We start from the raw sequence: 120198 nt of genomic DNA, 5'->3' as shown, positions 1-120198 counted from the left end.
CTGTGCCCAAATCCGTTGCTGTCTTTCCAATACTTCAAAAGTATCTAATTGGCTGTGAAATGCTTCAGGACACCCTGAGGTTGTGAAAGGTGCTATGTAAATAAAAGCATTTGGAATTGCTGAAAAAATACACTTTGTCAAAGTTGTTTGTCTTACACTCATCAGGACATTTCTCAAGGATACCAATATGAGGGGAAAACAACCATTTCTACTGTATGAGAAGCGAGTGCTGGTTGGTTGGCAAATGGACTCTGATTGGTAGAAGCTTTGCCATGGAGAATGCACCAGTTGATGGTGACTGACAGTAACTTCCAAGCATTGTTTGAAATTTAAACCAGGCAGCTTGACCCTGAGGAATGAGTCAGTGAACGGTTGTCACTCATTATGTTTAGCTGAAACAGGTGCAATGTGTGCACATGTTCTTTCTGTCCGCAAAGAACAGGGCCCTGTGTATCAAGTCTTTCAATGCTGCTGCAGAGGAAGTGGGGTGGGTGGGGAAGGAGTTGGTAAGGGAGGGGAGGAGCTGGTGGGGGGCGGAGGGGGAGGTAGGCCACCTAGGACATAAAGGATGGGATAACACTGGTCATTTGTACAAGGAATTTGTCCTTAGACACCAAAATGTAATCAACAAGTAATGCCAACATAATCTACATGCTTTATCCTGTACAAAGCACTGTAACTCTAAAATGGCAAAAGGAAACAAGTTCTTAATGAGGAAAATTGGTTACATTCGAGATATTACACCTGAAATCATACTTAAAAACTTACTTTTGTGTGCATGAGTTTTTGTACATTTTTAAGTTACAATGTATGATGGTCTAGTGCTTATTATAAGGGCAGCACGGTAGCATTGTGGATAGCACAATTGCTTCACAGCTCCAGGGTCCCGGGTTCGATTCCGGCTTGGGTCACTGTCTGTACGGAGTCTGCACATCCTCCCCGTGTGTGCGTGGGTTTCCTCCGGGTGCTCCGGTTTCCTCCCACAGTCCAAAGATGTGCAGGTTAGGTGGATTGGCCATGATAAATTGCCCTTAGTGTCCAAAATTGCCCTTAGTGTTGGGTGGGGTTACTGGGTTATGGGGATAGGGTGGCGGTGTTGACCTTGGGTAGGGTGCTCTTTCCAAGAGCTGGTGCAGACTTGATGGGCCGAATGGCCTCCTTCTGCACTGTAAATTCTATAATAATCTATGATAATCTATGATAACTGGGTTAATAATGAATAAATTTGGAATTAACAGCTATTTAATGGTGTAATTATTCAGTGTTGGTGACCATGAAATCATCAGCGATTTGTCATTAAAAACCCATCGGTTCACTTAGTGTCCTTTAGGGAAGGAAATCCCCCGTCCTTACCCGGCCGGCCTACATGTGACTCCAGGCTCACAGCAATGTGGTTGATTCTTAACTAGCCTCTAAAGCGGCCGAGCGAGTCACTCATTTCAAGGGAAATCAGGGATAGGCAGTAAATACAGGTCTTGACAGCGATGCCCACACTGCGTGAAATCATTTTTTTTTACTCCAGTGAAGGTTGGATCAAATCTCACCATAAGTGGTTTGAGAATTTGTGTTTGCTTCAGAAATGTTTTAAAAAGTTGATATCAGCATCGCTACTGAGATGAATCCTTCTCGCCCGCCGCCCACCAGAATGGTGCTGTGTTCACAGGCTACTGGCGCACGTGCCTTCTCTCAATTCTCCCCTTAAGATCCAGGGGTTACTGAAATCACTTGTAACTCGGGCAGCCGAAACCTAACCTAGGACGCCAAGAATTTTAAACACCGGCAAACGCACAGACGCACAGATCCGCACACAGATACAGCACGGTGGCACAGTGGTTAGCCCTGCTGCCTCACAGTGCCAGGGACCCGGGTTCGATTTCGACCTTGGGTTGTGTGGAGTTTGCACGCTCTCCCCGTGTCTTTGTGGGTTTGCTCCGGTTTCCTCCCAGTCCAAAGATGCACAGGTTAGGTGGATTGGCCGTGATAAATCACCCCTTAGTGTCTAAAAGGACAGGCGGGGCTACGGGGACAGGGTGAGGGCTCTTTCGGAGGGTGTGTGAAGACTCGATGGGCCGAATGACCACCTTCTGCACTGTTGGGATTCACTGATTGTACATACACACAGATACACAGACACGCACACACACACACACACGTGTCCACACACAGATACACAGACACACACACGTGTCCACACACAGATGCACGTACATATACAGTACATTTGCGCAATACAAGTGCCAGGTGAGAGGATCACCCCTTGATATTCAATGGCATTACCATCGCTGAATCCCCCACAATCAACATCCTGGGGGTTACGATTGATCAGAAACTGAACAGGTCTATCCACATTAATACTGTGGCTACCAGGGCAGGTCAAAGGCTGGGAATCCTACTGCGAGTAGCTCACCCCCTGACCCCCCCAAAGCCTGCCCACCATCTACAATGCACAGGTCAAGAGTGTGATGGAATACTCCCCATTTGCCTGGATGAGTGCAGCTCCAACAACACTCAAGAAGCTCAACACCATCCAGGAAAAAGCAGCCCCACTTAATTGCTCCTCCCTTCCACAAACATTCAAACCCTCCACCACCGACGCACAGTGGCAGCCGTGTGTACCATCTACAAGATGCACTGCAGCAACTCACCAAGGCTCCTCAGGCAGCACCTTCCAAACCCATGATCACTACCACATAGAAGGACAAGAGCCGCAGATACCTGGGAACCCCACCACCTGGAGGTTCCCCTCCAAGTCACTCACCATCCTGACTTGGGAATATATCGCCATTCCTTCACTGCCACTGGGGCAAAATCATGGAACTCCCTCCATTGTAGTTGTAGTTGTAGGGGATTCTATTATCAGGGGGATAGATAGTATCCTTTGTGAGCAGGATAAAGAGTCCCGCATGGTATGTTGCCTGCCCGGTGCTAGGGTGCGGGACATCTCTGACCGGCTTGAAAGGATACTGGAGAGGGAGGGGGAGGATCCAGTTGTTGTGGTCCATGTCGGTACCAACAACATAGGCAAGTCTAGGAAAGAGGATCTGTTTAGAGATTATAAAGAGCTAGGATTCAAATTTAAAAACAGGTCCTCAAGGGTCATAATCTCCGGATTACTGCCCGAGCCTCGTGCAAATTGGCATAGGGAGGCAAGAATAAGGGAAGTTAACACGTGGCTGAAAGAGTGGTGTGGGAAAGAGGGGTTCCTTTTCATGGGACACTGGCATCAGTTTTGGGACAGAGGGAACCTATACCGTTGGGATGGTCTCCACCTGAATCGAGCTGAGACCAGTGTTCTGGCGAAAAGAGTAAATAGGGTGGTCAATAGGACTTTAAACTAAAGATTGGGAGGAAGGGAAAGTCAGGGAACCAAGAGGTGAAGTAATCAGTGGGAAGCGTAGCTGCTTAGGAATACAAAAAAGCACGAAAAGACAAAACTCAGGAGAGGTTACGATAGTCCCCATCCCACAAAATATGACACAGTGTATGGAAAGGCTCAGTAAACCAAGGTCCACCACACTAAGAAAACAAAAAGGGACGGTCAATAGAGAATTAAAGGTGCTATATTTAAATGCGCGCAGTGTACGGAACAAGGTAGATGAGCTTGTGGCCCAGATTGTGACTGGCAGGTATGATGTGGTAGGCAGCACAGAGACATGGTTGCAGGGGGTTCAGGACTGGCATTTAAACATCCAGGGATTCACAACCTATCGAAAAGACAGAGAGGTGGGCAGAGGGGGCGGGGTTGCCTTGTTAATTAGGAGTGAAATTAAATCAATAGCACTAAACGACATAGGGTCAGATGATGTGGAGTCTGTGTGGGTAGAGTTGAGGAACCACAAAGGCAAAAAAACCATAATGGGAGTTATGTACAGGCCTCCTAACAGTGGTCAGGAACGGGGGCACAAAATGCACCACAAAATAGAAAGTGCATGTCAGAAAGGCATGGTCACAGTGATCATGGGGGACTTCAATATGCAGGTGGACTGGGTAAATAATGCTGCCAGTGGACCCAAGGAAAGGGAATTCATTGAATGTTTACAGGAGGGCTTTTTGGAACAGCTTGTGATGGAGCCCACGAGGGAACAGGCCATTCTGGACTTAGTGTTATGTAATGAGCCAGACTTGATTAAAGATCTTAAAGTAAGGGAGCACTTAGGAGGCAGTGATCATAATATGGTCGAATTCAATCTCCAATTTGAAAGAAAGAAGATAGAATCAGATGTAAAGGTGTTACAGTTAAATAAAGGTAACTACAGGGGCATGAGGGAGGAACTGACGAAAATCGACTGGGAGCAGAGCCTAGTGGGAAAGACAGAACAGCAATGGCAGGAGTTTCTGGGAGTAATTGAGGACACAGTACAGAGGTTCATCGCAAAGAAAAGAAAGGTTATCAGAGGGGGGATTAGGCAGCCATGGCTGACAAATGAAGTTAGGGAATGCATCAAAGCAAAAGAGAAAGCCTATAATGTGGCAAAGAGTAGTGGGAAGTCAGAAGATTGGGAAGGCTACAAAAACAAACAGGATAACAAAGAGAGAAATAAGGAAAGAGAGGATCAAATATGAAGGTAGGCTAGCCAGTAACATTAGGAATGACAGTAAAAGTTTCTTTAAATACATTAAAAACAAACGGGAGGCAAAAGTTGACATTGGGCCGCTCCAAAATGACGCTGGTAATCTAGTGATGGGAGACAAGGAAATAGCTGAGGAACTAAATAAGTACTTTGCGTCAGTCTTCACAGTAGAAGACATGAGTAATATCCCAACAATTCCGGAGAGTCAGGGGGCAGAGTTGAATATGGTAGCCATCACAAAGGAGAAAGTGCTAGAGAAACTAAGAGGTCTAAAAATTGATAAATCTCCGGGCCCAGATGGGCTACATCCTAGAGTTCTAAAGGAGATAGCTGAAGAAATAGTGGAGGCGTTAGTTATGATCTTTCAAAAGTCACTGGAGTCAGGGAAAGTCCCAGAGGATTGGAAAATCGCTGTTGTAACCCCCCTGTTCAAGAAGGGAACAAGGAAAAAGATGGAAAATTATAGGCCAATTAGCCTAACCTCGGTCGTTGGCAAGATTCTAGAATCCATTGTTAAGGATGAGATTTCTAAATTCTTGGAAGTGCAGGGTCGGATTAGGTCAAGTCAGTATGGATTTAGTAAGGGGAGGTCGTGCCTGACAAACCTGTTAGAGTTCTTTGAAGAGATAACAAATAGGTTAGACCAAGGAGAGCCAATGGATGTTATCTATCTTGACTTCCAAAAGGCCTTTGATAAGGTGCCTCACGGGAGACTGCTGAGTAAAATAAGGGCCCATGGTATTCGAGGCTAGGTACTAACATGGATTGACGATTGGCTGTCAGGCAGAAGGCAGAGAGTTGGGATAAAAGGTTCTTTTTCGGAATGGCAACCGGTGACGAGTGGTGTCCCGCAGGGTTCAGTGTTGAGGCCACAGCTGTTCTCTTTATATATTAACGATCTAGATGACGGGACTGAGGGCATTCTGGCTAAGTTTGCCAATGATACAAAGATAGGTGGAGGGGCAGGTAGTATGGAGGAGGTGGGGAGGCTTCAGAAAGATTTAGACAGTTTAGGAGAGTGGTCCAATAAATGGCTGATGAAATTCAACGTGGGCAAGTGCGAGGTCTTGCACTTTGGAAAAAAGAATAGAGGCATGGACTATTTTCTAAACGGTGACAAAATTCATAATGCTGAAGTGCAAAGGGACTTGGGAGTCCTAGTCCAGGATTCTCTAAAGGTAAACTTGCAGGTTGAGTCCGTAATTAAGCAAGCAAATGCAATGTTGTCATTCATCTCAAGAGGCTTGGAATATAAAAGCAGGGATGTACTTCTGAAGCTTTATAAAGCATTAGCTAGGCCCCATTTAGAATACTGTGAGCAATTTTGGGCCCCACACCTCAGGAAGGACATACTGGCACTGGAGCGGGTCCAGCGGAGATTCACACGGATGATCCCAGGAATGGTAGGCCTAATATACGATGAACGTCTGAGGATCCTGGGATTATATTCATTGGAGTTTAGGAGGTTGAGGGGAGATTTAATAGAAACTTACAAGATAATGAATGGCTTAGATAGGGTGGATGTAGGGAAGTTGTTTCCATTAGCAGGGGAGACTAGGACCCGGGGGCACAGCCTTAGAATAAAAGGGAGTCACTTTAGAACAGAGATGAGGAGAAATTTCTTCAGCCAGAGAGTGGTGGGTCTGTGGAATTCATTGCCACAGAGGGCGGTGGAGGCCGGGACGTTGAGTGTCTTTAAGACAGAAGTTGATAAATTCTTGATTTCCCGAGGAATTAAGGGCTATGGAGAGAGAGCGGGTAAATGGAGTTGAAATCAGCCATGATTGAATGGTGGCATGGACTCGATGGGCCGAATGGCCTTACTTCCGCTCCTATGTCTTATGGTCTTATGGTCCCTAACAGCACAGCAGATGTACCTACACCTCAAGGACTGCAACGATTCAAGTCAACTAACCACCACCTTCTGAAGGGCAACTAGGGATGGGCAATAAATGCTGGGCCTAACCAGCAACGCCCACATCCCGTAAATGAATTTTTAAAAATACAGACACACATGCACTCACACACACAGATAAACACACGTATACAAAGACACACACACAGATACACGCACACAGATACGTAGACACACACACACATACACAAATGAACACATACACACACAAACAGATACACACAGGGGCTGTTTAGCACAGGGCTAAATCGCTGGCTTTGAAAGCAGGCCAAGGCAGGCCAGCAGCACGGTTCGATTCCCGTACCAGCCTCCCCGAACAGGCGCCGGAAGGTGGCGACTAGGGGCTTTTCACAGTAACATCATTTGAAGCCTCCTTGTGACAATAAGCGATTTTCATTTCATTTCATTTCACACAGCGATACACAGATACACACACAGATGCACGCAGCGATACAGATACACACACAAACAGATACATACACAGATACACACAGTGATTCACAGATACACACACAGCGATACACACACACACAGCGATACACAGATACACACACACACAGACAGATACACACAGCGATACACAGATACACACACAAATGGAACAGCAATGGTGACAATCCTTGTCTGATCTTGCACTTTTGATGAATGCTCACTAAGGTGATCTGCTAAAGTATGAACCATGGGAGAATTATATTGCCACTAGGATCAAATGCCTTCTGGTAATGATGGAGAAACAAAGGGCAGATGAAAAGCTAAAACACAAAATAGAAGTAAAAATAGATGATTAGTGTCACTTTTGGAAACAGCACTCACCAGGTTAAAGAGGACGAGGTTTGATGACACCATCTATTTGTTTGCCTGAAGCAGTTCTTGGCGTGTCTCCAGGAATTACAAAGAACAAAGAAAAGTACAGCACAGGAACAGGCCCTTCAGCCCTCCAAGCCCGTGCCGACCATGCTGCCCGACTAAACTACAATCCTCTACACTTCCTGGGTCCGTATCCCTCTATTCCCATCCTATTCATGTATTTGTCAAGATGCCCCTTAAATGTCACTATCGTCCCTGCTTCCACCACCTCCTCCGGCAGCGAGTTCCAGGCACCCACTACCCTCTGTGTAAAAAACTTGCCTCGTACATCTACTCTAAACCTTGCCCCTCGCATCTTAAACCTATGCCCCCTAATAATTGACCCCTCTACCCTGGGGAAAAGCCTCTGACTATCCACTCTGTCTCTGCCCCTCATAATTTTGTAGACCTCTATCAGGTCGCCCCTCAACCTCCGTCGTTCCAGTGAGAACAAACCGAGTTTATTCAACCGCTCCTCATAGCTAATGCCCTCCATACCAGGCAACATCCTGGTAAATCTCTTCTGCACCCTCTCTAAAGCCTCCACATCCTTCTGGTAGTGTGGCGACCAGAATTGAACACTATACTCCAAGTGTGGCCTAACTAAGGTTCTATACAGCTGCAACATGACTTGCCAATTCTTATACTCAATGCCCCTCAATTATTATTGGGTGGGGTTACTGGGTTATGGGGATAGGGTGGAGGTGTGGGCTTGGGTGGGGTGCTCTTTCCAAGAGCCGGTGCAGACTCGATGGGCCAAATGGCCTCCTTCTGCACTGTAAATTCTATGAGTCTATGATTCTATTACTTCCTGGAAGACAGGGTAAAGTAGATATGGTGTGCAAAGTCAAGGTGGCAGGAAAGTGTTGCTTTCAGCCAATATCTTTGGGTACCCCGTAAAATAAAATTCACATGAATGAGTACAGATGATAAACTTAACTCTTGTTGGAAAACAGGCAAAAAATGTTAAATCAGAGTCAATTTCAAACGTAGTGGTTTGACCCAGAACCAGACTATCAGCCTCTGAGAGGAATCCTCAGACCCTGCAGTGACCAAACAGGTCAAAGCACTGCCTGGTGTCACACTGGACCACACAAATCAGAAAAGCCTGTGTTTGTCCTAATCTTGTGCTAGCAACAGGACTGCTGGCCTACTGCCCATGGCCCTGTATCAATCCAACTCAAAACGTATCCCCACTGCTCCACTCTCTCATTTTTGCTACTTTAATCCCCACATTAGTACCATTGCCCCACTCTCTCCACAGCCTTGCATCAATCCCAAACTAATCCCTCTGCCCTGCTATTCCCACAGCCCCGTATCAATCCCAAATTAATCCCACTGCCCCACGCTCTTCCCAAAGCCCTGTATGAATCCCAAACTAATCCTACTGCCTCACGCTCTTCCCACAGCCCCGTATCAATTCCAAATTAATCCCACTGCCCCATGCTCTTCCCAAAGCCCTGTATGAATCCCAAACTAATCCTACTGCCTCACGCTCTTCCCAAAGCCCTGTATCAATCCCAAACTAATCCTACTGCCTCACGCTCTTCCCACAGCCCCGTATCAATCCCAAATTAATCCCACTGCCCCACGCTCTTCCCAAAGCCCTGTATGAATCCCAAACTAATCCTGCTGTCTCATGCTCTTCCCACAGCCCCGTATCAATTCCAAATTAATCCCACTGCCCCATGCTCTTCCCAAAGCCCTGTATGAATCCCAAACTAATCCTACTGCCTCACGCTCTTCCCAAAGCCCTGTATCAATCCCAAACTAATCCCACTGCCCCATGCTCTTCCCAAAGCCCTGTATCAATCGCAAACTAATCCCACTGCCCCATGCTCTTCCCAAAGCCCTGTATCAATCCCAACCTAATCCCATTGCCCCATGCTCTTCCCAAAGCCCTGTCCCAATCCCAAACTAATCCCACTGCCCCACCCTCTTCCTAAAGCTTTGTATAAATCCCAAATTAATCCCAATGCCTCATGTTCTTCCCAAGGCTGTGTATCAATCCCAAACTAATCCCACTGCCCCACTTTATCACAAAGTCCTGTATCTTCCCCCATTTCAAATTCACCCTGATGGGATACTGGGCTGTGGGAAGGGATGAAGTTAACAACATCACTTTCCATAAACAATCCTTCTTGTCAACACTTGCCTTTGGTTGTCAGGAAGGTGGAGATTTTGTGGTGAGATGGTGGGGAGGTTGTTGTTATAATAATAATCATTATTAGTGTCACAAGTAGGCTTACATTAACACTGCAATGAAGTTACTGTGAAAAGCCCCTAGTCGCCACATTCCGGCACCTGTTCGGGTACACAGAGGGAGAATTCAGAATGTCCAATTTGCCTATCAGCACGTCTTTCGAGACTTGAGGGGGGAAACCGGAGCACCCGGAGGAAACCCACGCAGACACGGGGAGAACGTGCAGACTCCGCACAGACAGTGACCCAAGCCGGGAATCGAACCTGGGACCCTGGGAGCTGTGAAGCAACGGTGATAACCACTGTGCTACCGTGCCGCCCATTTGCTGTTCCCACAACCTGTGGCGCTCAAGGCAGACTTTCATCTGCTCCCATAACCTGGAACGGGCAGCCTCTCCCCAGGGGCTTATAGCTCGAGGGGCGCCACTCCACACCAAGTGTGGCTGACCAGGAGTCTCTCCCGCTCTTACCGCCCGCCATTGGCGCGTTCGGAAGGATTTTACCAAACCTGTTTGGCCGCGTTATGAACGCACCTTCCGTGGCCATCATGTCCTGGACTGGGGCCCAAACCCGGGGACTCTGGCACAGGAGCAGGGCTTCCACCCGCTGAGCCAGATGACCTCCCAGGTGCGAAGGTGATAGGTGTAAAAACTGCAACTTGAATTGCCTCCAATTCACAATAGCCAACACGGGGTTAAACAGCAGGTCAGCAGTTGATGCACAGAGCAGTACTTTGAGGTGGTTTGTAGAAACTCAATCGGATGTTATTTACCGTGAAGTAAATACATTGTTTTCAGCATTTAATGTGACAGATCTGCATAGACAAAGCTAGCCAATCTGACAGGAAGGACAAAGAGAGCCTGTCCTTTCTTGCTGCAGTTTCCTCATTTCCAAGTGGTAGACGTTGTGTCACAACATCCAAGAGCGTTCACGGAACAAGCTCGACCGAATCATCATGCTGAGCGAAGAGGGTAAACAAAGAGCGATGATGAAAATTATACCCTACAGTGTGGGATCATTCACTCCAGCTATACTCTGTAGATCAGCATCAGGCCTTAATATCCAACCTCCCCTCCCACCCCTCCACTACCCCCCTCCTCCGCACGCCCCCACACATCACCCTCCCCCCATCCCGCCTTCCCACCAAATGCACATTGCACTCCTACTCGAGTTTTCAATATTATGAAGGCAAATGGCAAAACCGATCCAAGCAAATTACTCACTGGGTTCCGGGAACATAAAAGGGGGGGAAATGCAGACAGTCGAACGTTAGTATTGTTCCCTGTCACGTTTCCCAGAGAATGAAATCTCAAAGTGCTTCAGGTGGCCGTTGGCAATTGCTGCCGCCATTTTGTGCACAGGAAGATCTCATAAGGGAAAGAAGCTTCTTCACCCAGAATGCAATAGAAACATTTGGTGAGGGAGAGCAGTGTGAACAGATGATGGAGGAGGAAGATGCGTAGGTGAGATTATTTTTTTAAATAAATAGAGTACCCTGTCGTGTTAGGAACGGACTGAGGTAAGCCACCTTAAATTAGTAGTCTCCTGGTATTGTGTCGTGTTACGTACGCTGGTATAACACTGGCTGCAACTGGATGCAGCTTTAACCAAAAGATACTCCAGACCTTGAAGTTAGTTCAATCTGATTTATTGAACCAGTGGCACAGTTAGCACAGTTCTCTGTGAGTTCGACTCTCTGCTAACCTAAGTGTGGTTACTCTGTCTGACTGAACCAGACTAGCTCTTAGCCACGTGCTGGAGGTGTGATACTGTACAAACACCCTGACTCACTCTGTAGATGTTCATCAGTGGAAGGAGGCGGAGTGTGAGTGCCTCGTGCCTTTTATAGTGAGATACCACCCCTGAGTGTCCTGCCTGCTTATTGGTCATGTCCTGTTCTCTGTGTCCATTAGCTGCTTGGCTGTGCCTGTCTGTATATCATTATGTGTGTGTCTGCATATCATGACATACCCAAGTCTTTTTTTACAATTAAGGGGCAATTTAGTGTGGTTAATCTACCTACCCTGCACATCTTTGGGTTTGTGGGGGTGAGAGCCACACAGACACGGGGTGAATGTGCAAACTCCACATGGACGGTGATCTGGGACCTGGATCGGACCCAGGTCCTCGAAGCTGTGAGGCAGCGACGCTGACCACTGCGCCACCCTGCTGCCCAATGTAGGTGAGATTATTTATTGCAAAAGAGATGGCTTTGTTGGACCTAATCCCTATTCTAGTCAGAGAATCGTAGAGCCGCTATGAAGCAGAAGGAGGCCCTTCGGCCCATCGATCCTCCGCAAGAGCACCGTACTTAGGCCCACTCCCCTGTAACCTCCTACATAAAATTCTGATTTTCTTGATCTTATACCTCACAAACTCATGGGGTTAAATCTCCTGCTGCAAATTTTGGATTTTGTTTATTTTTTCTTAATAGCTTTCCTGACCTGTGACTTAAGGCAAGTTCTTTTGCGATTCACAATTCGTTCACATGAAGAACCTCATCATCAGGATTGCTTTTAACAAGGGTGTCTCACAACAAGGATCAGCTCTTAACAAGACAGTCTCACCTTTAACAAGACTGTCTCACCTTTAACAAGACAGTCTCACATCAAGGGCCCCTTTTAATGAGAGCTTCTCACCAGAACTCATTTCAATGTGGGCGAGACATCAGCAGGATCTAACAAGAAAGAATCGCCTTGGCGGGACGTCTTGCTGAGGTTGTACAAGACATTGGTAAGACCACATATGGAGTACGTGTTCAGTGCTGGTCACCCTATTATAGGAAGGATATTGTTAAATTAGAATGAGTACAGAAGAAATTTACGAAGATACTACTCGGACTTGATGGTCTGAGCTATAAGGAAAAGCTGGATAGGCTGGGACTTTTCCCCCTGGAGCGTATGAGGCTTAGGGGTGATCTTATAGAGGTCTATAAAATAATGAGAGGCATAGTTAAGGGAGATAGTCAACATGTTTTCCCAAAGGTAGAGGAGTCTAGAACTAGAGGGCAAAGATTTAAGGTGAGAGGGGAGAGATACAAAAGAGGCCAGAGGAGAAATTTCTTCACACAGAGGGTGGTGAGCATCTGGAACAAGCTGCCAGAGGCAGTGGTAGAGGCGGGTACAATTTTTTTCCTTTAAAAAAGTTACATGGGCAGGGTGGGTATAGAGGGATATGGGCCAAATGCGGGCAAATGGGGCTAGCTTAGAGATAGAAACTGGGCGGCATGGACAAGCTGGGCCGAAGGGCCTGTTTCCATGCTGTCAACATCTAGGACTCTATGAACATCCCTTTCCAAGAGGAAGTAATGGCAGCAAAACCCCCTTCAGCGAGGGCATCTCCAGACCACTCAAATTAATTATTACCAAGACCCCTTTAAAGAAAATAGGAGTGTCGTCACAAGGAGGCAAAATAAACAGGCAAAATAAATGCTAATTTATTCAACATTCTCCAGCATATTTCCATAGGCGTCTCTCTCTCTTCAGGTACCATGTCCTGAGTGGGCGTTGGCGATCATGGACCTCCATGTTAATCTTGCTCTGGAGGCCTGGACCATCTGAGATGGTGGCACATCACTCGACCCTGAAATTTGGTTGAAAAAAACAAATAATGCACGATTTTCAAGAAAGCCTGCCATCAAAGTAGCCCTCCCTTATGATCTGTGTCTCTCAGCTAAACTCCAGTCGAGAGGTTGGCAAAGGGAAATGTGCATCTTTTAAAGTGGAATGCAGATGAAAATGTAATGGACTGTAAATTAATTACGGGAAAGATGTCGTCTGAGGCAATGGATAGAGTCCCTGCTCTGGGTTTGAGTTCCACCCCAGGACTCGATGTCAAGGAAGGCGCTTTCATTATGCGGCCAAACAGGATGGGTATGGACATTCCAACATGCCAACGACAGGTGGTAAGAGCAGGAGAGACCCCAGTCAGCCACGCGACGGAGAGAAAGTTAGAGCCTCGATCATCGCTGTCCATAGCTCTGGACTCCAACTTGCATGTAAAACTGCATATAATAATAATATAATAGAATAATCTTTATTGTCACAAGTGGGCTTACATTAACACTACAACTCTTTAGAAAGCTCGTTCTTTGTCTACCTCAACCTCCTTTACCCTCGATCTTTCCCAACAGTGTTAGACGTTCTGAGTCACGATTTCTTGTCACGAGCTCACGAAATTCCAACTCTTTCTTCCCGATCTTGGTTAACAGAGTTCATTGTGGTCTCAGAATTTTACTAGCACCTCTGCATTGGTAGTGTGACTTGTCCAAGACCGGAAGATCCCACTGGTAGGAATGGCCAGAAAATTTTGACCCTGCATTGCTTCACTGTATACCAAAACAAAGTCTTGCCTTTACATTAATGTTTTTCACAACCATCAAACTTCTCAAAACACTCTCCAGCCAAAGTACTTTTTCTTTAAAAAGTGCAGTCACTTTTGTTGGAAGTGTGACATTATCATAAATGTAGAGAACTGTAAGGGTTAATGTAATAACTTAATCAACCACTAGACGGAGCTAGATGTACAACTATATAAGGCATTGATGCTAAGCCTTTTGGTTGAGGAGAAAGCTAGAGGACAGACTGAAGGAAACATAGTGTGAGTGAGAGCAGATCATAATTAATGTAATAGTGTAGAGTTTAGTTGTAGATGTACCAGCCTTCCCGTACCAGCCTCCCCGAACAGGCGCTGGAATGTGGCGACTAGGGGCTTTTTCACAGTCACTTCATTTGAAGCCTACTTGTGACAATAAGCGATTTTCATTTCATTCATTTTTTCAGATGAGTGTAGGTTATATGTTTATTATCAACTGTGTGTTATATTTCTAATAATCTTTATTGTCACAAGCAGACTTACATTGCAATGAAGTTACTGTGAAAAGCCCCTAGTCACCACATTCCGGCACCTGTTCGGGTACACAGAGGGAGAATTCAGAATGTCCAAATTACCCAACAGGATTAACAGCATGTCTTTGAGAGTTGTGGGAGGAAACCGGAGCACCTGGAGGAAACGCACGCAGACACGGGGAGAAGGTGCAGACACCGCACAGACAGTGACCCAAGCCGGGAATCGAACCTGGGACCCTGGCGCTGTGAAGCAACAGTGCTAACCACTGTACTACCGTGTTACAGGGAGAAGGCAGGAGAATGGGGATGTGGAACAGATCAGCCATGATCGAATGGCGGAGCGGACTCGATGGGCCAAATGGGAGAACATATGAACCCAGAATCCATCAATGAAAGGGCAGCTACCAATCCGCTGCAGCGTACAGTACGGCCATGAGGTTTCTGCTACATTAACAGGGATTGTTTGTGACAGACACTGAGCTTGACTATGCTTAAGAATCGAACTGGCAAAGCTAGCGAGTTGGGTGCCCATTTTCCTGTAGGCTGGGTTGTGATCAGCCACTATTGCTCTTGGTGCCGTGGCATTTTTGATGAAAATACCATCCTTGGCATGTAGTCCCACCAATCACAGTGTCCCCGACATGAATGAATCCCAATGGGATGCCTGAAAACATCAAGTAAGGCAATGATTAGGGCAATCAGCTTTTAAATTAGACAAGCTGGCATGCTCTACGTTGTATGAGAATGCCAAAGGCAGGCACTGTGCCCAGTCTGAAGAATGGTTTATTGCCGCACAATATGTTCTTCCATTAGTTTATCAAAAGCACTTGACAACTGTTCCACTCTGTATCTGCTGACTCATGCACTGTATAAAAGCCTCGTTGTTAACAGTAGGGCAATCACAATGCACTTTTCTTAATCAGTGGCAACATTTTCATATAGTTCCTTAATATTTCCTTATAGTTGTGCAAATGTTATACACCACCTCGCATTTAGGTTCGGTTGCCTTTTCTGTGGCTGTGCTGTAACCATGGCAATCAGTGAGGTTGCCCTTCTTCCTTGTGATATCTATATTCTAATGCTCAGAGTCGCCAGGTATCGAATGATACCACCACAGGGTTCAACCGGCTATCGATCAAAGAGCCAAACACCAGTTACTTAGTTCAAGGTCAAGGGTAGTTTATTTACACACAATTAGTCATGCCACATAAACACTACTGGTTAAACTACACCTATCGACTAAGACAACCTGTACTTAACTTCAGGCACCCGGCTTAGGTCAGAGGAACAGTGGCCGCTGTTCGATTCTGGATCTATCGAGTCTGGAGAAGTAACTACTGCTCAGCTGGGCTCATCCGTCTGGTAGCGGGCGGGCGTTGAACTTGGACTTGCTTCTGGTGGTGCTGCGATTGGAGATGGTCGTTGCCGGGGTGCCAGGTCCAAAAGAGGACGAACGCATGGCGGGCTCTCTTCTTATGCTTGGGGGTTTTCGCGCTCTTTTGGGCGGTCCTTCCGTTTCGACCCCACTAATTGGGTGATCCCTGATCACTATGTTCGATTTCGAACCAATAAATGGGCGGGTGCCTGGATGGCTGGGCGTGTCCCAAGCGGTCACTGACCCTGTTGTTTACGCTTCCCGAGCACAGGGAGTGGCGCCAAAATATCTGGGACTGTGCCGGTCGCTCGAGTACCAGTCCTTTGCCTTGGTGGAGATGGGCCATCAAAATGCTAATCGGTCGGGGTTTCCATACCATCTGGATTCTTCATTCGCAAATATATATTTCAGGCTCTGAGCCTGCCTGAATCTCGCATTGTCCATTTTACCCGCTATGCTTTGCGAGCTGAACAGCCACGAGATCAGCCACTTAATTGTGTTGACGGGTAGAGCTGGCTTGAAGGGCTGAATGGCCACTCCTGCTCCTATCTCTTTTTTGTGCACCCAATATTCTTGGCAGAAAGAAGCTCTCGCACAGAAGCAGGCCATTCAGCACATTATGCCTGCACTGAATGTTTGGTCGTGTTATCCAATTAATCCCACTCGAAAGAGCTCATGCTTTAAGGGGGAGACATGGAAAGAGGTTTGGTTAGCGAACAGAGAGCAGGGATAAATTAGTCCATTTTCAGGTTGACAAGCTGCTCCCAGTGGAGCGTCACAGGGATCAGCTGTTACGATCCCAGCTTATGTTATTACCGGATAAGTCACATCCCAGGGTGTAACCCGGCTTGATCAATCCAGGGCGGATTCTCCGTTAGCCGACGGCAAAATTGGGAGAGGCGATTGGGCAGAGAATCGGTTCCGATGCCGAAATCGTGGCAGGCGCCAATTTGAGAGCGGTGTCAATGCATTCCGGAAGGCACGTACGCATATCAGTAATGGGTCCAACCCAGTATTCTCCGGGGCCTCTGCGATTCTCCGTCTCCGTGCCCGTGCACCCACACTGGAACTTTCGGCCTCAAACCACTTCAAGGCCTCACCACCCCACCTCCCAGCCTATGTGGCATCCTCCAGCTCTCCAACCCTCCAGGATTGCTCCAACTCATTTAAAAAAAACATTTTGAGGACCCCACCCATTTTTTCCAATTAAAGGGCAATTTAGCGTGGCCAATCCACCTGCCCTGCACATCTTTTTGGGTTGTGAGGGTGAAACCCACGCAGACACGGGGAGAATGTGCAAACTCCACACGGACAGTGACCCGGGGCCAGGATCGAACCTGGGTCCTCAGCGCCGTGAGGCAGCAGGGCTAACCACCGTGTTGCCCTCGTTGCTCCAACTCCGATCTCGCCCGTCTTGCCCACACTTTTCTTCCCACAGTTGCTGGCCGTGCTTTCAACCAATTGGACCCTGAGCTGTGGGACTCCCTCCCTCCGCACCTCCACCTCTCCTCCTTTACGTTCACCTATAATATCGAACTCTCTCTTGATAGAGATTATTTTCAGCCCTCCGAATATCTCTTTCTTTGGCTTGGTTTCAAGTTTCATCTATGAAGGGCAGGCGCAATAGCACAGTGGTTAGCACAGTAGCTTCTCGGCTCCAGGGTCCCAGGTTCGATTCCCGACTTGGGTCACTGGCTGTGCGGAGTCTGCACGTTCGCCCCGTGTCTGCGTGGGTTTCCTCCGGGTGCTCCGGTTTCCTCCCACAGTCCAAAGATGTGCAGGTTAGGTGGATTGGCCGCGCTAAATTGCACTTGGTGTCCAAAAAAGGTTAGGTGGGGTTACGGGGATAGGGTGGAGGTGTGGGCATAGCTGGGGTGCTCTTTCCAAGGGCTGGTGCAGACACGATGGGCCGAATGGCCTCCTTCTGCACTGTAAATTCTATGATTCAATGACGCTCCTGTGAAGCGCCTTTGGGACCCCAGCCCTACATTAAAGGCGCCATATAAATGCAAACTGCCCGTTATGCTGATGATCAGAACTAAGCCCCCGTAATTACGACGCTGCCAACAATTTATTCTGTGAACCTAATCAGAACATTCTTCTACCAAATGGTGCTCTGCCTCAGCAAACGGGACCAGCTTTGTGGAGTTGAATAAACTCCAAAATAAGGATTCTAAATGAGTCCGGAGAATCATGAAGATTAACAACGCCTGCCTGTCCAACTTCCATGTGTGGGGATTGCTGTATTCTCACGGTGAGCGAACATTTCCCTGCCTTGCTGGTCTCATTTTACCAGCTTAACAATGCATCACAATCTCACCCCCTTGCCACAACCCGTGCTGTCCATTTGGACTCACTGACCACCCAGGGTGCTCTCCCTATTCCTACTTATGATGAAATAGATCGAATTTGGTCTTGTGCAAACCTTTTTATTCTGTTCATTAATTAATTATTTTGAGAACGAGGGTTTTTGATTTTGCAATAGTCTACTGTTTTATTGGGATTTTAATGTGCATATTTTAGCTGTCAGGCTCCAGTGCGTTCGTGAGTGAGCACTGGACTGACACTCCAACGCAGTACTGAGGGAGCACTGGACTGACACTCCAGCGTAGTATTGAGGGAGCACTCGGCTGACACTCCAACGCAGTACTGAGGGAGCACTGGACTGGCGCTCCAACGCAGTATGGAGGGAGCACTGGGCTGACACTCCAGCGCAGTACTGACGGAGCACTGGACTGACGCACCAGCGCAGTACTGAGGGAGCACTGGACTGACACTCCAGCGCAGTACTGAGGAAGCACTGGACTGACACGCCAATGCAGTATGGAGGGAGCACTAGGCTGACACTCCATCGCAGTACTGAGGGAGCACTGGACTGACACGCCAACGCAGTATGGAGGGAGCACTGGGCTGACACTCCAGCGCAGTACTGAGGAAGCACTGGACGGACACTCCAACGCAGTACTGAGGGAGCACTGGACTGGCGCTCCAACGCAGTATGGAGGGAGCACTGGGCTGACACTCCAGCGCAGTACTGACGGAGCACTGGACTGACGCACCAGCGCAGTACTGACGGAGCACTGGACTGACGCACCAGCGCAGTACTGAGGAAGCACTGGACTGACACGCCAATGCAGTATGGAGGGAGCACTAGGCTGACACTCCATCGCAGTACTGAGGGAGCACTGGACTGACACGCCAACGCAGTATGGAGGGAGCACTGGGCTGACACTCCAGCGCAGTACTGAAGGAGCACTGGGCTTACACTCCAGCGCAGTACTGAGGAAGCACTGGACGGACACTCCAATGCAGTACTGAGGGAGCACTGGGCTGACACTCCAACGCAGTGCTGAGGAAGCACTGGACTGATGCTCCAATGCAATACTGAGCAAGCACTGGACTGACACTCCAGCGCAGTACTGAGGGAGCACCGGACTGAACTCCAATGCAGTACTGAGGGAGCACTGGGCTGACATTCCAACGCAGTACTGAGGGAGCACTGGACTGACACTCCAATGCAGTACTGAGGGAGCACTGGGCTGTGACTCCAGCGCAGTACTGAGGGAGCACTGGACTGACACTCCAGTGCAGTGCTGAGGAAGCACTGGGCTGACACTCCAGCGCAGTACTGAGGGAGCACTGGACTGACGCACCAGCGCAGTACTGAGGGAGCACAGGACTGACACTCCAGCGCAGTATAGAGGGAGCACTGGGCTGACACTCCAGCGCAGTACTGAGGGACGCTGGACTGACACTCCAGCGCAGTACTGAGGGAGCACTGGTCTGACACTCCAATGCAATACTGAGGGAGCACTGGTCTGACACTCCAATGCAATACTGAGGGAGCACTGGACTGACGCTCCAACGCAGTACTGAGGGAGCACTGGACTGACACTCCAATGCAGTACTGAGGGAGCACTGGACTGACACTCCAGCGCAGTTCAAAGTGAGTACTGGGCTGACACTCCAGCGCAGTATTGAGGGAGCACTGGACTGACACTCCAGCGCAGTGCTCAGGAAGCACTGGACGGACACTCCAACGCAGTACTGAGGGAGCACTGGGCGGACATTCCAACGCAGTACTGAGGGAGCACTGGACTGACACTCCAATGCAGTACTGAGGGAGCACTGGGCTGACACTCCAGCGCAGTACTGAGGGATCACCAGACTGAACTCCAATGCAGTACTGAGGGAGCACTGGGCGGACATTCCAACGCAGTACTGAGGGAGCACTGGACTGACACTCCAATGCAGTACTGAGGGAGCACTGGGCTGACACTCCAGCGCAGTACTGAGGGAGCACTGGACTGACACTCCAATGCAGTACTGAGGGAGCACTGGGCTGACATTCCAACGCAGTACTGAGGGAGCACTGGACTGACACTCCAATGCAGTACTGAGGGAGCACTGGGCTGACATTCCAACGCAGTACTGAGGGAGCACTGGACTGACACTCCAATGCAGTACTGAGGGAGCACTGGACTGACACTCCAGTGCAGTGCTGAGGAAGCACTGGGCTGACACTCCAGCGCAGTACTGAGGGAGCACTGGACTGACGCACCAGCGCAGTACTGAGGGAGCACAGGACTGACACTCCAGCGCAGTACTGAGGGAGCACTAGACTGACACGCCAACGCAGTATAGAGGGAGCACTGGGCTGACACTCCAGCGCAGTACTGAGGGAGCACAGGACTGACACTCCAGGGCAGTACTGAGGGAGCACTGGACTGACACGCCAACGCAGTATAGAGGGAGCACTGGGCTGACACTCCAGCGTAGTATTGAGGGAGCACTGGACTGACACTCCAGCGCAGTACTGAGGGAGCACTGGTCTGACACTCCAATGCAATACTGAGGGAGCACTGGACTGACGCTCCAGCGCAGTACTGAGGGAGCACTGGACTGACACTCCAATGCAGTACTGAGGGAGCACTGGTCTGACACTCCAATGCAATACTGAGGGAGCACTGGACTGACACTCCAGCGCAGTACTGAGGGAGCACAGGACTGACACTCCAGCGCAGTACTGAGGGAGCACTGGACTGACACGCCAACGCAGTATAGAGGGAGCACTGGGCTGACACTCCAGCGTAGTATTGAGGGAGCACTGGACTGACACTCCAGCGCAGTACTGAGGGAGCACTGGTCTGACACTCCAATGCAATACTGAGGGAGCACTGGACTGGCGCTCCAGCGCAGTACTGAGGGAGCACTGGACTGACACTCCAATGCAGTACTGAGGGAGCACTGGACTGACACTCCAATGCAGTATTGAGGGAGCACTGGACTGACACTCCAATGCAGTACTGAGGGAGCACTGGTCTGACACTCCAATGCAATACTGAGGGAGCACTGGACTGACGCTCCAGCGCAGTACTGAGGGAGCACTGGACTGACACTCCAGCGCAGTACTGAGGGAGCACCGGGCTGACACTCCAGCGCAGTACTGAGGGAGCACTGGACTGACACGCCAACGCAGTATAGAGGGAGCACTGGGCTGACACTCCAGCGCAGTACTGAGGGAGCACTGGGCTGACACTCCAGCGCAGTTCAAAGTGAGTACTGGGCTGACACTCCAGCGCAGTATTGAGGGAGCACTGGACTGACACTCCAGCGCAGTACTGAGGGAGCACTGGACTGACACTCCAGCGCAGTACTGAGGGAGCACTGGACTGACACTCCAGCGCAGTACTGAGGGAGCACTGGGCTGACACTCCAACGCCGTACTGAGGGAGCACTGGACTGACACTCAAGCGCAGTACTGAGGGAGCACTGGACTGACACTCAAGCGCAGTACTGAGGGAGCACTGGACTGACACTCCAATGCAGTACTGAGGGAGCACTGGGCTGACACTCCAACGCCGTACTGAGGGAGCACTGGGTTGACACTCCAACGCAGTTCAAAGTGAGTACTGGGCTGACACTCCAGCGCAGTATTGAGGGAGCACTGGACTGACACTCCAGCGCAGTACTGAGGGAGCACTGGGCTGACACTCCAACGCCGTACTGAGGGAGCACTGGGTTGACACTCCAACGCAGTTCAAAGTGAGTACTGGACTGACACTCCAGCGCAGTATTGAGGGAGCACTGGACTGACACTCCAACGCCGTACTGAGGGAGCACTGGACTGACACTCAAGCGCAGTACTGAGGGAGCACTGGACTGACACTCCAGCGCAGTATTGAGGGAGCACTGGGTTGACACTCCAACGCAGTTCAAAGTGAGTACTGGGCTGACACTCCAGCGCAGTATTGAGGGAGCACTGGGTTGACACTCCAACGCAGTTCAAAGTGAGTACTGGGCTGACACTCCAGCGCAGTACTGAGGGAGCACTGGGCTGACACTCCAACGCCGTACTGAGGGAGCACTGGGTTGACACTCCAACGCAGTTCAAAGTGAGTACTGGGCTGACACTCCAGCGCAGTACTGAGGGAGCACTGGACTGACACTCCAGCGCAGTATTGAGGGAGCACTGGACTGACACTCCAGCGCAGTACTGAGGGAGCACTGGACTGACACTCCAACGCTGTACTGAGGGAGCACTGGACTGACACTCCAGCGCAGTACTGAGGGAGCACTGGACTGACACTCCAGCGCAGTATTGAGGGAGCACTGTACTGACACTCCAGCGTAGTATTGAGGGAGCACTGGGCTGACACTCCAGCGCAGTACTGAGGGAGCACTGGACTGACACTCCAATGCAGTACTGAGGGAGCACTGGGCTGACACTCCAATGCAGTACGGAGGGAGCACTGGGCTGACACTCCAGCGCAGTACAGAGGGAGCACTGGACTGACACTCCAGCGCAGTACTGAGGGACACTGGGCTGACACTCCAGCGTAGTATTGAGGGAGCACTGGACTGACACTCCAGCGCAGTACTGAGGGACACTGGGCTGACACTCCAGCGTAGTATTGAGGGAGCACTGGGCTGACACTCCAGCGTAGTATTGAGGGAGCACTGGACTGACACTCCAACGCCGTACTCAGGGAGCACTGGACTGACACTCCAACGCCGTACTCAGGGAGCACTGGACTGACACTCCAACGCCGTACTCAGGGAGCACTGGACTGACACTCCAACGCCGTACTCAGGGAGCACTGGACTGACACTCCAACGCCGTACTCAGGGAGCACTGGACTGACACTCCAACGCCGTACTGAGGGAGCACTGGGCTGACACTCCAATGCAGTACTGAGGGAGCACTGGACTGACACTCCAGCGTAGTATTGAGGGAGCACTGGGCTGACACTCCAGCGCAGTACTGAGGGAGCACTGGACTGACACTCCAATGCAGTACGGAGGGAGCACTGGGCTGACACTCCAGCGCAGTACTGAGGGAGCACTGGACTGACACTCCAATGCAATACTGAGGGAGCACTGGACTGACACTCCAGCGCAGTACTGAGGGACACTGGACTGACACTCCAGCGCAGTACTGAGGGAGCACTGGACTGACACTCCAGCGCAGTACTGAGGGAGCACTGGGCTGACACTCCAGCGCAGTACTGAGGGAGCACTGGACTGACACTCCAATGCAGTACGGAGGGAGCACTGGACTGACACTCCAGCACAGTATTGAGGGAGCACTGGTCTGACACTCCAATGCAATACTGAGGGAGCACTGGACTGACACTCCAGCGCAGTACTGAGGGAGCTCTGGACTGACACTCCAGCGCAGTACTGAGGGAGCACTGGACTGACACTCCAGCGCAGTACTGAGGAAGCACTGGGCTGACACTCCAGCGTAGTATTGAGGGAGCACTGGGCTGACACTCCAGCGTAGTATTGAGGGAGCACTGGGCTGACACTCCAGCGTAGTATTGAGGGAGCACTGGGCTGACACTCCAGCGTAGTATTGAGGGAGCACTGGGCTGACACTCCAGCGTAGTATTGAGGGAGCACTGGACTGACACTCCAGCGTAGTATTGAGGGAGCACTGGGCTGACACTCCAGCGTAGTATTGAGGGAGCACTGGGCTGACACTCCAGCGCAGTACTGAGGGAGCACTGGACTGACACTCCAATGCAGTACGGAGGGAGCACTGGACTGACACTCCAGCACATTATTGAGGGAGCACTGGTCTGACACTCCAATGCAATACTGAGGGAGCACTGGGCTGACACTCCAGCGCAGTACTGAGGGAGCACTGTACTGACACTCCAGCGTAGTATTGAGGGAGCACTGGGCTGACACTCCAGCGTAGTACTGAGGGAGCACTGGACTGACACTCCAGCGCAGTGCTCCGGAAGCACTGGACGGACACTCCAACGCAGTACTGAGGGAGCACTGGACTGACACTCCAGCGCAGTACTGAGGGACGCTGGACTGACACTCCAGCGCAGTACTGAGGGACACTGGACTGACACTCCAACGCAGTACTGAGGGAGCACTGTTCTGACACTCCAATGCAATACTGAGGGACTCTGGACTGACACTCCAATGCAATACTGAGGGAGCACTGGACTGACACTCCAGCGCAGTACTGAGGGAGCACTGTTCTGACACTCCAATGCAATACTGAGGGACTCTGGACTGACACTCCAATGCAATACTGAGGGAGCACTGGACTGACACTCCAGCGCAGTACTGAGGGAGCACTGGACTGACATTCCAGCGTAGTATTGAGGGAGCACTGGACTGACACTCCAACGCAGTACTGAGGGAGCACTGTTCTGACACTCCAGCGCAGTACTGAGGGAGCACTGGACTGACACTCCAGCACAGTATTGAGGAAGCATTGGGCTGACACTCCAATGCAGTACTGAGGGAGCACTGGGCTGACACTCCAGCGCAGTACTGAGGGAGCACCGGACTTACACTCCAGGGCAGTACTGAGGGAGCACTGGGCTGACACTCCAACGCAGTACTGAGGGAGCACTGGACTGACACGCCAACGCAGTATAGAGGGAGCACTGGGCTGACACTCCAGCGCAGTACTGAGGGACGCTGGACTGACACGCCAACGCAGTATTGAGGGAGCACTGGACTGACACTCCAACGCAGTACTGAGGGACGCTGGACTGACACGCCAACGCAGTATTGAGGGAGCACTGGACTGACACTCCAACGCAGTACTGAGGGAGCACTGGGCTGACACTCCAGCGCAGTACTGAGGGAGCACTGTTCTGACACTCCAGCGCAGTACTGAGGGAGCACTGGACTGACACTCCAGCACAGTATTGAGGAAGCATTGGGCTGACACTCCAGTGCAGTACTGAGGGAGCACTGGACTGACACTCCAACGCAGTACTGAGGGAGCACTGGACTGACACGCCAACGCAGTACTGAGGGAGCACTGGGCTGACACTCCAGCGCAGTACTGAGGGACGCTGGACTGACAATCCAGCGCAGTACTGAGGGAGCACTGGTCTGACACTCCAATGCAATACTGAGGGAGCACTGGTCTGACACTCCAATGCAGTACTGAGGGAGCACTGGACTGACACTCCAGCACAGTACTGAGGGAGCACTGGTCTGACACTCCAATGCAATACTGAGGGAGCACTGGACTGACACTCCAGCACAGTACTGAGGGAGCACTGGTCTGACACTCCAATGCAATACTGAGGGAGCACTGGACTGACACTCCAGCGCAGTGCTCAGGAAGCACTGGTCTGACACTCCAATGCAATACTGAGGGAGCACTGGACTGACAATCCAGCGCAGTACTGAGGGACACTGGACTGACACTCCAGCGCAGTACTGAGGGACACTGGACTGACGCTCCAGCGCAGTACTGAGGGAGCACTGGTCTGACACTCCAATGCAATACTGAGGGAGCACTGGACTGAAACTCCAGCGCAGTACTGAGGGAGCACTGGACTGACACTCCAATGCAGTACTGAGTGAGCACTGGGTTGACACTCCAACACAGTTCAAAGTGAGTACTGGGCTGACACTCCAATGCAATACTGAGGGAGCACTGGACTGAAACTCCAGCGCAGTACTGAGGGAGCACTGGTCTGACACTCCAATGCAGTATTGAGGGAGCACTGGACTGACACTCCAGCGCAGTACTGAGGGAGCACTGGACTGACACTCCAGCGCAGTATTGAGGGAGCACTGGACTGACACTCCAATGCAGTACTGAGGGAGCACTGGACTGACACTCCAGCGCAGTATTGAGGGAGCACTGGACTGACACTCCAATGCAGTACTGAGGGAGCACTGGACTGACACTCCAGCGCAGTATTGAGGGAGCACTGGACTGACACTCCAGCGCAGTATTGAGGGAGCACTGGACTGACACTCCAACGCCGTACTCAGGGAGCACTGGACTGACACTCCAACGCCGTACTGAGGGAGCACTGGGCTGACACTCCAGCGCAGTACTGAGGGAGCACTGGACTGACACTTCAGCGCAGTACTGAGGGAGCACTGTACTGACACTCCAGCGTAGTATTGAGGGAGCACTCGGCTGACACTCCAACGCAGTACTGTGGGAGCACTGGACGGACACTCCAATGCAGTACGGAGGGAGCACTGGGCTGACACTCCAGCGCAGTACTGAGGGAGCACTGGACTGACACTCCAGCACAGTATTGAGGGAGCATTGGGCTGACACTCCAATGCAGTACTGAGGGAGCACTGGGCTGACACTCCAGCGCAGTACTGAGGGAGCACTGGACTGACACTCCAATGCAGTACTGAGGGAGCACTGGGCTGACACTCCAACGCAGTACTGAGGGAGCACTGGACTGACACTCCAATGCAGTACTGAGGGAGCACTGGGCTGACACTCCAGCGCAGTACTGAGGGAGCACTGGACTGACGCACCAGCGCAGTACTCAGCGAGCACGGGACTGACACTCCAGCGCAGTACTGAGGGAGCACTGGACTGACACTCCAGCGCAGTACTGAGGGAGCACTGGACTGACACTCCAGCGCAGTACTGAGGGAGCACTGGACTGACACTCCAGCGCAGTACTGAGGGAGCACTGGACTGACACTCCAGCGCAGTATTGAGGGAGCACTCGGCTGACACTCCAGGGCAGTACTGAGTGAGCACTGGGTTGACACTCCAACGCAGTTCAAAGTGAGTACTGGGCTGACACTCCAGCGCAGTATTGAGGGAGCACTGGACTGACACTCCAGCGCAGTACTGAGGGAGCACTGGACTGACACTCCAGCGCAGTACTGAGGGAGCACTGGACTGACACTCCAGCGCAGTACTGAGGGAGCACTGGACTGACACTCCAGCGCAGTATTGAGGGAGCACTCGGCTGACACTCCAGGGCAGTACTGAGGGAGCACTGGACTGACACTCCAACGCCGTACTGAGGGAGCACTGGACTGACACTCCAACGCCGTACTGAGGGAGCACTGTACTGACACTCCAGCGTAGTATTGAGGGAGCACTCGGCTGACACTCCAACGCAGTACTGTGGGAGCACTGGACTGACACTCCAATGCAGTACGGAGGGAGCACTGGGCTGACACTCCAGCGCAGTACTGAGGGAGCACTGGATTGACACTCCAGCGCAGTACTGAGGGAGCACTGGACTGACACTCCAGCACAGTATTGAGGGAGCATTGGGCTGACAATCCAATGCAGTACTGAGGGAGCACTGGGCTGACACTCCAGCGCAGTACTGAGGGAGCACTGGACTGACACTCCACTGCAGTACTGAGGGAGCACTGGGCTGACACTCCAACGCAGTACTGAGGGAGCACTGGACTGACACTCCAATGCAGTACTGAGGGAGCACTGGGCTGACACTCCAGCGCAGTACTGAGGGAGCACTGGACTGACGCACCAGCGCAGTACTCAGCGAGCACGGGACTGACACTCCAGCGCAGTACTGAGGGAGCACTGGACTGACACGCCAACGCAGTATGGAGGGAGCACTGGGCTGACACTCCAGTGCAGTACTGAGGGAGCACTGGACTGACACTCCAGCGCAGTACTGAGGGAGCACTGGACTGACACTCCAATGCAGTACTGAGGGAGCACTGGGCTGACACTCCAACGCAGTACTGAGGGACACTGGACTGACACTCCAGCGCAGTACTGAGGGAGCACTGGTCTGACACTCCAGCGCCGTACTGAGGGACACTGGACTGACACTCCAACGCCGTACTGAGGGAGCACTGGGCTGACACTCCAGCGCAGTACTGAGGGAGCACTGGACTGACACTTCAGCGCAGTACTGAGGGAGCACTGTACTGACACTCCAGCGTAGTATTGAGGGAGCACTCGGCTGACACTCCAACGCAGTACTGTGGGAGCACTGGACGGACACTCCAATGCAGTACGGAGGGAGCACTGGGCTGACACTCCAGCGCAGTACTGAGGGAGCACTGGACTGACACTCCAGCACAGTATTGAGGGAGCATTGGGCTGACACTCCAATGCAGTACTGAGGGAGCACTGGGCTGACACTCCAGCGCAGTACTGAGGGAGCACTGGACTGACACTCCAATGCAGTACTGAGGGAGCACTGGGCTGACACTCCAACGCAGTACTGAGGGAGCACTGGACTGACACTCCAATGCAGTACTGAGGGAGCACTGGGCTGACACTCCAGCGCAGTACTGAGGGAGCACTGGACTGACGCACCAGCGCAGTACTCAGCGAGCACGGGACTGACACTCCAGCGCAGTACTGAGGGAGCACTGGACTGACACTCCAGCGCAGTACTGAGGGAGCACTGGACTGACACTCCAGCGCAGTACTGAGTGAGCACTGGGCTGACACTCCAGCGCAGTACTGAGGGAGCACTGGACTGACACTCCAACGCAGTTCAAAGTGAGTACTGGGCTGACACTCCAGCGCAGTATTGAGGGAGCACTGGACTGACACTCCAGCGCAGTACTGAGGGAGCACTGGACTGACACTCCAGCGCAGTACTGAGGGAGCACTGGACTGACACTCCAGCGCAGTACTGAGGGAGCACTGGACTGACACTCCAGCGCAGTATTGAGGGAGCACTCGGCTGACACTCCAACGCAGTACTGAGGGAGCACGGGACTGACACTCCAATGCAGTACTGAGGGAGCACTGGACTGACACTCCAGTCAGTATTGAGGGAGCACTGGACTGACACTCCAACGCAGTACTGAGGGAGCACTGTACTGACACTCCAGCGTAGTATTGAGGGAGCACTCGGCTGACACTCCAACGCAGTACTGTGGGAGCCCTGGACTGACACTCCAATGCAGTACGGAGGGAGCACTGGGCTGACACTCCAGCGCAGTACTGAGGGAGCACTGGATTGACACTCCAGCGCAGTACTGAGGGAGCACTGGACTGACACTCCAGCACAGTATTGAGGGAGCATTGGGCTGACAATCCAATGCAGTACTGAGGGAGCACTGGGCTGACACTCCAGCGCAGTACTGAGGGAGCACTGGACTGACACTCCACTGCAGTACTGAGGGAGCACTGGGCTGACACTCCAACGCAGTACTGAGGGAGCACTGGACTGACACTCCAATGCAGTACTGAGGGAGCACTGGGCTGACACTCCAGCGCAGTACTGAGGGAGCACTGGACTGACGCACCAGCGCAGTACTCAGCGAGCACGGGACTGACACTCCAGCGCAGTACTGAGGGAGCACTGGACTGACACGCCAACGCAGTATGGAGGGAGCACTGGGCTGACACTCCAGTGCAGTACTGAGGGAGCACTGGACTGACACTCCAGCGCAGTACTGAGGGAGCACTGGACTGACACTCCAATGCAGTACTGAGGGAGCACTGGGCTGACACTCCAACGCAGTACTGAGGGACACTGGACTGACACTCCAGCGCAGTACTGAGGGAGCACTGGTCTGACACTCCAGCGCCGTACTGAGGGACACTGGACTGACACTCCAGCGCAGTACTGAGGAAGCACTGGACGGACACTCCAATGCAATACTGAGGGAGCACTGGACTGACACTCCAGCGCAGTACTGAGGGAGCACTGGACTGACACTCCAGCGCAGTATTGAGGGAGCACTCGGCTGACACTCCAACGCAGTACTGAGGGAGCACTGGACTGACACTCCAACGCCGTACTGAGGGAGCACTGGGCTGACACTCCAGCGCAGTACTGAGGGAGCACTGGACTGACACTCCAGCGCAGTACTGAGGGAGCACTGGACTGACACTCCAGCGCAGTATTGAGGGAGCACTCGGCTGACACTCCAACGCAGTACTGAGGGAGCACTGGACTGACACTCCAGCGCAGTACTGAGGGAGCACTGGACTGACACTCCAGCGCAGTATTGAGGGAGCACTCGGCTGACACTCCAACGCAGTACTGAGGGAGCACTGGACTGACACTCCAACGCCGTACTGAGGGAGCACTGGACTGACACTCCAACGCCGTACTGAGGGAGCACTGGGCTGACACTCCAGCGCAGTACTGAGGGAGCACTGGGCTGACACTCCAGCGCAGTACTGAGTGAGCACTGGACTGACACTCCAGCGCAGTACTGAGGGAGCACTGGACTGACACTCCAGCGCAGTATTGAGGGAGCACTCGGCTGACACTCCAACGCAGTACTGAGGGAGCACTGGACTGACACTCCAACGCCGTACTGAGGGAGCACTGGACTGACACTCCAGCGCAGTACTGAGGGAGCACTGGACTGACACTCCAATGCAGTACGGATGGAGCACTGGGCTGACACTCCAAGGCTGTACTGAGGGAGCACTGGGCTGACACTCCAGCGCAGTACTGAGGGAGCACTGGACTGACACTCCAATGCAGTACTGAGGGAGCACTGGACTGACACTCCAATGCAGTACGGAGGGAGCACTGGGCTGACACTCCAATGCAGTACTGAGGGAGCACTGGACTGACACTCCAATGCAGTACTGAGGGAGCACTGGACTGACACTCCAATGCAGTACGGAGGGAGCACTGGGCTGACACTCCAATGCAGTACTGAGGGAGCACTGGACTGACACTCCAATGCAGTGCTCAGGGAGCACTGGACTGACACTCCAAGGCAGTGCTGAGGGAGCACTGGACTGACACTCCAACGCCGTACTGAGGGAGCACTGGACTGACACTCCAGCGCAGTACTGAGGGAGCACTGGACTGACACTCCAATGCAGTACGGAGGGAGCACTGGACTGACACTCCAACGCAGTATTGAGGGAGCACTGGACTGACACTCCAAGGCAGTGCTGAGGGAGCACTGGACTGACACTCCAAGGCAGTATTGAGGGAGCACTGGACTGACACTCCAATGCAGTACGGAGGGAGCACTGGACTGACACTCCAAGGCAGTGCTGAGGGAGCACTGGACTGACACTCCAACGCCGTACTGAGGGAGCACTGGACTGACACTCCAGCGCAGTACTGAGGGAGCACTGGACTGACACTCCAATGCAGTACGGATGGAGCACTGGGCTGACACTCCAAGGCTGTACTGAGGGAGCACTGGGCTGACACTCCAGCGCAGTACTGAGGGAGCACTGGACTGACACTCCAATGCAGTACTGAGGGAGCACTGGACTGACACTCCAATGCAGTACGGAGGGAGCACTGGGCTGACACTCCAAGGCAGTACTGAGGGAGCACTGGACTGACACTCCAATGCAGTACTGAGGGAGCACTGGACTGACACTCCAATGCAGTACTGAGGGAGCACTGGGCTGACACTCCAGCGCAGTACTGAGGGAGCACTGGACTGACACTCCAATGCAGTACTGAGGGAGCACTGGACTGACACTCCAATGCAGTACGGAGGGAGCACTGGACTGACACTCCAATGCAGTACTGAGGGAGCACTGGACTGACACTCCAATGCAGTACTGAGGGAGCACTGGGCTGACACTCCAGCGCAGTACTGAGGGAGCACTGGACTGACACTCCAATGCAGTACGGAGGGAGCACTGGGCTGACACTCCAAGGCAGTACTGAGGGAGCACTGGGCTGACACTCCAACGCAGTACTGAGGAAGCACTGGACTGACACTCCAGCGCAGTGCTCAGGAAGCACTGGACGGACACTCCAATGCAGTACTGAGGGACACTGGGCTGACACTCCAGCGCAGTGCTGAGGAAGCACTGGACTGACACTCCAGCGCAGTATTGAGGGAGCACTCGGCTGACACTCCAACGCAGTACTGAGGGAGCACTGGACTGACACTCCAACGCAGTACTGAGGGAGCACTGGGCTGACACTCCAGCGCAGTACTGAGGGAGCACTGGACTGACACTCCAGCGCAGTACTGAGGGAGCACTGGGCTGACACTCCAACGCTTTAGTGAGGGAGCACTGGGCTGACACTCCAACGCAGTACTGAGGGAGCACTGGGCTGACACTCCAGCGCAGTACTGAGGGAGCACTGGACTGACACTCCAGCGCAGTACTGAGGGAGCACTGGACTAACACTCCAACGCCGTACTGAGGGAGCACTGGACTGACACTCCAACGCAGTACTGAGTGAGCACTGGGCTGACACTCCAGCGCAGTACTGAGGGAGCACTGGACTAACACTCCAACGCAGTATTGAGGGAGCACTGGACTAACACTCCAACGCAGTATTGAGGGAGCACTGGACTAACACTCCCACGCCGTACTCAGGGAGCACTGGACTGACACTCCAGCGCAGTACTGAGGGAGCACTGGACTGACACTCCAACGCCGTACTGAGGGATCACTGGGTTGACACTCCAGCGCAGTACTGAGGGAGCACTGGACTGACACTCCAGCGCAGTACTCAGGGAGCACTGGGCTGACACTCCAGCGCAGTACTGAGGGAGCACTGGACTGACACTCCAGCGCAGTACTGAGGGAGCACTGGACTGACGCTCCAGCGCAGTACTGAGGGAGCACTGGACTGACACTCCAGCGCAGTACTGAGGGAGCACTGGACTGACACTCCAACGCCGTACTGAGGGAGCACTGGACTGACACTCCAATGCAATACTGAGGGAGCACTGGACTGACACTCCAATGCAATACTGAGGGAGCACTGGACTGACACTCCAGCGCAGTACTGAGGGAGCACTGGGCTGACACTCCAGCGCAGTACTGTGTGAGCACTGGGCTGACACTCCAACGCAGTACTGAGGGAGCACTGGACTGACACTTCAGCGCAGTACTGAGGGAGCACTGTACTGACACTCCAGCGTAGTATTGAGGGAGCACTCGGCTGACACTCCAACGTAGTACTGTGGGAGCTCTGGACTGACACTCCAATGCAGTACGGAGGGAGCACTGGGCTGACACTCCAGCGCAGTACTGAGGGAGCACTGGACTGACACTCCAGCGCAGTACTGAGGGAGCATTGGGCTGACACTCCAATGCAGTACTGAGGGAGCACTGGGCTGACACTCCAGCGCAGTACTGAGGGAGCACCGGACTTACACTCCAGCGCAGTACTGAGGGAGCACTGGACTGACACTCCAATGCAGTACTGAGGGAGCACTGGGCTGACACTCCAGCGCAGTACTGAGGGAGCACTGGACTGACGCACCAGCGCAGTACTCAGCGATCACGGGACTGACACTCCAGCGCAGTACTGAGGGAGCACTGGACTGACACTCCAGCGTAGTATTGAGGGAGCACTGGGCTGACACTCCAGCGCAGTACTGAGGGAGCACTGGACTGACACTCCAACGGAGTACTGAGGGAGCACTGGACTGACACTCCAACGCTTTAGTGAGGGAGCACTGGACTGACACTCCAGCGCAGTACTGAGGGAGCACTGGACTGACACTCCAACGCCGTACTGAGGGAGCACTGGACTGACACTCCAGCGCAGTACTGAGGGAGCACTGGACTGACACTCCAGCGCAGTACTGAGGGAGCACTGGGCTGACACTCCAACGCCGTACTGAGGGAGCACTGGGCTGACACTCCAGCGCAGTACTGAGGGAGCACTGGACTGACACTCCAATGCAGTACTGAGGGAGCACTGGGCTGACACTCCAACGCAGTACTGAGGGAGCACTGGACTGACACTTCAGCGCAGTACTGAGGGAGCACTGTACTGACACTCCAGCGTAGTATTGAGGGAGCACTCGGCTGACACTCCAACGCAGTACTGTGGGAGCACTGGACTGACACTCCAATGCAGTACGGAGGGAGCACTGGGCTGACACTCCAGCGCAGTACTGAGGGAGCATTGGACTGACACTCCAGCGCAGTACGGAGGGAGCACTGGGCTGACACTCCAATGCAGTACTGAGGGAGCACTGGGCTGACACTCCAGCGCAGTACTGAGGGAGCACTGGACTGACACTCCAGCGCAGTACTGAGGGAGCATTGGGCTGACACTCCAATGCAGTACTGAGGGAGCACTGGGCTGACACTCCAGCGCAGTACTGAGGGAGCACCGGACTTACACTCCAGCGCAGTACTGAGGGAGCACTGGACTGACGCACCAGCGCAGTACTCAGCGATCACGGGATTGACACTCCAGCGCAGTACTGAGGGAGCACTGGACTGACACTCCAACGCAGTACTGAGGGAGCACTGGACTGACACTCCAGCGCAGTATTGAGGGAGCACTCGGCTGACACTCCAGCGCTTTAGTGAGGGAGCACTGGGCTGACACTCCAACGCTTTAGTGAGGGAGCACTGGACTGACACTCCAACGCTTTTGTGAGGGAATACTGGACTGACACTCCAGTGCATTAGCGCGGGAATACTGGACTGACATTCCAGAGGGAGCATTCGACTGACACTCCAGCGCATTAGCGAGGGGATACTGTACTGACACGCCAGAGGGAGCATTGGACTGACACGCCAGTGCATTAGCGAGGGAGTACTGGAATGACACTCCAGAGGGAGCACTGGACTGACACTCCAGTGCAGTACTGAGGGAGTACGGGGCTGACACTCCACCGCAGTACTGAGGGAGCACTGGACTGACACTCGAGTGCAGTACTGCAGGAGACTGGACTCACACTCCAGCGCAGTACTGCGGGAGCACTGGACTCACACTCCAGCGCAGTACTGCGGGAGCATTGGACTCACACTCCAGCGCAGTACTGCGGGAGCATTGGACTGTTGGGATGAGACGGGGATGGGGTGGGGTGGAGAGATGAGTGGACATGGTGGGGGTGCTCTTTCGAAGGGTCGGTGCAGACGCGATGGGCCGAATGGCCTCCTTCTGCACTGTGGGTATTCTATGAGCCGTGACGGAGCAGATCGTCGACATGTTTTCATTGGGAGATGGTGTCAAAGTCTCCGGAAGCGGAGTCCTTCTATTAGCCCTGGCTGTGGAGATTTAATTCTGTTTTTTAAGCTCCTTTCCGACAGGGGTGAGAAACGATGCCCAGTGTGGTTGCAGCTGGTGTCCAGTCAGGGCAGCACGGTAGCATTGTGGGGGGCAGCAAGGTAGCATTGTGGGGGGCAGCACGGTAGCATTGTGGGGGGGCAGCACGGTAGCATTGTGGGGGGGCAGCACGGTAGCATTGTGGGGGGCAGCACGGTAGCATTGTGGGGGGCAGCATGTAGCACAGTGGTTAGCACAATTGCTTCACAGCTCCAGGGTCCCAGGTGTGATTCCGGCTTGGGTCACTGTCTGTGCGGAGTCTGCACATCCTCCCCGTGTCTGCGTGGGTTTCCTCCGGGTGCTCCGGTTTCCTCCCACACTCCAAAGATGTGCAGGTTAGGTGGATTGGCCATGATAAATTGCCCTTCGTGTCCAAAATTGCCCTTAGTGTTGGGTGGGGTTACTGGGTTATGGGGATAGGGTGGAGGTGTTGACCTTGGGTAGGGTGCTCTTTCCACGAGCCGGTGCAAACTCGATGGGCCGAATGGCCTCCTTCTGCACTGTAAATTCTATGAGAACGGAGAGATTAACCTGGAAATGTCCAAATTTCTCGGTCCTGAGCTGCAATGACGGCTCTGTTCAATTTTGAAATGTTCGGGCAGCACAGTGGCGCAGTGGTTAGCACAGCTGCCTCACGGCGCTGAGGTCCCTGGTTTGATCCCGGCTCTGGGTCACTGTCCGTGAGGAGTTTGCACATTCTCCCCGTGTCTGCGTGGGCTCCGCCCCCACAACTCAAAGATGTGCAGGGTAGGTGGATTGGCCGCGCTAAATTGCCCCTTAACTGGAAGAAAAATAATTGGTTACTCTAAATTTATTTTTAAAATAATGAAACGTTCACCGATTTTGCCTGCCACTTTTGAGGTGATTACATTTTTTCTTAAATGAGGGTGGCCTCTTTTAAAAAAAAAAAAATTTAGAGTACCCAATTTTTTCCAATTAAGGGGCAATCCACCTACCCTGCACATCTTTGGGTTGTGGGGGTGAGACCCACGCAGACACGGGGAGAATGTGCAAACTCCACACGGACAGTGATCTGGGGCCGGGATTTGAATCCGGGTCCTCGGTTTGACGGTGGCCTCGTGAAAATTTTCAATGCATTGCTCCGTCTGTCGTGAACAGGTACTGCACCACAATTTACTGGACTGTAATGACAAAACCATCGATGCCCTCGCATTGCTGGAACCTGTTGACAATTTGCACCTGAGACGCCAATAATGTTGCCCTTTTTAATATTCAGTGATATTGCTTCTCAGAGTCGCCAGGTATCAGATGATACCACCACAAGGTTCAGCCGGATATTGAGCGGTCATTCACCTTGGCTGTTTGGGCTTCCTGGGCGAAGGGAGTGGCCCCGATTTGTCTGGAATTGTATCTGATACCTGAGTACCAGTCCTTTGTCCTGGGGAAATGGGTCATTAGAAAGCAAATCGGCTAGGGGTTTCGATACTGTCTGGTTCTCTGTTAGCAAATATACATTTAGGCTCGGAGTTTGCCTGAATCCTGTATTGAGTCATTGCAAGTATCCATGTTTACTTTGTAAGTGGCTATCCCAGATGGCTACAAACCTCTTTGATTCCCATTGAAATGCATGTTCATAGACCGCCGTCATGTTCTGTAGACTGGCCGATATGAATGATGCACGACAGGACATCATGTTCAAATAATTTATTATGAAACAGCTGCGTGGTAAAGATAAGTGGAATAAATAAATAACAAACTACCACTGGCTAACTATTATAGAGATACTGTGAAATAAGTCTATCCTCCAACACGACTTACTCCCAACTCCCCCAGGCACAGTCACATTGTAGGTTTACACTGCCACCTGCTGGTCGGAGGTCGTGCATATTATTATGTACAAGATTGCTTTATGCATATTGGAGTATTGTGAGCAGTTTTGGGACCCGTATCTAAGGAAGGATGTGCTGGCCTTGGAAAGGGTCCAGAGGAGGTTCACAAGAATGATCCCCGGAATGAAGAGCTTGTCGTATGAGGAACGGTTGAGGACTCTGGGTCTGTACTCGTTGGAGTTTAGAAGGATGAGAGGGGATCTTATTGAAACTTACAGGATACTGCGAGGCCTGGATAGAGTGGACGTGGAGAGGATGTTTCCCTTGTAGGAAAAACAAGAAGCAGGGGACACAATCTCAGACTAAAGGGACAATTCTTGAAAACAGAGATGAGGAGGAATTTCTTCAGCCAGAGGGTGGTGAATCTGTGGAACTCTTTGCTGCAGAAGGCTGTGGAGGCCAAATCACTGAATGTCTTTAAGACAGAGATAGATCGGTTTTTGATCAGTAAGGGGATCAGGGGTTATGGGGAGAAGGCAGGAGAATGGGGATGAGAAAAATATCAGCCATGATTGAATGGCGGAGCAGACTCGATGGGCCGAGTGGCCTAATTCTGCTCCTTATGGTCTTATAGCATCACATTCGCCATTTTGGCACAGTTTCACGGAAACGTAACCCCTAGGCCCAGCCCGAACAGTGGGACCTTACCGTAGCTAGCCCTCGGCCAACAGAATATCTGGTCGTCAGCACGTTTGTGGGAGCTTGCTGGGTACAAAGTGGCTGTCACGTTTCCCATGTTGCAACAGTGACTGTGTTTCCAAAGTACTTCACACTGCCCGTCGGGGCCTCCCGAGGTTGTGAAAGTTCTGTCTTTACAGTAGAGAATTCCAGTTGACTGACTAACCGACCATTGTTTAAAACCCCAATGGACCAAAGCGAATGTTGTTTATTGCCATTGTAAAAGAATCTAATGGATTTGACCTGCTGTTTCCTTATGCTGTATGGGATCCAGTGTCTCAACGTCCTTCTTTATGATTGTATAATTGCATTGGCTCCTGGTACAACTGTAAAATTGCATTGATTACATTTTCTAAATCATTGGTTCAATAAATGTAGTTGCTGCACGGCAAAATGTCAACTAGATTTTAAATTTTTACGAACAAATCCCTTTTTCCGCCAATCCCTTCAGCATTTCCCATTTCTCTTCAGATTGAAGCAATGGGCTACGGGTCAAAGATTTGACAACTGGCGAGTTTTAATCTGTGGTTTGCAGGAAACCTTATCCAACCATAAAATATCTTAACAAATTAGTTTTGTGTTTATCGATTTCGAGTGCACTGGTCAGGAGCTCAGTTCTCCCCCTCCAGGCAGTGTTTCAGCCCAATCCATTCACAGCTGTGAGAAGTAAACCAATTTCTGGCAGATTATGAGGCACTTCATACCTGCCACTCAGGTCATGCAGTTTCTAATTACAAATTTGTACAAGGTGGTGAAGCTCATAGCTCCAGTGGTAACGGTGCTGGCCTCGGACCTCAGACGGATGCGGTCAGCTTAGCGATCTTGGACCACGAGGAAACAACGGCCATTTACAATCTCCAAGCTGGTCCTACCTGCACCTTTAGGAGTCAGCCGTGTTTCCGATGCCTACTGCAGAGACCTGAGCCCTGAATCTACGCCAATGTTGATTTGCCGCCTTGGAAAAGCCACACTGGCAGAAGTGCTGTTCTTTGAGTGGAGAATTTTTTAGAAAATTCATTCATGGGTCATTGGCATTGCTGGCTGGGCCAGCGACTTATTGCCCATCCTGAATGGCCCTAGCTGCCCTTGGACGGAGGTCAGTAAAGGGTCAAGCACATTGCTCTGGGTCTGGAGTCACATGGGTCTGCTGCCCTTGGCCTTCTAGGTGACAAAGGTTGCGGGTTTGGAAGGTGCTGCTGAAGGAGCACAGTGGCACAGTTAGCACTGTTGCTTCACAGCTCCAGGGTCCCAGGTCCGATTCCCCGCTGGGCCACTGTCTGTGCGGAGTCTGCACGTTCTCCCAGTGTCTGCGTGGGTTTTCCTCCGGGTGCTCCGGTTTCCTCCCACAAGTCCCAAAAGACGTGCTTGTTAGGTGAATTGGACATTCTGAATTCTCCCTCGTGTACCCGAACTGGCTCCGGACTCTGGCGACCAGGGGATTTTCACGGCAACTTCATTGCAGTGTTAATGTAAGCCTACTTGTGACAATAAAGATTATTATTAAGGAGCCTTGGTGAGTTGGTACAGTGCATCTTGTAAATGGTACACATTGCTGCCACTGTGCAGTGGTGGTGAAGGAGGGGTTGCAGGGTCTGAAGGTGCTGTCTTTCATATGACCAACTACATAATAAGGAAAATTAGGAAACAGGAGAAAGTGGCGAGTGCGTTTTTTTTTAAAACAACACTGACCTTCAAGAATATTTCCATTAGTTATATCTCGCAGAGAACTAACCGGATGCTTGTACTTCAATAAATTGTCTGCCACATTCCTACATAACCATTGTTACTACATTTCAAGAGGACTTCATTGCCTCCAAAGCGCTGATTGGCACTGTATAAATGCGATGAAGTCAGTCTGGATCAGTTTCCAAATCCAACAATTTATTAAGTGCTCCATTAATAAGAGAAAACTTACAAAGAGAAGAAGAATCCATGCCAACCAGGAAAATGTTTAAGAAAGAGACAAGGCAGAAAGAGAAGGCAGTGTGCTGTTCGAAGACTGTCCGAAATAGAGTAATGGCTGAAAGGTCAACTTTAAGATGGTGGCGTTGGAGGGCGTTCAGGAGATTAAAGTCAGAGGAATTTTTTTTAAATTAAGGGGCAATTTAGCAAGGCCAATCCACCTACCCTGCCCATCTTTTTGGGTTGTGGGAGTGAGACTCACGCAGACAAGGGGAGAATGTGTAAATTCCACGAGGACAATGACTCGGGGCTGGGATCGATCCCGGGACCTCAGCGCCGTCAGGCAGCAATGCTTCTCCCTCTTCTTCGGCAGGCTCGTGGAGTCGAGGATGACTCGGTAAAAATGAGTTCTCAGGTGACTGAGGAATCTAATACCGCGAGCTGGGTCTCTGTCACGGGTGGGGCAGACGGTGGTTGGAGGAGGGGGAGGGAGGTTTACCCGGGTTGCCAGTCAACGGTGGGCTTCAGCACACTCTTGCTGATGTAACTCAAGGTATTCAGCTCCTCCGCCGGAATCTTTTCCTCCACTTCGGCCAGTCCTGGGCCAGGGATTCCCAGGTGTCGGTGCGGGATGTGGCGCTTTTCCAAGGAGGCTTTGAGGGTGCCCTCGAAGCGTTTCCTCCGGAGGGAGCGGGGGGGTGCAAGAGAACACACGTCTGGAAATCTCTCAAATGAGCTGGGTCACGGTTGTGGAGGGGGTCAGAGAGCAAGGGTGGAATTCGATTCGCAGAGCACAGGAGAGTTGTGAAAAGGTGACGGTGGTTGGAGAGGAGGTGGAGGGCTGACATTGTACAAAAAAACCCTAGTTGCGGAACTGTTAATTAGCTGGAGTTTGTGAAGTGTTAAGGTGGCGCAGCTTCAGTGATGAAAGTTTCAGTGGGATATAGAGGTACATAAAAAACACAACAACTATTTAGAAGGGCCATGGGCAGTGGTTAGCACTGATGCCTCACGGCGCTGAGGACCCGGGTTCGATCCCGGCCCCGGGTCACTGCCTGTGTGGAGTTTGCACATTCTCCCCGTGTCTTCGTGGGTCTCACCCCTACGACCCAAAGATGTGCTGGTTAGGTGGATTGGCCACAATAAATTGCCCCTTAATTGTAAAAAAAAAAAATTGGGTACTCTAAATTTATAAAGAAAAAAAAACTACTTAGAAGGGCTAAAATGGTGAAAGATATTGGGCTGAATTTTTCGCCGGCGGGATGCTCCGTTTTGCCGGCAGCCTGGGGGTTTCCCGACGGTGTGGAGCTGTCCCACAATGGGACACCCCATTGACCAGCTGGCGTAACGGAGCATCCTGCCGGAGGGGTGAGGCAGAAATGTGGCGTGGTGGGGCGGAGAATCCAGCTCCTTAAATTCTAAAATGATAATAAATTTATTAAAGGCAAACCCTTTGAGTACAATGATCGGGACTGACAGACATACAAGTTCTAAAATTCCTGTTATTTTTCCCAAACCTTTCTCCCTGCATGCTTTCAGTGGACTGTTTGTTCCCGGATGAAGTCTTATACGATCAGTTCAACCCACATCATTGAATGGTTTACATAAAACAGAGGTCCAACTGGAATTCTAACTTTCACAATGAAAAGTAAAGGATCAGCTCACTCCAGTCAACAATGCCGCGTGTGATGGGGGTGTTGACTGTACAGGCCCAAGCCTCAATCTATCCTCGTTGCTTACCTCGCTACCCTCAGCCAAGGTGTGAAATTCATGGTCTGCCTCTACGCGGCCAATCGCCACCTTCGCGGAGAGGCTACTTTTGGGAACAGGGTGCGCCCTGGAGCTTGGCAGAACCTCGGGGGTTCATTTTAAGCTGACCCAGTGGGCAGATAAGCTGGCAGCACCCGGGGGAGGGATCTGATCCTGTCTCTTTCCCACTGGGCAGTTAGGTTAAAATTGTCTTTCATGTCCCAGCAACATAGCGGCCTTCACAGCGAGAGGATTTGATTATAGGAATAGAGATGTTTATTGCAATTGTTCAGGCATTGGTGAGGCCACACCTGGAGTATTGTGTTCAGTTTTGGTGTCCTTATCTGAGGAAGGATGTTCTTGCTGTGGAGGGAATGCAGCGAAGGTTTACTAGGCCGATTCCTGGGATGGCGGGACTGTCATATGAGAAGAGACTAAGTCGGAAAGGATTATGTTCATTATGGGGCGGCACGGCGGCACAGTGGTTAGCACTGCTGTCTCACGGCACTGAGGACCCGGGATCGATCCCGGCCCCGGGTCACTGTGCGTGTGGATTTGCATATTCTCCCCGTGTCTGCGTGGGTCTCACCCCCACAACCCAAAGATGTGCAGGGTAGGTGGATTGGCCACGCTAAATTGACCCTGAATTGGAAAAAAAGAATTGGGTACACTAAATTTTTTTTTTTTTTTTTATTTTTTTTTTAAAAGGATTATATTCATTGGAGTTTAGAAGAGTGAGAGGGGATCTCATAGAAAATTATGAAATTCTAACAAGATTGTAAGGGGTAAAACCTTTAAGTCTGAGGAGAAATTTCTTCACCCAGAATGTGGTGAATCTGTGGAATTCACGACCACAGAAAGTAAATGAGGCCAAAACCTTGTGTCATTCCAAGAAGGAATTAGATATAGCTCTTGGGGCTAAAGGAATCAAGGGATATGGGTGCAGAAGGCGGGATCAGGAATTTGATGATCAGCCATGATCATAATGAATGGCGGAGCAGGCTTGAAGGGCCGAATGGCCTCCTTCTGCTTTGATGCTCTATGTATGTTTCTATGTAACACCCAGGGGTTTCAGAACTGGAGGAAATTTGATGAAGAAAAAGGTGGTATCAAGAATATATGGGTGCACATAGCAGAAAACAAGAAGGATGTGGAGGGTTAACTCACACAGATCTTCAAAATTATGAAAGGTTTTAATAGAGTGGATACAGAGAGAATGTTTCCTCGCGTGAAGAAGAACATGACTAGAGGTCTTGATGTAAAATAATCAGCAAAAGAAAATCCAATTTGGAATTCAGAAGAAACTTCTTTAGTGAAAGAGTGGTAAGAATGTGGAATTCGCTACCACGGGAGTGATTGAAACGAGTAGTATAGATGTAAGAGGAAGCTAGACAAACATATTAGGGAGATGGGAATAGAGTTACAATGATAAATTTAGATGAGGTGAAATAGAAGGGGGCTCGAGTGGAGCATTAATGTCTTCATGCCCAGCAGCAAGACGCTAAATACTCAAAAGCATGTTGACCGCATGCCAGAAAGCAGGCTCCCAAAGCAGTGCTCTACTTACTGCTCAGTTGTGGCAGGAGACTCCCAGGAGAACAAAAAAGCTTCAGGGAGTTCCTCAAAGCATTCCTGAGGAGATCAAACGTTCCCGTTTGACTCATAGGGGTGCCCGACATGCGACTGACCAAAATGGAGAAGGCTCCTTCGGGAAGCACCGAACGCAGGGAAACACTCAAGAGGTGAAGTTGAAACATCGGAGGGGAGCGCACAAGCCTCCAAAACACCTCACCCACCCAACCCTCCAAAGTACGCCACCCACCCAACCCTCCAAAGTACACCACCCGCTCGACACTCCAAGCATCTCACCCACTCGAACCCCCAAAACACCTCACCCCAACACCCCCCCAAAATACCTCACCCGCTCAACGCTCCAAACATCTCACCCGCTCGACCTTCCAAACAACCTCACCCGTCCGACCCTTCAAACACCTCACCCGTCCGACCCTCCAAACAACCTCACCCGTCTGACCTTCCAAACATCTCACCCGCCCGACCCTCCAAACATCCCACCCGCCCGACCCTCCAAACACCTCACCTGTCCGACCCTCCAAACACCTCACACGTCCGACCCGCCAAACATCTCACCCGCTCGACCCTCCAAACATCTCACGCGCTCGACACTCCAAACATCTCACGCGCTCGACCCTCCAAAATACCTCACCCGCTCGAACCTCCAAACATCTCACCCGCTCAACCCTCCAAACATCTCACCCGTCCGACCCTCCAAACATCTCACCCGCTCGACCCGCCAAACACCTCACCCATCCGACCCACCAACCACCTCACCCATCCGACCCACCAAACATCTCACCCGCTCGACCCTCCAAACACCTCACCCATCCGACCCTCCAAACATCTCACTCGCTCGACCCTCCAAACATCTCACGCACTCGACCCTCCAAAATACCTCACCCGCTCGACCCTCCAAACATCTCACCCGCTCGACCCTCCAAACATCTCACCCGCTCGACCCTCCAAACATCTCACCCGCTCAACCCTCCAAACATCTCACCCGCTCAACCCTCCAAACATCTCACCCGCTCGACCCTCCAAACATCTCACCCGTCCGACCCTCCAAACACCACACCCGTCTGACCCTCCAAACACCTCACCCGTCCGACCCTCCAAACACCTCACCCGTCCGACCCTCCAAACACCTCACCCTTCTGACCCTCCAAACACCTCACCCTTCTGACCCTCCAAACACCTCATCTGTCCGACCCTCCAAACATCTCACCCGTCTGACCCTCCAAACACCTCACCCGTCCGACCCTCCAAACACCTCACCCGCCCGACCCTCCAAACACCTCACCCGGCTGACCCTCCAAACACCTCACCCGTCCGACCCTCCAAACACCTCACCCGTCCGACCCTCCAAACACCTCACCCGTCCGACCCTCCAAACACCTCACCCGCCCGACCCTCCAAACACCTCACCCGTCCGACCCTCCAAACACCTCACCCGCCCGACCCTCCAAACACCTCATCTGTCCGACCCTCCAAACACCTCACCCGCCCGACCCTCCAAACACCACACCCGTCCGACCCTCCAAACACCTCACCAGTCCGACCCTCCAAACACCTCACCCGTCTGACCCTCCAAACATCTCACCCGTCCGACCCTCCAAACACCTCACCCGTCCGACCCTCCAAACACCTCACCCGTCCGACCCTCCAAACACCTCACCCGTCCAACCCTCCAAACACCACACCCGTCCGACCCTCCAAACAATCTCAACCGCCCGACCCTCCAAAATACCTCACCCATCCGACCCTCCAAACATCTCACCCGCCCGACCCTCCAAAATACCTCACCCACCCGACCCTCCAAAATACCTCACCCGTCCGACCCTCCAAACACCTCACCCGTCCGACCCTCCAAACACCTCACCCACTCGACCCTCCAAAATACCTCACCCACCCGACCCTCCAAAATACCTCACCCGTCCGACCCTCCAAACACCTCACCCGTCCGACCCTCAACACCTCACCCGTCCGACCCTCCAAACACCTCACCCGTCCGACCCTCAACATCTCACCCGTCCGACCCTCCAAACACCTCACCCGTCAGATCCTCCAAACACCTCACCCGTCCGACCCTCCAAACACCTCACCCGTCCGACCCTCCAAACACCTCACCCACCCGACCCTCAACATCTCACCCGTCCGACCCTCCAAACACCTCACCCGTCCGACCCTCCAAACACCTCACCCACCCGACCCTCCAAACATCTCACCCGCCCGACCCTCCAAACACCTCACCCACCCGACCCTCCAAACACCTCACCCGTCTGAACCTCCAAACACCTCACCCGCCCGACCCTCCAAACACCTCACCCGTCCGACCCTCCAAACACCTCACCCGTTCAACCATCCAAAATATCTCACCCGCCCGAGCCTCCAAACATCTCACCCGCCCGAGCCTCCAAACATCTCACCCGCCCGACCCTCCAAACATCTCACCCGTCCGACCCTCCAAACATCTCACCCGCCCGACCCTCCAAACATCTCACCCGTCTGACCCTCCAAACATCTCACCCACCCGAGCCTCCAAAATACCTCACCCGCCCCACCCTCCAAAATACCTCACCAGCCCCACCCTCCAAACACCTCACCTGCCCCTTATTTGGGCAAGGTCTGCGGATCGTGCCCTGGGCTTACCAGTGATCCCCTACAGGGGCTGGTTTAGCATAGTGGGCTAAATAGCTGGCTTTTAATACAGAACAATGCCAGCAGTGTGGGTTCAATTCCCGTACCGTCCTCCCCGAACTGGCGCCGGAACGTGGCGACTAGGGGCTTTTGACAGTAACTTCATTGTGACAATAAGCGATTATTATTATTATTATTAGGATCCAGCAAACTGAACTGGAAGCAAGTCGTCCTTGACTCCCAAGAACTGCCTAAGAAGAGGAAACAAAGGAGAAACTCCAGCATGAATTAGGTGGGCTAAATGGCCTGTTTCGGTGCCATATAACCGATGTAACAAAAAAATAAAAACTCAGCTGATTTAAAAAAAATATGTATGTATGCACTGGGTCGTGAATAAAACTGTACAACTCTATAAAGTGATCTTCTAGTTAGTCACAGTGGAAAGCATGGTCAGGGCTATTAAGGATGTTTAGTTGCCAGAGAGTTAAATATCAGAACACTTACGACGGTTCCTTCGCCATCAATCATTTAAATAACTCTGAATTAGTCATGAAATTAATCCATGTTAATTAAAACCCGCACAGAGGTGAAGGTCACAGCAGTAAGGAGGGCTGAATTAGCTGAGGAATGTGCATCCAATTTCATCGGCAGCCTGTGATAGTGGCACTGGGACTTTTCTACAGCGAAACTGTGTACCACCCATAGAATCTACCCTCAAAGGCATCTTAAACTGGCAGCTCTATGTTTTACTAAAAAATACTTGCAAAGTAATCTCTAATCTCTATAAGTATGGTGTTAAACCCTCCTGCTAGAAGGGTTATTGTAAATGTCAGGCTCCACTGTTTGTTGATCTCGGTGTTTTAAAACGTTCTACCTTCTGGGAGGCCATATGGAGCTAAGAAAAGAACACACCAGAAGGCCAAGGATGATCCAATTAGATCCCGAGCTGGAAGTATTACATGCTCAAGAAAATAACAGTTTCTGAACTTTCAACAGTTACATCAACTGCGCAAACTTGCCCCGAGGATTTCAAGCGTGCAGGCGCAGAGAATTTTAATTATATCTTATTGCAACTGTGTCTGCTGCAAAGACAGTGTATGCAGGCAGTGTTTCCTTTCAGTGAGAAACCTAGGTGAAGGGCAAGGCACATGGGCTGGTTCACACGCAATGTCAGAAAGAGAGCACAGGATCAATTGGAAAGATTCAACGACACAGGCCTTTGATCTTTACGGTAGGAGCGAGGAAGGCCCTGAAGATGGAGAGGGAGCTGTGAGGTGTAGGGGTCTAGGGAGGGATATTCAGAACATGGGACTCTATAGCTGAAGTCAAGGATGGAGGGTACACAAGAGGCCAAAATGAGAGGAATGTGCAGTTCTTTGTACTGGTCTGGTAATGACGCTAACAAAAGCAATTTGAGGTGGCAAATTAAGAATATCTCGCAAGGAGTGCACTGGTCTAAGTGCTATTTGTCTTGTGGCAAATTGGCACTCCACAAGAAATAAAATGGTGACAACACTCACTGTCCTTTAGGCTCAGTCGAATGGTTAGTAAAGCTGACAGACGCAATACAAACGTGTCTCTTGGCTTTACTAAGTAGACAGACCAGCCGTTTTCATCACTCACTCGTCATTAATCTGATGATGCACCTTGGCCTCAGATCAGTTCCTCTTAGTCAGACTCTCAGTGTCACGGACCCTTTATGGGAGGTTAATGCAGTTGTTTGACCCAAATTCAGCGAAGTTACAATTTTGGCCCCCTGAAGATCTGCATACAGCCTAAAAGATGAGCATAATCACTATATCAAGCATAAATCCCCATACGTTTGACCCCCAGGGAACTAAAGAATTTGCATTTATCTAATGCCTTGTCTCTCCAGGAATTCTTTTTTTTTTATTAAATGTTTTATTGAAAACTTTTGGTCAACCAACACAGTACATTGTGCATCCTTTACACAATATTATAACAACACAAATAACAATGACCTATTTTATAAACAAAAAATGAATAAATAATAAATAACAAAAATGAAAACTAGCCCTAATTGGCAACTGCCTTGTCACAAGTAACACTCTCCAAAAATATAATTTAACTGTCCAATATATAATTATCTGTAGCAACGACCTATACATACTATACAGTATATATTAACAACCCTGAGAGTCCTTCTGGTTCCTCCTCCTCCCCCCCCCCCCCCCCCCCCCCCCCGATCCTGGGCTGCTGCTGCTGCCTTCTTTTTCCCATTCCGTCTATCTTTCTGCGAGGTATTCGACGAACGGTTGCCACCGCCTGGTGAACCCTTGAGCCGACCCCCTTAGGACGAACTTAATCCGCTCTAGCTTTATAAACCCTGCCATGTCATTTATCCAGGTCTCCACCCCCGGGGGCTTGGCTTCTTTCCACATTAGCAATATCCTGCGCCGGGCTACTAGGGACGCAAAGGCCAAAACATCGGCCTCTCTCGCCTCCTGCGCTCCCGGCTCTTGTGCAACCCCAAATATAGCCAACCCCCAGCTTGGTTCGACCCGGACTCCTACTACTTTTGAAAGCATCTATGTCACCCCCATCCAAAACCCCTGTAGTGCCGGGCATGACCAAAACATATGGGTATGATTCGCTGGGCTTCTCGAGCACCTCGCACACCTATCCTTCACCCCAAAAAATTTACTGAGCCGTGCTCCAGTCATATGTGCCCTGTGTAATACCTTAAACTGAATCAGGCTTAGCCTGGCACACGAGGACGACGAGTTTACCCTGCTTAGGGCATCTGCCCACAGCCCCTCCTCGATCTCCTCCCCCAGCTCTTCTTCCCATTTCCCTTTTAGTTCATCCACCATAGTCTCCCCTTCGTCCCTCATTTCCCTATATATATCTGACACCTTACCATCCCCCACCCATGTCTTTGAGATCACTCTGTCCTGCACCTCTTGTGTCGGGAGCTGCGGGAATTCCCTCACCTGTTGCCTTGCAAAAGCCCTCAGTTGCATATACCTGAATGCATTCCCTTGGGGCAACCCATATTTCTCGGTCAGCGCTCCCAGACTCGCGAACTTCCCATCCACAAACAGATCTTTCAGTTGCGTTATTCCTGCTCTTTGCCACATTCCATATCCCCCATCCATTCCCCCCGGGGCAAACCTATGGTTGTTTCTTATCGGGGACCCCCCCAAGGCTCCAGTCTTTCCCCTATGCCGTCTCCACTGTCCCCAAATCTTCAGTGTAGCCACCACCACCGGTCTCCAGGAATTCTTAACAACCAATGAGTTACTTTTGAAGTACAGTCGCTATTGTTGTGTATGTCTAGGCAACGATGAATCTTTCATAGAATCCTGCAGTCCAAAAGGAGGCTATTCGGCCCATTGAATTTGTACCAACCCTCCGAAAGAGCATCCCACCTAAGCCCACTCCCCCGCCCTATCCCCGCAACCCCACCTAACCTGCACATCTTTGGACTGTGGGAGGAAACCCACCCAGACACGGGGAGAATGCGCAAGCTCCACCCAGGCAGTCACCCCAAGGGCTGGAATCGAACCCGGGTCCCTTGGTTGGCCAAGTTAGTCAGCACCTGGAAAGAAAAACATTTTAGGTGCATCCCCAAGCATTTTTGGTTCAGTGCGCGTTGCGGGGATATCAGGCAAACACCAGTGCAGCTTGATCTTCAGTGATGAACCCACAACTGTAGCGAGCTTGGAAATTAATCAGAGGAGCCATGTTGGCCATTTGCATTGCTGTACAGACCAGATTGGAGAAAGGTTTTATTCTTTACAGGTGTGAACTGTGGGAGAGCAGAAACCTTCACCCATGCGCTTGGATGCATCCTCTTTTCTCCACCATCCTTGCTTATGCAAGGTAAATTCATAGAATTTACAGTGCATAGGAGGCCATTCAGCCCATCGAGTCTGCACCAGCTCTTAGAATTCATTCACCCCAATCCATTGCACGATCCACAGCACTGGCGGTGACTGACAGCCACAAAAATACAGCTGTTACGGAGCTGTCAGTTGTTTTATAAAATAAATTTAAAGTACCCAATTCTTTTTTTTCCCCAATTAAGGGGCAATTTAGCGTGGCCAATCATCTTTTAGGTTATGGGGGTGGGACCCACGCAGACACGGGGAGAATGTGCAAACTCCACACGGACAGTGACCAGTTGTGATTTCTATCTCTGACCGCAAACATGCTCCAGTACAGATCAGGGCCCAGAAGTCAGGAAACCACCACAGCACTAGCGAGCACATTGGGATTAGGGTGGTCAGCCCCAGAAAGACAGCAGTCAGCTTTATTGGGATGTTAACGGGCTGCCAAATAGATGCTTTATCCACAACTGCCCTCCATGGTCATCCGATGTTTTATTAATCGTCCCAATATGTGAGCTCTGGCTAAGTGGTTGCACTTCCACCTCGGAGTCAGAACATTGTGGTTTCAACTTCAACTCCAGAGACTCGAGCACTTAATCTAGGCTGACACTCCAGTGCTGCGCTGCCGGTGGTGCTATCTTCTGGGCGAGATGTTAAGCCTGTTTGCCCTCTCAGCTGGGCCTAAAGATCCCCAGTGCCCTGGCCAATATTTATCCGTCAACCAACATAACTAAAACAAATCATTGTCACTTTGCTGCTTATGAGAACTTGCTCTGTGCTGTATTTCCTATATTGCAACATTGACACCGTTTCAAAAGTACTTTGCAGACTTATGAAGCCCTGGGATCGTGAGAGGTGCTATATTAAATGTAGGTCTTCCCTTCTATTGTTCCTTCCACTAGCAGATCATCGATGCTCTCTTTTCCAGTGTCCTTGGAAATCACTAACACTCGCCAACGGACATCTCCAACAGTCAGTCGCCCCAGCACATAAGCTGGTAAAATCTGCTCTAGACTCCCAGTGGCAGACAACTGTCAGCCAGCGAGTCTCTGGCCCAACCTTTTTGCCAACCACAGTCCTCTGTACCAGTTGAAATGCAGTCAGTTAAGCAGACATCTTTCAAACCAGGATGCCTCCTCCCCACCTGCCTTCCTTCACCCAACCCACCCATACCTCTTAACAACCCACGCAGAGCTTGCGAGTCTCTGCACAAACTCTCGGAGCGAGCAAATCTAAATATAGGAAGTCTTCTGCGGAAGCTTGAGACTCGGTATGGGCAGGCATCAGCGATTACGTCCTGGGCTACTATTAAGAAGCTTCATTTAATGATGTTACAGCAAATTTCAGGGCAAATATAGCACCAAAGATCATTTCAGAAATGCGCAGAATGCACTGAAGGCCCAAAATAATTTCAGCCTCAAGGCCAAAGAGTCATATTACCCCCAATTTCCCAGACAACCTGTCAAATCAAGTCTCTCTCTCTCTCTACACCTAGTTAAGTAAGCAAACTACTTTTCACTTCATCAGCCTACAGCCCCTTAAACATAAGACCAACAATTTCCGATTCAGCGCAATGCAATTAACGCTCAGATAGGCCACGTGAGGAGCTCTCCAGCCTGTAAATGAAAACATGGCTAGCTTCTCCCAATAGCTCACTTGATAAGATATCGGCGCCACATACGCATGCACCAAAAATTGGGTTTCATTCCCAAACCGTGTTCGCTTAGCGCATCTCGCCTGGCAGAGGAAGCCTCTACAATTAACCTCAAGTTCGGATTCTGGGGCGACATGGTGGCACAGTGGCTATCACTGCTGTCTCACGGCGTCGAGGACCCAGGTTCGATCCCGGCCCTGGGTCACCGTCCGTGTGGAGTTTGCACATTTTCCCCCCCCACCGTGTCTGCGCGGGTCTCAACCCCACAACCCATCTTTGGGTTGTGCAGGGTAGGTGGATTGGCCATGCTAAATTGCCCCTTAATTGGGAAAAAAAAAGAATTGGGTACTCCAAATTTATTTTTTTAAAGTTTGGATTCTGGCATGCTGGAAAATCTCTCCCATCTGGAAAAGGCAAAAACATTGAGTGGATTGTCCTTCCCCAAGATGAACTGGGGTTAAAATTCAACTCTGGCAGTGGGGCACAGAACTAGTGGATGGGCCATCAGGTAGGTGCCCAGAATGGTTTTCCTGTTGCTGATGGAAAGGGAGGTCAGGCAGGATGAATAGAGGGTGATCGATCAGTTTTGGCCTTCCGCAAAGTGGAATCTTTTTTTTTTAAATTTAGAGTACCCAATTAATTTTTTCCAATTAAGGGGCAATTTAGCATGGCCAATCCACCTATGCTGCACATCTTTGGGTTGTGGGGTTGAGATCGAACCTGGGACCTCTGCGCCGTGAAGCAGCAGGGCTAACCACTGCGCCACAGTGCTGCCCTCGCCATAGTGGAATTTGACCGCCACGGTTTTCGGCTCGGTTGTGAAGAACGGCCACTTACACAACGCCAAGACACCTTACCCCAATAATAAATCAATAGCATCGGGGGAACACGCAGGAAAATCTGACAAGGCTGTTTTAAGAAAGTAAAACTGGCCGCTGTCAAATTCTAAAGGATTCGAGATTGGACAATTGAAAAACAAGGCTGGGGGCATTGGGGAAATAAATGAGGGTTTGAGACACTCTATTGCCACAATGAGGAAAATGTGTGCAGCAGTTAACCCACAGTTTAATCTAATCCAAGACGATCCTGCATTGGAAAAACAGAAGGAAGGTTTCACTAGACGGACCATCTGTCCCTTGATAAACACATACAAAACCACGCACCCAGTAAATCGAACAGTCCATTAATCAGAGATAATCCCAGTCAAGGAACACCTTATCCATTGTAGCAGAAAATGATAATAGTTAACAAAAAATGTACTGCATTGTTACAGCCAACTCATCTCTTGACACCCAACCTGTAGTGTTTTATAAGTATATAACATGCAGTTTTGAATTATAGGGAAAATACTGGCTAATTTAAAATTAAATCGACATGTAAATTGGACAATTAACATAATGTACTTCAGTTTACCTATTAGCATAAATATATCTTCTAAATTTCAGGAAGATGGGAATCTTTCATATATTTTAGGGGAAATCTGGAAGCACGTCTGTCTATCTTCATCACCTCTTCCACTGCATCGTTTTCAAAGATGCAAGAAAGAGATAATCAAAGATGCTAGCAACTGAACTCAAATCGACAAAGGAAATCCCCGATCGCACGGGTTAGGGAATAAACCGCTGCATTTTCATTCGTATGCGTTTGTTTCTTTAACTAATTAAATTTAATTAAATTTAAAATGATGAACTGACCAGGCACATCTCAACAAGCTTTCATCTGGGGTAAGGGATTATCAGTCTCCATTTTATGGAGCTCGTTTGACAAAATACTTTCAGCTCGCCGAGGAGAGCAAGACTCACGAGGGAATCCTCGCGCGCAGTGCAGCTGTACTGTTTGATCGTCAGAGATGTCATTCACTCGGCGGGCGAGTCAAAAGGTGCTCATTTGTTTGCACACTTTCACCCTCACGCAGCCCAGGCATTTGCCTTTCTTCCCAAGCATTTAATAGAAGGGGTGTAGGGAAGAAGGGGGGGGGCGATAAGAGGATGGGGTGGAAATAAAGAACTGATTTAATGCCTTGCCCACCCTCAGGACATCCCAAAAAGATTTAGCTGATATGTTGGCAGCATTGGGATGTGGGAAACACAGCAGCAAATTTGTGCACAGCAAGATCCCACAACGGACTGTTTTTTGTTGACATATAGTTTGAGGGATAAACTTTGGCCAGGTCACCGTGGCTAACGTCACCCCCTGCCCCCCCCCCCCCCCCCCCCTCCTTCTGTTAATGGTACCTCGGGGTCTTTTAGGACCTGAGGGGACAGGTGAGGCACATTGGGTTTATCATCTTATGAGAAAGGTAGCACATCCAGCTGTACAGCACCCCCTCAGTACTGCATCGAGATGTCAGCTGGGAAAGTTCTCTGCAGTGGGATTTATACCCACAAACTTTGGATTTAAGGATGGGATTGCTACCACTAACAATTCTTTTTTTTCCCTCATTTAACGGGCAATTTAGCGTGGGGCCAATCCGCCTAACCTGCACATCTTTGGGTTGTGGGGGTGAGACCCACGCAGACACGGGGAGAATGTGCAAACATCATACGGACAGTGACCCAGGGCCGGAATCGAACCCGGGTCCTCAGCGCTGTAGGGAGCAATGCTAACCAGTGTGCCGCCCGCTAACATTTTGTTGCCAATCAGCACTGGAGTCACCAATAATGTTGCTCTTTGTAATGAGTGGAATACTATCCCATCAATAATGTTGCCAAATTAACTAGATATGGCAGTTATTAATGATAATATTGCTTTTCAGAGTAGCCAGGTATCAAATGATACCACCACAAGGGTTTACCGGATATCAATCAAAGATTAAACAACCAGTTAGTCAGTTCAAGTTCAAAGATAGTTTATTTACACACAAGGATTACTTCGACGTGCAACATAAAACACTACAAGTTGAACTACACCTAACTACAATAACCTATACTTAACTTCAGGGCAACCGGCTCTATGCAGATGGACAAGGCCTTTGTTCGGATCTTGCGTGGCTGGGTAGAAGAGGTGGCTTCGTTTCTGCTGGGCTCATCCGTCTGGTCGCGATCGTTGGTCTTGAACTTGTCTTCTGGTCGTAATGCTACACTTGGTTTTAGGCGTAGGCCAGGGCCAAGAGAGACTGAATACATGGCTCTGTCTCTTTTTTTATCCCTCTGGGATTTCACGCTTTTTGGGGCGATCCATACCTTTGGACCCAATAATTCGACAGGCTTCGATCACTGCCTTTGATTTTGGCTAAAGGGGCGGGTGCCTTGATGGCTGGGCGTGTCCTGAGCGATCATTGACCTTGGCTGTTTGGGCTTTCTTAGTGAAGGGAGTGGCGCCAGTTAGTCTGCATCTGTATTGGTTATCTGAGTACAGTCCTTTTGTTCTGGGGAAATGGGCCATTAGAATGCAAACGAGTGGGGGTTTCGATCGCATCTAGCTATCTGGGTTGCAAATACACACACAAGCTCTGAGTGTGTGTGAGTCCTGGGTTGGCCATAATTCCTATGGTCCTTCGCAGGTGGCCATCTGAGATGGCTACAATCTGTCTACTGGTTGCACATTCGCTGATTTGGGGAAGTTCAAGCACCCCAACTTGAGCTCAACGTAGAGCATTCCATAGAAGAATCCCTACAGTGCAGAAGGAGGCCATTTGGCCCATCGAGTCTGTCCCGACCCTCCGAATGAGCACCCTATCTCAGCCCACTCATCCACCCTATCCCGCCTAACTAACCTGCACATCTTTGGACACCAAGGAGCAAATTAGCATGGCTAATCCACCTAACCTGCCTTGGACTGTGGGAGGAAACCCACGCAGGCACGGGGAGAATGCTACTCAAGGAAATTCCACATGCACCAGCTGCTCGCCCATATTCTGTTCAAGTGGCTATTCTGCATGTAATTTTAGACACTGGATGTCAAGAAGGCCATGAACTAAGAGTGTTGCAATTAATCCATGTCCCCATCTCAGCTAGCATCCACCTGCACACTTTTCACTCGGGGATCAATGGACAGCAGGTAGAGCTGCACTTAACTCTACAATTATTTTTGCTTCATCCCAACACCATAGTTTACTTTTGCCATGCCTGTGACACCATAACATAAACGCAGCCTTAACATAAATGCCCCCAACTATCAAGCAGCGTAGGAGGCCATCTGGCCTATCATTCCAGTGCCAATTATCCAATTAGGCCCACACACTGGCTCTTTCCCCATAGTCCTGCAATTTCTTCCACTAAGTGTTGATCAAATTTCCTTTAAAAAGTTACTGTCAACTCTGCTTCCACCACTTATCAGGCAGTGTATTCCAGATTACAAAATTCTCCTCTCCCATCTGATTTTGTTTGACAATGATCTTAAATCTACGCCCTCTGGTTATTGACCCACTTGCCAGTGGAAACATGTTTGCCCTTATTTACTTTACCTGAACCCCTCATCATTTTGAGCACCTCAAATGCCTTTGGCATAAGTTTTTGCACAGCATAAAGTGCAATGGAGAACATGCTGCGGGATTCTCCATCGGCGGGACCCTCCAGCCGGCCCCCACACCCGCACGTTTCCTGACGGCGGCAGGGGGAGACCCACAATGGGGGACCCCATGGGCCAGCTGCGCGAACGGAGAAACCCGCTGCCGGGCGGGGGGGGGGCGCGCCGAAAAACAGAGAATGCCGCCCATAATTGTGCCTAAATTGCTCCAGAAATGCCAAGACCAGTTACAATATCCCAAATATTTTGCAGCTGCGATTGTCTAATTTATTCTGGATGGACAACAAAAATAAAAATTGATGAAAAATGAAAATTACCGTGGGCAGCACGGTAGCATTGTGGATAGCACAATTGCTTCACAGCTCCAGGGTCCCAGATTCGATTCCGGCTTGGGTCACAGTCTGTGCGGAGTCTGCACATCCTCCCAGTGTGTGCGTGGGTTTCCTCCGGGTGCTCCGGTTTCCTCCCACAGTCCAAAGATGTGCAGGTTAGGTGGATTGGCCATGATAAATTGCCCTTAAGTGTCCAAAATTGCCCTTAGTGTTGGGTGGGGTTGCTGGGTTATGGGGATAGGGTGGAAGTGTTGACCTTGGGTAGGGTGCTCTTTCCAAGAGCCGGTGCAGACTCGACGGGCCGAATGGCCTCCTGCTGCACTGCAAATTCTATGATAATCTATGAACAGGATGTTGCCCGAGCATCCAGTATTTTTCTCATTATTTCAAGTTTAAAGGGACTGCATCTCATGAGCATATAATGATTTTTACCTTCACAACTTAATGAGAATATAATAACGCCAAGGGCATCACCTTTTAAACAAAGAGGTCTGAGAAACAAATCCTTATACTGTATCCAAATGAAATTTCAATTTAATTTGAATTCTGTTGAACAAAAATCAGTTGCTGGTTTTTCTGCACATTTGGTGAAAAAGTTAAGCAAGATACATTCATCTACTTCCCGATACCCCCTCTGCTCAATCCTATTCAACAAGTGGCTGAGCCATTCAGATTTGGAAGGGTTCTGGTGTGACTTCCTGTCTGTGCCAAGTGACTTGGTCTTAGTGTTGCTATCAGCCTTTGTACTCTTAGGTAATGAGCGGGGGAAGAGAAACCATCGCAGGTGCCCACTACTCCAGTGAGTCCCTGAATTCGAGTGTGCAAGTGGATGTCAGGTGAGGATATGCTCAGACTCGCTTGTAATGCGTTTGGATAGTCTGGTCAGTGTGTGCCATTCTAGGCTCACTCATCAGCAACAACTTCTTGTGCGGCATACTGAAGGGTTGCCAGTTGCTGTGGAACCCTTTCCCCAACATTTATAAGGAGGACAGAAAATAAACACTTAGAACCACTTCCATCAGCACACATGGTAATGGGGCAATTGGTGGCTAAAATGGAGCCCCACAAAGTGGCATCAAAAACATGGCAGTCACTTCAGACTTTGAAAACCAATAGTATTTATCTCAAACAGCCAAACATGCATTTTGTCCACTTCTGTTTTGGGGACTATTAGTTTTGAATTATCGGAGGTACTGAAAAATGCTTAACTCAATGCACCACCTTTGTCTGGAGTGTCAGGTAAGATGGGCCAGGCCTTTGGACCTTTAGGACTTTGAAAGGTGGGACCCAGAAGCCGTCTGGTAATTGTCAAACAGTAAGGACAAACATTCAGAATACTGGCCACATTCGCTTTCAGCAGGTGTCACCGCAAGTGGGAACATCAGTTAATTTTAACTCCCCTCTCTCCTCCGCCTGCACCCCCCCCCCCACCCCCCCAACCCAAATTCCTAATTTCAGGAGGCTATGTTCAACTGCAGCAGCCCTGTAGCCACCCCAGCCGAGACCAATTAACTTGTACACAGCAATTGCAGCCTCCAAAAAAGTAACCCGAAAAAAGTCAAATTGTGCCGGGGGGAAAATAAATGCAGCTTCAAAAACGCATTTGCGGCTTCGTTACCACTGACTGGACAACTGAACTATAATAATGAGAATTTTAGTGACACATAGAATGGGTGAATCAGTTTGTTCATTTAAGACCCCATGGCACGGTAGCACAGTTGTTAGCACTGTTGCTTCACAGCGCCAGGGTTCCAGGTTCGATTCCTGGCTTGGGTCACTGTCTGTGCGGAGTCTGCACGTTCTCCCCGTGTCTGCGTGGGTTTCCTCCGGGTGCTCCGGTTTCTTCCCACAAGTCCCGAAAGACGTGCTTGTTAGGTAATTTGGACATTCTGAATTCTCCCTCGGTGTACCTGAACAGGTGCCGGAGTTTGGCGACTAGGGGCTTTTCACAGTAACTTCATTGCAGTAAGCCAACTTGTGACAATAATAAAGATTATTAAACCTGCACTTGAGTTTATGGTACTTCACCAGACAGATGTCCTAAAGCTGGGGTTAGGGAGTTAAAATGTCAACAAAATACTTCCAATTTAACCAAAATGAAAAAGACAGAACAATTTGTTGGGAAGGACAGCTGAACAAATGCACACTCATCTCAGCCCATCAGCATTTTCCATTTATTATTTCTACAGACTCCAAAACAAAACCAATGGTTTCTGCATTTATTTATACATACAGACTCTGGGCATCATGCCTGGTGCTGCTGGTAAAGCTTGAACATTTCTGATACTTTGGATTTGTTTCCCTATATCTGACGACATACACACAAGTGACTGCACCGTTTCAACCTGTCTTTTACTGACCTTATATTAACTATAGTATGCTGGCGGCAACTAGTGGCTGGAGTGGGGTCCTGCAGCAGAACGCTTGATAAAATTCACAGCAATTCTTTTTTTCTTGCAAATCAACAATGCTCATCTCAACTATTCATACTACATTTTGTTCATTTGTTGTTTGTAGATTATTCGATTGGAAACTCAAAGTCCTGAGAATGTTAATTCAACCTTTGTCCAGCAAATATGACATTATTATTATTTACAACATGGTGCACTTTTTCCCTTTTCATCAAGTGGGAAACGTTGATGTCGAGATTTGTTTCTCTTGGCTGCACAGGTCATCTTCCGCCTCCACCAGAACCCCCGCTGCCCCCTCCGTTAGGATCCTGTGCGCCCGACATCATCAGAAAGATCACAATGGGGACGATATACATCCACTGAGGAAAAAGAAAAAGAGGTCAACTCTGAACGTTAAGACAAAAACACACGTTCCTTCAACGAGCGAGATCCTGACTGGAACACAGGGCCAGTTTGTAACCAGTGACACTCATTAGCATTTTGGCTTCAAGACACGGCAGCAGTGAGGGCGAGGGCGGAATTGTGGCCCAGCCACAGGTTAAGTGAGCTGAATTACCGCACCAAACAAGCAATTCTGAAATCAATGTACACCTGTACTGCCCACTAAACGCTCCAAGATCAATGCTCCACACATGGTGCTCGGAGGTCAATAATGAGAAAGCCACTGTTGCTCCCACTCAAGAAGAATTTTCAAACGCCCGCATCTCATCTGAACACTGAATGCAGTAGCTCTCACTATGGCAACGGTTGCACATTAGCCCCATGGGGACAGTAGCCATTCTGCAGGCCCTGACTTTAACAGACAGTTTTTCCTGTCCCTGGGTGATTTTAATCACAGAACAAAAAGGAAGAGAGTCAGGAACGAGGAATGCATGGCAGAAGGAAGTCAGCGTGGCTTCTCCTCTATTGAAATTAAATCACCGATGGAACAAAATCAGGCAAGCTTCATGGAAACCTACGGCAACTCTCAACAATTGTGCCAGCACAGAGCAGAGTTCACACCTGGTTCCTCCTGCTCTGTGATTATCCACTAAGATAGGGGTGCGATGGGAAGAAGGTGGGGGGCAGGCTGACGTGGGAAATTTATAGGCAGCCTCACCAGAGTCCCATTTTGCTTTGTCCATTTCTTTTATCGAAAGGCCGTAATGGCAACATCACCGAGGCTAACAGCTTGAACAAGTTACCGAAGTCAACGACGATAATCAGCCACCTTGCGTCAGTTGAACGACATAATTATCAAACTAAAGATCCTTCAGCATTGGGTGAACATATCATAGAATTTACAGTGCAGAAGGAGGCCATTCGGCCCATCGAGTCTGCACCGGCTCTTGGAAAGAGCACCCTACCCAAGGTTCACACCTCCACCCGATCCCCATAACCCAGTAACCCCACCCAACACGAAGGGCAATTTTGGACACTAAGGGCAATTTAGCATGGCCAATCCACCTAACCCGCACATCTTTGGACTGTGGGAGGAAACCGGAGCACCCGGAGGAAACCCACGCGCACACGGGGAGGATGTGCAGACTCCGCACAGACAGTGACCCAAGCCGGATTCGAACCTGGGACCCTGAAGCTGTGAAGCATTTGTGCTATCCACAATGCTACCGTGCTGCTGAATAATACTGAATATAATTCAGTATTACATCAGTCAGGCGGCATAGTGACACAGTGGTTAGCACTGCTGCCAAACAGCAACAGGGACCAGTGTTCGATTCCGGCCTGTCTCTGTGGAGTTTGCACGTTCTCCCCATGTCTGCGTGAGCTTCCAGTTTCCTCCCACTGTCCAGAGATGTGCAGATTAGGTGCGGCTACGGTGATAGGTTTGGGGAGTGGGTGCTCTTTCACCGGATCGGTGCAGACTTGATGAGCCGAATAACTCCCTCTGCACTGTAGGGATTGTATGGATTAACCCTACACCAGCATTTCAGCTCCCAGAGAAACAGCACTTGCCATTCGAGCGTGGGCACATGGTAACTCTTTGCAACAGTTTGATGTGTTTGTTTAATAAGATCATCCTGACGGCAAGAGGCTTTTTAAAATTCATTAACACACAAGAGTTATTAGATGGTTTATTAGATGTTCCCTTGCTGTGTGGTGTTACAATCAATCTGTCAACCGATCATTTTAACCCACAGCAGAGCCACATATTCTAGGCTGTTAACATAAATAAAACCCAAACTCTTGAACTTGTTCGTAGGAAAGGGATAGATTTAAAATTAATAAAGGCAACAATTTAAACCCAAGAATAGAAGTATTGTATCGCAATAAATCACAAAATCTTGCAGGGCTAACCATCATTTTGTTAATACAAATACAACTTAAATCAGTGTCCCAGGTCAAATCATACCCAACCGTAACTCTTGTGGATTTACTCAACATGCTGTATTTCAGAGTTACTCAAATTGCATTTGCACATAATCCCCAAGGTAAATGGCTAATGGTGGATTTATGATACTGCTGACAAGTTAGAGTCTGCCCTGAATCTCTTGAGGACTGAAACCCCTTTCCCGGCTTTCAGATCCTATCTATCTCCTGATTTTCCACACCATTCCAGGTCAAGGTGAACCAGGTGGCCTACTCTCGTTATTCTTTTTCCCTCCCCATTCCCAAAATAAACCAGTCCCAAGTAAGGTGGTGTCCAGATGAGCTGCTGCTATGCGGGCATACAAACACTGCTGCATGAATTAGTGTGCAGGCACTCCATAACCAGGTCACACCAGTGTGTGATCAACCCTCAAGTTGTCTTTGTTGGCATTGTGGAATCAGCCCACCTACACTTGGGTCTTCCTGTGCAAACCCCAAATGTTTACAACTCAGTGCATTCCAAGACTTCCGAGGGAACGTAAAGGGATAGGAAACTGGAATTAGAAAGGACACCTGGGTCTCCTCGGGCTGGCATGGACAAGATGGCCCTAATGGACTCCTTCTGTGCTGTAACTTTTCTATGATTCTATTCTAACATGGAGACGATTCGTATTCATAATTTCACTGAAGTCTCAGAATAGGATTTTATGGGTTTTTTTCTACTCCATCTCTCCGAAGGTGATTGGTTGCTGAGTTCCTGGAGACTTCCAAGAAGAGTATAAACAGCCATTCTCAGCATGCTGACGGTGTCTATGTATCTGACAATAGAGGGTATTACAGCGAGGTTCCATTCTGGTCTCACCCAACGTCTGCAAAATGGCCTCCATCTAGAGCCTCTGGTTAGCACCAATCATGGTTCTTTCTATTTTTCTCTCCCTTACTCAGGCGCAGAGGTTAGCTGAAGCACCAGAATTGCTGCTCCAACTGACTGAGCACAAGTCAGAAATCAAAGCTCCAGCGCCCCTGCCATTCTCGCCGGCTCGGTACTCCACAAGCCCAGTGGTAGTGGCAGGCCCGAGGGCGTGGAGACAGCACATGAGATTGGAGGGTGTGTCAGTGTGGCACCGATCTGAGTTAATCACCGGTTTGTTCCGGGGGGGCTGGACGGGCGCTTTAGGAGGTGGCAGCAGACAGAGTTTGAGAGATTTGGGGATCTCTTTATTGAGGAGGGCTTTCCGAGCCTGGAGGCATTGAAGGAGGAGTTTGAGTTGCCGGGTGGGAACGGGTTTCGATACCTAGAGGTACGGGACTTTGTCCGGAGGCAAGTTCCAAGCTTTCCTCGGCTCCCCCTGAGGGGACTACAAGATAAGGTAATGTCTAAAACAGGGGTTGGGGAGGGGAGAGTCTCGGAGATATACAAGGAATTGATGGAGTGGGAAGGGGTTCCAATCGGGGAGGTGTAGAGGAAGAGGGAGGAAGAGTTGGGAGGGCAGCTGGAAGGCGGACTATGAGAAAAGGCCTTGAAGAGAGTCAATTCATCCTCGTCGTGTGCCAGGCTTAGCCTGATCCAGTTCAAGATGGTTCATAGAGCCCACATGACAGCAGCCCTGATGAGCAGGTTTTTTGTGAAAGTGGAGGACAGGTGCAGACGCTGCGGGGGAAGCCCGGCGAATCATGTGCATATGCTCTGGGCATGTCCGAAGTTGAGGGGATTCTGGCGAGGATTTGCGTACGTCATGTCAGAGATCCTGGGTGACTCCGAGTCCAGAAATGGCAATATTTGGGGTAGCAGAAGATCCGGGGGCCCAGGGGGGAGGGAGGCCGAAATCAAAGCTTTACAACTTAGCAATACACTCGGCAATGCCTGGGGGAACTAATTTTCAGAATTTGAAATGAAACCCGGCTGTGGTGAAAGGGCTTTTGACTGAAATCCAGTTAGGTACACAACCTTCATGTGTTATCCCATGTTGCTTCTCCCACCCACAACTATGCAATAGAGTCAAATCCGAACATCATTCAGTGAAGCCACATTGTCAATAAAAAAAGACCGTTCACTCATGAAATTTAAAAAATAAGGGACAATGTCAGGATTTTAAAAGAGTTCAGTGCTGTTTCAGTTGGTTCGCTACCAGGTTAAACATCAGAACATTATAAGGTATAATGTACTGAAAACACTTTCAGGGAGATTTATTTTTAGATCAACTCTTCTTTAAACGTGGTGCTGTTTGAATGCTTGATTCCCACAGTTCTGGCAATGGCCCAGGTGATAAATACATGGTCAGGAAAAGAACTAAACCACAAGTAACAGTAATATGCCACTTCTAATTCCTGGTCAATGTTCGGGCAGCATGGTGGCACAGTGGTTAGCACTGCTGGCTCACGCCAGCCGAGGGCCCAGTTTCCATCCCGGCCCCGGGTCACTGTCCGTGTGGAGTTGGCACATTCTCTCAGTGTCTGCGTGGGTCTCACCCCCACAACCTAAAGATGTGCAGGGTAAGCGGTTGGCCACGCTAAATTGCCCCTTCATTGGGGAAAAATTGAATTGGGCACTTTTAAATTTCGAAAAGAAAAAAGAAAAAAAATCCTGGTCAATGAGGAGTGTGCTGTGCTCAGTCATGGTAGCAGCAGGGTCATTGGTTGGTGACAGGACAAAATTGGGCTCAGGTTTCTTTACCCTCGTCTCCCATCGCTGGGTAGACAGCCATATTCATTGTCCAGTGATGCCCAATATATGGCCAGATCAGCCTCAGATGCTGCCGGCACTTCTCTTGGCTTGAATTCAGAGTCCGACTCTGGGACACAGAGCCAGACACAGATTATAAATTTGTGGAAAAAATAGGAAATTTGTACACACCGCAGCAAAATAATGTGGGCAGAGCAATCATGAAGCAAATCATTGCTTGGAACTGTGAAAACGTTATGAACCAGTCACTAAAGTGCCAGCCTCGGCAGACAAACACTGCTCTTGCCTCCTGTGCCAGAGGTCATAGGTTCAACCCCTAGGTTTGGGCACATAATTAAACATGGCATTGTGTGATCAGCAAATGCCATCTTTTGGCATATTAACCCAAGATGCCATGGCACTGTTTCCTGGTCAGCATTTGACTATTATCCAAAACCCCCAGAAACAGGTTATCTACCCATTTATCTCATTACTATTCAAGACTTTTTGTGTGTATATACTGGCTGCTGAGCTTCCCTACAGTATATCGCTGACTGCACTTCAAGATAAATGAACTTCATTTGCTGTAAAACACTCTGGAGTGCCCTGAGGTCATGAAAGATTCTGCACAAATTAAAGTTCTTTCTTCCTAAACAAACACGAGTGCACAATACAACTCCTCTCTGTAATGAAAGGTGGTGGTGCTGGTGTAAGGAAAATACTAACTGTTATGAACTTACTTTGGCATATTTTCCCCCCGATAAAATATATTTCAAAATAATTATATTTAGAGGCTCTTGAATCAAATCTTCTCGGATCATTTCATCAGGAGAATAGTAAAGCAGATATACTTCCGGCAATGTCAGCCAAGAGCATCCTTCATCATGCCACTGCTGCATGTCATTAGCTTTCAGACAGACCACTTGTGTTTGATAGCAGACTTCTTCCTGTCTCGCCTCCTGATGGTATCAACTCCTTGCTGGAGGTATGCGATTCCACAGGGGGGGTAGCTGCCCTCCACTCACACAGCTTGGCGACCATTTGTCACATCGAAGCTCAAATATTGAGTGCTGGCAAACTTGACGTGGAAGGAGTGCCAGCTATGCTCAATCCTATCATTAGGTATTTGAATAGCAATCAGGAGCAGGGCTGTTCAAATCCCTCACCAAACCAAAGGGCACTGAAGCAAATTGCAGCATTCCCAAATGCTGCCTCGGATGAGATCTGCTAATTCAAATCAGGCTAAGGATTCAACGGGGGACTTCCTGCTGTTTGGCTCAGTGCTACGCCAGACCATCAAACTGTTTTGCTTTCATTCTGCCTCTACAGGTTTTCTATGTTGCTGTTTACATTCCCATGCTTCAGAACCGAAAAACAGCAGGAGATCAATGCGTTAATTCAACAGATATTTGGCAAAGCCCTTCGCCAACTAAGAAAGGGAAAAATTATAGATTTTCCGCAGCTCTTTGTGTCTGTCTTCAGACTGCGCTGTCAGAATCTCCCTGGGAGATTAGGATAAGGGTTCTTAATCTTCTCGAGCACCAGCAGGGTGAGCAAAACCACGAGTCGTACAGAGAGCTGCGTGAATTAAACACAAATGCAACAGAACCTCCCCAACCTTCTGATATTCAGCCTGCAGGTCGACAATACAAAGAGCACGCTAACCTTCACCTTGCGAAGGCAGATAAGCAGGAAAGAGATACTCACCGCTGACTAACAGACAAGTGCTTCAAGCTCTTAAGAGTAGTGATATTATAAATGATAAACCAAGAAGAATTCAGTTTAATAAAACAAAATTAAATGCAAAAAACTGGTACTCGAAAAAGTAATCATGAAGGTGTGGGATTGTTGTATAAAAAACCCAACTGATGCACAGATGTCCTTTAAGTAAGGAAATCTGCTCTCCTCGCTTGAGTATTGATGGGGGGAAAAAGATACATGTCAAAGCTTTTCGTTTTAGACTCATCAGGACACTTCGCAAGGATACCAATATAAAGGAAAAACAACAATTTCTACTGTCTGAGAAGTGTGTGCTGGTTGGTTAGCAAATGGACTCTGCTTGGCAGAAGCTTTGCCATGGAGAATGCACCAGCTGATGGTGACTGACAGTAACAAAAGCATTGTTTGAAATTTAAACCAGGCAGCTTCACCCTGATTAGCCATGCATTCTTCTGAGAAAGGAGTCTGTGAACAGTTGCCACTTATGATGTTTAGCTGAAACAGGCACAACGTGTCTACAGGTTCTTTCTGTCGACAAAGAACAGGGCCCTGTGTATCAATAATATTAATATCGGTACACATAAAAGTGCCACACTGCAAGCCCAACTGATGATCTTAAATTTATTGTCAGTGTAATTCTTAGCAAACTGAGGATTATTTAGCAAATGTTGTCCAATCATGGAATCACATACATGTCCCAGCCAACCAGCCCATGCTGGCAAAACTCACAACAGTGTCCAACATTAGATGCAACAGGACATTTGCTAAATAATCCTCAGTGTGCGAGACAAAACGCTTTGACATGTCTTTTTTATCAGCAATACTCAAGTTCTGTACTACCTAATGACCACCTCCTGACTTGGTCCAGCCTACACATGACTCCAATCTCACACCAAAGTGACTGGCTCTCAATTGACCTCCGAATACCCCTTCAACTCAATTCATTACGAGGGAAGGAAATTCACTGAAAAGGCCCAGTAGGGAGTTAGCATTGACCTGATGACTCTGTGCTGATCAGAATATTGCTCATGAACATTTTTCTTCAATATAGCATTAAACACTTTGATCAGAAAATGCCTCATTCATCTTTAAACAGTTCATAAAGGGAAATCTAGGAAGACAGATTTTAAGTACTGAAGAGATTCTGTATCCCAGAGTTAAACACCATTGCTCCCATCTACCCAGAATAAGGAGATGCTCACTGCATGTATATGCTGGCTTCTCTAGTCTTCGACTTAAAGTCCACTACTCAGCACCAAGTGAAAGGATGACAAATTGGTAGATAAACTCAGGAACTTCATTTACCCTGCCATTTAAATTACCATTACTGCCGTCTCTTTCTGAGAATCATCACCTGTGTTCTCGCTACAACTGGTGCTCTGCATTTGACACTTGATGAGCATCCTAGATTCCTTCAGCACATTATCTGAGCTGCAACCCATCCACCCCTCATCCCAACGACAAAGCTCTGGGAGATCATGAGTTACATAATGGAAATCACCTGCAAGCCAGTCACATTGGAATACGGTCCTATGAATCCCCACTGGTATCAGACTCATGGACATTCTTCATGCATTAGTCGGTTAACAACCACAGAAAACACACAAGATGAACCTGATCTTACTCTCACGCTATCCCCACCACTTAACAGTCAGTTCTAGCGGCTGTCATCGACTAACAAGCAGAATCGAGGAGCAGAGTCTGATTTATTCCCGCCCTAGCCCAGGGGAAAGGAGAACCACAAACTGAGACCAACTACTCAGCACACTCCAAGAATTGGGGTCTTTGGGAATAGTTCATTTGCGCCAATATTTTCGTGAACCAAAATGAGACCTAGAGGTATGACCACCTTGTGACCTAGCGATGTTAACAAGTGGGGAAAAATAAAAATAAACCAGAAAATAAGAATGCCGTTTACAATGGCTGCTTGTAATTGTAGAAACCAATGCCTCAGGTGATGGAATTTCCTCTAATCTCATCTGGCCACAAGGATCCATGGAAATTCCATTGTTGATAGAATTTCAATATTTTAATATCCAATCTGCATGATTCAGATCTTTCTCCAGAACAACTTCACAGGTCTCAGGATCCACTTGATTATTTTTACTGCAATCCAACTTGTGAAGAGTTTGCCAAGATTTGCAGTTGGCTGCAGAGTCCGTCAGTCCTACCCTCACCTCCACTCATTGGCCCTTCACCTGCTGTGTCCCCAAATTCTCTCGATTGAGTGACTCTCGGGTACACCAGGTTAACCTCTTGAGGGTTGCTGCATGTTGCCACACCTCAGTTGGATTATGGTCAGTGAAGTAATTGATGAATCAGTGCATATGAATTTAACAGCATTGGGACAGCACGGTAGCAGTGGGTGGCACTGTTGCTTCACAGCGCCAGGGTCCCAGGTTCGATTCCCGGCTTGGATCACCGTCTGTGTGAAGGCTGCACATTCTCACTGTGTCTGGGTGGGTTTCCTCCGGGTGCTACGGTTTCCTCCCACAAGTCCCGAAAGACGTGCTGTTAAGTGAATTGGACATTCTGAATTCTTCCTCTGTGTACCCGAACAGGCGCCGGAGTGAGGCGACTAGGGACTTTTCACAGTAACTACATTGCAGTGTTAATGTAAGCCTACTTGTGACAATAAAGATTCTTATTATTCATTGGATTGGTTTGGATCAAGCTGGAAGCAGTGTTTTTGATTTAAACTGAAAGAAAATAAAGGACAAATAGGAGATTGCAAGCGACAAACAAAAGATTAAAGGTCAAATGATATTTGGGAGTTGAGAAGTTCCAAAACAGTAAACAACAAAGAAACAAATTTAAAATGAATGAGGCTGGGATAGTTGGCCGTGATTTTTTGTAATTGGCTGAGCTCCTTTATGGAAAGCCATGTAGAAGACATCATTAGGCTTGTCCCACTCCAATTTTATGCCAGCCACATCTTGGATAGATAGAAACTTAATTCACATGTCCAACTTCTTGGGCCTGTATTAACACAGTGCAAACAGACCCCAGAGGCGAGAGCTACTATGATGCACTGAATGGCTTCATGTCACCAGGAATTAAATCGATCTCTTGATGGCAGGAATGTGCCTGTTCTGTTGGTAACAATCATTGGCTACAAGGTGGAATGGTTGCCCAGAGGCGGTGGCCTCGCAGTCACTGGACAATTAGGTTCTCAGAAAAGAATTAGTTTTCTGCTCTGATACGAAGAGTTGTTGAGAATCTAAAACCAAGGTCCAGACTTCAGGAGTAAGGGAAGGGAGTAATTGACCTTTGTGAAACTCAATTGCGCCTTGTTTGTCACTGCATGCATTCTCCCGAAAACACGGGAACCACCATTACTTTGCAGATGTCAGGCTTGTGCTCCTAGTTGCTGAGGCACTTTGAAGGTGTTTGTAACCGTGAGAAAGATGGCCCCGCCCAGAATTAAATGCCACTGAATTAAAAAAAGGAGAGAAATACCAGCTCATCATATTCACACGCACAACAGCACAATATACGAAGCAATCGTCATCATTAGGCTTGCCCCACTCATTTTATGCTGACCGCATTTCTGAAAGTCACTGTGTAACACTAGGTCCAGGAATTTCGGTGGAACCCAACGAGCCAGGGCCAAAAGTTCCATCCTAGGTTGGCGGCACGCAGCTTCTACCGAGTCTCTTCATCACTCTCCACCCATACAAACTAAAGAACATACACAGCCCATTCTCTTTCTTATAATTTGCAGTATTTGCATGATTACAGTTGGTGGGTGAAACCCCCCCCCCCGCCTCATGAATGTTCTCCAAAGCCATCCTTCCTCCCACTTTACAAATCTCTCTCCTGAAGGTGCTGAATGGAATGGGTGCAGTTGGTTCCATGGTGAAAATCAGATATCTCGCCGACACACGAGGCTCAGCATTGAATCTTGGCAGTCTGATTAACAGAGAAGGATGTCACAGTCTAACCCAATTAAGAGCTCACCAGATTTTTGCATGTGCATTTTGCAGCTCAAGTCACCAAACAGTGATCTGGTGGAATTTTTATATTCCCTATCCCAGGGTCTCTGAAACAAGCTGAATGGAGTTACTGTTTTTTTTTTTAATTCCCCGCTGCGGTTTGAAGAAAACTTTTCTGTAGTGTTAAATCTCTGTAAAGCATAAGTATATCGTAGAATCATAGAATTTACAGTGCAGAAGCAGGCCATTCGACCCATCGAGTCCGCACAGGCCCTTGGAAAGAGCACCCTACCTAAACACACACCTCCACCCTATCCCCGTAACCACACCTAACTAACCTTTTTGGACACCAAGGTCAATTTAGCATGACCAATCCACCTAACCTGCACATCTTTGGACTGTGGGAGGAAACCGGAGCAAACCCATGCAGACACGGGGAGAAAGTGCAAACTCCACACAGATAGTGACCCAAGCCGGGAAGCGAACCGGGGACCCTGGAGCTGTGAAGCAGCTGTGCTAACCACTGTGCTACCATGCCCCACTTATCATAGCATTTACAGCGCAGAAGGAGGCCATACGGCCCATCGCGTCTGCACCGGCTCTTGGAAAGAGTACCCTACCCAAGGTCCACACCTCCACCCGATCCCCCATCACGCAGTAACCCCACCCAACACTAAGGGCAATTTTGGACACAATGGGCAATTTAGGATGGCCAATCCATCTAACCCGCACATCTTTGGACTGTGGGAGGAAACCGGAGCACCCGGAGGAAACCCACGCACACACGTGGAGAATGTGCAGACTCCGCACAGACAGTGGCCCAAGCCGGGAATCGAACCTGGGACCCTGGATCTGTGAAGCAATTGTGCTAACCACTATGCTACCGCGCAGCCCTATAATCTTTAATTGTGACAAGTAAGAAGTACTGTGAAAAGCCCCATTCCGGCACCTGTTCGGGTAAGCTGGTACAGGAATTGAACCCGCGCTGCTGGCCTTGTTCTGCATCACAAACCAGCTGTCTAGCCCATTGAGCTAAACAAGCCCTAATTCAGGCTTATACAAGCCCTAAATTTAGGCCTAAATAAGCCCTATATTATATAATATGCACAAGCTGCACAGGTAGTGAAATAAATCCCATTATTACTTTTTAAATCACGAGATTCAATCACAGGGTGTGGCCAACCATTGCTGCATGCATGATGCCACCAAAAACACAAAGGCTGACGGATAAAGGTTAAGTGTAGCATATGCAAGGACATCATACCCCAGTAATAGAAGGATGAGCAGCACGGTAGCACAGTGTCTGCGTGGGTTTCCTCCGGGTGCCTCGGTTTCCTCCCACATGTCCTGAAAGGCGTGCTGTTAGGTAATTTGAACATTCCGAATTCTCCCTCTGTGTACCCGAACAGGCGACGGAATGTGGCGACTAGGGCCTTATTACATTAACTTCATTGCAGTGCTAATGTAAGCCAACTTGTGACAATAATAAAGATTATTTTTATTTTAATATAAATTTAGAGTATCCAATTAGTTTTTTCCAATTAAGGGGCAGTTTAGTGTGCCCAATCCACCTATCTTGCACATCTTTGGGTTGTGGGGGTGAAACCCACGCAGACATGTGGAGAATGTGCAAACTCCACACGGACAGTGACCCAGGGCTGGGATTCGAACCCGGGTCCTCAGTTACGCAGTCCCAGTGCTAACCACTGCGCCACCATGCCGACCAAGATTATTATTATCATCCACAATTCCTTCCTCTCGAGTTTAACAGAGGCACCTACCCATTTAACATTATTTTAATAGGATTAACACACTTGGTAAAAATAGGAGACACAAGAGACGCATGAGTAGTTTTAATAACTATTCTGGGATCTGTGGTAACGTGGCCTTCTGACGTGGCTTGGAGAACAACAAGAGGGAGCTGGAACTAATGATCTTGGGTTCTATGCGTTATTTCATTAAGCTCAGGGAAGGCGGTAAAAGAGGGGGAGGGGTGGCATTGTTAGTCAAGGACAGTATTACGGTGGCAGAAAGGACGTTTGATGAGGACTCGTCCACTGAGGTAGTATGGGCCGAGGTTAGAAATAGGAAAGGAGAGGTCACCCTGTTAGGGGTTTTCTATAGGCCTCCGAAAAGTTCCAGAGATGTAGAGGAAAGGATTGCAAAGATGATTCTGGATAGGAGCGAAAGTAACAGGGTAGTTGTTATGGGGGACTTTAACTTTCCAAATATTGACTGGAAACACTATAGTTCGAGTACTTTAGATGGGTCCGTTTTTGTCCAATGTGTGCAGGAGGGTTTCCTGACACAGTGTGTAGATAGGCCAACGAGAGGCAAAGCCATATTGGATTTGGTATTGGGTAATGAACCAGGACAGGTGTTAGATTTGGAGGTAGGTGAACACTTTGGTGATAGTGACCACAATTAGATTACTGCGTGTCCTTGATAAGTATGTACCTGTCAGGTGGGGAGGAAGTGGTCGAGCGAGGGAACCGTGGTTTACTAAAACAGTTGAAACACTTGTCAAGAGGAAGAAGGAGGCTTATGTAAAGATGAGACGTTAAGGTTCAGTTAGGGCGCTCGAGAGTTACAAGTTAGCTAGGAAGGACCTAAAGAGAGAGCCAAGAAGAGCCAGGAGGGGACATGAGAAGTCTTTGGCAGGTAGGATCAAGGATAACCCTAAAGCTTTTTATAGATATGTCAGGAATAAAAGAATGACTAGGGTAAGAGTAGGGCCAGTCAAGGACAGTAGTGGGAAGTTGTGCGTAGAGTCCGAGGAGATAGGAGAGGTGCTAAATGAATATTTTATCATCAGTATTCACACAGGAAAAAGACAATGTTGTTGAGGAGAATATGAGATACAGGCTACTAGACTAGAAGGGCTTGAGGTTCATAAGGGAGGAGGTGTTAGCAATTCTAGAAAGTGTGAAAATAGATAAGTCCCCTGGGCCGGATGGGATTATCCTAGGATTCTCTGGGAAGCTAGGGAGGAGATTGCTGAGCCTTTGGTTTTGATCTTTAAGTCATCTTTGTCTACAGGAATAGTGCCAGAAGACTGGAGGATAGCAAATGTTGTCCCCTTGTTGAAGAAGGGGAGTAGAGACAACCCCGGTAACTATAGACCAGTGAGCCTTACTTCTATTGTGGGCAAAGTCTTGGAAAGGTTTATAAGAGATAGGATGTATAATCATCTGGAAAGGAATAATTTAATTAGAGATAGTCAACACGGTTTTGTGAAGGGTAGGTCGTGCCTCACAAACCTTATTGAGTTCTTTGACAAGGTGACCAAGCAGGTGGATGAGGGTAAAGCAGTTGATGTGGATTATAAGGATTTCAGTAAAACGTTTGATAAGGTTTCCCACGGTAGGCTATTGCAGAAAATACGGAGGCACGGGATTCAGGGTGATTTAGCAGTTTGGATCAGAAATTGGCTAGCTGTAAGAAGACAGAGGGTGGTGGTTGATGGGAAATGTCCAGCCTGGAGTCCAGTTACCAGTGGTGTACAAGGATCTGTTTTGGGGCCACTGCTGTTTGTCATTTTTATAAATGACCTGGAGGAGGGCATAGAAGGATGGGTGAGTAAATTTGCAGATGACACTAAAGTCGGTGGAGTTGTGGACAGTGCGGAAGGATGTTACAAGTTACAGAGGGACATAGATAATCTGCAGAGCTGAGCTGAAAGGTGGCAAATGGAGTTTAATGCAGAAAAGTGTGAGGTGATTCATTTTGGAAGGAATAATTGGAAGACAGAGTACTGGGCTAATGGTAAGATTCTTGGTCGTGTGGATGAGCAGTGTCCATGTACATAGATCCCTGAAAGTTGCCACTCAGGTGGAGAGGGTTGTTAAGAAGGCGTACAGTGTGTTTGCTTTTATTGGTAGAGGGATTGAGTTTCGGAGCCATGAGGTCACGTTGCAGCTGTACAAAACTCTGGTGCGGCCGCATTTGGAGTATTGTGTGCAATTCTGGACGCCGCATTATAGGAAGGATGTGGAAGCATTGGAAAGGGTGCAGAGGAGATTTACCAGAATGTTGCCCCTGGTATGGTGGGAAGATCTTATGAGGGAAGGCTGAGGGACTTGAGGCTGTTTTCGTTAGAGAGAAGAAGGTTAAGAGGTGACTTATTTGAGGCATACAAGATGATCAGAAGATTAGATAGGGTGGACAGTGAGAGCCTTTTTCCTCAGATGGTGATGTCTAGCACGAGGGGACATAGCTTTAAATTGAGGGGAGATAGATATAGGACAGATGTCAGAGGTAGGTTCTTTACTCAGAGTAGTAAGGGCGTGGAATTCCCTGCCTGCAACAGTAGTGGACTCGCCAACACCAAGGGCATTCAAATGGTCATTGGATAGACATATGGACGATAAGGGAAGTGTAGATGGGCTTTAGAGTGGTTTCACAGGTTGGTGCAACATCGAGGGCCGATGTTCTATGTTCTATGAAGGATGGGAGGCCTGTGAAGGACATAATACCACTGGGTTGCAGCTTCCAGCTCAGGGGAAACAGCTCGTTAAAGAGTACTCTAAAAAGTACTGGGACTGGTTTAGCACACTGGGCTAAATCGCTGGCTTTGAAAGCAGACCCAGGCAGGCCAGCAGCACGGTTCAATTCCCGTACCAGCCTCCCCGAACAGGCGCCGGAATGTGGCGCCTAGGGGCTTTTCACAGTAACTTCATTGAAGCCTACTTGTGACAATAAACGATTTTCATTTCATTCATTCAAAAGACATCACACCGATCGCAGCATGTTGTGAAAGGTGGGTGACTCATCACTGTTCAACAACCTGCTCATCACTTCTAAATTGCGTAGTTCTGCTTCAACAGTATCGATGGTGATTTTTTTTAAACATTAAACCAAAGAATATTTGTACGGCTTTTTTATAAAAAAAAGTAAAACAAGGGCATAGTCTAGCAGTGCAACAAGGATCAAGGCTAAAGATGGTGGAGATGGTAGTGATGGGGGAGTGTGCTGGGGGGAGTTTCACAAGTTATTAGAATATAAAACCTTTTGCATATTACATCATAAAGAAACAATATGGGGCAGGATTCTCCTCTATCCAGCGGGGCGGGCCATACCGGTGCCGAGGAGTGGCGTGAACTACTCCGGCGTCCGGCCACCCGGAAGGTGCGGAATCCTCCGCACCTTCAGAGGCTAGGCCGGCGGGGTTGGCGCCACGCCAGCCAGCGTCAAAGGGCTTTGCTCCGTGCCAACCAGCGCCAAAGGGCCTCTGCCGGCCGGCGCGTGTTGGCACATGCGCGGGAGCGGCAGCGTGTGCTGGCGTGATCCCAGCGCATGCGCAGGGGGGTTCGTCTCCGCGCCGGCCATGGCGGAGGTTGACAGCAGCCGGCGCGGAGGGAAAGAGTGCCACCACAGCACAAGCCCATCCACGGATCGGTGGGCCCCGATCGCGGGCCAGGACACCGCGGGGGCACCTCCCCGGGCCAGATCCCCCCCCCCCCCCCCCAAGAGGACGCCGCAAGACACCTGCAGAGCCAGGTCCCGCCGGTACGGACCTGGTTTGATTTACGCTGGCAGGACCGGCCGAAAACGGGCGGCCACTCGGGCCATCGCGGGGCGGAGAATCGCCGGGTGGGCGACAGAGCTCCAATTCCTCAATGCTATCCACAAATAACTGAATATGTTAAACAGCATGCTTGGATTCAGGACCAATGCAACCTCGATCAAATACCCAATTAATATTCTAGGTTGGCAGAAAAAGGTGAGCTGACAGCAATACAGCAACGACATCCCAGAGTGAATTAAAGCCTTTCGGAGAAGTGGACGATGGAGCAAAAGAAATTCTCCCATCATATAATACTTGGATCACAGTGATCATTGAAGGCGAGAAAGCAAAGTGGAAAAACGGCACATGAAATCTCCAAATAGGATAAAATATAAAACAAAATTGTATACGTTATAAAATTAAATGATGTATGGCAATGTGATTCGAGCTCAACACTCTGAGGATCAGCATGCCTAAAATGTAATGTGTTTCACTCTTGTGGTTTAACGCATTATCCAAACCCCTCATGTTTTCCCAAGCTTGGAGCACACTCTCAGCCACTGTTTGTGCTCCACTTAATCCTGTCACCAAATGAATACATTAGTTTCTGGTGAGCGGGTCAGGTCACTCTCACTGCAACGGTCAGCAACACAACCGCGGCTTCCCCACTGACGGGTCTTATGAGGGAATTTCTGCAGTGAATTTGTTTGGTTCTGCATCAAAGGACTTCATTGGGAGACCCTATTCCTTATTAAAACATCAAGAATCTGTGTCGCCCCTTACTCAGTGAGGAACTGAGAATTATAAACTAAGAAAGTTCAGGTTTGTTGGCCCTGATTGGTAACGAGTGTTCGAGTGGATACATGCATGCATATGTCCAGTGAGGGCAGTACTGTGCATGGTTGTAGGATTATGAGAGATAGAACAGCTTGCTGTCAAAAAATGGCCAAATGGGTACGCGGCTGGTATTCATGGCATGGTCTTTGAGCAAACCCTCCATGTCACTTTGGCCACACCTCTGCTCCAAACAATGCCTTTGACTACAATTAAACCTGCAGAGCCTGGGAAAGCAAATAAGCTTCTCCTAAATGTCTGACAATGGCATTAGAAGCCGCATGATACTGCGGGCAACTTAGCCTCAGTTTCTTGACTGGCAGAGGGATCAGCGCGTGCATGTCCACCGATCACTGAAAGTGGCAACGCATGTGGATAAGGTGGTCAAGGCTGCATACGGCATGCTGGCCTTCATCGGTCGGGGCATCGAATATACAAATTGGCAAGTCATGTTGCAGCTGTACAGGGTCTTAGTTCGTTGGAATATTGATTGATTGATTTGATTTATTGTCACAGGTCCCGAAGTACAGTGAAAAGTATTGTGTACAATTCTGGTCGCCACACTACCAGAAGGATGTGGAGGCTTTGGAGGGGGTACAGAAGCGGTTTACTGGGATGTTGCCTGGTCTGGAGGGCATTAGCTATGAGGAGAGGTTAGATAAACCCGGTCTGTTCTCACTAGAACGACGGCGGTTGAGAGGCGACCTGATAGAGGTCTACAAGATTATGAGTGGCACGGACAGAATGGATAGTCAGATACAACGGTTTTAGTTTAGACGGGCAGCATGGTCGGTGCAGGCTTGGAGGGCCGAAGGGCCTGTTCCTGTGCTGTTTTGTTCTTTGTTCTCTTAACCCCTCACCTCCCAGCAGGGAAAGAACATTGTTTCTGCTCAGAATCCTCTCAATGAAGCGGAGATCAATGATCTCCCGATTAAGGAAGTACGTCCTCACTGCGTTGAATGTCATTTAAAGTTAAATGTTCACATCATGGCTCTCTAATGAATGGTACAACAGCATGCGACTTGCTTTGGTAGATAAAACAATGAAACATACTGTGTCACACAGATAGGAAGATTCAGAGTTTGATTCTTGGTCTGTGTCAAGTTAACTGATCAGAACAGCGGTCAGAATGCAGCAGTTCGGTCATAGCAACCACTTGGATTAAAAAGCTGCAAACATCTATGACTATACAACTGAAGCATGTTTACTTGGACAATGCATTAAACGATTGCCGGTATGTGCCAAACTATACTCCTGTAAGAGCAAATGCCACAGGAAAGGAGTAAAAAGGATAGAAAATTAGGAGTGTAAAGTTACAATTAAAACCTGTATTTGTGAATTTTCGCACGGTCGTAGGTTCCTTCATCAATCTCCAACTGTAAAGCCCATATGCGGAGGTGGTCCACATCAGCTTCAAGAACTCAGATTCAAGAAAAGACAAACTGTCAAGAAGCAGCTGAGAGGAGGACTCCAGATGGAGACAGACTTCCACAAAGCTCTCAGCGTCAGCTTCCTGGACTACTGCCAATATCCAGAAAGGCATTACAGGTTTGTAGCAGTAATGGCAGAAGATGGGGGCCACTGCATCTAATCATTCTACCATTCAACTAGCTCACAATCAGCATTAAACATTGAAATGCAAACTTAGCAAGAATTAATACTTGGAATATTCAGGTGGGGGGCGGGAAAATCAACTCTTTCACATTCGTGTTGAATGCATATGAAATTCTTGGACTGATGTTCCCTCGTAGTCACTCAGTTTACTTGCATGGTCAAGATGATCTCCGTCTCCATTTTCAATTATAAGCAATCTTATACATCCCTCATCTCCACACAGGACTCTATTTAAAGCATTACATTTTATTTGACTTCTTAATAGCAGTAAATGTACTTCGATATATTGCGTACAAATGACAGTAACACATTAAGAGATGTATCAGTGTCATCAGATGTGTCGTTCTATTTATAATATATGTGGATGCAGCTTGTTTGAAGGTGGAAGGAAGAGTATTTTTCTTACTTATACTTCTGTTTCTCCCCAGCCCCAGATCCCCATTCTCTCCTCTTTTTCGGAATTATAGGCACAAGTGGTCCTCGTATTCGTCGAGGTAACTGATTTAACACAACAATTCAGTACGGCAGTTTAAAGCAACGGCCAGATCCTCAGGCACCTAGCCCAAGTGTCCACTCTTATACGATTGACTGTCTGCAGTCATTTGAAAGTGGGAGGAACCTAAGCCAATCATAACTGTGTATCAATATCCAAGCAAGTGCGCCTTCCAGTCGAGCTAAACGCATGGCAACCAGGAGCAGGAACCGGTGCTCTTCATTTGCCCTTCCTCACACAAGGGGCACTGAGGACCCATTTATGCCATTAACTCAACAGCAGTCTGAACCAGGAACGTCTGTCACATCGAACCACGTCAGGCAATGCATTTATTCATCTAAGCCACCATAGGAGCAGAGAAAACTTTAGCCTCTTACTTTGAAGAACACGTGATTGTGGATCAATTGCTGCAGGACTAATGGGCCACAGGCTATGATTTGAAATAAATAGCTGCTGGTGTTATTCCACCGTCAATTACAGAGCGATTGCATGCTCCGTGCTTATGTACATAATATCATGTTTAATCCTTTTAAATATCACAGTCTCAAGATTATAGCAATTATTATTTCACCCTAAATATATGAGCCAGGAAAACATTTTCCCCCCCGAAAGGGCCAACTTACATATTTTGCGATAAATGACTTTTGTTCTTGTGGATTTTTCGCTTTCTGGGCCTGTTCATGTTCTAACCGCTCGATAAATGCGGCTGTCTCTGGCCTGGAATGGAACAATTTTTTTTAAATTTAGGGCAACGTGAGTGAGGGAGGCGACCCCCCCCCCCCCCCCACAAAAAAATAGTGTTTTTGCAGAGACTCGGTTTATGAGTCAACCCCTTTCAGTCATGACATGTTATTATACCCACATTCATAATCGGCCTCAGTTTTCCTCCCCACAAAAGTATATTTTACTTATCGATATCTAATAACTGGGCTTAAAGGATCAAGTAGGCAATACGGGTTGCGTTACAAAAGGTGAGTGGGAGCTTAAGACACACCCACTCTTTGCACTGGACATTTCAAAATGGCAATCACCCACACCGCTCTTTCATTGTTATACTCAGCATATAAGCTGTACCCTGCTTTTGAAGGGATTTTGGAAGCTTCCCAAAGATCGGCTTAAATGCCAACATCCACAATATTCTTTAAACTTTAACCTTGCTCTCCACGAAGACAACTGGGCCAGACAGACCATAATGTTCCTCGATTAGAGACCGAGCCAGGCCAAATTGGCCAATCTTAGCTGGGACATTGGAACTGGCATTAAAATTGGACTCAGCATTCCCTGAACTAAAAGGATTAAAAGAAAATTTGCCACATTTCCCCTGCTCAGAACTGCTATCAATGATTCCTGCTAGAGTATAGTTATGGATGTCAAGTTCATTTGCATGTCCTCCAGAGTCAATGTCAACCTCACTTACCTATCTCCTCGTTATTTTGCACAATCCATTATCTCGCAAAAAATACATTAAATTATCTCCAAAATCAACTTATATTGGCTGTTTCAATCGCTATCCCTGGTAATATTCCATGACTTTCACCACTCTTTGGGCGAAAAAGCTCCATATTTTTAACTTGCATCATCTGACATGTGATCTATCCAAATAGCAAATCATTTATTTGAATTTGATCACAAGAAAAATACACACAATCGAAAGAGTTCCAGCAAATACACGCATGCAGAAAAATACTCACGCTGATGCCAAGACTGGCTGCATTAGGTGCACAGTCGTGTTAAAGACCTCCAGATCCACATCTTCCACTTCTGCTCCATTGCAGGACCCAGGGACAGTTACAATGGAAACACCGATTATATTTCCAGACACATCTGTGTTAACAGTGATTACGTCAGACAGGTGAGACTCGACCAGAGAACACTATGGAAAGAAAAGAAAGACAGCAGCTGCACACTGGAATAGTAAAGACACCAAGTTAAGTTTCTGCAAAAGAACTATTAAACTCGCAACTTTAAAGTTCCGACCTTTTCTTAAATTGCCCAGGGCACCTTCGGCATTTTCAAGATTTATTTATTTAATTAATTGTTCCCACCTCTCGATTCATTCTGTCTCCATTCCTGAAGACACGGATACGTATCAGATACTGTCAGCTTTGCTATGTGCCCATTTTTCACACCAATCTAGACAGCTTCTTCTCACCGCACATTACAACAGGAACCATGCACGGTAGCACATGGTTCTATTATACCCTGGCTTGGGTCATTGTCTGCGCAGAGTTGGCATGTTCTCCGTGTCTGCGTGGGTTTCCTTCGGGTGCTCCAATTGCCGCCCACAAGTCCCAAAAGACATGCTCATTAGATGAATTGGACATTCTGAATTCTCCCTCCGTGCACCCGTACAGGCGCCGGAATGTGGCGACGAGGGGGTTTTCACAGTAACTTCATTGCAGTGTTAATGTAAGCCTACTTGTGACAGTAATAAAGATTATTATTATGGAACAGAAATCAGCTGTGGTAACTTTAGCTTATTGTTATCTTTTCCTGGCCTAAGAGTCCTAGAGATCGGGGAGATTAACTAATGCAGAATAGACTTAACGTTTTAAGTCTGGATGACTCTTCAGCGACTCTTCTTCTGAAGGGACATACGGACTGGAAACGTTAACTCTATTTTCTCTCTCCGCAGATGCCGCCAGACCTGCTGAGCTTTTCCAGCATTTTCTGTTTATTTTGGATTCCAGCACCCGCAATCTTTTGCTTTAATTACAGAATAGACTTTCTGATGTGTGGTTTTGTGCTACAGGTGCAAGTGCTTTGAACCATTATGCTATTTTAAGAGCTCAACCACACTCTCTAATCTGTACAATCTCAGACCTTCACAGCGAACATGTAATCAGACACAAGGCGGTATGCACTTATTAGCTCGGTCAATGCAGGTTTCTCCAGAGCTAACATATCACCAGGCACAACAAAGTGCACTCTTACTAGCTGGGACATTGTGGGCTATGCACCGTGTAATGGCCCAGTAAAGAAATGCTTACATTGGCATCAAGTAACAGGCGGAACTTTTGATTTATAAACCTTTTGGCTAGAGCTATTGGGCAGCCTTGTCAAAGTGCCAATGGACATTTCATAGCTTTCAAATAAAATAGATATGATGTTTTTAAAAAATAGTTTCTGCACATGCGAGCAGTCAAACAGACTCACGCATCATAAAGCAGAAGAGATAGAAGATCGCTCAAGGCACTGCCTGAGCATGTGTCGTTTTACCTTGGAGAATATTATAAAGATCACACAACCTACATTTCAATATACATCGAAGAAATGTGAAATGTTCAAGTTCATACCTACAATTGTGAGCATGAATTTACATCATGAAAAGCAACACTGTAGAATGCCGGAATTCTGAAGCAAACACGGCAACATCCGTGGAGACAATGATTTAAGTATGTTCCCTTCATCACAACACAAAGGGCGGGATCTTCCCAAAAGGGAACAAAATTCCAGAGCGAGCATGTTTAACTGCATGTTTCCCGACACTCAGTGCCGAGAAACACATGGCTATTCAAATAAAGGGCCTAAACAGGGAACACGAGGCCAAGGCCGCACATAGCCCCGTTTTTTACAACGGGGAGCTCCGCCATCCAAGGAATGAGCCTGGTAAACCTTTGCTGCACTCCCTCCATAGCAGAACATCCTTCCTCAGATAAGGACACCAAAATTGCACACAATACTCCAGGTGTGGCCTCACCAATGTCCGATACAATTGCAGTAAAATATCCCTATTCCTTTACTCAAATCTTCGCGCTATGAAGGCCAACATACCATTTGTCTTCTTTGCTGCCTGCTGTACCAGCATGCTTACTTTCAGCGACTGATGGACAAGGACACCAAGGTCTCGCTGAGTATCGACCTCTCTCAATTTACATCCATTCAAATAATTAATCTACCTTCCTATTTCTGCTACCAAAGGGGATAACCTCACATTTACCTACATTATACTGCATCTGCCATGCATATGATCAGTCATTCAGCCTGCCCAAATCCCACTGAAGCATCTCAGCATCCTCCTCAAAGCTCACATCCCACACAACTTTGTATCATCTGCAAATTTGGAAATCCTGCATCTAGTTCCCTCATATAAATCATTAATATATAATGTGAATAGTTGGGGTCCTAGTACAGATCCCTGCGGTACCCCACTAGCCACTGCCTGCCAATCGGGAAAAAGAGCCATTTATTCCAACCTTTTGCTTCCTGTCTGCTAACCAGCTTTCTATCCATCTCAAGACACCACCGCAATCCCATGCTCTTTAACTTTACATATTAATCTGCTATGTGAGACCTTGTCGAAAGCCTTCGAAAGTCTAAATAAACCACATCAACCGGGTCTCTCTGGTCAATCCTACTAGTTACATCTTCAAAGAATTCCAGTAGATTTGTCAAGTATGATTTCCCTTTCATAAATCCATGCTGACTTTGTTGGCTTATAATAATAATAATCTTTATTATTGTCACAAGTAGGCTTACATTAACACTGCAATAAAGTTACTGTGAAAATCCCCTCGTCGCCACATTCCGGCGCCTGTTCGGATATACAGAGGGAGAATTCAGAATGTCCAATTCACCTAACAAGCATTTCTTTCGGAACTTGGAGAAAAACGGAGCACCCAGAGGAAACCCACGCAGACACGGGGAAAATGTGCAGACCCCGCACAGTGACTCAAGCGGGAATCAAACTCAGATCCCCGGTGCTGTGAAGCAACAGTGCTAACCACTGTGCTACCTTGCCACCCTATACCACTATTCAGCAGAGTTAAAGAATACTGGGACCGAGATGAGGAACTTTATCCTGCATCTAATACATACATCAGATCAGCCTCAATCGGTGCAAAATAAAAGACAGCAGTTGGAATTTCTGACATTATATTTTCTGCCTTTGAGGAACACAATAAAAGGTATACATATTGTTTCACAGAGCTTTGTGACACAAGTATGGCCTACTCATGCCCCTGTGCATATGGGAACATTCAATCTCAACACCCAACAGTAAGAATTTATGGGCAGCACGGTAGCATTGTGGATAGCACAATTGCTTCACAGCTCCAGGGTCCCAGGTTCGATTCCGGGCTTGGGTCACTGTCTGTGCGGAGTCTGCACATCCTCCCCGTGTGTGTGTGGGTTTCCTCCGGGTGCTCCGGTTTCCTCCCACAGTCCAAAGATGTGCAGGTTAGGTGGATTGGCCATGATAAATTGCCCTTAGTGCCCAAAATTGCCGACAGTGTTGGGTGGGGTTACTGGGTTATGGGGATAGGGTGGCGGTGTTGACCTTGGGTAGGGTGCTCTTTCCAAGAGCCGGTGCAGACTCGATGGGCCAAATGGCCTCCTTCTGCACTGTAAATTCTATGAAAGCTTTCTGATGCTGCTGATTTACTCTTCCCCTCTCCTGAAGGCATTTATCCACTCTAAGGTTCAGGTGATTAGGTGCCAGTCGCAGTCTAGGATTTTGGTCAATTGGTCATTCTGCAAGTGAGCACCCAAATAATAGCCTCAGATCATTTATCTTTCAGAGGCATCACATCCAAGCCTATTGTTGACCTCTTAGTAGCCCCACACACAAGTACTTTCCCCAAAGTAACTTGACTGCAAGAGTAGGTACCATGGCTAATTTGCCCTCTCCTTCGGCCTCGAGTTGCTGACAATAATTGCCGTGCCTCAACTGCTACGCTGGCTGAGAACAACCAACTCAGTAAAGATCATCAATTGAACCCCTGGCTCAATTACACTTCGGCTTTGCACGTTGACCCATAATTGATGAGCTGTTCAAGCATAACCTAATTAGCCATGTCTGAATCTTTCAACAGCATACAAACAGAGCAGTCCATTCCAGTAAGTGGGCGAGCCAAGGGGCACATTCTACATGCAAGTGAAAAGACCAGCAACCTGATCACCAAGAAGGTGATCAAGATGACCATATCCAGAAAAATATGTGGTACCCAGAAAAGACTGCATGGGAGCTGCAAGTTTCTGGTTTTAATTTAGACGCCTGCCAATATTCCATGCAGCTTTTTCAGAACTAATATGGTCGTGTGGGAGTGATACAGAGTAAGAAAATACAGGATATATCCTGTTAGACATGTGGTCAGCTAAATATATCTGTCTGGTAAACAGAAATACAATTACATCACCCTACTGCGAAGAGAGAAACACGCTGACCTAGTCAATATCATCTTGGAAAAGCCTGTACCCATTTCGCACAAAATAAATCAAGCACCTGGTGTGTCGTGGTTGTTCCAGGTATTACATTTTTGCCCTCTTCTACACTCTCCCAACTCTTGCCAGAATACAGTTCGATGGGCATAAACAACTCCCTTGTAACCTATCAGAGTTAGAAAGTTGAAGCAGGAAGGCTATTAGACTGCAGGCCATGTCCCCAGCAGAGCACGATCCTACCGCCCGAGACCACAAACATGCACTTTCCAGTAGGAGCCATTAGGTAGCAGTCAGGAGTGGCACTGAGGCCAACTCTTGCATTCCAACTGCTGCCTGAAACTGGATCAGCCAACTCAATATAGACGGAGGTCAAACCTAGGACCTTTACTTGATGGGGAACAGGAGCAAGTGATTCAAGTAACTGATTTTCATCTGACCCTGCTCTGCTGATCTGTACTGTGGGGGATGAGAAGAAATTCTGCAGTTACTGGTGCTACCTGCATCATCCTATTAAATAGGAAGAGCAAAATCATACAAATGTTCTGATGAAGAGACCACAGTGAAAAATGCTGACTGCAATGTTTTGGACAGCCAGAGTATATTTATGAGTTTTTAAAAAAAGGTGTAAGCTAAATTTAAAGAGGAAATAAAATATACTGAACAGCTCCTAATTTAAGGCTAGAGTTTTATTTTTGCCAATTGTCTCCCCTTTCTCCTGAGTGTACTGAATGAGGCTGGGGTCTAGTTCAACGGGCACCACTGTTGTTACATTTACCAAATGGCCACTCTCAACATGAGTCCAGCTTCAAGTGCCGGCAGGCCATTGGTATCACAGCTGATCCAGGTCCTGTCCTCCCCAGTCACACAGCCTTTCAAGCAAGGATCACTTTTTAAGTGCATCAGAAACGCAAACCTGGATTGTTTTTTTCCCTCTCCCTCACCCAGGAGCAATTAGATCAATTGTAGCACTCAAAAGTAGGTTCCTTAATACTTGGCAGTACCTTTATCCACTAACTCACCAGGGGAGCTCAATGCACAGGTTTGAAAAAACCCTCGTCTCGGTTTATCCTTTCTTACGATAACTGGTGACTCTTCACCTAGCTTTCTTAATAAGAAATGTTGTGATTGATAGGTGTGTACTACCTTGATGTGCACCTCGCCTTGTTATATGATTGAAGTCATTAGCTGCGAAACACCATTCTTCATGTGTGAGCTTAGGCAGTAGGTTGTGATCGGTTATTCAATCATTGAGGGCTTCACAGGTGAATGCAGTCCCGATGCACCCGATATCCACACTGGACTATATTCCAGCAGGGGGTTTGCTAAATAGCAGTCAGGGTTAACTGGGCTTTTTTCCCTTCTAATTTTGGCTCTTGATTATCACTTTCTTTTAAATCACTCCAACATAGGTAGCTATCAACTCAGCTGCCAAAGCCCCAAGTTCTGGAATTCCCTTCCTAAAATTTTCTACCTCTCTCTCTCTGCTCCTTTAAGATACCCCTTAAAAACTAACGCTTTGACCAATCTTTTGGCCATCTGCTGTAATATCTCCTTATGTGGCTTGCTGGCAAATTTTCTTTTATAATGCGCCTGTGAAGGGCCTTGGGATGTTTTATTACGTTAATGGCTCTAGATAAATGCTGGTTATTGTTGTTCAGCAAATTGAGTGCAGAAGCCTTCTTTAGCAGCTGAACTAATGGTGGCACCCATTGAGATCTGCCAACTTGGCAAAGAAAAGAAGCTGAACCCAAGATGTGTGTGGCTTGGCCGCTACCCGTCAAGGACACGGGCCAGGGCAAATCAGCAATTCCAAAAAGGAGGGTAACTGAATAAGTGTTCTGATGTGCTTTTATTTTTTGCAGCACATTAGAAGAATACACCTTCCCTTTAAGAAATAAACTCCAAATTTATCATTGCCCATTAATACAACAGGCTGACATTTGGCACGGCAGACAATCATTCAAAAGGATTTTTGGGGATTAATTTGTGATACAGACGGGAGGAGAGGAATGAGCTTAGGATAGGAAAAAATATTAAAATACTCCAATCAGGTCCTGGAATGGATCCTAATTGGACTGAATGGCTTTTTCTCTCTCTTGCATACATCTATGTTTGGCAAATGTGCCAGAGAAACACGGTGACTTAATGGAATCTTGTCACTCAAATGTTGACCATGTGGCATTTAGTGAGTGGGAGCAGGTCCGATTATACTGAGGCAGATCAAGAGTTGAGACAAGTGCATGAATGTTGATCTAATCAAAGCCCCACATGAGCATTTAAAATAGAAGTATACAGGGGACAGAGGCCACAGTGAGTGAACAATAATTTGCACTTTCAAGATCACCACCAAAGAATGTTCCGAACAGAAGTTACTGTTCAAGTTACATGATTTTCTTTAAAAAGCCAACGCATGGCATAATCTCGGCCTTGTATTTTTCACCAGCATTTAAAACTGTCTGGACAAAACAGTTTTATTTGCTACACGTACCACTTCCTTTGTGACATAAAGCTCTTTCGTTGCTGGTTTGGATTACTTCATGTGGAACTATCCTAGGTCCCACTCTGCAGCTTCTCAGTAAACCCACAATGGAATGTTCAGACCCTGCTTTGAGTAGTGAGCCACACAGAACGGTCAAGTCTGAGGTTACTTAAATACCGACAAATATTAGCCTGTCGATGCTCGTTGTCGACGGTACTACTGGGCACAGGGCAGCTTGACTGGCACCTGTGAAACCATATTACGACTAACAGTTGAGAAAACATGGGAGGGAGGGTGCGAGAAAGGGAAAAGCAAAATGAATGAGAAAGCAGGGAAAAGTCTTCAGCCAAATCAACTGAAAATGGAAAAACAATAATCTACGTACAGAACTAAGCATTTCGGGTACAGCTCAGACTATTTTAAACATGCTTAAAGCCCAAGAGAGTCACATTTTCAGCTTAACTCAAATAATCATCCGGCTGCTTAAACAGATAGAGGGGAACATGTTCTCAAGGGCTTATCGATTCTTTAACTACCTTAATTAAATATCCCTACAAATCGGTCAATGCATAGAGAAATTAAAACAAGGTTAAACTCAACATTCAGTGCAGTTCCACCTCGCACCTTTATACACATTCACCATTGGGCCTTCTTTTTCTCCATGGCAGTCTCAACCTTGCTACCTGATCCAGTTTTAGAGCTCTTCATATTCTCGCCTTTTACATTTGCCAATTCCGAGCAGCTTAAACTTTCTCAACAATTTCCCTACACGATTTTTGTCCCTTGATGCCTTTTATATTTAGTCTTGCCCGCCCACTTGCCCTTCGGTTATGTGCCATCCCTGGCACCGACCCATGCTCATTGTTAGCAATGCCCAAGTATTTCTTTTTAAATATTCATGTTATATAAATAAGCAGTAGGTACCTTCAGTTTACAGAATACACTATGGTTAGCACTATGGCTTCACAGCACCAGGTTCCCAGGTTCGATTCCCGGTTTGGGCCACTGACTGTGCGGAGTCTGCACGGTTCTCCCGTGTTTGCGTGGGTTTCCTCCGGGTGCTCCGGTTTCCTCCCACAAGTCCCGAAAGACACGCTACAGGTAATTTGGACATTCTGAATTCTCCCTCTGTGTACCCGAACAGGTGCCGGAATGTGGCGACTAGGGGTTTTTCACAGTAACTTCATTACAGTGTTAATGTAAGCTTACTTGTGACAATAATTATTATTATACATTATTCCTGTCACTGCAGCTATAGTGGTACGTCTTAAGTTTTGTAAAAAAAATAATAGGATTGAGATATCTCTTGGTTCAATTGATAAATCAAACATTATATGAAACTGGAGAACATAATCACCTGGATAGAAATAAATAGAACCCAAAGCAACATTGAATCTCATTGTAACCATTTTTCTCAGTTTGGTGGCCCATTTTTGCTGTGCGAAACAGCGAACAGCTTCTTCTATTATCTAGTTACATGGTTCAACATACCGTTGAAAATGCAAGTTCCTATTGATCCGCAAGGACAGGAATTGTAAGGAGTAAATGGGTTTTTAGGCACATGTACAAGCCAGAGACTACAATGTTGCAGCCTTTCTCTAAAACAGTCATCTCTAATAAGGTTCTATGCCAGCAGAAAATCTTCGTAATATCTGCCCAATACTTGCAATGATCAAATTTGTTGTACCCATTGACACAAACACAAAAGTCAACGTGAGCACAACGCATATATTCATCGTTACTTCAATATGTCTTACTGCAAATGTTTCTTCAATGGAAACCTTGGTGTCCAATTGTAAAAGGACAACATTGAGAAGCTTAACAGTAAACAACATTTTTATGTACTTTTCTAAAGTAGGAAGTGAGGGGGAAAACATTGTTTAAGAATAATGCATCAAAGTGGCATTTCATATCATGTCTAAATTCATGGATTTTGCCTTTTTAAAAAAAATTTTTTTTTAAAGAGTACCCAATTCATTTTTTCCAATTAAGGGGCAATTTAGCGTGGCCAATCCACCTAACCTGCATATCTTTTGGTTGTGGGGGCAAAACCCACGCAAACACGGGGAGAATGTGCAAACTCAACACGGACAGTGACCCAGAGACGGGATCGAACCCAAGATCTCGGCGCCGTGAGGCAGCAGGGCTAACCACTGTTTCACCATGCTGCCCGGAATTTGCCATTTCAAAAGCCTACCACTTTGCTACTAGAAAATGGAGGGAGCGAGAGGAGCAAACAGAGAGTATCTTAGCATGCCAATATTAACTAAGCAACTATATTTAATCTGTGTGGCAATCCACCGATATCCTGCCGGCCAATGGAAAACTCTATTTGGACATGTATTTTCTTTCAGTCTTTTTCTATTGCAGTTTGTGAACAAGGGTGTGAAATTCACACAAGTGTAACAGCTTTGGTCTGTGATTTGTTACCTTTGGGAAGGTGACAGCAACACCAGGAATGCCATATACAAGTTCAGATTACCAGCAGCCAGACATGAACCAGCAATAAATTCTATAATTGAACAACCTTCCACTTCACTCAACAATCCCAGATCAAAATCCTTACTTCAAAATGAAAACTTCCAAAATATATAGAAATGATCCCTTTTTGCAGCCTTCTGACAATATTCTTCCATCCCTATTATTTGGCACATTAGAAATAGAAACACATTGAGCATGTTGGAATTTTAACAATAAATTTACTTCATTTGTAGACCACGTTTTCCCTGACTCTGACAGTGATTCTAAGAGTCCTGGAGCCTATTCCAGTATTCAGTGAGATCACGGCTCAGCTTCACATACCCTCCTTTGCGTCTATATCCCTTAAGGCCTATGGTTAACAAAAACTATCAATCTCAGATTTCAAATTAGTAACTTTCCATTATCAATTATCATTTGCGGAAGAGAATTCCATACTTCCACCACCCTTTGCGTGCAGAGCTCCACTCCTGAAAATTTTGATTTTCAGGCTATCTCCCATAGTCCAAGATGCTCCATCAAGGGGAAAAAGCGTCTTTCCATCTACCTTATCAATTTCCCTTAATTCTTTGAAAACTTCAATCAGATTCCCCTGAACCTTTCAAAGGCAAGTTTGTTTAAATAGTCAGAGTGGTCTATTCAAATCTCAGCCTAAAACATGACAAAACAAGTTATTTTTCTATCTTTATACTTATCATTTATTTTTCGATTAAGATACTGGCAGCAAACCTCTGGGGCTGGAATCAAAATCCAGTCCAGGCTCATCAGTGAAAGGTTACTTAGTTTGCTGGCCGCAGAGTATGAAGCAGAATTAATTTGGGTAGCCTCAGATCATCTCCTAGTGGGTCGCCATAGTTACCCAAGTTTAACACCAAAAGATTAACCTTACTCAAGACATGTTGTACAATTGAACGTGGTTGGGGAGACACGGTGCCAACACGCAGTGATTCTTTAAAAACTATATCCTACTTCACAGGGAGCCTCACTGAAATGGAAAACATCTCAATTTTATAAAGGTCCTTCGGGAAATGAGCTACAACAGGAGTTCACAATTCAAGCAGCCCCAGAGAATATGTATCTTAAAACAAAACCCTATAATCACATTCTTCTCACTTCTTGGTTGAATGAAGTGTGTCTACTTTTTCTGGTACTTACTACTCGAACAAAAGATGACACATAATCTGAAATCGAGCTTTCGCTACCCAGTTTTCTTGGGATCCTGATCCGGTACAGTCCATCTGTACTAGCCATATCCTATCAGAAATGGAAAAGAGACATTGATCATGGATAGATAGGATCAGCAATCTCCAAGTCTGTATAACTAACATGGGTGGACAAATCTATCATTCCCATCAAATAGGCTTCATTGATTATCAGTGTTGTAACTAGGCTTTCAATGTACTTCTATAAATAAATGTCCCCACAGTCCCAGAGGACCATAGGCTGCTTTCCTCTTTGAGAGCTGACTGGTGGTGCTTTAACCCGAGGATCTCCACACCTCAGGCGAGGGGCAGGGTTGAGAAGGTGGGGCCTTCATGGATAACCTCAGCCGGTACGGAATTGAACCCGAGCTGTTGCCATTGCTCCGCATCACAAATAAATTGTCCGGTCAACTAAGCTAACTGACTCCCTCAATGTACTTGTATAACAGGTTTGAAAGCATTCATCACCCACCAGATGTTGCAGTCTGCAGAACACACCAATAAATCATCATAACATTTGGAGAATTTAAGGACATGAGAAATGCAAGGAGTCATCCAGTCCTTCAAACATGCTTGATTTCATTACTATTATAGTTGATCATCTACCACAACTCCACTTTTCCATACTTTCCCCATATTTCTCAATTTCCTTAGAATCCAAAAACCTTGTCAATCTCAGTCTTGAATAAACACAGCAAGCGGGCATCCACAGACCTCTGTAAACACAAGCGGGCATCCACAGACCTCTGTAAACACAAGCGGGCATCCACAGACCTCTGTAAACACAGCAAGCGGGCATCCACAGACCTCTGTAAACACAAGCGGGCATCCACAGACCTCTGTAAACACAAGCGGGCATCCACAGACCTCTGTAAACACAGCAAGCGGGCATCCACAGACCTCTGGGGTAGAGAATTCCAAACATCCAGATCTTTTCCAAGTGAAGACATTTATCATCTCAGTCAGGAAACAGATATGAAAAACAAACTATAATCTCACTGGCTCAAATCCTGCAACTCCCTAACAGCACCGTGGGTGCATCTACATCACCGTGGGTGCATCTACATCACATGGACTACAGCGGTTCAAGAAGGCTGCTCATGACCACCTTCTCAAGGGTAATTAGGGATGGGCAATAAATGCTGGCCTGGCCAGTGATGCCCATATCCTGTGAAAGAATAAACAAAAAAAAAATTAAAGATCAATTTTCTTTTGGTTAAAGATACCTTGGAGGTTAACTTTGAAACAATTGCTCCACCACAAGGTTCGGAAGTGTACCTGTGATGCAGGAACATGGGAATAAAACACTACTTACTCGGAGCTTAATCCTTTCATCCTCTGTCAGTTGCGTCTGAGTTAGCGTGAGAGTGTTTTCTCGACCTGGTCTCCACAGGAACGTACCCCTCTTTTTATACTGAATGCTATCATCTACAACGATAAAACACGCCTTTATTGTTCTCTGAGGGGCACTAATGTAAGAGCATCTCAACATCTGGAAACATGATTTCAGTTTATTGTCCGGGACCAACATGGAGAGGAAACACTGATCAACAATCAGAAGCAATAATGCTGATTCAGTTTTTCCCTCGTTAAATGGAGCAGGAAAACAAATAATGTAAATGTTACCACCGTCCCAGAGGGCCTCCCCTTTAAGAGCTGACTGGTGGTAATTTAACCTGAGGGTCTCCACAGCTCAGGTGAGGGGCAAGGTTGAGAAGGTATGGGACTTGAACCCACGCTACTAGCATTGCTCCATGTTATGACTCATAGAACTTTAAGAGCCGGTGCAGACTCGATGGGCCGAATGGCCTCCTTCTGTACTGTAAATTCTATGATCTATGAGTACAGGAGGCCCTTCAGTTCAGAGAGTCTGAACCAGCTCTTTTGAAGAACAATCTGGTTATCCGGTACCATTATCTCACTCATTCCCCATACACCTGCATTTTTTGATCTCCATGTATTTATTCAATTCTCTGTTGAAGGCTATTTTTGCATGCATATCCACCTTTCTATCAGACGATGCAATCCAAACCCCCACTATTTGTTGCATATGGGCAGCAGTGTAGCACAGTGGGTAGCACTGTGGCTTCACAGTGCCAGGGACCCGAGTTCAATTCCCAGCTTGGGTCACTGTCTGTGCGGAGTCTGCACGTTCTCCCTGTGTCTGCGTGGGTTTCCTCCGGGTGCTCCGGTTTCCTCCCACAAGTCCCAAAAGCCATGCTTTTGGTGATTTGGGCATTCTGAATTCTCCCTCTGTAGGAGATTTTCACAGTAACTTTGTTGTAGTGTTAATGTCAGCCTTGTGACACTAATAAAGATTAAAAAGGCTTTTCCTTCAGTTACCTTGGGTTATTTGGGCAATTATCTTAAATCTGTAGGCTGTAGTTAGCAACCTTTCAGCCATTGGAAACAATTTGATGTAAGATGGCCTAACGCATGCCTCAATGACATCGACAGGGAAGTTTTCCACTTGGGAAACGATACTCGTTTGAAAATCAGTTCTAGTCAACCCTTTAGGCTTACCAAATTCAAATGAGTGGTCAAGGGGCACAGATAGTCCTGCAATTTCAGACTCTAAAACATCTCCGGGCTGAAAGAGAAGGAAAACAGAAATTACTGGTTGTGCACCACTGCAGTATTAGAGAATGTTACATACCTATTCTGTGCTTAGTAACAGCAGCGTCAAAGAAAGCAAATGGCTCCAATACTACACAACAACCTTGCTCAAATTTAATTCAGCTGATTTAGAAATTGAAGTGGTGGAGACATTGGAAAACCACAGTTCACAGCATTATCAAGGTTTCAGAAGGAATGGAAGAGTATACACTGAACGGATGGCATCCAACATTGAATTTAACAGCTTCAATAGTAAGGGTGAAAGCCAAGGTAGTGTGATATGGTACGAATTAAGTAATGGCATGATGGGAAAATTGGTCAATGGGAAGACTGGTCAAAAGGTTTGATACAATATAAGAAAGGCTGAAACTACTCATCCCAGCTCACCAGGCCCATGTAAAGAATGCTGCTCTAACCATTTTCAGACTAGTATGGCCGTAGGCCAACTCTGCATAACTTGAAGTCTGAAAAGATCAGCGAAGGTCGAGCCATTCCAAAACACCGGACCTCGGCAACTCCTGATAAAACTAACTCGTCATAACCCAGGGCCGTAGGAATTTAAAACAAGATAAGTTCAGGAAGAAACAAGTCTATTCCGACCTTTCAATGTTCCCTCCAAGGACTAAATAATGGTATGAGTGACATGACCAAACATGGTCTAGTCTATGCTTCCATTTGTATTTCCGATCAAACTCCTGACTATACTGTTGTCACATAATCTTGATAATGATAATGTATAAATATTGAGCTAATTCTCCACAAAAGCGCGGAACTTGTGAAAGACTCAGCAGTTTTGTTGACTGCTCTCTGACTTCAAGTTTCAGCCATTACTGCATGTAGTTGTTTTCGAAAATAAAGCTTGTTATTCTGTCTTAACGAGTGTGTTGAATCTTTCTACTACAGAAGCGGGAAAATATTGACTTTGACAGTAGGAAATTGGGTACTCTAAATGTTTTTATTTTTTTTAAACAAATGGTAAAATCCATGAATTTAAACGTGATATGAAATGCCACTTTGATGCATTATTCTTAAACAATGTTTTCCCCCTCGCTTCCTACTTTAGAAAAGTACATAAAAATGTTGTTTACTGTTAAGCTTCTCAATGTTGTCCTTTTACAATTGGACACCAAGGTTTCCATTGAAGAAACATTTGCAGTAAGACATAGCAAAGTAACGATGAATATATGCGTTGTGCTCACGTTGACTTTTGTGTTTGTGTCAATGGTTTTGTATTTGTTGCAAGTATTGGGCAGATATTATGAAGATTTTCTGCTGGCGTAGAACCTTATTAGAGATGACTGTTTTAGAGAAAGGCTGCAACATTGTAGTCTCTGGATTGTACATGTGCCTAAAATCCCATTTACGCTTTACAATTCCTGTCCTTGCGGATCAATAGGAACTTGCATTTTCAACGGTATGTTGAACCATGTAACTAGATAATAGAAGAAGCTGTTCGCTGTTTCGCACAGCAAAAATGGGCCACCAAACTGAGAAAAATGGTTACAATGAGATTCAATGTTGCTTTGGGTTCTATTTATTTCTATCCAGGTGATTATGTTCTCCAGTTTCATATAATGTTTGATTTATCAATTGAACCAAGAGAGTGTAGATGGGCTTTAGTGTGGTTTCACAGGTCGGCGCAACATTGAGGGCTGAAGGGCCTGTACTGTGCTGTAATGTTCTATATCTTAATCCTGTTATTTTTTTTACAAAACCTAAGACGTACCACTATAGCTGCAGTGACAGGAATAATATATAATAATAATTATTGTCACAAGTAGGCTTACATTAACACTGCAATGAAGTTACTGTGAAAAGTCCCTACAGAGGGAGAATTCAGAATGTCTTCAGTCAAACCTCCACCTCCAGTAGCAAAATAAAAATGCACTAAATGACCCGAGGGGAATTGCTCACACCCATTTCAAATCAATTATGGCAGTGCGCACTCAAAGGAAGAGTTGCATTTATATAGTGCTATCAAATCTTACAAGCCCATCTGAAAGGGGTCTCGATTTATCATTGACAACCTCTCGGACAATGCAGCACTCTCTCAGTACTGAGATTTTATGCTCCAGTCTCTGTAATGGGACTTGAACCTACAACCTTAAGAGGAGAAAGTGGAACCCACTGAGTTACAGCTAAACACCAATGTGAAACCAAAGCGCCTAAATACTTCTCCACTGCTCTGCTGAGTTAAGGGATTTTAAAGATGTTGTCTTATTATAGCTGTTAAAAGATGAGATGGAATGATTGACATTGCTGTTGATGTAGTGCAGGATGATAGTGATCTGTAACAGCAGGCAATGGTTTTATTTTGCAATGGATGCTTTTAAGATATTGTATTCACCCAGCAGTACAACTGCAGACTTTGCATTTACAACCAAGCCCGTGTTTAGAGAAAGTATTATGAGCTGTATAACACGATATGTGATGAATTAAAAGCATCAAACATGCATATCGGCACCAGCATTAGAAAGGAATGCCCGAGACCAACTATTTCTATAGATTTACTACCAACATGCTAAAGAAGCCTCTAGACGGCGCACTGCTACCTCATTGTAAATAATAACATTTCAAATTAAAAGTCGGCTTCTGGCAACTATTCACATTTACAAAATGGGCCTGCACTTTACAATCAAAGTGCCTTTTCCTTGGAGCCAAATACGTTTGGAAGAATTGAAAGATTTCTGCCGGGTTCCAAGCTTACCCAAACCTCGACAATACTGAACAACACGGACTGTGAGGTTATATCTGTCATTAATGCAGATGCATCAGAAATTAGATGCAGTAAACCACAGGCTGACGGCACGTGGCACATATTATACTGCAGCTGTGGCAGAAACCTGCAGCTTCTCTGGGAGCAAGTGCACCACTAATTTTATTTATGTCTCATTTTAAGCACCCTTTCATAATCGGTGACAAAAACATTTCAGATAGCTCCAATTAAGAATTCTGCTTCTCAGATCTCCAAGTCTAGGTGAGGGTAATGAGGAATAAAAGAGGGAAAGCTGACACTGTGCGGTACGGGAGATTTGCACGTTGTCGTTTTACTGCTAGAACCTAGATTTGAATCCAACCCAGGTGGCTGACTGTGAGGCCAGTATTGGCGAAGGAGATCAGGGGGGTTATCCCTGGTGTCCTGGCCGAAATTTAATACCTCCGTCAACGTCAAATAAATTAGCTGGGCTCGTCACATTGCTGATTGTGGGATCTTGCTGTGCCTAAATTAGCTGCGCAAAACCTACATTACGACAGTGGTTACGTTCAAAAATACTTCACTGGTGGCAGCACAGTGGCGCAGTGGTTAGCACTGCTGCATCACGGTGCCGAGGTCCCAGGTTCGATTGCGGCTCTGGGTCACTGTCCGTGTGGAGTTTGCACATTCTCCCCGTGTTTGCGTGGGTTTCGCCTCCACAACCCAAAGATGTGCAGGGTAGGTGGATTGGCTGCGCTAAATTGCCCCTTAATTGGAAAAAATGAATTGGGCACCCTAAAATTTAAAAAATACTTCATTGGTTGTAAAAAGCTTTGGCATATCAGGGAGTCATGAATGGCATTATAGAAACTCGCGTCTCATTCTTTCTTTGACATGCACCATCAGGACAGAGTAGGAGGAGTTCTCCTCTGTGACAGGCCGTCCCCATACCAACACTGGGGCAAAAACATGCTCCTGACATCCGAAATTCTGCACTTCTGAGATCAATGCAATGAGAATCCTCATCAGAGCGATTCAATCGGGGCCTCAGAAATTCTTTTTTTTAAATTTAGAGTACCCAATTATTTTTTCCAATTAAGGGGCAATTTAGCGTGGCCAATCCACCTATCCTGCACATTTTTGGGTTGTAGGAGTGAAACCCACGCAGACAGGGGGAGAATGTGCAAACTCTACACAGACAGTGACCCAGAGCCGGGATCGAACCTGGACCTCAGCGCCGTAGACAGCAGTGCTAACCACTGCACCATTGTGTTGCCCCTCGGAAATTATTCTAACCCACGCTGTTTGTTAGACTTGTCTCGATCGGCTTCTAACATTTTTTCCCATGGATTCAAATGTTACTGCTGGTGCTGTCAAGAGGACAGCAATAATAAAAGCTAGCCATCTGGAAACTGGATAGCTCAGTTCAATTGAACCCTGAACAGGATCCAGACTGGTGGAGCAGCCGGAGTGCTTGCAGACACTTCTTAACAGCTGTAAGCCACCACGTGAATACTTGAACTTTGATTTTCTCTTCTGGTCACCCTAGTCTAAATTTCTCCTCTGCTGGAGGTATGTTGGGGATACACGGGTGACAGCAAACTTCTGGTAACTGAGTGGCTTTTCCTCACGGACTGCACTAGGCAGTGGATGGGGGTCAGTTGTTTGGCGACATGCGATATCACAGCTGACCACAGTTCTGTCTTCACATGATGTCTACAGAAATACTTTTCCGTGAGTGTGCAACGAGGAGAAACCCATGGTGATTTTGTTACTCTTTAGCCTAAAATATGTGGGACAAATAAACTGTAATGTCTATTGCCATTCCAACAGAGGTCAGGATCCAGATTTGGGCTTGGGACATTATTAGGTGACCTGGATGCGGGTGTGGGTCAGTTCCTCAATGGACAGTGAACATATTGACAGAATTGGAAAGATTTGCTACTGGAGTAAAAATGTCATCTATTTAAAATGACTAAATGTTGTCAACATTAGGATGGAGAATAGAAATTATTCATCATCGCTTGGAAAATCCCTTAATTATAAAGTACATTTCCCCACTTTGAATATTGCTTTCAGTAACTGGAGACCTGAATGGAGCCAAAGTCAATACTTCAGCCCAAGCACGAGGTTCCCTTTGCTTTAACTCCACAATATGTCCTCACACAGAGCAAGACCATCCTGCACAGGGACAATTCCCCCCAGCAGCCATTCTAAAAGCTCGGTTACCATAAGTATGGGCGGGTCCCCAAAGGGAAAGGTGAGCATTCAATCCACTGCATCACCCAAAAGCATGATACTTACAACTGTTAATCAAATCAGCTCCAACCCAAAAACACCAACTCAAATTAGTTAGAGACAAATTTGCAGAAAAGCAGATAATTAATATATCACGCAAAATGTAGTTTCACATTTCTTGTTTCAGTTCCAGTGCAACCTCAGTGTCAAATCTCCCTTCCAGAAGACTCCCCAGACCCTTTTCCACCCCACCTCCCTTTAACTCCTGCTTGCTGTCAATTGCACAATATTCATTCTGAATGACTAAACACCTATTGAAATGTTAAAAAAAAACCACAAATGCTGCTGCACCATGCAGCTCATTAACACCTGCATGTTAGGGAGTTTGGTGGACAATTTCAGCCAGTAAATAATTCAAGATGCATTTCTGCTACCCATTTCAAGAGTACTACACAAGGCGCCGTGCGTTGCCCAAGAAAGAGCACAACTGCGTCTTCATGGGTTTCTTCTGGGATCTCTGGATTGCTCCCACAGTCCAAAGATGTGCAGGTAAGGTGGATTGGCCATGATAAAATTGCCCCTTATTGGCCAAAGGTTAGGCAGGGTAACAGGGATAGGGCAGGGGAGTGAGCCTACGTAGGGTGCTCTTTCAGTGGGTTAGTGTAGACTCGAAGGGCTGAATGGCCTCCTTCTGCACCAGAGGGATTCTATAGGTAATACAGTGCTTTGGGCAACAGCTGGGTTTGCACAGGATCCCCAACACATTGGTATTGCAGGCAATCAGCAGGAAAAGCAGCAGCTAATTGGCTGGTCGAAAGATGGTTATGGCCTTGACTGTTAATTAGCCTGCAAGCTATTCCACGATTTCACAAAGTTCTTTATGAGAAAAGTGCAAAAACAATTAGAAATGAGAATGCAGTCGGATCAATTTCTCAATTAGTTCAAGATTTCTGCTCTTCCAGCAAAAATAAAATACCCTCGGAAAGGAAACAGACATTCTTCATTTTAGAATACTATTTAGACACTAATGTCCTTGCTTTGATGAAATGTTCACAAAGACATCACATAGCACAATGAAAAATGAAATGAAAATGAAAATCGCTTATTGTCACAAGTAGGCATCAAAATGAAGTTACTGTGAAAAGCCCCTACTCGCCACATTCCGGCGCCTGTTCGGGGAGGCTGGTATGGGAATTGAACCGTGCTGCTGGCCTGCCTTGGTCTGCTTTAAAAGCCAGCGATTTAGCCCAGTGTGCTAAATCAGCCCCTCTAAGAGTTTCAGAATGACTGCACGGAAGAATGGAAATCACTGTTACATTGAATAGAACCATAGAACCCTACAGTGCAAAAAGAGGCCATACAACCCATCGCGTCTGCACCGATCCTATGAAAGAACACCCTACGTGGGCCTCGGTTTACTCCGCCACCCTATCCCCATAATCCCACCAAACCTCCAGGTCAATTTTTATCATCATGGCCAATCCACCTAACCTGCACATCTTTGGACTATGGGAGGAAACCCACACAGACACGGGGAGAATGTGCAAACTCCACACAGTCAGTGACCCGAGGCTGGATTGAACCCGGGTCCCATGCGCTGTGAGGCAACAGTCACTGTGCTTCGTGCCACCCCCTTTTTTTGTAACTCACTTACAAAAATCTACATGAAATATGCTACCTATTTTCAGCAGAGTATACTTGAGACACTGCTGTTTGGAGCCAGTGGATGTGGTATATTTGCAGCGACTTTGGACAAAGTCTTGCATACGTGATTAGTGTAAAATCAAAGCACATGGGATTAGAGGTAGTTATTTGAGATGGATAGAAAACTGGTTGGCAGACAGGAAACAAAGAGTAGGAATTAATAGGTCTTTTTCAAACTGGCAGGCAGTGATTGTGGATACTGCAGGGATTCACAGTATATATATTAATGATTTAGATAAGGGAACAAAATGTAATATTTCCAAATTTGCAGATGACACCAAGTAGGGTGGGCGGGCGAGCTGCGAGGAGGATGCAGAGATCCTTCAGTGTGATTTGGACAAGTTGAGTGAGTGGGCAAATGAATGGCAGATGCAGTATAATTTGGAGAGTTGCAAGGTTATCCACTTTGGTAGCAAAAACGAGAAGGCCGATTGTGATCTGAATGGCCATAAATTAGGACAGAGGAATGTTCAATGAGACCCGAGTGTCCTCGTACACCAATCACTGATGGTAAGCATGCGGTACAGCAGGCGGTAAAGAAGGCAAATGATATGTTGGCCTTCATAGCAAGAGGATTCCATAACAGGAGCAGGGATGTCTTGGCTGCAATTATCAGGGCCTTGGAGAGGCCACACCTGAATAGTGCGTGCAGTTTTGGTCTCCTTATCTGAAGAAGGATGTTCTTGCTCTGGAGAGAGTGCAGCAAAGGTTTACCAGACCGATTCCTGGGATGGCGGGACTGAGGAGAGATTGAATCAGTTAGGATTGTATTCGCTGGAGTTCAAATGAGGGGAGAGCTATAGAAAATAGAAACCTATAAAATTCTAACAGAACTGGACTGGGCAGATACAGGAAGGAAGTTCCCGATGGTGGGGGTGTCCAGACCAGGGATCACAATCTGAGGATACGGGATAGACCATTTAGGACAGAGATGCGGGGACATTTCTTCATCCAGAGAGTGGTCGGCCTGTGGAATTCGTTAACATAGGAAGTAGCTGATGCCAATACGTTGTATGTTTTCAAGCAGTTAGATACAACACTTAGGGCGAAAGAGATCAAAGGATATGGGGGCGGGGGGGGGGGGGGGAAGCAGGATTCATAAATATTAGTGTCACAAGTAGGCTTACATTAACACTGCAATGAAGTTACTGTGAAAATCCCCGAATCGCCACACTCCAGCGCCTGTTCGGGTACACAGAGCGAGAACTCAGAAAGTCCAATTCACCTAACAGCATGTGTGGGAGAAAACTGGAGCAGCCGGAGGAAACCCACGCAGATACGGGGAGAACATGCAGACTCCAGTCAGTAATTCAAGCCGGGAATCAAATCTGGGTTCCTGGTGCTGTGAAGCAACAGTGCTAACCACTGTTCTACCGTGCCACTCATTGGATGATCAGCCAGAGCTGGTCACCACAAAATAGGAAGGGTGTGATTGCACTGTAGGGGGTGCAGAAGCGATTCACCAGGATGTTGCCTGGGAGGAGCATTTAAGTTATATAGAGAGGATGGATAGGTTTGGGTTGTTTTTGTTCGAGAAGAGAAGATTGACAGGTGACCTGATCGAGGTATACAAGATTATGAGGGGCATGGACAGGGTGGATAGGGAGCAGCCGTTCTCCTTAGTTGAAGGGTCAGTTTGAGTGAACACAAGTTCACAGTCAGGAGCAGGAGGTTTAGAGTGGTGACGGTCTGGAATGCACTGCCTGGGAAGGTGGTACAGGCGGGTTGCCTCACATCCTTTTTAAAAAGAATGTGAAAGAGCACTTGCCCCATCATAACATTCAAGGCTATGGACCAAGTGCTGGCAAATGGGATTAGGTAGGCAGGTCAGGTGTATTTCTGCATCGGTGCAGACGCGATTGGCCAAAGGTCCTCCTCCTATTTTCTATGTTTCAATATTATAACAAGTTGCACAAATCCAAACATTTATGAAATCCATAATTATAGAAATAGTTTCATTCTTTTATAAATACATACAAGTATGGCCAAATCTAGTCAAAATTCAGATCTTCATTCCAAATATGTTGGGAGTTTTATAGCAGAAACTGAACATTAAAACAGTATGCGGTCCAAGATTAAAGGGCCATTATTAGATTACTAATATTGCTATTGCACTAAATGACATCTAATGTGGGTTTGTTTGTTTTTTTGAGTATCCAATTATAATTTTTTCCCCAATTAAGGTGCAATTTGGTGTCGTCATTCCACCTACCCTGCAATTCTTTTGGGTTGTGGGGGTGAGGCCCATGCAGACACGAGGAGAATGTGCAACCTCCACACAGTGACCAGAGGCCAGGATCGAAGCTGGATCCTTGACGCCGTAAGGCAGCAGTGCGAACCACTGCACCACTCACCTTTGAGTATCTACATGACCTGTGTTTATGATTGGGTGCAGCAATTGGCTGCATTATAGAATCATAGCAGGAGTTCACTTGTACCTCTGCCAGATCTTTGCAAGAGTGCTATCCAATTAATCACACTTTCCCCATAACCTTGCAAACCCTTCCCCTTCAAGTATTTATCCAAGTCCTTTTTGAAAATCATTAGATACGCTTCTGCTACCCTTTCAGGCACAGCACTCCATATCAATATGCCTTGTGAGAACAAATTTTGATTGCATCTCTGATTCTTTTGCCAGTTACCTCAAAAGTCGTGATATCTGATTACCAACCCCATGAACCACTGGAAACAGTTCTACCTTTTTATTCTATTAAAATCCTTCAGAACCTCAAGCGCCTTTATCAAATCCCTGCTTAACCTTCTCAGCTCTAAAAGAATTATATCTTCTCCAATCTCTCATCCTAATGGAAGACTCCCGGTCCCATTCCAGTAAATCTCCTCTACACCCTCTCGTGGCCTGAGCATTCTTTCTAATAGGCAGCATCCAGAATTTGACAGCATGCTCCAGGTGAAGCTGTAAGTATATTGATGGGAGAGTAGAAACAAATCATCTGTTCACAACATGTGAGGGATGGTGTACGTATGAATAGGTTCAGCTGCACGAGAGAAAGTATCCGCACACTGATGTACCATCAAGTATCGACAGAGGAGCCGGGAGAAAAACTGTGGCTTCAATCAGCTTAAAGACACCTGCTGGCAGCCGGTCCAAGAATGAGGGCAGGGCTGGAGGTTGGCCACCTTTATACATGAGCCCAAGGGGAAGAGCCACAGGCAGAGCCTGCAGGGACAAGCATGTAACAATACAACAGTGCATTACAATACTGGTTTACCACACACACACGCATGAGAGAGACACATGGATGCACAAAATGCAGGCAAAGCTGCAAAAGTGAAGCAGGAGGCCAGGGCAAAGAACCCAATCAGCCTCTTCTGCCCTGGACCTATTGATGACCATGTTAGCTAGAAATAGGAGCAGACCTCAGAGGAGGTCTGACATGCACAGCCCACTATGCACTGCATGGTCAAAGATCAGACTGAGAGCGCCCAAGCTCTGGTCATCCCCGTTGCCAGGCACCGAGACCCTGGCCGAGCCAGTTGCCAGGCACCCCGACCCTGACGCAGCCAGGCATCCGGACCCTGGTCCAACCTGTTGCCAGGCACCCAGATCCTGGCCCAGCCCTTTGCCAGGCACCCAGACCCTGGCCCAGCCCGTTGCCAGGCACCCGGACCATGGCCCAGCCCGTTGCCAGGCACCCAGACCCTGGCCCAGCCCTTTGCCAGGCACCCAGACCCTGGCCCAGCCCGTTGCCAGGCACCCAGACCCTGGCCCAGCCCGTTGCCAGGCACCCGGACCATGGCCCAGCCCGTTGCCAGGCACCCAGACCCTGGCTGAACCCGTTGCCGGGCTCCCGGACCCTGGCCCAGCCCGTTGCCAGGCACCCAGACCCTGGTCCAGCCCGTTGCCAGGCACCCGGACCCTGGCCCAGCCCGTTGCCAGGCACCCGGACCCTGGCCCAGCTCGTTGCCAGGCAGTGATTGACAGCTGCACCACCCCTCACGCAGGCCAAGTTCAAACTGCGGGCCCAACGTTCCATCCTCAACGGCCAACCGGGGCCCCGCGCAGCTCCTCAGCAGCAGCAGCAGCAGCGCCGCCGCTACCCCCGGCCTCGCGTGACGGCGATAATCCGCTCCCAGGCTCGCTCACCCTCCTGGAGTTACAGAGACCGGTGCCGATGAGGCTGAGCAGCAGGAATCGGCGCAGAAACGAGACCGTCTCCATCACAGCGAAACTACAACGCCCAATGCACCGTGGGATGGCGGCGGACCGTGCGCCCGCAGCATGACGGGACTCTGGAGGACCGGAACGCCCAGTGCAGTGAAGCCTGCCGGGACGGCGGAGGACTGTCTCTGGAGGTCCAGTAGCTTGGCCACCTTGGCCAAGTGCTGCATAATAGCAGACATATGCAGCCAGAGTGGTGGGAAAGGAGCCATTACCCTGAGCAGAGGTGTGGGAAAGGGCATAGATTTAAAGTGATTGGTAGAAGGTTTAGAAAGGAGGTGCAGGGGCAGCACAGTGGTTAGCACTGCTGTCTCACGGCACCGATGTCCCGGGTTCGATCCCGGCCCTGGGTCACTGTCCGTGTGGAGTTTGCACATTCTCCCCGTGATTGCTTTGGTTTTGCCCCCATAACCCAAAGATGTGCAGGGTAGGTGGACTGGCCGCACTAAATTGCCCCTTAATTGGAAAAAAATGAATTGGGTACTCTAAATTTATTTTTTAAAAAGAGAGGAGATGCAGGAAAGATTGTTTCATCCGGAGGACTTGTAGGGGTCTGGAACCCACTGCCCCGAGGCGGAGAGAGACGGGGTTTTAATCAGCGAGGGAATCGGGGGTTACGGGCGTAAGTCGGGAAGGTGCAGCTGGGGATGGTCGCATCAGATCCGTCACAATCTCATTGAATGGCGGGTGCTAACCTGATGGGCCGAATGAAAATGACATGAAAATCGTTATTGTCACAAGTAGGCTCCAAATGAAGTTACTGTGAAAAGCCCCTAGTCGCCACATTCCGGCGCCTGTTCGGGGACGCTGGTATGGGAATTGAACCGTGCTGCTGGCCTGCCTTGGTCTGCTTTAAAAGCCAGCTATTTAGCCCAGTGTGCTAAACCAGCCCTGGCAATTTTAGCGTGGCCAATCCACCTAGCCTGCCCATCTTTTGGGTTGTGGGGGCGAAACCCACACAAACACGGGGAGAATGTGCAAACTCCACACGGACAGTGACCCAGAGCCGGGATCGAACCTGGGACCTCGGCGCCGTGAGGCTGAAGGGCTAACCCACTGCACCACCGTGCTGCCCGCCTCCCTCCCATGTGTTGTGATCTAAGGGGTTGCAGAGGCAGGAACCCTCAACTCAGATTGCTGAGCCTTTGGCTTTGATCTTTAAGTCAACTTTGTCTACAAGAATAGTGCCAGAAGACTGGAGGATAGCAAATGTTGTCCCCTTGTTCAAGAAGGGGAGTAGAGACAATCCCGGTAACTATAGACCAGTGAACCTTCTGTTGGTGGCAAAATCTTGGAAATGTTTACAAGAGATAGGATGTATAATCATCTGGAAAGGAATAATTTGATTAGAGATAGTCAACACGGTTTTGTGAAGGGTAGGTCGTGCCTCACAAACCTTATTGAGTTCTTTGAGAAGGTGACCAAACAGGTGGATGAGGGTGTAGCGCACAATGACTTACGAGAGACCAGAAGTGATGAAGTCGATCCAGGCTTTATTAAGCGATGCTTGTCCCCAGCAGCTCAGCAACAGAATGAAGCTGCGGGGAGAAGCTCGGATTCTTATACTCCGCCTTCAGGGCGGAGCCAGAAGGCGGCAGATCCAACCAGGACCCGGGATCTGTCAGCCAATAGCATCTCGGCTTCACAGGTCCCACATGACCCCTAATATATACCACCACATTCACCCCTTGTTAAAAAGGAACCCGGCGTGGTGGTGGTTCGCATGGTGGTAGGGGTTTACAAGGCTGGCCCTGGAACAAATTTCGGACAGTGTTACTACAGCTTTAGCCCTACACTGGGCTATGTACAAGTTTGTGAGAACTATTTACAATATGAGCAAAAAACATTTTTTTTTTGTTACACCAACATTCTTGGTGTCACGCGGATTCCCCGAGTCGAGCGGGCGGTCTGGTCTTCCTCATCGATCGCCTCAGCCCCGGTAGTGGTGCAGGTGCTTGCTCGGGCGTTGTCGTCTCCGGGAGTGTTTCGCTGTTTGTTCCTGTTTTACTCGTGGGCGGGCACGGGAGGAGGACCGATCCCCCCGGGAAGGGGGCGGTCGCGGGGTGCGCTGGTGGCAGGGAGGGGATGATTGGTGTCGGGGGTGTATGTGTGTTTCCGGCGGGCGGCAGATCCCGCAGGGAGACCGTGTCCTGTCGGCCGTCGGGGTACGGGTAGGCGTACTGCGGGTTCGCGTGGAGAAGGTGAACCCTCTCGACCAACGGGTCCGATTTGTGCGCCCGCACATGTTTCCGGAGCAAGATGGGTCCTGGGGCCGCCAGCCAGGTCGGCAGCGACGTTCCGGAGGAGGACCTCCTGGGGAAGACAAGGAGGCGCTCATGAGGCGTTTGGTTAGTGGTGATACACAGCAGCGACCGGATGGAGTGGAGAGCGTCCGGAAGGACCTCCTGCCACCGGGAAACTGGGAGATCCCTGGACCGTAGGGCCAGTAGGACAGTCTTCCAGACCGTGCCGTTCTCCCTCTCTACTTGCCCGTTCCCCCGGGGGCTGTAGCTGGTCGTCCTGCTCGAGGCTATGCCCTTGCTGAGCAGGAACTGGCGCAGCTCGTCACTCATGAAGGAGGACCCCCTGTCGCTGTGGATATACGCGGGGCAACCGAACAAAGTGAATATGGTGCCAAGGGCTTTAATGACTGTGGCCGCTGTCATGTCGGGGCAGGGGATGGCGAAGGGGAAACGAGAGTACTCGTCCACCACGTTCAGGAAGTATGCGTTGCGGTCGGTGGAGGGGAGGGGCCCTTTGAAATCCAAACTGAGGCGTTCAAAGGGGCGGGAAGCCTTGATCAGGTGCGCTCTATCCGGCCTGAAAAAGTGCGGTTTGCACTCTGCGCAGATGTGGCAGTTCCTGGTGACTGTACGGACCTCCTCCACAGAGTAGGGGAGGTTGCGGGACTTTACGAAATGGTAGAATCGAGTGACCCCCCGGGTGGCAGAGGTCCTCGTGGAGGGCTTGGAGGCGGTCTATTTGTGCGTTGGCACATGTGCCGCGGGATAGGGCATCGGACGGCTCGTTCAGCTTTCCGGGACGATACAAGATCTCATAGTTGAAGGTGGAGAGCTCGATCCTCCACCTTAGGATCTTGTCATTCTTAATTTTGCCCCGCTGTGCATTATCGAACATGAAGGCTACCGACCGTTGGTCGGTGAGGAGAGTGAATCTCCTGCCGGCCAGGTAATGCCTCCAATGTCGCACAGCTTCCACTATGGCTTGGGCTTCCTTTTCCACTGAGGAGTGGCGGGAGAAAAAGGCCACGGGTCTGCCCGCTTGGTTAAGGGTGGCCGCCAGAGCTACGTCGGATGCGTCGTTCTCGACCTGGAAGGGGAGGGACTCGTCGATGGCACGCATCGTGGCTTTGCGATATCCGCTTTGCTGCGGCTGAAGGCCTGGCGAGCCTCTGTCAACAGGGGGAAGGTAGTGGTCTGTATTAGCGGGCGGGCCTTGTCTGTGTACTGGGGGACCCACTGGGCGTAATATGAAAAGAAACCCAGGCAACGTTTCAGGGCTTTGAAGCAGTGGGGGAGGGGGAATTCCATAAGGGGGCGCATGCGTTCAGGGTCGGGGCCTATTACTCCATTGCACACTACGTATCCCAGGATGGCCAAACGGTTTGTGCTAAAAACGCATTTTTCCTCGTTATATGTGAGGTTCAGGGCGTTAGCGGTCTGGAGGAACTTTTGGAGGTTGGCGTCATGGTCCTGCTGATCGTGGCCGCAGATGGTTACGTTGTCAAGATACGGGAAGGTGGCCTGCAACCCGTGCTGGTCAACCATTCGGTCCAGCTCCTGTTGGAAGACCGAGACCCCGTTCGTGACGCCAAATGGGACCCTTAGGAAGTGGTATAGACGCCCATCTGCCTCGAAGGCGGTGTACTTGCGGTCACCTGGGCGGATGGGGAGCTGGTGGAAGGCGGACTTGAGGTCCATGGTGGAAAATACCTTATACTGGGCAATCCGATTGACCATGTCGGATATGCGGGGGAGAGGGTACGCATCTAGCTGTGTGTACCTGTTGATGGTCTGACTATAGTCTACGACCATCCTTTGCTTCTCCCCGGTCTTTACTACTACCACCTGGGCTCTCCAGGGACTATTGCTGGCATGGATTATGCCTTCCTTCAGCAACCGCTGGACTTCAGACCGAATAAATATCCGGTCCTGGGCGCTGTACCGTCTGCTCCTAGTGGCGACGGGTTTGCAATCCGGGGTGAGGTTTGCAAACAAGGACGGATGTTCAACCTTGAGAGTTGCGAGGCCGCAGATAGTGAGTGGGGGTATTGGGCCGCCGAATTGGAATGTTAGGCTCTGCAGGTTACACTGGAAGTCTAATCCCAGTAATGTGGGCGCGCAGAGTTGGGGAAGGACGTAGAGCCTATAGTTCTTAAACTCCCTCCCTTGCACCGTTAGGTTTGCGATGCAGAACCCTTTGATCTCTACGGAATGGGATCCTGCAGCTAGGGAAATCTTTTGCGTGCTTGGATGGATGGTCAGAAAACAGCGTCTTACCGTGTCTGGGTGAATAAAACTTTCAGTGCTCCCGGAGACGATCAGGCATGGCGTCTCGTATCCGTTGACCAGCACCGTTGTTGTCGTCGTCTGGAGCGTCCGGGGCCGCGATTGATCCAGTGTCACTGAAGCCAGTCGTGGTAGTAGTGTCGCGGCGTCTTCTTCGGCCCCCGTGGAGCCGTCAATGCTGGGGTCCTTTGTTGTCAACCAAGATGGTGGTGTCCATGAATCGCACGCGGCCGGGGGTGGACAAAATGGCCGCCCCCATGGATTGCACGTGGTCGGGGGTGGACAAAATGGCCGCCCCCATGAATCGCACGGGGGGGCTGGCTGGGGGGTCACAAGATGGCGGCGCCCATCCTCCCCTCGTGGTGCCCGGGACCCAAAATGACGGCGCCCGCGGGTCGCACACGGGGCGTTGGGGGGGGGGGGGGGGTTGGGATGTGCTGGGCTCGTTCTTCTCCGGGGATTGCGGCGGCCCCCCGGGACCGGCATACTGCCGTGTAATGGCCCTTTTTGCCGCAGCTTTTACAAATAGCTGCGCGGGCCGGGCAGTGCCGCCGGGGGTGTTTTGTTTGTCCGCAGAAATAGCAGCAGGCCCCCCCGGGATGGTCTGGCGCTTTAACCGCGCAAGCTTGCCGGGGGGGGGGGGGGGGTTTGTCACGACGGGGGTCCACGGAGCCCAAGGGGCTGCCGCGCGGTCGGGGCCGTAGGCGCGGGTGTTTTGCGAGGCCACATCAAGGGAGGCTGCAAGGGCCCGTGCCTCTGAGAGTCCTAGCGACTCTCTTTCCAAAAGTCTTTGGCGGATTTGGGGAGAGTTCATACCTGCCACAAATGCATCACGAATTAGCAGGTCCGTGTGTTTGATCGCGTTCACCGGCGGGCAGCTGCAGCCTCGTCCCAAAATTAGCAGCGCGGCGTAGAATTCCTCTAGCGATTCTCCGGGACTTTGCCGTCTCGTCGCGAGTTGGTGGCGTGCGTAGACCTGGTTAACGGGCCGAACGTAGATGCCCTTCAGCAATGCGAGCGCCGTCGGGAAATCCTCTGCGTCTTCTATGAGAGGGTAAATTTCCGGGCTTACCCTCGAATGCATGACCTGCATTTTCTGGTCTTCTGTGATCCGGCCGGGGGGCGTTCGGAGGTAGCCTTCAAAGCATGCTTGCCAGTGTTTGAATACTGCTGCCGAGTTCGCTGCGTGGAGGCTGATCCGCAGGCATTCCGGGGCGATCCGGAGCTCCATAGTCTTTTAAGCTCGCTTAATAAATTGTAGCGCACAATGACTTACGAGAGACGAGAAGTGATGAAGTCAATCCAGGCTTTATTAAGCGATGCTTGTCCCCAGCAGCTCAGCAACAGAATGAAGCTGCGGGGAGAAGCTCGGGTTCTTATACTCCGCCTTCAGGGCGGAGCCAGAAGTCGGCAGATCCAACCAGGACCCGGGATCTGTCAGCCAATAGCATCTCGGCTTCACAGGTCCCACATGACCCCTAATACATACCACCACAGAGGGTAAAGCAGTTGATGTGGTGTATATGGATTTCAGTAAAGCGTTTGATAAGGTTCCCCACAGTAGACTACTGCAGAAAATACGGAGGCATGGGATTCAGGGTGATTTAGCAGTTTGGATCAGAAATTGGCTAGCTGGAAGAAGACAAAGGGTGGTGGTTGATGGGAAATGTTCAGACTGGAGTCCAGTTACTAGTGGTGTACCACAAGGATCTGTTTTGGGGCCACTGCTGTTTGTCATTTTTCTAAGGATGGGTGAGTAAATTTGCAGATGACACTAAAGTCGGTGGAGTTGTGGACAGTGCGAAAGGATGTTACAAGTTACAGAGGGATATAGATAAGCTGCAGCGCTGGGCTGAGAGGTGGCAAATGGAGTTTAATGCAGAAAAGTGTGAGGTGATTCATTTTGGAAGGAATAACAGGAAGACAGAGTACTGGGCTAATGGTAAGATAGTGTGGATGAGCAGAGAGATCTCGGTGTCCATGTACATAGATCCCTGAAAGTTGCCACCCAGGTTGAGAGGGTTGTTAAGAAGGCGTACGGTGTGTTAGTTTTTATTGGTAGAGGGATTGAGTTTCGGAGCCATGAGGTCATGTTGCAGCTGTACAAAACTCTGGTGCGGCCGCATTTGGAGTATTGCGTGCAATTCTGGTCGCCGCATTATAGGAAGGATGTGGAAGCATTGGAAAGGGTGCAGAGGAGATTTACCAGAATGTTGCCTGGTATGGAGGGAAGATCTTATGAAGAAAGGCTGAGGGACTTGAGGCTGTTTTCGTTAGAGAGAAGAAGGTTAAGAGGTGACTTAATTGAGGCATACAAGATGATTAGAGGATTGGATAGGGTGGACAGTGAGAGCCTTTTTCCTCGGATGGTGATGTCTAGCACGAGGGGACATAGCTTTAAATTGAGGGGAGATAGATATAAGACAGATGTCAGAGGTAGGTTCTTTACTCAGAGAGTAGTAAGGGCATGGAATTCCCTGCCTGCAACAGTAGTGGACTCGCCAACACTAAGGGCATTCAAATGGTCATTGGATAGACATATGGACGATAAGGGAATAGTGTAGATGGGCTTTAGAGTGGTTTCACAGGTCGGCGCAACATCGAGGGCCGAAGAGCCTGTACTGCGCTGTAATGTTCTATGTTCATTTCAAAGGTGTCTGGATAGGGTGGCGCCGTGGTTAGCGCTGCTGCCTCACGGCGCCGAGGTCCCAGGTTCGATCCCGGCTCTGGATCACAGTCCTTGTGGAGTTTGCACATTCTCCCCGTGTTTGCGTGGGTTTCGACCCCACGTGGGGCGGCACGGTAGCACGGTGGTTAGCACTGTTGCTTCACAACTCCAGAGGCCCAGGATTGATTCCCGGCTTGGGTCACTGTCTGTGCGGAGTCTGCACGTTCTCCCCGTGGCTGCATGGGTTGACTCCTGGTGCTCTGGTTTCCTCCCACGGTCCAAAGATGTGCGGGTTAAGTGAATTGGCCATGATAAATTGCCCTTAGTGTCCAAAAAGTTAAAGTAGGGCTACTGGGTTACGGGGATAGGGTGGAGGTGTGGGCTTAAGCAGGGTGCTCTTTCCAAGGGCCGGTGCAGACTCGATGGGCCGAATGGCCTCCTTCTGCCCTGTAAATTCTATGAAAACCCAAAAAGATGCACAGGATAGGTGGATTGGCCACGCTAAAATTGCCCCTTAATTGGAAAAAATAAAAAGAGTCTGGATTTGCGCTTGAGTGGTGGAAGTGTTTCTGTATTTTCTAAAATACAGGTAAAAAAAGTAGGGTGAGAAAATGGCAATGTGTGAATTGCTCCTTCGGAGCTAGCAGAGCCATGGTGGGCTGAAGGGCCCGTGCTGTAACGGTTCCATGATTCTAACCATCCCACTGCTGCCCCTGCTATTGCCCTCACCTATGTAATTCTAAAGCTGCTATTTGCTCTCAAATCTCCCGTTGCCTTCAATATTCTGTGTGGTTTAATCAATTTGCAATTATATAGCACCTTTCGCAACCACCAGATGTCTTGGAGCACTTTACAGCAAATTAAGCACTTTTGAAGTCACCATTGCAATGTAGAAAACGCAGTGGTCAATTTGCCCACAGCAGCAAGCGCCCACAATTAGCAATGTGATCCATAGTTTCCCTACAAGGTGGAAGGAGGCCATTCGGTCTATCAAATCTGCACTGACCCTCTGAAAGAGCAGCCTGCCTGGATCCATTCCCTTGCTCTATCCCCGTAACCCCACCGAGCTTGCACATCTTTGGGCACTAAGGGGCAATTTAGCATGGCCAATCCACCTAACCTGCACATCTTTGGACTGCGGGAGGAAACCGGAGCACCCGGAGGAAACCCATGTGGACTCAATCGGCTCATCGAAAAAGTCAGCCCCTCCAACAATGCCGCACACGGGTGTCAGACTTGATTTTTATGCTCAAATTCTGAACTGGGACTTGAACTAAGCCAGAACTGCCAATGTAAAGTTTCAGTGTTCCGTGTTCGGTCTTCATTGATGCACAATGGCAGTTCCAAGTTGTTAAAGGCACAATATGTCCTCATATTAATTAGTGTGACTCCCCAGCACTTCCTTCAATTCCATACTTTTTCTGCAATCTCCCTCATTAATCATAGAAATGCAGAGCAGGAGGTTCATGCAGCCTGTCCTTGTGACGGTGATTTGAACAGTTGTCCGAATAGGTCCCAGTTTGTTGCCTATAACCATGCCAATTACTCCTTCATGGACATATCCTACTGTCTTTTGAAAGTTCCTACACACTCTGTTTCCACAACCTTTTCAAGCTCGATGTTCCGGATCTTAATAACTCTGTGTGAAATAATTTTTCCTTATTTTCCCTCTAGTTCTTTTTCCACTAATTATAAATCTATGATTTCTATGGTTACCAACCCACTTGCCAGAGGAAACAGTTTTGCCCTATTTGCTCTGTCAAAATCCCTCAGAATGTTCCGTTTATCTTAACAGATCAATTACAGATTTTCCTATCTCTCCACATAATTGAAGTCCCTCATCCCTGATATCACCCTGCTGATAAACCCCTGTGCCTCCACAAGTACTTTCACATCTGGACACACACGGTGGCGCAGTGGTTAGCACTGCCACCTCACAGCGCCAGGGACGCAAGTTCAATTCCAGCTGTGGGTGCACCTGGATCTCGGGGACTGCAGCGGGTTCAAAAAGGCAGCTCACCACCACCTTAAGGACAATTAGGGATGGACAACAAATGCTGGCCTAGCCAGTAACACCCACGCTCTGTGTAAGTTTCATTGTGCCACCTCCAACTTATTTTTTGCTAGGACATCAAAACTGTGGAATTCGTTACCACCAGTAATTGTCCCATCTTCTTATAATATACCGGCTTGGCATCACCAGGCCCTGGATTGTCCTGTCCACCATTTTGAAATTTGAGAGGTGTCTGTGGATGCTTTTTAAAAGGGCGCTCTACATTTCCCTCAAAACTTATTTGTTCAGAATGCAATAATGAAGTACAAAAAACCCTGTAAACTTCAAAGAATTAGATCGTTTTTCATTAAAGTATGTTAATGGACTTGCTGCATGCACCTAAGCCGCCATTTTGAAATGCTGCCAAGTGACTGAACTGCAGTCGGATGTTTCCATTCACCTTGACTTCTAAGTAAAGCAGTTAATGCGGGCTGATGACTCATTAACCACTTCAAAAACCGGGGGTGAATAACTGGTTGGGAAGCACATAAATGAGGATTAAAAGGATGAGCAGAGAGAGGATCAAATGTCGACTGGAACATGATGGTTGCTATGGATATATCAACACTTGTCAAATCGGAGGTATAAGACTTCCAGTCACATGCCGTCCAGCCAACTTCAGAGGAATTATCACGAGCCCGGAAAATCTTCAGACGCTCCACCAAATAAATTGCGTAAACTTTTAAAGTTAAGGGCAGCACTGTGGCGAGGTGGTTAGCACTGCTGCCTCACAGCTGCATGGAAAACCCCACTCCCCCAAACCCAATCCAAAATGGCTGGGCCCTATCCCCAACCCAGCCTGACCCGACGACCCCCAACCACATGGCTCAACCCGACCTGCCCCCCTCCCCACCAATGTGGCCACACCCCATTGCACTGACCCCCCCCCCCCCCCCCCATGTCCGACCTCCCCATGTCCAACCCTCCCAACCACCCCCTCGATGTCTGACCCCACCCCCGCCCCCCACTTACCTTATCTCCGGCCTGTTATTTTCAAGGGTATCTTTAAACTCACTTACTTTACGGCGACCAATACCATTGAAAAGTGGGGGGGGGGGGGTCCTCTTTCACTCCGCTTCTTTTAGACTCCAACACTGGACTCAGTGACCTGCCTGAATCTCACCTAGCCAGAGAATCAGGAAGGTTGGACAGGACAGGCACTGAAGAAAATCGGCGCATGCAAGTGGGTACCATGAGGCGCTCCAAAGCTGATTGCCATCCCGAGGAAGTTGTGGCCCATTATTATAATTTAAATATGTTACAGTACTTCTTTAAGGGGCTGTTTGTTAATTCGTTCATCTCTTTATCTGAGATGCTGAGATTATCTGAGGGAAAGAGTAGGACCAGTCAAGGACAGGGATGGGAAGTTGTGTGTGGAGTCTGAAGAGATAGGAGAGATACTAAATGAATATTTTTCGTCAGTATTCACTCAGGAAAAAGATAATGTTGTGGAGGAGAATGCTGAGACCCAGGCTATTAGAATAGATGGCATTGAGGTACGTAGGGAAGAGGTGTTGGCAATTCTGGACAGGCTGAAAATAGATAAGTCCCCGGGGCCTGATGGGATTTATCCTAGGATTCTCTGGGAGGCCAGGGAAGAGATTGCTGGACCTTTGGCTTTGATTTTTATGTCATCATTGGCTACAGGAATAGTGCCAGAGGACTGGAGGATAGCAAATGTGGTCCCTTTGTTCAAAAGGGGAGCAGAGACAACCCCGGCAACTATAGACCGGTGAGCCTCACGTCTGTAGTGGGTAAAGTCTTGGAGGGGATTATAAGAGACAAGATTTATAATCATCTAGATAGGAATAATATGATCAGGGATAGTCAGCATGGCTTTGTGAAGGGTAGGTCATGCCTCACAAACCTTATCGAGTTCTTTGAGAAGGTGACTGAACAGGTAGACGAGGGTAGAGCAGTTGATGTGGTGTATATGGATTTCAGTAGAGCGTTTGATAAGGTTCCCCACGGTAGGCTATTGCAGAAAATACGGTGGCTGGGGATTGAGGGAGATTTAGAGATGTTGATCAGAAATTGGCTAGCTGAAAGAAGACAGAGGGTGGTGGTTGATGGGAAATGTTCAGAATGGAGTTCAGTTACAAGTGGCGTACCACAAGGATCTGTTCTGGGGCCGTTGCTGTTTGTCATTTTTATCAATGACCTAGAGGAAGGCGCAGAAGGGTGGGTGAGTAAATTTGCAGACGATACTAAAGTCGGTGGTGTTGTCGACAGTGTGGAAGGATGCAGCAGGTTACAGAGGGATATAGATAAGCTGCAGAGCTGGGCTGAGAGGTGGCAAATGGAGTTTAATGTAGAGAAGTGTGAGGTGATTCACTTTGGAAGGAATAACAGGAATGCGGAATATTAGGCTAATGGTAAAGTTCTTGGAAGTGTGGATGAGCAGAGGGATCTAGGTGTCCATGTACATAGATCCCTGAAAGTTGCCACCCAGGTTGATAGGGTTGTGAAGAAGGCCTATGGAGTGTTGGCCTTTATTGGTAGAGGGATTGAGTTCCGGAGTCAGGAGGTCATGTTGCAGCTGTACAAAACTCTGGTACGGCCGCATTTGGAGTATTGCGTACAGTTCTGGTCACCGCATTATAGGAAGGACGTGGAGGCTTTGGAGCGGGTGCAGAGGAGATTTACCAGGATGTTGCCTGGTATGGAGGGAAAATCTTATGAGGAAAGGCTGATGGACTTGAGGTTGTTTTAGTTGGAGAGAAGAAGGTTAAGAGGAGACTTAATAGAGGCATACAAAATGATCAGGGGGTTAGATAGGGTGGACAGTGAGAGCCTTCTCCCGCGGATGGAAATGGCTGGCACGAGGGGACATAGCTTTAAACTGAGGGGTAATAGATATAGGACAGAGGTCAGAGGTATGTTCTTTACTCAAAGAGTAGTGAGGCCGTGGAATGCCCTACCTGCAACAGTAGTGAACTCGCCAACATTGAGGGCATTTAAAAGTTTATTGGATAAACATATGGATGATAATGGCATAGTGTAGGTTAGATGGCTTTTGTTTCGGTGCAACATCGTGGGCCGAAGGGCCTGTACTGCGCTGTATCGTTCTATGTTCTATGCTCAAGAGAGTATAAAGGGACAATTTAATTTGATAATTTTCAGTTAAAATTTGGTATCTGTTACAGTGAAGTTACAGTGCCTCTTTGCATGGGTTGTTCATTGGGTTATTTGTTTCTGTGTCTCAGAGTCGGTCTGCTACCTGCAGACTGGAGGATCCCGCCTACGGAGAATTCCGCTGACCGTTTTTAATTCTCTTTCTTTGGGCTTGATTAAAAAAAACAATAAATTGCAATCCTATTAAGAAGACAAAGGATTGATAACCAGCTAAAAAAGGCAACCTGCATGGAATGAAAAGAGGACGTCCAGACCCCCACCCCCCCCCTATTTACAACCCCCACCCCCCCCCTCATCCCACCACAGAAAGGTGTGAATGACCCCATCTCCTGTTGGATTTCACACTATCTTTAAACTCTTCAAAGGTTGTTGAGATGGGACATCAGAATCCAATTTTCTGTTCTACAAAACAATGTCTAGAACAGCAGTGGTAATTGAATTACTCTGGAATATACAGCCAGCAGGGCTTTTAAGTTTTACCAAGCCAGAGGGAGCGCAAGGACGATCAGAATGTTACATTGAAAAGTTGCAAGAAAGCGGTTTCTCTCTCTCCCGTGCGGAGATAGTGCGCCCAGATTTGGAAAGTAACCACCCTGAGAAGAGAAATTTACTGCAAACCGACATCTTTTGGGAATAATAAATGTGGAAGTCTGCTCCATACAACTACGTCCAAGAAGACAACAGAACAAAATAGCCACAATGTGGAATCGCCACATTGAGACCAGCTAAAGGACAGTTAATGGTATGTGCTTGTGATTGTTTATCTTCTTCACAAACTGTAAAACATCTTTAAGCCTATTTACTATCTGCACTAGTGTCTGTGTGGGCCCAGGGAACGTGTGTGACGTGCGAATGGTGCATGCGGCTTACTTTAAATTTGGGAAGTATAATAATATAATAATCGCTTATTGTCACGAGTGGGCTTCAATGAAGTTATTGTGAAAAGCCCCTAGTCGTCACATTCCGGCGCCTGTTCGGGGAGGCTGGTGGAGCCAATAAACCTGTCCTGTTCTTTTGTTTAAGCAAAGAAAACCCGTCTGGCTAATCCTGAATAACTTGAAAGCGTACACAGTGAGACTCCTGCAGTATTGGCAGAGCACATCCTCACTAAAACCATTTTAAAAATCTGTTCCGGTCAGACTTGAGGTGTTCTCCAAGAGGGGAGTGTATTTTTTTTCCCAATCCTCACGAGGCCAAGACACATGCCTTGTTTCATCCTTCGGCATCTGGCTTGGAATGGAGTTAACATGAGGCCAGAGGACGGTTATGCACTGCTGCCTCATGGCGCCGAGGACCCAGGTTCGATCCCGGCTCTGGGTCACTGTCCGTGTGGAGTTTGCAGTCTCCCCGTGTTTGCGTGGGTTTCGTCCCCACAACCCAAAAGATGTGCAGGGTAAGTGGATAGGCCGCGCTAAATTGCCCCTTAATTGAAAAAAATTGGGTACACTAAATTTATATTAAAAAAACATGAGGTCAGGAAATGTGCCGTGTAAATACTGATCTTTCTATTGATATAATTCAAGGAAGAGATGGAACTGGAGCCAATGTCAACACTTAGTCCATTTATTTCAAGCCTTTTTAGACATACAGGTTTGATACAATTAGCAGCTGACAGTAATAGCAACACCAACCATTTCCAGGTTTCAGGCACATTTCATCATCGTTGAGATGCCGACCACCCTCCCACACATTATTAAATATATTTTTACAGATTAATGACGGATTGCCTCTGATCCTGGAAGAAAGGGGGAGTTGAAACCTTGGATCAACAGGGAGATGAATGATGAGTCGAAGCGGGGATAGGGATTGCTGGTGGGCGATAAGGACGGCCGCAATGTTGCCGAGACGTCACAAAAACAACGAGTGTAATCCCGCTCGACAGAGGCACTGTCTACGGAGAGTCCCGTCAGTCTACCGCTGCACACTAATCAGAATTACTCCAGACAAAACGGAGAAAGCGCCCTTGCAGGTCCGGCAAGCATCTGCAGAGAGAGAAACAGTTTCACAGTTTCAGGCGAAGGTGCCTTCAGCAGAACTGGGAAAGGTTAGAGCTGCGACTGATTTTAAGCAAGGCCAGAGGCAGAGAAAAAGATTGGGGGGAGGGGCGTGGTGGGAGTGGAGAACAAGTCTGTGTGTGGAAGTCAGGAGTGTGTCAAACAGCAAGCACAAAGCTGTTTTCTTCAAAAATCAGTTTCATTGATTGCGAAAAGTTTTGAGGTTGATATACCTTCAATTCACCAAGAGGCCGAGAGCACGAGTGAACATAAGGCTTTATTAGTCGTGACTTGCCTAGCCAGAGTCGGTTGTGCAGATGAGTGCCACCCGCAGGTGGCCAGGTTATATATGGCCCCGGTGAGGGCGGAACCAGAGGTGGAGCCGCCGGAGTTACAGTACAGTACCTGGAAGCAGCTCGTATCACCACTTCCAGCTCAAAGGTTACATTAGGTGGATACAATGGTTACAGTGTCATGCATTATGGTGAATACATTCACCACATTCACCCCCTGTTAAAAAATCAAGTCCAGCGGGGGTGACATGGGGTCATTACATATTCAGTCTCTCTGGAGGCCGAATCGTTCTCTTCGACCTCCTCAGCTCTGGCGGTGCGGCGGGCATGGTTGTTGCAGGTGGTGACTCCAGGGGCATTGTGTCTGGAGCTGGAGACTCAGTCCGGCGAGTCGGAGATGATTGGGGTGTGGGGGTAGGCAGCGGGGTGGTGGGTGGCGGCAGTGTCGGCCCGGGACAGTACAGGAAATCCAGGGGGGGTACGGGGCGCTGGGGGTGGGGGCAGGTAGAGGGGGGGGGCGCGTTGGCAGGGGAACCAGCTGGTGCCAGGTCTGGTAGGGAGACCGTATCTTGACGTCCGTCCTGGTGTGCGATGTAGGCGTACTGGGGGTTGGCGTGGAGCAGCTGGACCCTCGACCAGTGGGTCGGTCTTATGGCTCCTCATGTGTCTCCGGAGAAGGACAGGTTCCGTAGTTGACAGCCAAGGTGGAAGCGAGACCCCGGAGATGGACTTCCTGGGGAAGATAAACAAACAATTGTGAGGGGTTTCATTCGTGGCTGTGCAGAGGAGTGATCTGATGGAGTGGAGGGCATCGGGGAGGACCACCTGCCAGCGGGGGATTGGAAGACTTCTAGACCTGAGGGTCAGAAGGACGGCCTTCCATACCGTCACGTTCTCCCTCTCCACCTGGCCGTTTCCCTGCGGTTTATAGCTCGTAATCCTGCTCGAGGCGATGCCTTTACTGAGCAGGTACTGACGTAGCTCATCGCTCATGAATGATGTACCCCGTCGCTGTGGATGTAGGGAAACTGAACAGTGTGAAGATGCTGTGCAGTGCCTTTATTACAGTGGCCGAGGTCATGTCGGGGCAGGGGACTGCAAAGGGGAAGCGGGAGTACTCGTCGATGACGGTGAGAAAATATATAGTACGGTTGGTGGAGGGGAGGGGCCCTTTGAAATCGATACTTAGGCGTTCAAAGGGGCGGTAGGCCTTTATCAGGTGGGCCTTGTCTGGCCGGTAGAAGTGCGGTTTGTACTCCGCGCAGACCTGGCAGTCCCTGATCATTGCCTTGACCTCCTCGGTGGAGAAGGGCAGATTGCGGGCCTTAATGAAGTGGGTAAGCCGGGTGACCCCCGGGTGACAGAGGTCATTGTGGATAGCCTGAAGTCGGTCATCTTGCGCGCTGGCGCATGTGCCAGGGGACAGGGCATCTGGGGGCTCGTTGAGCTTCTCAGGACGATACTTGATATCGTAATTGTAGGTGGAGAGTTCGATCCTCCACCTCAGGATTTTGTCATTTTTTATTTTGCCCCGTTGTGCGTTGTCGAACATGAAGGCGACCGACCGCTGGTCGGTGACGAGGGTGAACCTCCTACCGGCTAGGTAGTGCCTCCAGTGCCGCACGGCTTCCACTATGGCTTGTGCTTCCTTCTCGACTGATGGGTGTAGAATTTCGGAAGCGTGGAGGGTCCTGGACAAGAATACTACTGGCCTGCCCGCCTGGTTGAGGGTGGCGGCCAGGGCGACGTCTGACACATCGCTCTCTACCTGGAAGGGGACGGACTCATCCACCGCGTGCATTGCGGCCTTGGTGATGTCGGCCTTGATGCGGCTGAAGGCCGAGCGGGCCTCATCCGTCAGGGGAAGCTGGTGGTTTGAATAAGTGGGCGGGCTTTGTCCGCGTAGTTGGGGACCCACTGGGCATAGTAGGAGAACAGCCCCCGGCATGGTTTTACGGCCTTGAGGCTGTGGGGAGGGGGGAGTTCTGTGAGTGGGCGCATACGGCCGGGTTTGGGCCCTAGGACTCCGTTCTCCACGACGTATCCGAGGATGGCCAGTCGGGTAGTACGGAAGATGCACTTCTCTTTGTTGTACGTGAGGTTGAGGGATTGGGCGGCCTGGAGAAACCTCTGAAGGTTGGCGTCATGGTCCTGCTGATTATGGCCGCAGATGGTCACGTTTTCCAGGTACGGGCATGTCGCCCGCAAACCGTACTGGTCCACCATTCGGTCCATCATTCTCTAAAAGACCGAGACCCCATTAGTGACGCCGAAGGGAACTCTGAGGAAGTGGAAGAGTCGGCCGGCTGCTTCAAAGGCAGTGAAGTGGCGCTTTTCCGGGCGGATTGGGAGCTGGTGGTAGGCCGACTTCAGATCGACCGTGGAGAACACCCGGTACTGCGCGATCTGGTTGACCATCTCCGCTATGCGGGGGAGGGGGTACGCATCCAGTTGCGTGAACCATGTAATTGTCTGGCTGTAGTCCACAACCATCCGGTTCTTTTCCCCGGTCTGGATGACCATGACTTGCGCTCTCCAGGGGCTGTTGCTGGCCTCTATGATTCCTTCACTCAACAGTCGTTGGACCTCCGACTTGATAAATACCATG

The 120198-nt window shown here is 48.6% G+C and overlaps 1 protein-coding gene across 1 annotated transcript; it reads right to left on the bottom strand.

The window, feature by feature from the left end:
• Window positions 1–57843: 57843 nt before the first annotated feature.
• Window positions 57844–102988, bottom strand: emc10 (ER membrane protein complex subunit 10). The gene is made up of 7 exons (XM_072492269.1): window positions 102844–102988; window positions 92009–92075; window positions 90801–90913; window positions 89439–89537; window positions 78856–79037; window positions 77788–77881; window positions 57844–58453 (listed from the first exon to the last, which is right to left on the bottom strand). The coding sequence occupies exons 1-7, from the start codon at window positions 102916–102918 to the stop codon at window positions 58355–58357; spliced, it is 729 nt and encodes a 242-aa protein (XP_072348370.1). The 5' UTR covers window positions 102919–102988; the 3' UTR covers window positions 57844–58354.
• Window positions 102989–120198: the final 17210 nt, after the last annotated feature.

This window comes from Scyliorhinus torazame, chromosome 29 (genome assembly GCF_047496885.1).
Source record: "Scyliorhinus torazame isolate Kashiwa2021f chromosome 29, sScyTor2.1, whole genome shotgun sequence".
Lineage (NCBI taxonomy): Eukaryota > Metazoa > Chordata > Chondrichthyes > Carcharhiniformes > Scyliorhinidae > Scyliorhinus > Scyliorhinus torazame.
The sequence above is the reverse complement of the archived record's forward strand: the minus strand, read 5'-3'. Positions and strand labels throughout refer to the sequence as shown.

Excerpts from the sequence above, each read along its gene's own strand:
- emc10 (XM_072492269.1), bottom strand. The coding sequence starts at position 102,918 with ATGGAGACGGTCTCGTTTCTGCGCCGATTCCTGCTGCTCAGCCTCATC. Across the intron at positions 90,914-92,008 it reads TGACCACTCATTTGAATTTG|ATGATAGCATTCAGTATAAA; the intron begins GTAAGCCTAAAG and ends TTATCGTTGTAG. Across the intron at positions 79,038-89,438 it reads TGTCATCTTTTGTTCGAGTA|TGTTCTCTGGTCGAGTCTCA; the intron begins GTAAGTACCAGA and ends TTCTTTCCATAG.